Source organism: Pinus tabuliformis, chromosome 9, assembly GCF_031772625.1.
Source record: "Pinus tabuliformis cultivar Carrire ecotype Pingquan chromosome 9, CPIR1, whole genome shotgun sequence".
Classification (NCBI taxonomy): domain Eukaryota; kingdom Viridiplantae; phylum Streptophyta; class Pinopsida; order Pinales; family Pinaceae; genus Pinus; species Pinus tabuliformis.
In genome coordinates, this window is record NC_142307.1 from 1,779,529,111 (window position 1) to 1,779,673,289 (window position 144,179).

Genomic DNA, 144,179 nt, shown 5'->3' on the forward strand with positions numbered 1-144,179 from the left:
TTTCAAGCTTTAAATCATTCTGTAAAGCATGCTTTTCTTTGTATCGGATAAGGACCGAGAAGGCCTATCCTTAGTTATAAATAAAGAGGCAGCGAAGCTCTCAAGGGGGAGAGAAGAGAGGAGTGAGTGCCAAGCATTATTATTGAAACTTTTCTCTCGGCATTCTTAATCCAATGGGTTCTGGTAATATGTATGCATAATTTATCACTTTGTGTATTGACAGTGTGAAATTGTTTTACTGTTTCCGCTTGATACACCTGCTGTGTAAACTGGCATTTGGTCGTTTTCCTTTTCATTTATGTGTCTGCAGGCCCTTAATTACATTTTTCGCAAATATTTCAGTTTACTTTAAAGATTCATACATTAAGCGACACTGTAGCGGACGTCAAAAACTATTTATATTGGTTCATAACCCATCGGGTCCGAACCAAATATCGCGTTGGAAGGGAGAGAGGCCTTAACATTGCAAAAGCTCTGATATCCCGGAGCTGATTTGTTATAGAGTTTGGTTTATAATCTTTTCGGGTCTGAAAGGAACCCTCAGCACAGTTAAGTTGGAGAGCTCCGAAATCCGGAGCCGAAATATAATATATCACAGTTAAATGGTTTCGGCGGGTCCATAAGGTCCATTGTGTTAACAACCGTCGACGGAAATCGCCGAAAAGGCCGGACCCGAAATTCCTATAGAACGGCTCAGAAAGGGGTCGTCGGGTCTGTCAATTCGGAGGTGGAAGGGCTTTCAATTGGGGTGATCGCCGATAACTGGAACCAGCGAAGTTATTAAAGACTGCATATAAAATATCGGGTCCGAAAGCTTTGCTTTAGCGATCGCAATACATATTGGACCCGAATTCAATATAGAGATGGTAGAATAAGGACATCGGGTCCGTGGCATATCGAGCATTGCTCCATATAATCCGCTGATATACCAAAGGGATAGCGAGCACCGATATAAGGAAAAAGGGAAATATAAAAGCGCGACTGTGTGTGTGTTAAAGTAATTCTTTAGAATTACTGCCCGATAGATTATATTGTGTAAGTCCTCCATTTGCAAAGCGATCGCCGATAGTGTTGGGGGTATAAACCTTCTTATAAGACCTTTGATATTGTGTTGGCATAATTCTTTGAGAATTACTGCCGATACAGATAAATCCATTGTTTTGAAAATTTGGAATTGGAGGGACAATGAGACTATCAGTTAATGACTGATACTAAAGAGGGACCACAAAGGGAAGTTGATCAAGACATAGAAGAACTTGCTGGCAGATTAGGGAGATTGTCTCTAACACCTGCAACCCCTCCATCACTAAAGCATGAAGTCAAAAATGATAATGTCGAGTGATACGCTTTACAATGTGATGAGGAGGTTCCAAAGCGAATGGTGACGTGCATCAATTACAGTACATAATATCATGATATTTTGGATTTTTCATGTATTGTTGAGGGAAGGCATACCCATGCTCAGCATATAAACTTTCATTACAAGTACATAGATATTCATCTACAAATATAGACCCATGATGGGATGACCATCAGTGTAAAGCCATCGTACGAATGATTTGGTACTTTCTTGAAATCGCAGCTCCGATGGATGAAACTAGATCCAAGGTCTTCTATCTCGTTCAATCATTTGCTCAAGTACGAGTCTAACCATGTGAATATGTGATCTGAAGTCGAACATGGGAAGACATCGTCTAATTACCAGCCAATGATGTAAGCCATTAATATACGCAAGAGAAATCACCAATAATGATAATGATCCTCAAGGTACTGCAGTACATTTTGCATGGTGTGAATAGATGTTTTGATGTCGAACACCATACAAAGTCTTTTGGTCAAAGGCCAGTGATACCAACATATCGTCGAAAGCGAAACACTTTCCATTGATGTATCCAAGCCTCAAGGTATTGAAAGGGTTTTTCTAAGTCAACTTCTTGGATAATGTGTTGATGTCAAAGCAACTCGTTGCAGGAGGGTCTTGATGTATCCCACATCAACAACATGAAATGAATATAATTACTTTTGGAGATGGAATGTGACTGACGACACAAGGTTTAGGAATGGAGGTCATGAAAATGAAGGTTTATGAGTATTGCAAAGGATGAATTTAACTGAGTGACTTCTCTTGAACATGTCGGCGAAACTGAATGAACTGGTAGCATTGACCCAAAATCAAAGTAATGGATGTTATGATAGACCATTGGTATGATAAACCATTGGTATGATAACCATCAAGTAGATAACCCAATCCAAATAGTCACAGTGATGAAGTGAAAGTGTCATGTTCAAGAGCGACCTGTTGCCATAAAGTGGTCTACCCCTTTTCCCATTTTCCCCATTCATTGCTAACTAGTACCTTTTTATTTCTTATCAAGTTTGAATAGGATAACATATGCTTGTTGAATAATTCCACCCTTCGAGTGAATCCATCGATGTGTGATGTTTTAATGAATCTATCGAAGGTGAAACTCGGTCTTGTCATGATGGACAAGTTTGTCGCTATTCTATGCTTTAACGAGTTTAATGACAATGATAACTCAATCATTTTCATGTTTAGAAAGTTTGAAAAGGGGAAAAAAACTCCACAATTTATTTTTGTAGATTTGTCTCTCAAATCCAAAAAAGCGTAAAATAATATGAGAGAACCTATTGACCATGTTCGATCAAATTATTCCTTTTTCATAAATAATATATCTCAGTCTGGAAAAGGGTTAAACTTATATTAATTAGATGTCGTTTCCAATCCATTTACGAGCTGAAAAGGACAAGCGCTCGACAATCTTTTCATATTTCTCGAGTTTGAAAAGAGCTTAAAGAGGACTCCACTTAGAGAAATGAGTGGTGTCTAGGATAGAAACTGGTTCCGATGATGTTAGAACTTCTCAAAGCATGTTGATTTATGTGCAGAGGTTGGCTAATAATACCACCCATTGCAACTGTTCCTCGAAAAAGGTAAAACAACCAAGTGAAAGCGTATGATCGGCCAAGAAGATAGTAACGATGGAAGGAGAAAAACCAAGGCTCATCTAACGGAAGAGGCTGATAGAATGGAAATCACAAGGGTTAAAATTGATATGGGTTCATTTTTACACAATCTTGAACCATATGGAACTATGCTCAGATTCAGTATCATGTTTACACAAGCTTGAAACGCAAAACTATGCGTGGATTCAGTTTTATTTTTACACAAGCTTGAGATGAAAAGCTATGCTTGGGATTGGTTTACATGCCCCCAACATGATGACTCGATTCTAGGTGCATGTCCCCCAAGCTTCATTGCATTCACCTAAGTATATTACTCGTGGCTATCAAGTGAATGAAATAAAGGTTCATTTCCGAGATCTAATCAAAGACTCGAATTGGAACTTTTCTCGAGGGGACCTATTTCATCTTTTAATGAGGTTGACCCAGTAAAAGAAGTATCCTCATATTTCTTGTTTCATTTTTTAATGATCTTGACACAGGACAAGGAACTATGATCATACCCTTTGTTTCATTTTTTAACGAGGTTGACACAAGACCAAGAACTATCCTCATATTCCTTCTTTCATTTTTTAACAAGGTTGACACAAGATAAGGAAATATCATCATACCCTTTGTTTCATTTTTTAACAAGGTTGACACAAGACCAGGAACTCTCCTCATAGGACTTGTTTCATTTTTTAATGAGGTTGACATAGTAAAAGAACTATCTTCATATTCCTTGTTTCATTTTTTAACAAGGTTGACACAAGACAAGGAATTGTCCTTATATTCCTTGTTCACGACCCATAGGAGGTCATGACTTCCAAGAGGTTCTTGTCAGATGGGAGAAAAATTCTCTGTAAGGAGAGATCTAGTTCCAATGCCCCCGATACATAATGTACAACATCAGGAATTGATCATCCATTTATGTAAGCATGGAACAGGTTTCCACATAATTAACCCGTGGCGGGGAAGATACCATTGGGACAAAAGGACCATTTAGGGAAGATGGTTGACTGGAAGCCATATTTGGACCAGGAAATGAAAGTTGGTCAATGGTGACAATTGTGCCTTCGTGCGGGAAACACATCACTCAGAAGAGTGTTGAAACAATAGATCCCATGTCATAAATATAGTCACACCTAAGAAGTAAATTGTAATCTAAAGGGCCTGGGATAGCCATCATATTGAGATAAACAATTTTTCCTTCCAAAGTAATATGCAACTGAGGAAGGATCTCTAATGATTGACTACTTCCTATGTTAAAAGCCAACAGATTTTGGGTAACAGGCACAAGTGGCGGAAAATCAAGCACTTTCCAAGCAGTGGAGGAAAGGATACTCACTGATGCACCTTCATCTATAATAGTGCTAGTAATAACCATATTACAAACTTGTATTATGATCTAGAAAGGCACATAAGAAGGTAGACGAAATCTTGCCGGTCGATTCCAATCAAAGGAATTGATCCGACTACTTGGAAGGGGTACCGTAAGAATGGGAGAATTACCCCCTTGAGTTACGAGAATAGGAGGATGTTCCTCCTGTCTTGATGGAATAGGAGGGTTGCCTCCAAGCTCATTGGAATCTGAAGAAATGAAAAGAACCTGAGTGGTATCATACTCACTCTCTACGAGAAAGGTATGATTAACCGAAGGTGAAATCGAGTCAGCTGTTACCTCGACTTGTGATTGGTCAGGTATAGACTCATGGGATTCACATTCAGAGAGAGTGGGTTTAACTGGCGGTTGATTTGGGTCATTCACGTCATCAACTAGTGAAGGACTAAGGGAGAGTCTCCTGTAACCAAATGGAAGTCGTTGCAGAGAAGCGGGACGGTTATCCAACACTTTTTTGACTTCATCCAAATAGGGACAAAGGTGAATGGGGTGATTCCCTTCACATAACCTACAGGGAAACTCAACTTTAAACTTATTTCCATGAACTTTCCTACCACTAGTTGATGGTGTGTCACCAACATGATCTCCAGAAGTTGATGAAACAGGATGATGTGAATGAGAATACCATTCTTCTAATATCTGATGGATATCAGAATAATTTCGAAGAAGGTAGTCTCATGTACAAAGTTTTCATGGATATCAAACTTTGTGAGGCTTATCGGACAATTTTTTATCAAAAGTTGCATTCGAAGAAATGGTTGCTTGGTTGCCCCCTACTGAATTTTCTTCTTCTTATTCTTAGCCACTTGGTTACTAGTGTCAATATTTTCACAAGGCGAAGAAGAAGAAGGAGACAAATAAAAAACCGAGGAAGAAGGCAAAGGGTAAACTTTAAGATCAACTGGAGGTTGATTTTGTCCAGTTGGAGGAGTACTCAATTGCGGATAAATCACGACATTTTGAACCAAGGAGGTTGAAAACAACCATACTGGCAAGCCAATGGTAAATCCCGGAAGGGAAAATGTATCCATATAAGGAGCACCAATATTTCTGAAAGGAGGAAAAGGACTAGGATTCCCATCAAAAATAATTCCTTGATTGATGGACTCCGGAGTCCATATGTCTCAACCTAGGATCAACTAAGGAGTGAGCGTGGAAGATGTTATCCACGGTCAATTAATTTTATTTTAATCAAAATAACATAACAAAATAAAATAGGGATAATATAGGCAAAAGGATTACCAAGCAACTATAAACTGCAATATACTGCCTCAGTAAACCAAGAACTTAACATACGTGTAGGAAATCTCCTTGAATGTTGTGTTTGGTGTATCACAATGTACAAGGCGGCTGACTCGGTTACCTATGGATGGATAGCAACCTAATGTATACCTCCCATATATACTCGAAAGTACGTGAAGGCCCAATCCGTGTTAGCGTTGTCTAATGCGAAACCGCACAGTGAGAGCATTCCTTTATCATTTATGTACTGTAAGACCGCCTTATATACCTAAGAGTACGTGGATGATCTACGATATACTTACGTACGTGGAATCAGGTATCACACTCAAAATTTATCACATACAAATTAGCAAAAACTACAATGTTTAACGACACCAGAACACGTCTCTAGCCTAGAACCTCTAAATGTTTTCCGTTAAGTTACAATTCTCCATTAAGCTAATTGAGATAACTTTTAAGTTGATCTTCTTAAGAATTTTCCTTTAAAGTTTCACCAAGTGATGTATGTTTGCAATTCCTAAAATGCAACTAACATGAGAAACATTCTTTCATTCAATTAACAATTAAAACCGTAGCTAGTAAGGGATAGAGAAATCAGATCTTTGACAAAGAGCAAAGAGAACACCTAATGCAATTTCCCTAGCTATTCCTATCAAGAATTCACAAACTACAATGTGCAAAATGCAAGTTTTTCTTTTCAGTCCCTTTAGTGTTTAGATGAACAAAAATGAATTAGATGCACAAACAATTAATCAATACTTTTTATAAGAAACAAATACTTTACAACAGTTTCTTTTTCAAAGAAATGAAGACTTTATGACACTTCCTTTTCAGAAAAGACTAATCAATATAAATTAACTTTGACAATGAATTTATAATGATAAAGAAAACTCTTAAGAAACACTAAACAATTAAGGTCAAAGTAGGGTTAGGAGAAAAGATACAAGCTTATTTCAGAACCATAGCAACATTGATCTTTAAACAAACAACTTCAGAATCAAAATTAGAAAAAACCAAGCCAAATATGGGTTTTTAAGGAGGATCAATGCAGGTCAGAGTGGGAGTAAATACATTGTAGAGCACTGTCTCTAAGCCAAGGGTGCTCTACAAAGCATTGTCCCTTGACCAAGCCTACGCTAGTGCCAGAGAGGTCAATCAAAAGACATCTAACCTCAATTTGTTGACGAAAAACACTTCAAAAAGGTTGAAATAAGATCAATGGAGGCAAGTAACGTCTACTAGAGTGTACTAGGATGAGGATAAACTACCCAGAATGATTGTATTTCCATAGCGGAGTCGCTAATTTGTTATGTGGAATTTTGCATCTATGGATAAATACAATTTCCCTAGGTGGGTAGCTACACCTAGAACAACATATTTAAAGTGTTTATCCTTTTTCATGAAGATAAATAAGACAAGGGACCTACTTGTTATCTTTCTCTTTCCCTTTGTCTCCTTTTAATGGCTCTCGTCACTCCTCGAACTCAATTCGCTGGACAAGTACCTGCAATCATAAAAAAAGGACAAAAACCAATCAAATCAAGAGATCTATCTACTATAAGTAAATGGAATCGAAAGTATTTACACATATAATCATCATACTTAAAAACAAGAATATTGGAAAAGGTGTAAATAGATTATTAAGTAGAGCGAAGAGTTACAACCATGAAGTCTGATCCAATGTCACTCCTCCAGCTTGAGTTCCGTCCAACATCACATCAAAAGCACAACACTCTGGCAGAATAATAATACTTTCTTACAATCTCAAACCTCACACCAACAGTATCTCCTTATAAATTTTCAAATTCCAACCCTTGATCACTTAGATGAGTGCTCAATTTATAGGAAAATGGAGGTGGTTTGGTCATAAATGAGGGTATTGAATGGCCTTCCAAACTTAGAGTTAGTTTCCATAGAGGAAGGGATGAGAGGATAGGAGGTTACTTAACTCATTCCCTATTCAATTTCAAGCTCATAAGAGATGATAAGTGCGGGAATTGTTGGAAATAATACTGAGAGGGGGGGTGAATCAGTATTATCAAATTCTTTTCAATATATATTCCTTATTTATACTTTGAATAATTCTTCAAATATTGATCATTACTTTGTATGTCAGAATCATAAAATAATGAGCAGGAACAAGAAAAGCAAATAGTCACACAAAAGAACACCAGATATAAGGTGGAAACCCAATGTGGGTGAAAACCACCTGCTGCAATATGTCTCTATCTTCTTTTAATAAGAAACTCCTTTTACAATGATTTTGTACCGGTGCAGTCCTTTACCAGTATGCAGGCTACAACCTGCAGAGAGCTACAAATCTCTCTCTCATTTTTCAGTCTGTCCTGGAAGGGAGCTACAACCCCCTACTTCTTTTCTTTCAAGGACCACTTTTCATTAATTTTCAGACTGGATCCAAGAACATCAAAAACCCATCAACTACACTTGCATCATCAATCTCTGATTTCACCAAAGCCAACCTGCATACAGATATGCAAATATTTCCTTATAACTTTGCAATTGTTACATTAGACATACCCAGATCATAACATGTGTAAAATAAAACATGCATCAATAATTCAGACCCAGATTATTAGATTTATAGATCAAGCGTATGCCACATATCACAGATCAAAATCATATAGAGATACCACTATTCCAGCCTTAAGATTTTGACCCATCAATAGAACTTATCCTTCTCCTTACGCTCAGGTTCCTTCTTCATTCAGATCTAGATCTGCACCATAACCCAATCACAATATTCCAGATCTAGCACTTTATCAGATATTCGATAATTCAGAAGATGCTTTGCCAAATGATCTCCTTCCTCTTTTATATCCTTAGTCCTTTCTCAATACCACGGTCCAAAACCATAATAACATAATACCACGGACTTAAAACTTGGGATCAACACTTTTAGATGCAATACCACGTACCAAAACCATAGGATCAAAAACTGTCGGACTAATACCATGAACCAACCATAAAAGTGCGTGAGATCAACACTTTTGACGAGGTACCAGGGTCCAAAACCATAGGTTCAAATACCAAGGACTAACTACCATGGACCAAAGGTAAGTTCTCCAACATATACGCGCTTTTCCTTGCATGAAAGTGCATGAACTTTTTACCATGGTCTAAAACCATAAGTTCAAATACCAAGGACTAACTACCATGGACCAAAGGTAAGTTCTCCAACATATACGTGCTTTTCCTTGCATGAAAGTGCGTTAACGTTTTACCATGGTCCAAAACCATAGGTTCAAATACCAAGGACTAACTACCATGGACCAAAGGTAAGTTCTCCAACATATACGCGCTTTTCCTTGCATGAAAGTGCGTGAACTTTTTCTCTACATGAAATAAACTTTTCTCTGCATAAAAGTGCGTGAACTTTTCTCTACATGAAATAAACTTTTCTCTGCATAAAAATGCGTGAACTTTTCTCTACATGAAATAAAATTTTCTCTGCATAAAAGTGCGTGAACTTTTCTCTACATGAAATAAACTTTTCTCTGCATATAAGTGCGTGAACTTTTCTCTACACTATAATTTATTATCTGAGATGAGTGGGTTGCCATCAAGTACAACATATGTATCATAATGCCAACAATCTCCCCCTTTGGACTTGATGGCAACAACAACCAATCACTCTCCCCCTTTGACATCAAGGGCAAAGGGTTATTCTCCCCCTAAGAACATGCTCCCCCTGACTATAAACCAGATCTGCAAAGAAGAACCATAATCCATGACCATGAAAGAGATAGAGACGTATTGCAGCAATATTCAGACCAGCATCCATGATCTCCTTCTGTACTTCCTCCATAATGCCAAAAATGCATGATATGCTCCCCCTGAACCTGTGCCATTCGATCTTTGACCAATCCGCAACCCAGCACATGTACGCATATACTTCAGATGAACCTTGCGTACAACCTACAACTAGAAGAGATTCAACAACAAGATGATGTATCAACAACCCCCAGCTTTTGCCTGAGGTATTCAAAGGTCTCCCTAGGCAATGGTTTGGTGAGTATATCAGCAACCTGTTCCTTAGAAGGAACATACTCCAACTTGACCTTTTGTTCAAGCACTTGTTCCCGAAGAAAGTGATACTTGATTGGTATGTTCTTGGTTTTTGAATGCATGACTGGGTTCTTTGAAATGTTGATTGCACTTGTATTATCACATAAGATGGAGATGGGTGGTGTACAAGTGATTTGAAAATCCTGCAAGGTCTACATCATCCAAAGGAGTTGAGTGCAGCAAGATGCAGCAGCAACATATTCTGCTTCAGCTGTAGACAAGGCAATCGAACTTTGTTTCTTGCTGAACCAAGATACTAATCTGGAACTCATAAAGAATGCACCACCACTTGTGCTTTTCCTATCATCCACGCTTCCGGCCCAATCTGCATCTGTATAAGCATGAAGTGTGAGATCTGTATCTCTAGGATACCATAAGCCATAGTTTTGAGTCCCTTGAAGATATTTGAAGATTCTCTTCACTGCCTGAAAATGAGTTTCCTTTGGATTTGCCTGAAATCTTCCAACTATTCCCACTGCATGCATGATGTCTGGTCAGGTACCTGTCAAATAAAGTAGACTTCCAATCATAGATCTGTAATTTGGTTGATGCACTGCTGCTGATTCATCATTTGCACTGAGGTTACATCCTGTGACCATGGGTGTACATACTAGTTTTGCTTCTTCCATACCATATTTCTTCAAAATATGCTTGAGGTACTTGGTTTGAGACAAGAAGATCCCTCCTTCATTTTATTGGATTTGCAAACCAAGAAAATATGTCAATTCTCCAAGCAAGGACATTTCAAATTCTTTCTGCATCACCAAGGTAAAGCTTTGACTCATAGATTTTTCATTCCTGCCAAAGATAATGTCATCTACATCTACAACAAGTATTAGCAATTTGTCATTTTCAATTTTTATATAAAGATTGCTATCTGCTGATCCTTTTGAAAAACCTTGTTGATGAAGATATTTGTCCAAACGATAGTACCAAGCCCTTGGAGCTTGTTTAAGACCATAGAGAACCTTTTTCAATCTGCATACAAGATTTGGATCATTTCCAAGAATGAAACCATCTGGCTGCTCAATGTATACTTCTTCTTCTAAGTCTCCATTCAGAAAGGTTGATTTCACGTCCATTTGAAATACTTTGAACTTTTGAAAGCTTGAGAGAGCAAGGAACATTTGGATGGCCTCAAGTCTTGCAACAGGAGCAAAAGTTTCCTCAAAATCTATTCCTTCTTGCTGCGCATACCCTTTATAGACAAGTCTTGCCTTGTTTCTAATTACTTCCCCATTTTCATTCAACTTATTTTTGAAGACCCATTTTGTCCCTATAACATTCTTATCCTTTGGTCTAGGAACCAACTCCCAAGTGTTGTTCTTTTCAATTTGCTCAAGTTCTTCATCCATTTCTTTGACCCAACATTCATCTTTGCATGCCTCTTTTACATTTTGTGGTTCAGTGGAGGAGAGTAATGCCAAATAGCTTGAAGCTTCTGCAATTGTTCTTCTTGTTTGTACACCTGCTTCCTTCTGCCCCAAAATCTGAGATTCTGGATGATTCTTCTGAACGTACCGGGATGGAGTCTTCTCTTCTATTCTTATCTGTTCCTCTGGTGCTCCTTGAGGTTCTTCTTCTTCATCATTCTGTCTTTGAGGGTAGTCTTCATCTTCTTCGATATTTTCATGATTTACTTGCCTAGGAATGTATCCCTTTTCATCAACCACTACATCAATGTTGTCAACAATTCTTCCAAGTCTTTTATTGTAGCACTTATATGCTTTGTTGTGTGGAGAATAACCAAGAAGAATGCCTTCATCTGCTCTAGGTTCAAGTTTGCCAAGTTGCTCATCAATATTCTTAATATAGCATTTGCTCCCAAAGATTTTGAAGTGCTTTACCGAAGGAGTCTCACCATACCAGAGCTCATGAGGAGTTTGAGTGTTGTTCACTCAGACATTTGTTTTGTTGAGAATAACAACTGCAGCATATGCGGCTTCACCCCAGAAAGTTGCGGGAGTTCCAGACTCATCAAGCATAGCACGAGCCATTTGTTGGACTGTTCTATTCATCCTTTCCACCACTCCATTTTGCTGAGGAGTTCTAGCTGTAGAGAATTCTCTTCTTATCCCATGTTCTTCACAGAAATCGAAAAATTCATTTGAGGTAAACTCCCCACCTCTGTCAGACCTGAGGCACTTAATTTTGTAACCTGATTCATTTTCAACCAAGGCTTTGAAGGATTTGAATTTCTTGAATGCTTCGTCTTTGTGCTTCATAAGTCCTAACCAAACAAACCTGGAGAAATCGTCAATGAATAATATCAAGTATTCTTCTCCTCGAGGTGTCCTTTTCCTAAATGGACCACATACATCTGTATGGACTAGCTCAAGAGGCATGCTAGCTGATCCTTCCTTCTCTGGAAAGTCAGTTCTGGTTTTCTTTCCAAACTAACATGATTTGCATATGGTGTTGTCTGGAATTTTGATATCTGGAAGACCACGAACTGCCTGATATTTGCATGCTTTCCTTATTTGTGAAAAGCTTAGATGCCCCAACCTCCGGTGCCATAACCAGTGTTCATCATCCTTGCTCAAATAGCATTGTTTTTGTCCTTCTTCAAATATGTATTGATTATTTGGAGTTCTTCTACCTTTGATCATTGTTTTCCCTGTATCAAGATCATGAACGCTACATCCATTTGATCGAAATATTACCTTGGTTCCTTGATCGCACATCTGACTAACACTCAGAAGGTTATGCTTCAAGCCATCAACATACAAAACATTTCTAGCTTTGACCTTTTCTTTTAACTGAGCTGTGCCTTTTCCTTTTATAGCTGCTGGAGTATCATTTCCAAAAGAAACTTTCTTTCCCTTTTCTAAAGCAGAATATGATTCAAGTTTTTCTTTATCACCTCTCATATGCTTCGAACATCCACTGTCGATGTACCATAGATTTTCCTGTCCCTTTGCATAAAAGGCTATCCCACATCTTTCTATTTGTGGTTCCTTTATTCTCCATGTTCTAGTGCTTGAGGCTTGTTCCTTTGTCTGGTGAAACCTGCTCCTGCATTCAGAATCTTCATGACCAAAGTTATTGCAAATAGAACATTCAACTTCATTTTCAAGAGCCGAAAAGTTGTTATAGGTCCTTTTTGTAATCCTGATCATACTTCTTTATTTTTGAGCTTCTCTAGTCATGATTGTTTTATATGCAACACATTGAGCTGCTTTGTGACCAAAGTTATGGCAAGAGAAACATTGCCCATTGAAGAAACTTCTGCGATTATCAAATCTATCGGCCAAATGATTGTAATTTCTATTGTCATCCATTCTTGAAGCAAATTGAGAAGATTTTACCTGTGGCTGGTTGTAGCTTTTGTTCATCCTTAAGATAGATTGCCCCTGGTTTACCTGATAGTCTTTGTTCATTCTTGATGTAATTCGTCCCTGCTTTACCTGGTGATCTCCATTGTGCTTTTGCTCATTCGTTCTTGCTGCATCAAGATAACTCTTTGAGGTGGATGCTTGAGATGTTTCTCCATTATACCCCAGACCTGTCTTGTTTAGCGGAGAACGCTGTACATTGATGATCTCATCCAGAGTTTCAGATCCTTTGAAAAACTTAAGATTAATAGCCTTTGTTTTCTCAATTTCTTTTCTAAGGCCAACAATTTCACCTTCTAACTTTTCAAGATATTTTTCTTTTTCATCAATTTGAAATTGTAGAGTATCAATGATCATATTCTTTTCTTCTATACATGTCTTAAGTCTAGAAATCTCTTCATAAAAACTATCCACATCTATAGCACCCATGTAGTCATCATCTTCAAATGCCATTAAAAGTTTATAGTCATTACCTCGTTCATCTTCATCACTATTTGATAGACCATCACTGTCTTCATGAGTGTAGTAGCTTTTCTTATTCTGTTTCTTCTTCCATCTAATAGGTTCCTTTCCCTTGTCGATCTTATCCTTATGAGGACATTTGGCAGCATAGTGACCTACTCTTCCACAAGAAAAGCATTTGAAGGGTAACTTACCTCTGAATCGTCTAGCACCCCGTTGAAGATTTCTGACAAAATTTGATTCTTCTTCTTCTTCTGACCCATGTCCTGATTCATAGTACTCTCCTTTACCTGAAGCCTTGAAGGCAGCTTCTTTCCTGTCAGATGGACCTCCTTTTCTCATTTCATAAGCAGTTAGAATTCCATGTAGTTGTGACATTTTAAGATGTTGTAGATTCTCCTTTTCTTCTATAGCAGAAACTTTAGATTCAAACCTAGGTGACAAAGATCTTAGAACTTTTTCAACCACAACAGCCTCTTTTATTTCTTCACCCAAATTTTTCATACAATTAACAATCTCATCCACATGAAGAAAATATTTAGCCACACTTTCATCATTATACATTCTGAGATTCTCATACTAAATCCTGAGGGTTTGAAGTTTCGCACGTTTTACCTGTTCATCTCCTTCGTAGCTCAAAACAATCTTGTCCCATATTTCTTTTGCGGATTTATATTGCATAACCTTCACGAATTCAGATTGACATAGACATCCTAGAAGAGTATTAACCGCCTTTGCATTTGTTTCATATTTCTTCTTCTCAGCTGAATCTGTAGGAGTAGCTGATGGAAAAGTATACCCTGTTTCTATAATGTCCCATACTTTTGTACCCAAAGATTGAAGATAGGCAGTAACTCTTACCTTCCAATATACGAAGTTTGTCCCATCAAAAATCGGTGGCCTGATTGATGCTTCCCTCTCGTAGTTTCTCATGATGTTAGATCTTCCTTCAAGCGATCAAGCTTCTTCAGAAGGACCTGCTCTGATACCAATTGTTGGAAATAATACTGAGAGGAGGGGTGAATCAGTATTATCAAATTATTTTAAATATATCTTCCTTATTTATACTTTGAATAATTCTTCAAATATTGATCATTACTTTGTATGTCAGAATCATAAAATAATGAGCAGGAACAAGAAAAGAAAATAGTCACACAAAAGAACACCAGATATAAGGTGGAAACCCAATGTGGGTGAAAACCACCTCCTGCAATATGTCTCTATCTTTTTTTAATAAGAAACTCCTTTTACAATGATTTTGTATTGGTGCAGTCCTTTACCAGTACACAGACTACAACCTGCAGAGAGCTACAACTCTCTCTCTCATTTTCTAGTCTCTCCTGGAAGGGAGCTACAACCCCCTACTTCTTTTCTTTCAAGGACCACTTTTCATTAATTTTCAGACTGGATCCAAGAACATCAAAAACCCATCAACTACACTTGCATCATCAATCTTTGATTTCACCAAAGCCAACCTGCATACAGATATGCAAATATTTCCTTATAACTTTGCAGTTGTTACATCAGACATACCCAGATCATAACATGTGTAAAATAAAACATGCATCAATAATTCAGACCCAGATTATTAGATTTATAGATCAAGCGTATGCCACATATCACAGATCAAAATCATATAGAGATACCACTATTCCAGCCTTAAGATTTTGACCCATAAATAGAACTTATCCTTCTCCTTACGCTCAGGTTCCTTCTTCATTCAGATCCAGATCTGCACCATAACCCAATCACAATATTCCATATCTAGCACTTTATCAGATTTTCGATAATTTAGAAGATGCTTTGCCAAATGATCTCCTTCCTCTTTTATAGCCTTAGTCCTTTCTCAATACCATGGTCCAAAACCATAATAACACAATACCACGGACTCAATACTTGGGATCAACACTTTTGGATGCAATACCACGGACCAAAACCATAGGATCAAAAACTGTCGGACTAATACCATGAACCAACCATAAAAGTGCGTGAGATCAACACTTTTGACGAGGTACCATGGTCCAAAACCATAGGTTCAAATACCAAGGACTAACTACCATGGACCAAAGGTAAGTTCTCCAACATATATGCGCTTTTCCTTGCATGAAAGTGCGTGAACTTTTTACCATGGTCCAAAACCATAGGTTCAAATACCAAGGACAAACTACCATGGACCAAAGGTAAGTTCTCCAACATATACGCGCTTTTCCTTGCATGAAAGTGCGTGAACTTTTTACCATGGTCCAAAACCATAGGTTCAAATACCAAGGACTAACTACCATGGACCAAAGGTAAGTTCTCCAACATATACGCGCTTTTCCTTGCATGAAAGTGCGTGAACTTTTTCTCTACATGAAATAAAATTTTCTCTGCATAAAAGTGCGTGAACTTTTCTCTACATGAAATAAACTTTTCTCTGCATAAAAGTGCGTGAACTTTTCTCTACATGAAATAAACTTTTCTCTGCATAAAAGTGCGTGAACGTTTCTCTACATGAAATAAACTTTTCTCTGCATATAAGTGCATGAAATTTTCTCTACACTATAATTTATTATCGGAGATGAGTGGGTTACCATCAAGTACAACATATGTATCATAATGCCAACAGGAATCTTCTAGGATGCTCCAAAAGATAAGAATATTACAAAAACCCTATGAGGATTTCACTCAATCTCGCCCAGCACAAGTCAAAGTGGGTCTAGGTGCACTGAAATGCACCCTTACATGGGCCTACCTGCACTGAAGTGCATTTACCCCTGACTAAGGCTGTGTTGGTCCCTCAAGGAGGCATTTCTGGAGGGTTTCAGGACAGGAAACTTTCAAGGAAGGAGGCATTCAAATTGATGACTTGTCTAGGGCATGTAGCAACTGGGTTAGGGTTTGATGGACCCTAATACTACTGATCTGAATGTTGGGAGTGATGTGCCCAAATGGATCTGTAATAAGGTGGAGGAGGACCTGGTAAAGGTCAGGGACATGTTATTTGTTACAATTGTCAAGGACCGGGACATTACGTGTGAGAATGCACAAACCCGACACGTCTATCATGTCGATATTGTACTTAGTTTGACCATATGATAGAGGATTTCCCTATATTATTAACTAAGATATGGGAAAAGGGGGTGTAGCTGCAGCAGCCGACTCAGAACTTGCAGATGATGAGGGTTGAGCCTCGCGAAGAGGATCCTAAGGTAAATATTGTGTTGCGGAGTGGAATGACGACAATCGAAGATAAGGGGAAGTATCCTGAAGAAGTTGAATGGGTCTGCAAAGCGCCAGAAAAGGATATCAGGTTTGATCTAGAGCATGCAAAGGAAATGTTTATGGAAGCTAAGAAAAGCTTCGTTGAGGCCTCTACCTGAGGAAGTCAGGATAAGCCAACTGAAGAGATGGACCCTTCCATGTTTACTACATTCTTGGAGACCTGTATGAAGTTGATGCATGTTAGCATGGCTGTGAAAGAACTACAGGAGCTGATAAATAAGTGCACCAGAAAATAAAATGCTCCTTTCGGACTACATGTAGTCAGGAAGATTGGTAAGCATAAGGCAAGAACGGGCGTGAGATGAGATTCATTACGCAGATAGGAGAATATGAGATGGATCAATTTATTCTAGATCTAGGCTCAGACGCGAATGTTTTGCCTAAACAGACATGGGAAAGGATGGGGAGACTTTCGCTGCAATGGTCTTTGATTCAGTTAAGAATGGAAAATCAGCAGAAAATCATCCCCATGGAATGATTGCAGGGATTTTTTAATCAAAGTTGTCATTGATGTCAATATGGCATTGTGGAAATGGAAAACATTTTTGTGATACATAACCCTAACCTTCATGCAAACCCTAGGAGAAAACCCTAAGCATGATAAAACCCTAAAACCTTAGTTTCATAATTCCCTAGCCTTTGTTCCCTATTTAATGAAGAGGTCATAACCCTAATAAATAAAGAAGGAACCCTATTCTAAATATCCTTCCATACCCTAAATTATGCCTTTGAAGGTAACCTAACCTTAATTCTAATTTAAAAAAAACTAAACCAATCTACCTCACATTATTTATATTATATCCCTAATCATTGATAAACCCTAACAAAAAAAACCTAAATAACATATGAAAAATATATGAAACTGAAACACTAGTCCTAAAACTCTAACCCTCAATCCTAAATCCTGAAAACCTAACCCCGAGTCTAAAACCCTAAAAAGTTATTCATGAAAAATTATTATAAAAAATAAAAAATAAAAAAAAGCCTTAAAACATTTTATAACTCTCCAACCCTTAACATTACGCCATAACAAATTTATTAATTTAAATATATAACCATAAAAGCTATTATTAAAAAAAAAAAAAAAACCTCAAAACATTTTTTATAACTCCATTCCTTACGGTTATACCATAATAATTTTATTAATTTATAATTACGTCAATAAAACTTTTATAGTACTACCTCCACGACATACACACTAAAAAAAATAACGCTATTCTCAGCTCCAAGTTGAATGCATTACAGGGCTCCACCAGCAGAAGTCGGCTCCACATATGTTCATGAAAATAAATATAAATATATGTTAAAGAATGTTCGGTTTAGAGTATGAGATACGCATAAAACAGAAACGAAAGAAGATCCTTTACATTTGGTTAACGCAGATGATCATTTATTGATGAAATAGAAGCACAACATTGAAAAGTGATATACGTTGCAGTGCGAAGGGATTAGAAGAACAAGATACGACCTGAAGCTTCAGAAAAATTCGAATTTGTAGAGAAAATATTTTCCAGATTTGTGGAGTTCAATTTCGGACTTGTGGAAGAAAACACGACTTGAAAAAATTAAAAGTTTGATTCTTCTATAGTCAGTGGAAGCTTATTTGTTTCAAACAATATTTTGCGTTTTGCGCTTTACGCTACACTTGATAACCTGTGGAGTAAACGGTTGCTTCGATTCTTCTCTTTACATTGCACTTAGACCACCTAGAAAAAGAATGCTTACTTGGGCTCATCGCTATACACAGGCTCGGACCATAGTCCTGTAGCTGCTTCTCTCACTTTCGGACCTGTATTACAGTGAGCAGTCACCCGCAAGCTCGGTCTAGCTGCGGAGCTCGTCTATTGGTCCAGAAATCAGATTCTTGTGCTATCTTTGTGGACAAAAGAACAGTCTTGTACCTTGTGAACAATCATATAACTCGGATTACAGTCTTGTGACAAAAATTGCGGAATGTTTTGTGGAGAGTTTGGAGTTGTTGTACGGTGGTGCAACTACAGAAAAAAAAAAAAAAGGCCACGCTGCTACAGCATATTAACACTGTGGATATTGACCTTAGGACTAGAATCCTTGTGGGCTAAGCAGAGAATACAAGGAAGAGATAATGGGTGCCCTTAAAAAGATAAATTGTTGAGTTGGTACGCTGAAGCAGCCTTGGAGCGAACCTAGAATCAATCATTGAGAAAAGTCTTCTTAAGCATTGCTTGGAGAATTTTGGTGAAGCATTTATTGAAGACTTGTTGGAGCCTTCATTGGAGAACAGTTGGAGAACTATTGAAGTATCTTTGAAGCTATTATTAAGACAGCTGTTTGGAAGACTTTGTGCAGAACTTGTGCAATTGATTGAAGACATGCATCGATTGAAGTTTTGGAGACACCCTTGAAGACCGTGATGCATAAACCATCATGAGGTGACTTGGAGAATTTGATTGGGTACCATGAAGAGCAGTGGCAAAACCTTTTGAGAATACTAGGTTGTCATTGATGATGTGACGTGGAGACTAAGTGAAGGCCCTGCTAAAGATTGATAGGGCTTGTTGAAGAAAACATTGGAAGCCGTGAAGTATAACCAAATAGGCCTTGACAAAGTGAAGCTATAGGGTTGGTGCCTCAAAATTGACAAGGTAGGTGCCTTGGAAAGTCCAAGGTGGTGCTTGGAAAATATAGGATTGGTGTCCTTTGAGTTCGTGCTCCTAAACTCAAGGTTGGTGCCTTGGATAAGATAAGGTTAGAGCCTTGGAGGATCGGAGTCCTCAAAAAACTAGGGTGGAGCTTGAAGCAAATATAGGGTTGGAGCCCTTGAGGTTGTGCCTCAAAACTAACAAGGTTGGAGCCTTGGAAGTCCAAGTCGGTGCTTGGAAAATACAGGTTGGAGCCTGGGAGATTGAAGATCGATGTCTTCACCTAAGGTTGGAGCCTTACATATATTGTACTTGATTTATTGAAGAAATTAATAAAAGCATTTATTCTTATTGTTCATTTTGTGTTCTAAATATAAGTGATCTAACTGGTATTATTGAACCAGTAGAAGAGTCTTATTGGGTAAGCCCAATAGTAGTTCAGGAAAAGAAACAAAAGGATAAAATAAGGATATGTGTAGATCTCAGGAAGTTGAATGATACCTGCGTACATGACCCCTTTCCAACTTTGTTCACTGACGAAGTGCTGGATAATGTAGGAGGACAGGAAGCATATTCGTTCACAGGTGAGTTCAGAGGATAGAAGTAATACGACCTTTGCCACGAAGTGGGGGTGCTTCCAATATACCATAATGCCTTTTGGTCTGAAGAACACGCTGACAATCTTTTCACGGATAGTCATCCCAGCATTTAAGGACTTCATTCACAAGTTTCTAGAGGTATACTTTGACGATTGCATGCTATTTGGGCTAGTGAAACGCCATGTAGATAGCCTACGATTGATGCTGGATACACGCTGGAGGTATCAGATCGCACCCAATTTAAAGAAAAGTTTGTTCTGTGTTCCTTTCAGAATCTTGCTGGGCCATGTGATATGTAGACAAGGAGTAATGGTTGACCCAGCTAAGATAGCAGTTATAATTAACTTAGAAGCACCAAGAAGTGTGAAACAGTTGCGCACAACATTGGGGCATACAAGATACTATAGAAAGTTCATTAAGAGTTATGCCCAGATTACTGAGCCGATGGAAAAGTTGCTAATGAATGATGCTACCTTCTGTTGAAATGAAGAATGTCAATAGAGCTTAGATATGTTAAAGTAAAAGATGGTCACTGCACCGATCATAGTCTTCTCGGATTGGAAGAAGGAATTTCATGTGCATGTGGATGCGTCGTGTATTGTGCTCAAGGCAGTACTGACACAAGCCAGTGAGGGAGAGTTGGATCACCCTATAGCTTTTGCGAATAGGAATTTGTCGAAAGCTGAGAATAATTATTCAACAATAAAGCACGAAGGTTTGGCTATGGTGTACGTGCTCTAGAAGTTCAGACACTTTAAGATGTATATAGACCATTCTCCATTGAAGTACTTGGTTAACAAGCCTGTGTTGGGGGGGAAGATATGCAGATGGTTGTTTCTATTTTAGGAATATGATTTCGAAGTTATTGTGAAACCAAGACGATTGAATGCCAAACCGGATCATCTGTCCTGCTTTGAAACAGGAGAGGAGCCTACTAATTTGGAGGAAGGAATACTTGATGTGTGGCTCTTTACAGGGTGTGTCGCGGAAAATCACTTTGCAGATATCATACACTTCCTAAAGACAGGGACAGCTATAGAGGGGTATACTAGTCAACAAAAGAAGGAGTTGGTGTTGCACGTGGCAAACATTTCTATCATTGCAAGGCACTTATATAAAATGTGTCAGATGAAATAGTGTGATGTTATGTGCCTGATTTTGAACAAAGAAGCATCCTCGTTGAAGCTCATGGAGGAGCTACGAGAGAACATTATGTAAGAAAAGAAATAGCGCAGAAGATTTTATGCACTGGGTTATGGTCGTTGACGCTGCATAAGGATTCCAAGGCTTATTGTAAGGCATGTGATGCATGTTAGAGGATGGGTAGGCTATCACGAAGGGATGAGCTACCTATGAATCTGCAGTTGTCATTACAGCCATTTGAGAAGTGGGCGATTGATTTTGTAGGACCAATTCAGCCTCCAGGAAAGAAGACAGGTGCGTGGTACATCATCACCGCAACGAAGTATTTCACTAGATGGGCAGAGGTGCAGCCTGTGAAGGACAGCACAAGGGCAACAACAACAAAGTTCATCTTTGAGTATGTACTCATTAGGTTTGGTTTCCCGAAGATTTTGATGAGCGATTGCAGTACACATTTCCTTAATGAAACAATCAACGCGTTAATGGAGGAATTCCAAGTTTATCACCAAAAGAGTACGATGTATCACCCGCAGGCTAATGGGATGTTGAAGCATTTAATAAGATATTGGAGAACATGCTGATGAAGGTTTTCAATGCACAAAGAAATGATTGGGATGTGCACGTACCCGCGGTGCTATGGGCTTACAGGACGACTTGCGAAAAGTTGACTAAACAAACACCTTTCAGGCTGGTTTATGGCGTAGAAGTTTTGATGTTGATGGAGTACATTGTACCTGGTCTGCACATAGAGGCATTTAAAGGAATGGTAGATCGCGAAGCCCTGGAAGAATGGTTCGTGCAGCTGAAAGAGCTGGAAGATGATAGATTTTTGGCTGGATTCCATCAACAAGTTCAAAAGGAGCACGAAAAGGCATGGCACGATCAACACATCAAACTGTGCACCTTCAACGTAAATGATTTAGTGTTATTATTGTTGGCATTATGATTCGAGTGTTGTCCTTGATGGCAACTTACCCAGATGACAAATCATAGTGCAGCAGGTCAAGAGAAAGGTATACGCAGGTCGACCATGATGAAAGTGCGTATACACGTGGGTTAGCGGAGCAAAAAGTGCGTACACGTACACACGCAGGTTCACAGAAGGAAAGGCGCATACATGTCGGAAACCATGGTTTTGGACCATGGTATTGAGAGAAGCCTGGACCTATATAAGGAGAAGATCATTAGGCCAAGAGAGCAAGTATGCATGTGATGAATATCTGATGAAGTGTGAGATCTAGATGTTGGTTATGGGTTGGTGATGCCTTGCTTGATCTGAACCAAGGAGGCACTCATGTGAAGGATGATGAACAATGGATCGAGATCTTAAGGCTTGGAATGATTATCATTATATGGTTTGATTATGGATAGACTAGATCTATTGACGCATGTTTATTGTATGAATGTTATGATCTGGGTATGACTGATGTTTGGAACAGCTGCAATGTTATGAGTAAATATTTGCAGATCTGTACGCGGGTTGGCTTTGGTAAAAGCGCGTATGTACGCAGGTTTGGTTCATCATAGTAGCGTATACATTATGAGATATGTTCTGGTTATTGTTCAGAGTTCTGTTGTCTATTCTGGTGACTGTGTTGTTGACAGGATTTCAGGGTTTCAGTATTGGGTGATTCAGAGATCGGTGATGCAGGTGTAATTGATGGATGTCTTGCAGTGGTGATTATTTTGTATTTATGGATCCAGTATGAAAATGTATGAAACGTGGTCCCTGGATGATCGTAGGCCAGTGCCTACGTACTGGTAAACATATTGGCTAGTACAAGAGCCAGGGAGTTGTAGATCCCTTCCAGGAACAATTGGAAAATGAGTGAAGGTTGGAGCCTTCAGTAGGCCGGCACCTACGTACTAGTAAATGGATCAGCTAGTACAAGAGCTAAGAGGGTTGTAGCCCTCTGCAGGTTGCAGCCTGCGTACTGGTAAAGGACTGCACCAGTACATTGTAAAAGAAGTTCTTATTAAAGGAAGAAAGAGATGAATTGCAGCGGGTGGTTTTCACCCACATTAGGTTTCCACCTTATATCATGGTGTTCATGTGTGCTTCTTATGTGTGATGATCTGTTCTGTTTACTGTTAATTTGGTTAATAATGCTCTGATGCAATTACTGAAGATAAGCTAATTGAATCATAAGATTATTGTATGTATGCTAGTTGCATTTAACACAGTCGCGTATATACACGGATATACTGAACTGAAGCCGCGTATATAAATCTGAGTATGAAAATGAAAAGTATATGATTTGATAATACTGATTCACCCCCCCCTCAGTATTATTTCCAACAATTGGTATCAGAGCGGGTCCTTCGGTAAAAGCTTGATCGCTTGAAGGAGATCCGTAGAACAATGGGAAAGAAAGCGAGGCAAAAGAAGAAGACAGCTCAAAGGAACAATGACAGCCTGCTGTTGAGTGGAAGCAAGTATTCAGATCCTGAATCACCTCAGATTGAAGATGGACAAGCAAATGAAGTCATAGATCAACAAGATCTACCTAGCAAAATGGAGAGTGCCCTCAAGGAAGAAATTATTAGCTTAAAAGCTCAGCTAGAATGTGCCTTCAAAGTTCGTCAAATGTTGCAGGTGTTGAATGAAGAACAAGAAAATGAGATTCTCAAACTAAGGCAACAAGTGGAAGAAGGAAGAAAGTCTGAAGAAACTTTGAAGAAGCAATGTCTGGAAAAGGAAGAACAACATCAGGTTGAGGTAAATATCTTGAAAGATAAATTAGAAGAAAAAGATAATCTATTACAATTTCAAGATAGTACTAAGATCTTGGATGATATTCTTAGTAGTCAAAGATCTCCTGCTATCAAAACTGGTCTTGGTTTTCATGAATCTATTGGAGGTGAATCTAGTTCACAAAGTAAGACAAGGAACTCTAATGCAAAATCTGAAATTCTCAACAAGGAGATGAGAAGACAAGAAATTCCTCAAAGAAAATCCTTTTCTCCTAATTATGGGAGTGATAGATGATTATTTCCTCCACTGAATAATGTTGAATGTTATGTATGTCATAATCTTGGACATATTGCAGCCATATGTAGAAGTAGAATGGTTCAAGACCATCACACAGAAAGATCTTCACGTTCCAGGTACTTCAAGGGATATTGTTTTTCTTGCAATATGTTTGGTCACAAAGCTGTTGATTGCTATAGAAGAAATAAGAAACATGTAAGATGTTATGCATGTAACAAGCTTGGACACATAGCAAAGGAATGCAGGAGAAGACTTTGGGCACCATACCAAAAGGAGAAAACATCATCACAGTTGAAGATATGGAAGAAAAAGGAAGTACAACCAGAAAGATGTGGCATAGCAGAGTACAGAGACATGATAGACTCGGAGGAAGCTGAAAATGTGGAACCTATGTGTTCTAAATCTCATACCCCTGTTTCATGAAGACAATACGCGTATATACGCGAGTTAGACGCTGCACAGTTGCGTATATGGAGTTATGAAGAAAAGCAGCAGTACAGAAGTCAGATATGGTTTAGTCACTGGTTGATGATGGCATGGAATAGGTTCAGGGGGAGCATATACTTCAAATAATGCATTGTTGGCATGATGGTTAGAAGTCTTTGGTGATGATGCTTATACAGCTAAATGATACATCTTTCTACTTATTGTTGGTCGGTCAAAAGAATGGTATTGCAGGTTCCAGGTCTGAATGCAGATCATACATGGTGTATGATAGTTGTTGGTCTTGATTATTGCTGGTCTTTATTTTGTTACCCCACTATGCATGGGATGGATAATGTAATGGTTCTTGTTGTTGAGTCATGTATAAACAATTGGTATATCCCCACTTGATTGGGTGGATGAGTTTAAATGATGTATCCCCACTTGGTTGGGAGATTGATGTATGTATAGAGTCATGTTATGATTTTGTAGACCTTGCATGTGCTCAGGGGAAGCATGGACGGATTGGTAAATCAAAGGTTTCAACAGGTACTAAGGGGGAGTATGGACAGCAAATGGAGATCAAAGAAGAGAATATCTTGGTCCACACTTTTCCCTTGATGTCAAATGGGGAGAGTGACTTGCTGTGGTTGTTGCCATCAAGTCCAAAGGGGGAGATTGTTGGCATTATGATTCGAGTGTTGTCCTTGATGGCAACTTACTCAGATGACAAATCATAGTGCAGTAGGTCAAGAGAGAGGTATACGCAGGTCGACCGTGATGAAAGTGCGTATACACGTGGGTTAGCAGAGAAAAAAGCGCGTACACGTACACATGCAGGTTCACAGAAGGAAAGGTGAATACATGTCGGAAACCATGGTTTTGGACCATGGTATTGAGAGAAGCCTAAACCTATATAAGGAGAAGATCATTAGGCCAAGAGAGCAAGTATGCATGTGATGAATATCTGATGAAGTGTGAGATCTAGATGCTGGTTATGGGTTGGTGATGCCTTGCTTGATCTGAACCAAGGAGGCACTCATGTGAAGGATGATGAACAATGGATCGGGATATTAAGGCTTGGAATGATCATCATTATATGGTTTGATTATGGATAGACTAGATCTATTGACTCATGTTTATTGTATGAATGTTATGATCTGGGTATGACTGATGTTTGGAACAGCTGCAATGTTATGAGTAAATATTTGCAGATCTGTACGTGGGTTGGCTTTGGTAAAAGCGCGTATGTACGCGGGTTTGGTTCATCATAGTAGCGTATACATTATGAGATATGTTCTGGTTATTGTTCAAATTTCTGTTGTATATTCTAGTGACTGTGTTGTTGACAGGATTTCATGGTTTCAGTATTGGGTAATTTAGAGATCGGTGATGCAGGTGTAATTGATGGATGTCTTGCAGTGGTGATTATTTTGCATTTATGGATCCAGTATGAAAATGTATGAAACGTGGTCCCTGGATGATCATAGGCCGGCACCGACATACTGGTAAACATATTGGCCAGTACAAGAGACAGGGGGTTGTAGCTCCCTTCCAGGAACAACTGGAAAACGAGTGAAGGTTGAAGCCTTTAGTAGGCCGGCACCTACGTACTAGTAAATGGATCGGCTAGTACAAGAGCTAAGAGGGTTGTATCCCTCTGCAGGTTGCAGCCTACGTACTGGTGAAGGACTGCACCAGTACATTGTAAAAGAAGTTCTTATTAAAGGAAGAAAGAGACGAATTGCAGCAGGTGGTTTTCACCCACATTGGGTTTCCACCTTATATCATGGTGTTCATGTGTGCTTCTTATGTGTGATGATCTGTTCTGTTTACTGTTAATATGGTTAATAATGTTCTGATGCAATTACTGAAGATAAGCTAATTGAATTATAAGATTACTGTATGTATGCTAGTTGCATTTAACACAGTTGCGTATATACGCGAATACACTGAACTGAAGCTGCGTATATAAATTTGAGTATGAAAAATGAAAAGTATATGATTTGATAATACTGATTCACCCCCCTCCCTCTCAGTATTATTTCAAACAATTATATGACAACAAGTTTGATAAATTTCCAGGAAAATTTCGGATGCATTGGCTGGGGCCCTATGTCATCAAGGAGATTACTGATGGTGGAGCAATTCAACTGGTGAAGTTGAACGGAGAGCCATTTCCAGGGAAGGTAAATGGTTGTTGATTGAAGCCATACACTGGGGATCCTGCTAGATGACTATATGGTGGAAGCACAGTCTTAGTGTTCCAAGTAGCTGAAAGGAGGCACAAGACTATAAACTAGATTGCCCGGGCTGTAGAGCTACACGACTAGGGGATTGCGCAAAAAGGAGGAACGTCACAATATCAACAGAACCGCAAAGGGACCTACACTATAGGAGGACAGACCATGCAACACAACCAAAAAGTGACTGTTATGGTCACTGTTCATGAGTTGATAGTGAGAAAACAACTAAGTGGAGCGGGGGGTGGCATTTAAGTCAGAATTTAAGAGCGAGATCTTTGAAAATCTGTCGCCAGTCTAGCATTTATGAGCGGATTTTGGGGGGAACGGTCAGATTCAAATTTGAATTTTCCTATAAATTATAGATGGCCGCCCAATGAAAAACACTTTCATTATGAGAACTGAGGTGTTGATCTATCAGGCGCGCATGAAACTTGAGAATTTCGAGGCTTTGGTGGCTAGTTCAATATTTGACAAGTTGCCTAAAGCAACCCAGGAGCTTCTTACTAGCCTCATGTCGGCACCTATGGAAACCGTAAGTGCTGGAGGATCGATGGCCTCTGAGGGACCTACCCTTGAGGTTGCAAGTGTATAGGTTCCCACAAAAGTGCCAAAATCATCGAGGTCACCCAGGTCGAGGCCTACACCAACCAGAGAGGGTCCTAAGACAAAGAAGGACAAGTAGAAAGCGACACATCTGGTGCACGAGTCATCGAGAAAGCACTAGAAGAAAGAGAAGCCTACCGCGCAGAAGAAAGGCAAGGTAGTAGACCTAGAATCTAATGAGGGCATGGAAGACAGTGGTATGGGCAACGAGGATATCGATGTTGAGGGGGTAGACCCTATTTCCAGTTTACCAGAATAAATTCCTCCATGCCAAGGCAAGGTGAAGGTCCCAAAGGACCTAGGTGAGGGAAAATTCTTACTTAACACACCGTTGCTGCCAAAAAAGATCACATTCGAAGGTCCGCGCTTTGCGCGCGTGCCACATCTGAAGCTAGAAGACTGGGATTTGGAGGACACTGAGTGGTTCCCCCACTTGGCGACTAATACATTTATGACCCACGTCTTTTATAAGTATTCTGGTGTGACCACGCTGGAGCCGAGGCAATGGATTAAAGGGGTGGACAAGGTAGGATTATCGAACCTACTATGGGTGCTGCATTACAACCGCACACCCATAAGTTTGATAGTGTTCAAACATCTATTATGTTTGGTGTACGACGAGTGTCGATGGTTAGGAGAACTGATACCAATCACTGATATGCTGATCCATAGGATCACATTGCTACCGCACTCGAGGTTGAATATGGCCAAGGCATTTAGTGAAAAGACGGGAGAACGTGACCTCACCGAGAGAATGAAGGACAATTTTAAGCTTGCCAAGAAGCCCCCCGACTACTCAATTTCTAGCATAACCGACCATGTGGTTAAGGTAGCCACCTAGATCCTGGCTGGGAAAATAATGAGGAAGTGTCGCACAGATGAAGTGTCGGCACCCGTTGTGTCATTAGCGGCCCAGTGCGCTGAGAGCTTACAATTCAATTGGGCGCACTACCTCTGCAGCGAGTTCCTCACGAATTGTAGATAAGAATAAGACGAGAGTAAGACCTTCCATTATGCATGGCTTCTGCTATCAATTGTATTGGTCATGTGGGAATTACCGGAGGAGAGTCAGTTTCCTCTGATCGCATCAGATCTACCAAAAGCCATGAAGTTCGCTTCGCTTTAGGCCACAAAGGACCTCGAAAGGGTCAAGGAAAGTAAGACCTTTTGGGTGCTGATGGAATCAATAATCTTTGCCACGATAAACCGCAAGTCGTGGCTATCACCAACTATCTTTGAGAAGTTGTCAGGATATGCGGACTTCCATTGTGTCTCCATGCAAACATGGAAGGACCCTGAGCAAACGTGGTATGATCTCGTGTACCTTGCGATAGACGATGCAATCGTAGCAGTCCTTGAGCGTTGGCTAGCAGAGTGGCGCACGGCCTCAGATTTGTTAGCTGGGTACAGTAAGTCCAAAGCAAAGCAGAAAAAGGAAGAGGCTCGGTTGAAGATGCAGCAGTTGGCTAACAAGAGGGAAAAGGAAGCTGAGAAAAAGCCAGAGTAGAGCACGCTACTAAGGAGTTGGGAGAAGAGAAGAAAGATGATGAAGAGCACGACTCTGATAGAAGTCAGATGTCTCCTTTGCCACAAACAGAGGAAGAAGAGTAGCAATCAGGACAGGGTGGTGCAGACCTGAAGACTACTCCATTCTAGGTTAAGCGCACTAGGGAGTAGGAAAAAGAAGGGCCGCGAAAGAAGTCCAAGGCTAGTAAATCATCATTCGACCCGATCACTTTCACGGAAGGTGATCTGAATGAAATCGGGAACATAGTAAGAGATGTGACCGCAGAACTGCTATAGCAGTTTGAGTAGTAGCAGAAACAAGCCTTGGTCACCATTCAGATGGGTTTTCCTAAGCTACATATCTAGGCTACTCAACTATAGACAGGTGTAGGGAAAGGCAGTGCAGCGTCGACTAGTTTGGCACTTGGAACCTTTGAAGCAGCAGCAATGGTTCACTCTAGAGATCCCCGGGCCGTCGCGTTGCTGGATAGAGATTTGAATATAGAAGCGGAAGCTGACAGGGCCATCGTCAACACTCTCAAGAAGATTGGGTTAAACTTGGCTGTGCTTCCAAATGAAACCCTCCACACCCTTCAAGACGGTGTGATTGCAAAACTTCAGGCCCGAGAGCCACGCATGCTAAATTTGATCAGTGATTAGTTAACTTTCTTAGAAATTAATCTCTATCCAATTGGTTTGTCGATGATGTGAGAGTGGTTCTACTTGTATTAGATTGTTTTTGGATTTTTGATCCTTAATCTTTATGCTGCAGTTTTTAATTCTCTAAGTGCAAAAAAAAACTTATTCTATCATATATGAAGAAATATTGTTTGAACTCAATTGTTTAGAAGAGAACATCTCATTCTTTTACTTATTCAATCTTCACTCAAACAAAATAACCCAAGCAACATCTATATTATGCATTGAACACACTTTGATTATGCTAGATAATAAGCAAAGGAAAGGAACATTGTGTACCAGGTATAAATAAAATTAAAGTTCTTATGCAAATAACAATTTGTTGGCGAGATCATTATGCTACATTGTCACACAAAACAGAGAAATTGAAGAATTAAAGGAAATAATATTGTAATTGATTAAAACCTGCCACTGTTTGTAGGGGCCCTCCACATAGCAGTTTAGAGCTTCCAATCAACACAACACTTGCACACAAAAACCAATTCTATTCACACGAAATTCACAAACTGTTTACAATTATATCATTCGGCGCGCACCCAAATCGCAGTGCAGTCATAAGTTTTATAGCAAGTCTCTTGGCATAATTGTATGAATAATTCAAGCCTAATATCTCTATCCTATCTAAACTTATATCGCTAAACCGTCGTTTTTCTATTCCGAAAGCAAAATGATAAGGTTTCAATCATTCTTGGGTTCTGTTCTTCGTTAATATGGTGGTTGACTTGGAGTTTGACCATGATCTCCTACACTTCTCTTAGTAAACAGTTTCAAGGGGATATGAAGGTATCCACGAGGGAGACATACTCTATCCATCTGCACCCATCGCTGTTGACTTAGAACTCTGGAAACTTGCGAACAATGGAGACGGCTATAGAAACCTAGATTAGCTGCGGAAATAGAATGATTCAGTAGCCAATTGCAATTTTAACAAAACAATATGGTATAAAGTTAAATATGAACAAGAAGACATATTATTTCATACCTTCATCAAAACCTGGTAGATATGGCTTTATTTAGGTGGTAATCATATAGGAAAAACAGAGGATCATTAGGCAAAAAGGATGTCATGCTAAGAAAATTTTCGGACTCTATAAGAAGAATGAGCACACCACATCCATGGTAGCTAAAGCATGCAGAACCGTTCCAGAGCTGCATATCCCAGAAGATGCATCGGTCAACGCAAGAATTCGAAAGCTTGATGTAGGTGTGTGTGACGCAAAGACAAAGCTAGCTAAGTTTTAGTTTGAGTTGAACCTTAAGATCACAAAGCTTGAGTTGAAGGCCCAGCCTTTGACTCCACCATAGGTCAAAGAGAAGCGCGAGGCTTCTATCAAGGATGTAGTTGCAACAATAGATGTTGCAATGAAGGATTGCACTACACTCTTTGAGCAGTCACTCAAAGTAGTTACCAGTCTGTAGGAAAATCCAAACCTACAGAGATTTGGACCGAGGCAAGGGAATTGTAGTAGAGGTATGACAAGGTCAGAGGGACGGCGTGCACTGTCACCATTACATAGCGGTTGGCAAAGCTACAAGAAGCAAAGGCACTGAAGGAATAGGTGGACGCAGCACAACGCAGGGAGGCAGTACTGAAGGCCAGATTGGGGCCTTGGCTAGATGAAGCCTATGTGCTCACAACCACCATTGAAGGAAATATGGTGAACCTGCAGGAAACACAACAGCAAATCACGCAGATAATGCAGGACCAGCAACGGAGCAGCTGGTGGAACAAGCCAAGTAGGGGGTGATGCAGTGTGCCGCCGAAGTTGCAATGGTACAAGTGGAGTTGGGAGGTATTCGTGACAAGATCTCTGCACCAGAAAAGTGACTCAGAGGTGAGTCACAATATTTGTGTTGGGGGCCTGTTGGGAATAGGTTCTGTAGGGTCAATTTTGGGGTTAAAAGCCCAAGTTTTGTATAAGAAGTGTAAAGTCTCCGCATTTTTTGGCTGCGGAGCGCAAAGATGTAAGAAGTCATCAAAGGATTCTGCCCTTCTTTTGTGTAACTTATGTCAACCTTAATAGATCCACCCATGGTTCACGAACCATGGGATTGTATAAAAAGGAGAGTCATAGAAGAGTCTAAGGCAGTTCATTTTTAGTATGTTTTGATTCATTGATGAATGTAATGGGTCTGTGAGAGCTAAGAGTGAAGAGTCTTAGCATAGGAAAGAGGCTCTGCAGCTGTGTGTGTAGAGGCCTAGGGTAGAAGTCTGTAGCTGAGTGTGCGGACCCCTGCAGCTATGTGCGCAGGGCAGTTAGAGTCTATAAAGAAGATTTGAAGCATAAATAAAGAGAATTATTCTGGAATTATCTGTGTATGATCTGTTTTACTTTTGTTATAAATGTATCTGATTATGTTATGATGAATATTGGGTTTATGTCTTAATGTTGTATTGGTGTGTGAATCCATATGCTTTGCTTTGTTATATGTACGCAAGTAAGAGTATCTGTTCACGCGAAGATCCTCTTAATACATGTTGAATTTATTAGAGACTTAAGCTAATATGGGTAATTACGGAGGTGAGAGTAGTTATTGAAGCGCGTAAGTATCTGATCCGCCTATCTAGGTTACACGAAAGCTAGTTGTAGGCCTTCATGTAGATCTAGAGGATGACTAAGACAATTATAAAAGGCTTATCGACCTGCACAAAGGAAGGTTTAGGGTACTAAACGACATCACTCTGATCTCTGGGTGCAAAAACCTGGTTCCTACATCCCCTCATACTGCTTTGGGTGAGACTTTAGTCCTCGCTCCGCAAATTGATGCTGCAAGGTCCAATAGTGTAGGGATTTTCTTGGCTAATCAACGTTGAACTTGGGTTAGGGCCTATCAAGCCAACATGCAACCAAGAAGGTTGTACAAACTTTGGTCATGCAATGGAAAAAGGAAGCCACAGAGAAGGCTTGGATGGAGAAGGAGCACACTGCTAAGGAGCAGGGTGATCGAGAGCAGCGCAAATCAGAGAGAAGTGGAAAATCCCCTTCACCTGAGACCGGGGAGGAAGAGAAGTTTGAATAGAGCGGCGGAGGAGATGATGGGCAGAGCACCCCGTTTCAAGTAAATAAGTGTGGACAGAAGTAGCGGGAAGGTCCCCACAAGAAGAAAAAAATGGACAAGTCACAGGGTGATCCCATGGTATTGACGGAGGCGATCTCAATGAGATCGGTGACAAAGTCTGGGACACCACAACTGAAGTGCTACAAAATTTCGAGTAGCAGTATATACAGATGTTGGGGATCATCCAGAAGGATCTGCATGAACTGCAAAAGCAGTAAGATGATGTTCGGGTGACAGTGCACTCAATTGCTCCAGTGCAATGTCTCACCAAGTTGCAGGAGGGAAAGTAGCCCAGAAGAAGGAGGCCATACTTAAGGCCAGGTTGGGACCTTAGTTATAATAAGTTTAACAAGTCATAACCAACATTCAAGAGAAGCTGACAGGCTTGCAGAAGACCCAACAAAAGCTGAAGTTGGTCGCGAAAGGACCGACCACTGAGTAGCTAGTGGAAGAAGTCAAGCAGGCATCTACGTAGAGCACTTCTGAGGTTGCAGTAGTACAGGTGGAGCTGGGGAATCTTCATAGCAAAATTGCAATGCTAGCTGAGTGACTCAAGGGCGAGTCACGACTTTTTTGTTAGGGGTCTGTTGGGATGGTGTCCCCTGGGTCATTTTGGGGTTAAAAACCCAAGTTTTGATGCAATTTTTGTAAGTAAATGTAAAGTCTCCATGATTTGTGAATGTGGAGCGCTTAGATGGTTAGGATTCAAAGCGGTTTTATCCACTTGTTTATGTAAGGTTGAGTCGGTTTTGAGATCCACCCATGGTCCGTAGTGTAGGAATTTACAGGGTAAGTTTCTCAAATAGAACACCAAAGGACACCGCTCACAAACAGATCACAGATCAATACACCAGTACTTTTGACGTGGTTAAAACCCTCAAAGAGGGAAACAGTCCACGGCCTGAGCCAACGCGACCACTTCAGGCAATTTATTAATAAAATAATGAAAATTTACATAAGCTTCTCTCATAGATGGGTTAACCTACAAATGACCCTCCCTGCTCTTTAAATAGAGATCATGGACCAATCAAGTGTTAAGCCATGGATAAAGTGTCGGTAATACCGAGGAGAGAATGAACCATCGGATCACTACATATCGTGACTGTCGGATTGTAAGTTACAAAATGTACATAGTAAAGAAACACACTTTACCTAACTCTATACTAGACCAAGTTATACTTAACTATTTCCTATGTGTCGGAATATCCTAACACGTGGACCATGGGATTGTATAAATAGTTGAGTTTTAGAAAGTCTAAGGGATAATCTAATGGTGATGGATGTAATGGGCCGATAGAAGACAGAGCAGAGAACCGAGTCATAGAGGAAGGAAAGGCTATGCAACTGAGTGCATAGAGGCCTAAAGTAGTGTCCGCGGCTGAGTGCACGGACCCTTACAGCTGAGAGCGCAGGGTAGTTTTGACTCTATAATACCATATTGAAGATCAACAAAGAATATTATTGAAGAATCCCAGTGTTTATATGTTTACTTATGTTATTTATGTTTGTGATATATGCTATGATTTAATAACGTCTTTATGAAATATTGATCTATTGATGCGCAACTATGGGATACATCTTGATAACTGTACGCAATGGCATACTTGGATCCATGTATGCACCCAGGTTCGCATGGCATACTTGCGTATAAAATGGTCTTATACACGACTGTGTATATAGTGAACCCACGTGTGCTCAGTTTGAAAATTTAAAGCACGATTTCTAATGATCCAAAAACATTTTTTTTGCAGGATGTCTATCACATGGAGAGAAAGGGAACATGGTGCAATTGAAAATGAAGTGATGGATGATAAAATGGTGTTATATGCCTTAAAAGGATGTGGTTTATTAAAAAAATTCAAGATGCCAAACATGAAGGCAAACACCATATTACTAGAGATGTTGATCCATTATTGGGATCTGGAAGAATATGCCTTCATCATTGACCAAATGCCTCTAAGAATATAAATAGAGGATGTCTATTTTATCACTGGTCTTTCCTAAAGAGGAGAGAAGGTCAATTCGACGAGAAGAACTAGAGGGAGCCTTAGCGTAGAGGACTATGTACATATGTACTACAGAGGGAACACAGAGAAGATTGGAACTCAAATTACAATTAAACATGTATAGAGTTTAACCTTGAGAATCATTCTCTTTACCATTACTAGAGTGAATGGGTCAGCCTCTCCGCAATAGGCTTCTCGAGTTTCGATGAGTCTAGCAATAGAGTTTCTTAGAACAGTTTTTGATTGGTGTACACCTGTCTTGACTAACATGAAAAATCAAATTACATCAATTAGAAAAGGTCAAACAAATAACTTCGAATATGGAACCATTTTGTGCTCCTTTTTCTTCGAGAGAGTACCAGGGCTTCGACCCAAGGTATTTTCCACCATTAGCAGCCCAAGGGATCCTTGAATGGGCAGATGGGCTAATCTGATGGGGCAGTGAGGTCCCTAGAAGCACTTTCAATGATGAGTTCTTCTCCTGGTGGGAACAACAAGTCATAGATGTTGAGGACTACCGCTATGCTAGCATGGATTTCAGAGGACACCAAGATCTGGTGTTGCCATAGGATGTAGCATGGGGATCCATAGATAAAAATGTTTTTAATTTTTGAAATGTTTTTAAAAAAATAGATTTTAAGTATAAATAAACTAAAAATCGTTTTGATGAGACAATATTTACAAAATTATTTTGATCATGACACAGATATTGGATCAGTAAGACCTACGGGTCAACCTAGGCACAGGTGACACGGAAGAGATGCAGAGGGGGCCCCAGCTGAGACCGAAAGGACCCTTCATGTTGTACAGAGAAACTTGGTGAGACTGACTCACCAGGTACCTATGGCAGCCATAGAAGACCTTCTGGAAGAGATGCAGAGGTGCGTGGTAGGAGTGCCATGTGATTGGGTGTGATTGTTCCAACGAGTGAAAATTCCATCGTCTTCTTCCGTGATGCTCACCCTGAGCAGGACCCATAGATATAAACTTATGGATGATTAGATCTTTTGATTAGACATGATTATGGGCATAAGCCCTAATTTTGTAGGATGATTTTGTCCCAATTTTGTATATTATTTTGAACATAAAACTTCTATCTATGTACCGACGGTTTCATTGTGATGATCATATATATACAAATGACTCTTCGATTATTTTTTATTTTTAATGTGATGAATGATTTATGTGTCAATATAATACTTGATTAGCGATAGCATCTGCAAATGAATTTTCTAGTCGTGGAACATGAATAAATGTGATATAAATAAATGATCTCTGTAATAAATGCACTCTCGAAAATTGGCAATATAAATAAGGATCTCTCACACGATATATGTTGTTTAATTGAGATACCACCAGTTGCAAATCCAAGTATACTACTAATGAATCAATACCAAGAGATATTGCCTCAGATAGTAAATTAATGACAGCAGTATATTTGGAAACATTGTTTGAAGCAGGACTGATACATACCCCTCTTGAAACCAACAACTAGACGGATGGATAATAAATCACACAAGCTATGGAAGAAAAGTTCTGGGTGTGTCTACTAGCACCATCAACAAACCCTAGATATATCAAATCGTCCATCTATACCTGCCAAAGAAGATCAACAATATCGACATCACTAGGAAACTGATAGATAGATATGCACAAATATACAATATTTACAACCAAGAAAATTCTAGGCCGAAGCCTAAGCAAATTCATTTTTAAGATAGAACCCATTTTGGGCTCTTCCAATTCATTTCCCTCAAAATCAACCAGCTCATAAGCTCCCTTTTGCAAGACCTTTCTAAAAATGAAGGGACCATACCACATAGATTTGAACTTGCCTACCCCCAAGGCATCTTTCTCTTGGTCATATACCAAGACAAGTTCGCCTTCAGAGAAAACCCTAGGACAGATAGCCTTATCATATTGATATTTTACTCTATTTTTATGAGCTTGATTGATTATAGCTACATCTCGATGTTGCTCATCAAGATGTTCCAAATGAATGAGTCATTCTTCAATACTAGAAGTATCAAAAAGAAGTTAAACGACTAATTTAAGGGAAGGAATTTCACATTCCATAGGAAAAATTGATTCCAACCCATAAACTAGTTGAAAAGGAGTAAAACCTTAAGCAGTCTTAACTGACATTTGGTATGCCCAAAGCACTGGATATAACATAATGTGCCAATTAGATCGATATTTGTTAATCGTCCTTTGCAGGATGATATATATGGATTTATTCACAACTTCAACTTTCCCATTGGCCTGAGGATAATAAGGAGATGAATGCTCCTGCCAGAAACCCAACTTAAGAGCCAATTCAGACATCATCTTGTTCTAGAAATGACTACCATGGTCAGTGACAATCTCTTTGGGAATACCAAACCGGGAAATGACTTGGTTGAAGAGAAACAGGGATGTTGTTTCACCATCATTCTTGAAAGTGGGCATAGTCTCAGGCCACTTAGTAAAGTAGTCAATGGATATGATGATATACTTATGATTTCCCACCAAAGGTGGATTGCAAGTAGTAAAATCAATACCCCACTTTGTGAATGGACTGACAGTTGTGGTGAAGTAAAATTATAAGTTCGGACATGAATGAACTCCTCTAGCCCAATAATGGGTCTAGCCACAACAAATACATTTTACAGAAGATTTCCTTAGGTTAGAATCAATTAAGAGGGCCTACCTCTTGGTCGCTTATCCTGCTTGGTGATGTCCTTGCTTGCTCGCTCCAGCAATCTCTCTCTTCCTTCTTCAAGCTCCTGAAACAAGTAAACAACAACAGCACACAAACATAATAATAGAAAATTTTCAATTCAACCTACTGAATGAGTCAAGAAGCATTAAAACAAAAATATGTAATATTACAAATCATGTAGGAAATCAATCGATAGTTGCATATATTAATATCAAAGAGAGATTACAACCATTCATCTTGACATCGCAGTCTTCCTCTAACAAGACCGGGTTCCCACACACTTCTGCTAGCACTCCATGATGGCTTCAAACAAAAATAGTTTAAAGGATATTCCCTTTAGGCTTCACTCCAAACCAAACACACTTCTCCCTCACACAACTAGATGGCTACAACTAGTAATAGCTTGCTTGTTTAATCAAAATAGTATACTCACACTCAACCAACACTCTAACTAGCTTGTGCTTGGGAAGAAGGGAGTTTTATATAGGAAATATGGATGGGAGATGGATCATCTTCTTATGGGAGAAGGACTTATCCCCTAAGGTAGTTCCATCATTATAGGGGAAAGGAGCCCAAACTGTCATCCTCAACCCCATCCGGCCAAACCATTTACCAGACTTCCGTTATGGAGCTTCTAGAGTTGGAAGCTTCAGCTCTAATTTAAAAAACTTTCCATAATAGGACCTGTCGCATCAGTCAGTGCGGGGAATAGTGCTAATCTCTGCACATCGGCACAGGGGAGACAAAGGTCATTAGCTCCGGCCTTGTAAACTGGGAAAAATAGAAGTTCCAGGAGAAATGGTATAAAATGGAAATGATCTGCTCATGAAGAGGGACATAATGGGAGTTTATCCATGAAGGCAAAGCATGTGGGGTTCACTGTAGAGGTCCTCCATGATCAAGGAATGGGGAGTACAAGGACAATGACAAAATGTTGTGTAACAGATGCCCCCTAAAGTGTGAAGGAAGAGCCGGAGTGAGGGATGAAATGCTTTATAAATCAGTGTGGGGAACTGGTCTACCGTTGGAAAACCTCCAAGAAAGTACAAATACATATACATAAACTAAGATCTCTGTCAAATGATACATGAATTGTGGCATGGATGTAGCCATCCAGAGAATGATCATGTAAATAGATCCAGATATGGGTGCAACGATCCATTAAAGAGGATCATAATGAAACCAAGGTATGGTCGCAACCATCCAATAATGAGAAGGATCACATATGATAACTCTTGGTATGGTCGCAACTAGCAATTTGAAAGAGACATGCATATCATCATAATCATGTCACACTACTTCACAACCTAGACTTTTGTGATCTGAGTCCAAGGTCTTGCGCTCCAACACGATTTGACCAAAGTACAGATTCTAACATGTGAATAGATGTGTTGACGTCGAACATGCTAGAAAGTATGAGTCAATGATGTAAACTGTTAACAAGCATGAGAGAAACCACCAATAATGAAAATGGTCCTCAAGGTACTATTATCACAATTCACAAAATGTGAATACAGGAACTAAAATCAAACACCCTGAAATCACTTGATCGAAAGCCAATGATGTGAACTTCTCGTCAAGTGTGAAGAACTTTCCATTAGGGCATGCAAGCCCTAAGGTACTGGAGGGAGTCTCTTGGTCAACTTCCCAGATAATGTGTTGAATTTGATGGAAAGCGACCATGTCGAAGGAGGGACATAATGAATCCCACATAATCGACGCGAGATGAGAGGATCCAAAATGATTTTGGATGATATAGAGAATTAGAGGTAAGTGTAACTACAGAAGGACAACTCTTGAACATATCAACGACACAACTAGAAGTTTGGTAGCTTTTGGATCCATGGGATTGGTGGTCATAATGACGTGGTAGAGATCAAATGGAAGGAAAAAGTGAACAACCCAAACCTAGGAAGGTCAATGATACAAAGGAGGATGTCCCAACCCGACACAAAGCAAAGAGTGTCATGTTCAAGAGTAAGTTTCCGACACAACTCGATAGATTTCCAAATTTTCCCCCACCATTTTTGGCAAGTACCCCAATTATTTTTTAATCACAATCTTGAAGGGGATAGCATATTCTTGCAATGTAAGTTCATCCTTCAGATGAATCCAACCTAGTAAGTTTAACGAGCCCTAGGAAGGAGAAGCTCATGTCCGTCATGATGATGAATCCGATGTCGTTTAATAGTTTAACGAGTTCGACAAAGGTGTAACTCGATACCTTTTTCATGTTTAGAGAGTTTGAAAAAGACATGTAAAGGGAAACTCCACATGGTCCCTTTTCATACATTTGTGTCTCAAACCTGAAAAGGTAAGAAACAATACTTGAGAGAACTACTTGACCATTTCATTCAAGGAGTACCTTTTTCGTAAATAGTGCCTCCCAACCTGAAAAAGGGGTAAACTTATACTGGGCGAACGATGGTTTGCATCCATAAACAAGTTCAAAATGACAAGGGCTCGGTAATCCTTTTTCTTTTAAAGGGTCAGAAAAGAGCTTGAAAGTGGACCCCCAATTTTTACTTTCTTTTACGAGTCAAAAGGGAAAAACACTCAGCAATCTTTTCATATGATTTTAACGAGTCGAGAAACAAGCTAAACAGTGACTCGTTCTAGAGGAATGAGTGGTATGAATGGTAGCAACTGGTTCCGACAATGGTGGAACTGCTAAAAACATGTAATGGTCAAGAGGCTAGCTAGCAAAACCACTCATCGTTGCGGTTCCTCAGGAAAGGAAAAACAAACAAGTGAAATCATATGATCAGCCAAAGAGATGGTGGCAATGGAACGAAACAACCAAGGCTCATCTAGCATAAATTAGTTGATAAAAATGACAATCACGAGATGTAAAATGGGCGTGGGTTCATTTTCACACAAGCTTGAACCATGGAGAAATCTACTTGGATTCAGTTTCATGTTTACAGAAGCTTGCAACGAAAAACTATGCTTGCTATAAGTTTTTGTGCCCTCGACGTAATGACGCAATCGAGGTACATGCCCCCCAAGCTTAATTTCAGTCAACTAGGTAGATGGAATCAAGGTTCATTTTCAAAATCTTGGAAAGACTCGACTGGGATTTTATGAGATCTTAAGCAAAGACTCGATTTGGAAATGGGAGGTGTTTCATTCTTTAACGAGGTTGACATAGTAAAAGAACTATCCTCAATCCCTTGTTTCATTTTTTAACAAGCTTGACACAAGACAAAGAACTATGCTCACCCCTTGTTTCATTTTTTAATGAGGTTGACACAAGACTAGGAACTATCCTCATGATGTCTGTTCATGATCCATAAGAGAACATGGCTCCCAAGAGGTCTTCACAAGATGGAAGAACCACACTCTGGGAGGAATACATGTCATTTGGTACTAAGGACAGATCAGGTTCCAATGCCACCAGTACATAATGTACAATACCATTTGTGTGATCATCAGCATATGTAGAGATGGAATGGGTAGCCACATAATTTACCTGTGGCGGGGAAGGCACTGCTTGCAAACAAGAGCTGAAGGGGATGATGGTTGCAAAGGAGGCACCTGGTGACCAATGAATGATAGTTGATCAATAGTCACAATTCTCTCTTCGTGCGGAAAACAAACCACATGAAAAAGTGAAGAAACAAGAGCTCCCGTGACATAAACATAGTCACATCCAAGGAGAAGATTTAAATCTAAGGGACCTTCGACTATGATCACATCTATATAGATGGTCTTTCCTCCCAAAGTAATAGGGAATTTTGGAAGGATCCCTAAGGGCTGACTGGTTCCTCTGTTGAAAGAAAACAGATTCTGAGTGACAGGCACAAGCTGTGGGGAACCCAAAGCTTGCGAAGTAGTGGAAGGCATGATGTTAACAGACGCACCTTCATCTAAGATAGTGTCAGGTACTACCATATTATAGGCTTGTACTGTGACTTGGAAAGGCACATAAGATGGAAGGCAGAAAGTGGTCAATGGACCCCAATCGAAAGAGACGACAAAACTACTTGGTGGGGGTATCATACAATTTCCCCCATGTTGTATAGGAATAGGAGAAGGACTCTCTTGAACAACTGGGACGGGAGGGTCACCCTTTGATTCATGAGAATCTTAGTAGATGAGAAGAACATGAGCAATATGATCACCACCCTCTTCTAGAACAGAGTGAGCGACTAGTGGCGGAACCAAGTTGACACACTTTTCGACCAATGGTTGGTCGGGAACAGACACAAGAGAGTCTCACTCTGGAAGAGCGGGATGGGCAAGAGATGAATCCAAGTCAATCTCTTTACCAACTAAGAGAGGGTTAGAGAAAGCCTTTGATAACCAATAGGAAGTTGGGGTTGAGGAGCTGCAAGATTTTCCAAGAGCTTAGAATCTTTATCCATAAGAGGACAAAGGTGAAGAAGATGCTCTCCTACACATAACCTACAGAGGAATCTAATCTTCTCTTTCTTCTTACCATCATTAACTGAAGGCGTAGCATCGACATGATCTCCAGAGGTCAACGGGGATGGTTGATTCAGGTCTTGAGACCATACCTCTAAGACTCTGGGAACACCAGGACAGTCTCGAAGGAGATGGTCACCCTTACATAGCTTGAAAGGGAATTTTACCTTCCATGGAGGATCAAAAGGCTTGTCTACAGGAGGTGCATTTGGAGTAACAGCTGCACAGTTTTCCTCTAACTTATCTGACTTCTTCTTTGTCTTCTTCTTCTTCTTCTTAGCTTCCTGGTTACTAGACTTGAAACTTTCACCAGGCAAGGTAGAAGAGGAGGGTGAAGAAATAGGGGAAGAAGGCGAGGGGTCAACCTTAGAATCATCATGACGTGATTCAAATGAAGGAGATGGCAGGGCAGGAGTTGCGACACTCGGGATCACCGAGGTTGAAAATAACCAGACGGGTAAACCAATGGTTAACCCAGTGAGGGACAACGTTGCCATATAAGGAGCACCAACATTTCTAAAAGAAGAAAAAGGACCAAGATTCCCATACGAGGGGAATCTTTGACTGGTGGACTCTTGAAATGTTGCCATTGGAATATACCCTAAATAATTACTAAGGAAGATAAGTTTTACCAGGAATATTTTATGGGTAGTTAATTTTAAGACACTGAAACAAAACTTTGCCTTTTCATATTTTAAGAGTCAAGAAAAGAACGAAAGGTGACTCTATCACTTTTGATTTGAAACGAGCTCAAAAGGACAAGTGCTCAGATGATATTTTAAGTTTAAAGAGTCAAAAATATCAAATGACTACTCAAGATGATCTAGGTAAAAGGATTACCAGGCAACCGTGAACTACAGAATATCTCCCGGCGAACCAAGAAGTACGAGCAAGCAATCTCCCCGAATGTTGTGTTCAGTGTATCACATTTTCAAGGTGGCCAAATCAACTTCCTATGGATAAAGGATTGTAGCCTAGAGGGATCTCCTGTTATATACTCAACGGTATGGGGAGCACAAGTCCATACTAGCATTGTCTAGTGCCAAAGCGAACAACAGCTACTAGGTTTAAAGACGCCGAAACATGTCTCTATCCTAGACCACTAAATGTGAGTGTTAAGTTTCAATGCTACCTTAGGTTAATTCAATAAACAAGCATCAATCAAATCTAAAGCATGATAAGTGAAACTGAAAGTAACTTCTTACCTGAATCGAAAAAAACCAAACATATAAATGCTTCAATCGACAAACCAAGCAATGTAATCTATGCTTGGAAAGAGAAAAAAGACACTCTAAATAAGAGAACAACGAGACTCTTTCACTCATTCAATTGAAAACAAAGTGTCCTAGTCACTTCTTGGAGGGAGAAGAGAGTCTGAGGGTCAAGGCACACTGGCACTGGAATGGGAGAAATTCTGATTTTTTCTTACCCCTAGGACCGGAGTGACTTTTGGGCCAAAATTAGCATCGATCAGCACCACTGACCAGTACTACAACTAGCATCAATGGCTGATTAGAGCAACTTTTTGGCCAAAAATAGCACCAATCGAGGGATTCAAAGAAAAAATAAAAAATAACTTCACAAAATGCCAGACTTAAAACATCATAGGGTGGGCTAAACCAAGCAAGCTAAATGAAGCTCTCTAGTCAAGGAGGAGACAGTCTAAAAGGCTTATGGGATGAAAATCACAAGAGCAGAACACACTAGTCAAGATTAGGGTCAAGCCCTAATCTTCACATACAAGCATCAGTGCAACTGCCTAACTGACAACCAGTGCCAGAGGTTGGTCGACGCGACTGTCAGCAGATTAAGTGCGCTGATCGAGGGAGCTAAGGAAGAAATAAAAGAAAATTGAAACAAGGACCAGATCTGCTACTATGAATTTTAGACTTAGGCCAGTAACCAGGAAAAAAGAAACAGAACCAAAGGGAAGACGTGAAACTAGAAAAGTTCTCGCGAAATCATGAAATCCAAGACAAACAAAAGGATTGGGATCCCCAACAGAGTCGCCAATTTGTGGTGAAGTAAAATTATAATTGCGGACACGAATGAATTCCTCTAGCCCAATAATGGGTCTAACCACAACAAATACATTTTACGGAAGATTTCATTAGGTTATAATCAATCAAGAGGGCCTACCTCTTGGTTGCTTATCTTTCTTGGTGATGTCCTCCCTTGCTCGCTCCAGCAATCTCTCGCTTCGTTCTTCAAGCTCCTGAAACAAGTAAACAACAACATCACACAAACATAATAACAGACAAATTGCAATTCAACCTATTTAATGAGTCAAGAAGCATTAAGACAAGAATATGTAGTATTAAAAAACATGTAGGAAATCAATCAATTGTTGCATATATTAATATCAAAGAGAGATTACAACCATTCATCTTGACATCACAGTCTCCCTCTTACAAGACCAGATTCCCACACACTTCTGCTAGCACTCCATGATGGCTTCAAACAACAATAGTTTAAATTCTCTTCCCTTTAGGCTTCACTCTAAACCAAACACACTTCTCCCTCACACAACTAGGTGGCTACAACTAGTAATAGCTTGCTTTTCTAATCAAAATAGTATACTCACACTCAGCCAACACTCTCACTAGCTTGTGCTTGGGAAGAAGGGAGGTTTATATAAGAAATATGGATGGGAGATGGATCCTCTTCTCATGGGAGAAGGACTTATCCCTTGAGGTAGTTCCATCATTATAGAGGAAAGGAGGGCAAACTGTCATCCTCAATCCCATCCGGCCAAACCATTTACCAGACTTCCATTACGGAGCTTCTAAAGCTGGAAGCTTCGGCTCTAATTTAAAAAACTTTCAATAACGATACTAGTGCGACTGGAACACATCTCAGTTGCACTGGTCGATGCAGGGAATAGTGTTAATATCTGCACATCGACGTGGGCGAGACAAAGGTCATTAGCATTAGCCTTGTAAACTAGGCAAAACAGAAGTTTCAGGAGAAATGGTGTAAAAGGGAAATGATCTGCTCATGAAGAGGGACATAATGGGAGTTTCTCCATGAAGGCAAAGCATGCAGGGTTCACTGTAGAGGTCCACCAGCATTGAGGAACGGGTATTACAAGGACAATGACAAAATTTTGTGTAACAAATGCCCCCTAAAGCGTGAAGGTTGAGTCGGAGTGAGGGAAGAAATGCTTTATAAATCAATGCGGGGAACTGGTCTGCCGTCGGAAAACATGCAAGCAAGTACAAATACATATATGTAAACTGATATCTCTGTCAAATGATACATGAATCATGGCATGGACGCAACCATCCAGAGAATAATCATGTAAATGGATCCAAGTATGGGTGCAACCATCCGTCAAAGAGGATCATACTAAAACCAAGGTATGGTCACAGCGATCCAATAATGAGAAGGATCACATATGATAACTCTTGGTCTAGTTGCAGCTAGCCGTCTGAAAGAGACATGCATATCATCATAATCATGTCACACCATTTCACAACCTGGACTTTTGTGATCTGAGTCCAGGGTCTTGCGCTCCAACACAATCTGACCAAAGTACATATTCTAACATGTGAATAGATGTGTTGATGTTGAACATGCTAGAAAGTCGCTCGATTAGCAATCAATGATGTAAACTCTTAACAAGCACGAGCGAAACAACTAATAATGACAATGGTCCTCAAGGTAATATCAGCACAATTCACGGAATGTGAATAAAGGAACTCAATTCAAACACCCGTTAAATTACTCAATCGAAAGCTAATGATGTGAACTTGTCGTCTATTGTGAAGAACTTTCCATTAGGGCATGCAAGCTCTATGGTGCCAGAGGGAGTCTCTCGGTCAACTTCCCAAATAATGAGTTGAAGTCGACGAAAAGCGACCATGTTGAAGAAGGGCCATAATGAATCCCACATCATCAACGCGAGACGAGAGGATGCAAAATTATTTTGGATGATACAGAGAATCATAGGTAAGTGTAACTACAGAAGGACAACTCTTGAACATATCAACAACACAACTGGAGGTTTGGCAGCTTTTGGATCCATGGGATCGGTGGTCATAATGAAATGGAAGAGATCAAATGGAAGGCAAAAATGAACGGCCCAAACCCAGGAAGGTCAGTGATACCAAGGAGGATTTCCCAACTCGACACAAAGAAAATAGTGTCATGTTCAAGAGCAAGCTATCGACACGACTCGATAGATTTATAAATTTTCCCCCACCATTTCTTGCAAGTACCCCAATTATTTTTTAATCACAAGCTTGAAGGGGATAGCATATGCTTACACTGTAAGTTCATCCTTCGAACGAATCTGACCTAGTAAGTTTTACAAGACCTAGGAAGTAGAAGCTCATGTCCATCATGATGATGAATCTGATGTCGTTTAATAGTTTAACGAGTCCAACAAAGGTGTAACTCAGTACCTTTTTCATGTTTAGAGAGTTTGAAAAAGACACATAAAAGAAAACTATACATGGTCCCTTTTCATACATTTGTGTCTCTCGAGCCCGAAAAGGTAGAAAACAATTCTTGAAAGAACCGCTTGACCATTTCAGTCAAGGAGTACCTTTTTCGTAAATAGTGCCTCCCAGCCCGTAAAAAGGGTAAACTTATCCTGGGCACACGATGTTTTGCATCTATTAACGAGTTCAAAATGACAAGGGCTTGGCCATCTTTTCACTTTTAAAGGGTCGGAAAAGAGCTTGAAAGCGAACCCCCCGTTTTTATTTTGTTTTACAAGTCAAAAGGGAAAAACACTTGGTAATATTTTCATATAAGTTTAACGAGTCGAGAAAAGAGCTGAAATGTGACTCATCCTAGAGAAACGAGTGGTATAAAGGGTAGCAACTAGTTCCGGTAATGGTGGAACTGCTCAAAACATGTAATGTTCAATAGGTTGGCTAACAAAACCACTCATTGTTGTGGTTCCTCAGGAAAGGAAAAACAACCAAGTGAAATCATATGATTGGCCAAAAAGATGGTGGTGATGGAATGAAGCAACCAAGGCTCATCTAGAAGAAATTAGATGATAAAAATGACAATCACGAGATATAAATTGGGCGTGGGTTCATTTTTACACAAGTTTGAACCATGGAGAACTCTACTTGGATTCAGTTTCATGTTTACACAAGTTTGAAACAAAAAACTATGCTTGCTATAAGTTTTCATACCCCCAACATAATGACGCAATCGAGGTACATGCCCCCCAAGCTTCATTTTAGTCAACTAGGTAGATGGAATGAAGGTTCACTTTCGAAATCTTGGAAACACTCGACTAGGACTTTACGAGATCTTAAGAAAAGAATCAATTTGGAAATGGGATGTGTTTCATTTTTTAACGAGGTTGACATGGTCAAAGAACTATCCTCAAACCCTTGTTTCATTTTTTAACGATCTTGACACAAGATGAAGAACTATGCTCACCCCTTGTTTCATTTTTAACGAGGTTGACACAAGACTAGGAACTATCCTCATGACGTCTTTTCATGACCCATAAGAGAACATGGCTCCCAAGATGTCTTCCCTAGATGGAAGAACCACGCTCTAGGAGGAATACATGTCATTTGGTACCAAGGACAAATCAGGTTCTAATGCCCCCAATACGTAATGTACAATACCATCTGTGTGATCATCAGCAGATGTTCAGACAGAACAGGTAGCCACATAACTGACCTGTGGCTGGGAAGGTACTTCTTGCAAACAAGAGCTAATAGGGGATGATGGTTGCAAAGGAGGCACCTGGTGACCAATGAACGATAGCTGATCAACAGTCACAATTCTCCCTTCATGCGGAAAACAAACCACACGGAAAAGTGAAGAAATAAGAGCTACCATGACATAAACATAGTCGCGTCCAAGGAGAAGATTGAAATCTAAGGGACCTTGGACAACCATCACGTCTATATAGACGGTCTTTCCTCCCAAAGTAATAGGGAATTTTGGAAGGATCCCTAAGGGCTAACTGGTTCCTCCATTGAAAGCCAACAGATTATGGGTAACAGGCACAAGCTGTGGGGAAACCAAATATTTCCATGTAGTGGAAGACATGATGCTAACAGACGCACCTTCATCTAAGATAGTTCTAAAAACTACCATATTATAGGCTTGTATTATGATCTGGAATGGCACATAAGATGGGAGGTGGAAAGCGGTCAATGGACCCCAATCGAAAGAGACGATAGAACTACTTGGTGGGGGTATCATCTGATTTCCCCCATGCTGTACAGGAATAGGAGAAGGACTGCCCTGGACAACTGGGTCGAGAGGGTCACTCTTCGATTCATGAGAATATGAGTAGACGAGAACAACATGAGCAGTATGATCACTACTCTCTTCCGAAACAAAGTGAGCGACTGGTGGCAGAACCAAGTCGACACTCTTTTCGACCAATGGTTGGTCAAGAACAGACACAAGAGAGTCTTGCTCAGGAAGAGCAGGATGGGCAAGAGATGAATCCAAGTCAATCTTTTTACCAACTGGGAGAGGGTTAGAAGAAAGCCTCTGATAACCAGCAGGAAGTTGGGGTTGAGGAGCTGCAAGATTTTCCAAGAGCTTGGAAGCTTTATCCATAAGAGGATAAAGGTGAAGAGGATGCTCTCATTTACATAACCTACAGGGGAACCTAATCTTCTCTTTCTTCTTACCATCGTGAACTGAAGGTGTAGCATCGACATGATCTCCAAAGGTCGATGGAGATGGTCGATTCAGGTCTTGAGACCATACCTCTAAGACTATGTGAATGCTAGGATAGTCTCGAAGGATATGGTCACCCTTACATAGCTTGCAAGGTAATTTGACCTTCCATGGAGGATCAGAAGGTTTGTCTACAGGAGGTGCATTTTGAGTAACAGCCACACAACTGTCCTCTTTCTTATCTGACTTCTTCTTCGTCTTCGTCTTCTTATTCTTAGTTTCCTGGTTACTTGACTTGAAACTTTCACCAGGGAAAGTAGAAGAGGAGAGTGAACAAATACGGGAAGAAGGTGAGGGGTCAACCTTAGAATCATCGTGACATGATTCGAATGAAGAAGATGGTGGGGTAGGAGTTACGACACTCAAGATCACCAAGGTTGAAAATAACCAGACAGGGAAACCAATGGTTAACCCAGGGAGGGACAACGTTGCCATATAAGGAGCACCAACATTTCCAAAAGAAGAAAAAGGACCAGGATTCCCATGCAAGGGAAATCCTTGACTGGTGGACTCTCGAAATGTTTCCATTGGAATCGACCCTAAATAATTACTAAGGAAGATAACTTTTACCAAGAATATTTCGTCGGCAGTTAACTTTAAGACACTGAAACAAAACTTTTCCTTTTAATATTTTAAGAGTCAAGAAAATGATGAAAGGTGACTCTATCACTTTTGATTTGAAACAAGCTTGAAAGGACAAGTGCTCAGATGATATTTTAAGTTTAAAGTCTAAAAAAGATCAAAATTTGACTACTTGGGATGATTTAGGTAAAAGGATTACCAAGCAACTGTGAACTACAGAATAACTCCTGGCTAACCAAGAAGTATGAGCAAGCAATCTCCCCAAATGTTGTGTTTGGTGTATCATGTTTGCAAGGCGACCAACTTGGCTTCCTATGGATAAAATATTGTAGCCTAAAGGGGTCTCCCATTATATACTCAACGGTATGGGGAGCACAAGTCCGTACTATCATTGTATAGTGCCAAAGCAAATGACAACTTCTAGGTTTAAATATGCCGGAACACGTCTCTAGCCTAGACCATTAAATGTGAGCATTAAGTTTCAATGCTTCCTTAGGTTAATTCAATAAATTTTAATGGTTGATCTTGAAGTAGGTTTCAATTACAAGGCCCTACCGCTGTCATCTGACAAAAGCTACTACATGTAGATATATGAGAAAAGAGATCTTGGTCTTCGATGAAAGTTATCACTAATTGATAGATAGAGAGCACACAATCAATGCAACAATCAAAGACTGAAATATTTCACTAAGATATGTCCTAAATGCACTTAATATTCCCTTAACAACAAAATAAGTTTCATTTCATTTCTTATGCTTATGATGATGCAATTCTAGCTTCTCAATGATGCTACTAATACAATATTTTCACTTAAGTAAACTAGAATGATGTTCTTCTTTTCATAAAATGAAAAATGAATCTTTCACATAAAGCACTCTAATGAAGATTTTCACAATTTCAAACAAACAAGCATCAATCAAATCCAAATCATGATAAGTGAAACTAAAAGGAACTTCTTCCCTGAATCGAAAAAACCAAACACATATATGCCTCAATCGACAAACCAAGCAATGTAATCTATGCTTGGAAAGAGAAAAAAGAAACTCGAAGTAAGAGAAAAAACGAGACTCTTTCACTCATTCAATTAAAAACAAAGTATCCTAGTCACTTTTGGGAGGAAGAAGAGAGTCTGTGAGTCAAGACACATTGGCACCGGAATGGGAGAAATTATGATTTTTTCTTACCCCTGAGAGCGGAGCGACTTTTGGGCCAAAAGTAGCGCCGATCGGCATGAGTGACCAATACTACAACTAGTGTGGATAGCTTATTGGCATGACTTTTTAGCAAAAAATAGCGCCGATCAAGGGATTCAGAGGAAAAATGAAAAATAATTTCACATAAGGCTAGACTTAACATATCAGAGGATGGGCTAAACCAAGCAAGCTAAATGAAGTTGTCTAGTCAGGGAGGAGACAGTCCAAAAGGCTTATGAGTTCAAAATTGCAAGAGCAGAACACACTGGTCAAGATTGGGGTCAAGCCCTAATCTTCACTTACAGGCATTGGCGCGACTACCTAACTGAAAACAAACGCTAGAGGCTAGTCGGTGCGACTATCAGCGAATTAAGCGCGCTAATCGAGGGAGCTAAGGAAAAAAAAATTGAAACAAGGACCAAATCAGCTACTATGAATTTTAGACTTAGGCCAGTAAGCAGGAAAAAAGAAACAGAACCAAAGGGAAAACGTAAACTAGAAAATTTCTCACAAAATCATGAAATCCAAGACAAACAAAAGGATTGGGATCCTCAGCGGAGTCACCAATTTGTGGTGAAGTAAAATTATAAGTGCGGACAAGAATGAATTCCTCTAGCTCAATAATGGGTCTAGCCACAACAGATACATTCTATGGAAGATTTCCGTAGGTTAGAATCAATCAAGAGGGCCTACCTCTTGGTCACTTATCATGTTTGGTGATGTCCTTGCTTGCTTGCTCCAGCAATCTCTCGCTTCCTTCTTCAAGCTCCTAAAACAAGTAAACAAAAACAAAAATCAAACATAATAATAGACAAATTGCAATTCAACCTGCTTAATGAGTCAAGTTTAAGACACAAGTATGTAATATTACAAAACATGTAGGAAATCAATTGATAGTTTCATATATTAATATCAAAGAGAGATTACAACCATTCGTCTTGACGTCACAGTCTTCCTCTCACAAGACTCGATTCCCAAAGACTTCTACTATCACTCCATGATGGCTTCAAACAAAAATAGTTTAAAGGCTCTTCCCTTTAGGCTTCACTCCAAACCAAACACACTTCTCCCTCACACAACTAGATGGCTACAACTAGTAATAGCTTGCTTGTCTAATCAAAATAGTATACTCACACTCAGCCAACACTCTCACTAGCTTGTGCTTGGGAAGAAGGGAGGTTTATATAGGAAATATGGATGGGAGATGGATCCTCTTCTCATGGGAGAAGGACTTATCCCTTGAGGTAGTTCCATCATTATAGGGGAAAGGAGCCCAAACTGTCATCCTCGACCCCATCCGGCCAAACCATTTACCAGACTTCCATTACGGAGCTTCTAGAGCTGGAAGCTTCGACTCTAATTTAAAAAGCTTTCCATAATAGGACTGGTGCAACTAGAACACAGCTTAGTCGCACCGGTTGGTGCAGGGAATAGTGCTAATATCTACACATCAGCGTGGGGGAGACAAAGGTCATTAGCGCTGACCTTGTAAACTGGGAAAAAAAGAATTTTTAGGAGAAATGGTGCAGAAGGGAAATGATCTACTCATGAAGAGGGACATAATGGGAGTTTCTCCATTAATTCAAAGCATGTATGGTTCACTATAGAGGTCCTCCAAGATCAAGGAACGGGGAGTACAAGGACAGTGACAAAATTCTATGTAACAGATGCCCCTAAAGCATGAAGGCCGAGCTGGAGTGAGGGAAGAAATGCTTTATAAATCAGTGCGAGGAACTGGTCTTCCATCGGAAAACATGCAAGAAAGTACATATACATATACATAAACTGATATCTCTGTCAAATGATACATGAATTATGGCATGGACGCAGCCATCTAGAGAATGATCATGTAAATGGATCCAGGTATGGGCGCAGCCATCCGTCAAAGAGGATCATAATGAAACCAAGATATGGTTACAGCCATCCAATAATGAGAAGGATCACATATGATAACTCTTGGTATGGTCGCAGCCAGCCATCTCAAAGAGAAATGCATATCATAATAATCATGTCACACCACTTCACAACCTGGAATTTTGTGATCTAAGTCCAGGGTCTTGTGTTCCAACACGATTCGACCAAAGTACATATTCTAACATGAATAGATGTGTTGAAGTCGAACATGCTAGAAAGTCACTTTATTACCATTCCATGATGTAAACTATTAACAAGTGCGAGAGAAACCACCAATATTGACAATGGTCCTCAAGGTACTATTAGCATAATTCATGAAATGTGAATACAGGCGCTGAAATTGAACACCCGTGAAATCACTCGATCGAAAGACAATGGTGCGAATTTGTCGTCGAGTGCAAAGAACTTTCCATTACGGCATGCAAGCTCTAAGGTAAAGGAGGGTCTCTCGGTCAACTTCCTGGATAATGAGTTGAAGTCGATGGAAAGCGACCATGCCGAAGGAGGGCCATAATGAATCCCACATCATCAACATGAGATGAGAGGATGCAAAATGATTTTGGATGATACAGAGAATCAGAGATAAGTGTAACTATAGAAGGACAACTCTTGAACATATCAACAACACAACTGGAATCTTGGCAGCTTTTGGATCGATGGGAACAGTGGTCATAATGACGTGGCAGAGATCATATGGAAGGAAAAAATGAATGGCGCAAACCTAGGAAGGTCAATGATACAAATGAGGATGTCCCAACTCGACATGAAGAAAAGAGTTTCATGTTCAAGAGTAAGTGTCGACACAACTCGATATATTTCCAAATTTTCCCCCATGTTGGGGGGAAAAGTATCTAATGCAGAATGCCTCTATCCCTACTCTGAAGGTGATAGTACTCCAGCAACAACAGAATGCAAAGCTATTCAAAGTTTCTTCTTTATGATATGAGAGAGGGAAGAAAAGGACGATCTACTAACCATTATCTTGCGCTAATAGTCGATCCAGTATTCACTCCTTGCCGCTTGCTCCTAGCTCCTTATCCTTTCACCGGCCCAGCTACACACAGATCCTGTAAAAGCACAAGGAAAGGAAACTACAAGAAGCATACATCCATAATCGATTATAGGATTAGCATAAATCAAATATACAAGCATCTATTCATCATAAAGACACATGCATATAGAAGAACTTCAAATACTTTATTGATAATAGAAGTAAAGTTATGAGAGAGTTACAACCACAATGGGCCCAATCCAGCAACACCTCCCAGCTGAAAGAAATCTCCTCTTCACCTCCTTTAAGAAAACACCCAATAGCTCTAATCACAAACCAACAGCACTTCCTTACTTGCACAAAATTCCAGCCTCCTTAGACCTCATGAGAGAGCTCTATATATAGGTTTTTGGAGAAAGGATGAGTCATCTTGAGACTGGCCTGAAGCTGACTTGTGTCCTCTCCCACTTTAGTTAATCTTCAGTTCTTGAGTCCACTTGGAGAATCTTGCTTCCACTTGGAGATCAAGACCCTCTTACTCATCACTAGGCGAATTCCTTGACCCAAGTGTCAGTTTGGAAGCTTCCTGGGCAGTTGACACCTTGCAGAATGACTGTGCCACTTGGCCAATCTCGCCCAGCGCAGGTAGCCTTCATTGGTTTTGACCTTCAGCGCAGGTACAAGGAGGAGCAGTTGACATTCAGCGCAGATGCTCAGTGGAGCAGTTGACATGATCCAGAAATAGCCTGTTTTTGAGTGTTTTCAGGTGGAGAACTGATTTTCAGTGCTGTGGTTTGCAGACCTTGTTCCTCTAAGGGTAAGAACAACATGTTTAGGGACTTTGGATCCCTCATATTATTGACATTTCATGCTCCATGCTGTTAGGCACAAAAATGTCTATAACAGTTGCCCCCTAAAGTATGAGGTCGTTTATCGGGTGAAATGATTTATTAGGAGGATCCGAAGTTCATTCAATCGGCTGAGAGGTGCCCTGCAATAAAATACAATACAATACATTATTTTTCATTCTGCTTTCATGATATAGCTGAGGCAAGCATTCCCATGCTTAGCTTTATAAATTCATTTTAGTACATATAACAGACGACCGTCTGATGATAGACTGATAATTCTCTGCTGAAATTATCATCCTTTGAGGAGGATGATCATCTGCTGCAATGATGTACATATCAAATGTCTTTATATCCTGAATATATATCGCAGCCCGGATGGATGAAACTAGATCTGGGGTTTTCAAAACTCGTTCGATCTTCACTCTAAGTACAAGTCGATCCATGTGAGAATTGCGTTGAAGTCAAACATGGAAAGACATCGCTTGATTAATATAAACCGTTAACAAGTGCGAGAGGAATCACCAATAGTGACAATGACCCTCAAGGTACTGCAATACAATTCACGTGGTGTGAATAAAGGACTTGGCGTCGAACACCATGCAAAATCTTCTGGTCGAAGGTCATTGATGTATACCTGTCGCCGGAAGTGAGAAACTTGCCATTGAGGCATGCAAGCTTCAAAGTACTAGGGGGGGCGTTCCTAGATCAACTTCTTGGATAATGAGCTGAAGTCGACAAGAAGTGATCTGTCAAAGGAGGGCCTTAATGAATCCCACATCAGTGACACGGAACAGAGCTAATGACTTTAGTGGAGGTGAAAAGAAACTGTGAGATATGATTCAGGGTGGCGATCATGGGTGGATGAAGGATAATGTATGGCAGTGGATGGGACACGGTTGACTCTTTCTGAACACATCTCTTGAACATATAACGACACTAATGTGATGGATCGGTAGCATTACCCCAAATACGGATGGTTTGGCGAGGACCATGGTGATGAGACCGGTGAATGAAACAACCCAACCCGATGTGGTACGGAGGACAAAGTGTCATGTTCAAGAGCGACTTGCTATCATCAAAGCTTCGAGGTTCTCCCAATTTTTCCCCAATCATTTCTGACCAGTACCTCTTTATTTTTGTCAAGCTTGAGGAGGATAACATATGCTTGTTCTATAACCTGCCCTTTGGGCAAGCCCATCGCTATATTTTAACGAGCCTAGCGATAGGGAAACTCGTTCTCGTCTAAAGACAAGTTTGTCGCTATTTAATCATTTTAACGAGTCTAGCGACAAAGACAACTCGGTCATTTTCATTTTTAGAGAGTCTGAAAAGGTACAGAAAGTTAACTCCAAAATTCCTTTTTCGTCATCTAATCCCTTAAGTCCGAAAAAGTATAAAACAATGCAAAAGGGATGAATTTTCGATAACTTTAATGAGCCGAACAAAACAAGCGCTCGACCTTTTTGTGTAATAATCCCTCAGGTCCAAAAAGATTAAAATCTAGAGGAGGGATAGCTCTTCCGGTCCTTTTAACGAGCTGGAAGGCCAAAACTCGGCAATCTTTTCATATTTTACGAGTCAGTTGAAAAGATCTTAAAGAAGACTCGTCTTTTGAGGAACGAGTGATAAACAGGGATAGCAGCAGATTCCAGGTACAGGTTGGAATTTTCCAATCACGGCAGTGTCACAAGGATGGCTAAGTGAAATCACTCTTTGCAGCTGTTCCTCAAAATGGGTAAACAATCATATGGGGGTGAATGATCGGCCAAATGGAATGGAGGTGGCTGGTGTAAACACGACCAAGGCTTTTATGGCTAATTTACGATCACAATGGTTATTTACCGGGATAGGTTCATTTTTTAACGAGCTTGAACTTTGGTGGAACCCTTGCTAACGCTTTTCTATTTTTTAACGAGCATAAATTCCGCGGTAAAACTGCTTGAACTGTGGTCAAATTTTTGATTTTTTACCATTACTAGCTTTTCTCTTTTCAAATATAGTATTGTATTTTCAATTGCTGCAACAAACTATGTTAGAAATGGATAATATTTGCATGAAAATGAGAATATAACCCTAATATTTTACTTTGTACTATGTAAAAAGCCATAAAAAGGTGTTTTTACCTCTCATTTACCATTTCATTTGCATTTGGTTTGTTGGAGCTCTGGAGGTGCCTCTTCCCCCTTGATTTTCACCAGCTGATTCTGGGAGATTCTGCGGACGATTTTCGGCGCCGTCTGGACCAGGTAGGAGCTAAACCTTAGCTCTTTCTTTTCATGGTTTCCTTTTTCCTGTTTTTTGCCCTTTTTCCGGTCTTTCTGAGCCCCTGGGGTTTTGCCAGGGCGCCCTAGGATCAGCGCAGGTTTCCCTTTCGAAACCTGCACTGAAGGTCAAGCTGCCTTAAGGCAGCCTGACCCTCAGCGCAAGTGGGAGACTTCCTGCCTGCGCTGGGCTCAAAAGGACTGAGTTTTAAGGGTATTTTTGATGATTTTTCGCCAGTTTTTCACCAAAACAGGAACTCATTCTCTCTCTCTTGTTTGTTTTGCAGGGTGACTTGAGCAAAATGTCCCTTACATGGCGAGAATGAGAACATGAGGAGGAGGACATGATTGCCCTCCATGACCCAGTTACAGTGAATGCGCTGCGGAACTGTGGCTTGCTGAAGTTTTTCCGGATCTCTAATATGAGAGCACAGATTTCTTTACTGCAGTATATGCTTGATGCTTGGGATCCTGTTAACCAAGTATTCCAGATTAGGGGGAAGACTATCCCCTTGACCATAGAGGACATGTACTTCTTGACTGGGTTGTCAAGACGTGGTGCCTTCGTTTCCTTATCAGGTACGGCCCGAGGGACTGATTCCACCAGAGATTATGTCTGCCAGTATTGCAGTGAAGGTTCTCAGCCGAGCAGAGACTGCAAGATTGTTATCCGTGAGATTACTAATCGGGCTCTCAGGTCCATTCTGTTCACTATTGGTAGGATGGCCGGTAGCGCAGCTTTACATGTTGCCAACAGGCCTTATATGCAGCACGCCCTGGAGTGTCTCCAACCGAAAGTATTCAACTGGTGTGATGCAGTACTTGTTCAGATGAAAATTCAATTGACCAAGATAAAGGACGGGAAGCTAAAGAACTTTGGATTTGGTTCTATTCTGACTGCCTTTGCCTTGGAGAAAATCCCACTGATGCCGCCTCAGTACACCATACTTGACTTGCCTTCTCTGACCGAGCCACGCATGCAGAGGTGGGTTGACCACATGTCTAGGCATGCAGGTCAACCTCAGATCACTTTCACTGAGGTCTTCTTTAGGTGGTTCGAGCGACAGGAGATGGCGTTTTCTGAGTATCCATATGTGGGTATGGATTTCCGAGGTGATCCGGATTTGGCTCTACCGGATGGCGATCAGTGGGGTGCCATTGTTAAATTCTTTGACCATATTACTGTTTATTGTTCTTATTCACAATGTTGTTGTGCTTTATTCTATCAAGACTTTTAATTGTATTCTTGGGTGCATGCAGATATTGGTCCTGTTCGTCCAGTAGTTCGTCCGAGATCGCCAGCTGCTGCCCCAGCAGGGGAGCCTGCTAGGAGAGTTGTTATCCGCGATCTTGACGACACTGAGACCCTTACAGCTGTGCAGGAGCAGGTTGAGAGCCTTACTCGTGGCCTTCCGGATGTACAGATCGACGAGTTACCTTTATAGATGCAGCATCATACCATTGGCGTACCTAGACGATGGACTCATCTCTTGCGCATGATTTCACAGGCCGTGACGTACTATCATGAGCACCACTAGGCTAGGGTGCCCCCTAGCATCTTTTTGAGTTTTTAGGTCATATGACCAATTTTGTCTTGGTTACAGAACATTATGTATGAACTTATATAAACAGCTTATATATTTTTATTTTTCGGATTTTATTCTGGTTGATTCACGTGATCCGTATGTACAATCTTTGATGATGTGTCCTTTTCATAAATGTTGCAAATGTCGATCTAACACATAGTTTGCTAATGAGTCGGTTAATGTGTTTAAATTTCTTGAAATATGTTGATATTGAATTGAATCAAATCGTCTTTCCAAGATCTTAACTCTTAGGAACATGCGGTAAATAGCTGGATTGCGAACAGAATATATACCGTTGAGTTGTAGTATGATGAGCTATGAGTCTAGCCTGACAAGTAGTCGGCGTATGCCACGTGCGATGGCATCAGAGAGTAGTTCTATCAATGCGCTATACTCAGCGATGTTATTCGTTGATTGCCCAATACATACACCTCTGAAACTCACTAACTCGCCGCTTGGATCAAAAATGGCCCAGGCTGCGGAGGACAGGTTCCGTGAACTACGACTCGCTCCGTCGGCATATCCAACACATGTCTCCATAAGGTTCGACATCTGCCATCAATGAAAAAGGTGGATCACTCGACCAGAACAAATACTTTAGCGAAAACAAAATACAACAAAAGCATACAGGTTACTATTTAAGCATAGTAACGCTTGAGATACAACCCGTTGCGGGGCTGCGCCAGTGGAATTCCATCGTAATCCATTAACTCGTAGGCTCCTTTTGCTAACACCCTTTTAACAATATAGGGGCCCATCCATAAGGACTTGAATTTACCTGCTCCCAATTTATCGGATTCTTGATCATAAATCAAGACCAAATCACCTTCTGAGAAGACACAGGGTTTGACATTTTTGTCGAACTGAGCCTTGACTCATTTCTTATGGGCCTCATTAGCCAAAGCAGCATCACGACGGGTTTCATCCAACTGGATTAATTCCAAGAAACGAGCCTCTTCCTCTGAAGTTCCGGGGAGGAGGTCGATCGCGAGTTTAAGCGACGAAATTTCGCACTGGATTGGCAAGACTGCTTCCAGGCCATACACCAATTGAAAAGGTGTGAACCCGGTTGCGCTCTTTACCGAGGTCTGGTAAGCCCACAAAGCTGAGTACAGGATTAGGTGCCATCTTCTTTTATGAACCCCGATCATCCTTTGCAACATACGCTTCAGGACCTTGTTGATTGCCTCAACTTGTTCGTTGGCTTGTGGATAATATGGGGTAGAGCTGTCGTGAGATAGCCCTAGCTTGGCAGCTTGTGGTATGCCTAACCTGGCGACTACATGATTGAAAAAGAAAAGGGCAGTTGTTTCACCAGTGTTATCTAATGTAGGCATCGCCTCAGCCCATTTGGTAAAATAGTCAACAACGACTATTATATACCCATGCCCCCTGGTCGAGGTGGGGTTACATTGCATGAAATCAATTCCCCACTTGGCGAATGGCCCAATAGAAACTATAGGCTGTAAGGGTGTGGGTGGTCGTCTGGTTTTGCTATCAAAGATTTGACAAGCATGGCAACTTCTGACTGCTATTATGCAATCTTTGAACATGGTTGACCAGAAGTATCTTGCTCGTAAGATTCTTTGTGTTGTTGCATATCCAGACTGATGCCCCCCACACGCGCCTGAATGACAATCATTCAGGGCTTTTTCGGCCTCCTCATGGGTAAGGCACCTCCTCAGAACTGTATTGACACCACGACGGTAAAGTGTATCACCAACGATCATGTAGTCTTTTGCTTGGTATCGTATACGTTTTTGTTCTGAGTGAGAGGTATTAGACCTGAATTTTTGGGTTTGGAGATAAACTATGATATCTACATACCATTCATCACTTACAGATATCAAAAACAAACTTTCGTCCACGATTGACTCTTCTGATGTTTCATCATTGGACGATGACGGGAGATCGCATAATAATTCTGCGAAAACTAGAGCTTTCTTTGATTTGGATTTTACAAATTCCAGATCAAACTCTTGAAGGATCGCTATCCATTTTGAATACTTGCCCCCAAGCAACTGTCGCGACAGTATATAAGTCATGGGGTTGCAATCTGACAAGACAGTAGTTTTCCGAAAGAGGAAATAATGTCGAAACCTTTGAATCGCTTGAACAGATGCAAGCGCTAGTTTTTCCACATAAGAATATTTACTTTCTGTATCGTTTAAGTTTTTACTTAAATAATAGATAGGATGTTCAATTCCATCGAATTCTTGAACTAAAACCATCGCAATGGTTGTATCCGCTACAGCCAGATACAGGTTAAAATCTCTTTGATAGTTTGGGGCGTACATTAATGATGCTTTTACTAGACATTCTTTCAGAGCATCAAAGGAATCTTGCGCCACTTGGTCCCAGACAAAAGGTACATCCTTTTTCAAAAGATGAGTATAACCTTTAGCAAGTTCTGTGTAATTTGGAATGAACCTCCTCAGAAAGTTTGCTTTCCCTTGGAGTTTCTGAATCTGAAGCAAATTTGAAGGTGGAGGCAAATTAATGATTGCCTGAACCTTACAGGGGTCAAGACGAATCCCATCTTTAGAGACTACAAAGCCAAGCAAACGACCAGAACTGACGCAAAACACACATTTGTGCGGATTGAGTCTTATCTTGTAGTGTCGACAACGTAGAAATATCGCTCTTAAATGCTGCGGATGATCAGTCCGCTTTCGCGAGTGAGCCGGAAGATCGTCGAGATAAGGTTGAACAATGTTCTTGATGTCATGGAAGGCATAATTCATCGCCCTCTGAAACGTCGCCCCTGCGTTCTTTAAAACAAAGGGTAATTTTCGATAAGCGAATGTGCCCCACGGACAAATAAATGCAGTCTTTGACTGGTCCTGTGGGCGGATATTTATTTGATTATACTCGGAGAATCCATCCATAAATGAAAAGATTTCACATCCGGCGCATTCATCAATTATCTGGTCGATGAAGGGTGTAGGGTAGTTGTCCTTTGGACAAGCATGGTTTACATCCATATAATCGACGCACACTCTAATCGTCCCTTGTTTTTTCATAACAGGGACAATATTCGATACCCAATCGGTTAGAGGAACCGGGTAGATGAATCCAGCATGGAGGAGTTTTTCAACTTCCGCCTAAATGGCAGCGGCTTTCTTTGGGTGCACCTGCCGAAGCCGTTGTCTTACTGGTTTGACATCAGGATACATTTTAATTTCATGTTCAACTATACTCGAGTCGATGCCTGGCATTTCATCATATGACCAAGCAAAGACATCTCTAAATTCGCGAAAAAGAGCGTTATATATTTCCAGTTCTGAAGGGGAACAACCTTTGCCGACATAAATATTCTCTACAATATCTGCTTTGGTCGAGATATTTATGGCTATAGTCTCTTCAATATTGGATAGGTTTCGCTCGGAATCCACCGTATTTACAGTATTTTTTAGGAATTCAAATACTGAAGGGTGATAAAGGTCACTTTGAGTATCTTCTTCATATTCCGGAAGAAGGGAATGATGGTGGTGATCATTCCATGGTGCCCCCTCAATCATCATTGATTGTAAGATTCCTTCGTCAGTCCCATGTACTTTTGACCAAGGATCTAGTGGGGTTCCATACTCTCTAGACCTATCTACCCAAACGCTTGACGAGCGTTGATTTGGGCTTGCCTCCCATGCCTGAAAATTTGATTGCTACAATATTTCCAAAGGGCTTGGGGACAAAACCATTGAATGATCCATTTTGACCTTTGTGGAAGATATCATATTGCAGTTTGCTACAAACAGTGCATTTCCTGAATAAACAGGAGGTGGTAGCGTGAAAGTTCCCATCAATATGGGGTCTTTCAATAATCCTACTCCGATATCTTGAATCGAATGGTTACTTTCATGGATCATGGGAATGCTTCATGTAACTTGTGAACCATTTGGGAGGAAATTCTGTTGGTCGACGATCATAATCCCTCCTTCAAATGGGAATGCGATCTTCCTAAAATAAGTCGACACGACAGCTGCCATGGCATTAATCCACGGTCTACCTAGTAGGATGTTATAGTCAAGATTTCCATCAATGACCTCAACATCAATTTCTACTGTTTTTCCTCCAAGTTCAACTTTCAAGTTATTAAGGATACCGTAAGGGGTATAAGTCCTTCCGTCGAAAGCTTTTAATGTCGTCGATGATCGAGACAAGGTTGGAGATCCTAAAGTTTTCCAGCAGCTCATCGACATAATACATGTCGATTCCCCCTCATCAATTATCGTTCTGTGAACAGTTTTGTTGAGGGCTTTCACTTGAATAAGGAAAGCTAATTGAGCCGGTAACCGAGGATCATATCCCTTGCGATCAAAGGATACCAGATTTGAATCCTTAGGATCAACCCCACCAATTGCCAATAACAATGCCTGCCTTTGAGTTGGACAATTTTGTAGCACTTCAAGAGTCGACATAGCAGATGGCGATTGCGCCAAATCTTCCACTATATTATAATGTTGCGCCGCTCTGGCGTGAGGATTAAATGTCGATTTATGTACTACACCCTTTGGCGGTTTTATTGTTAACTCAGGGATGGTGGGTGGAACTTCTATCGAAGTTGTTGTCGAACTACTCGGTTGATCTTTACCCTTTTCGTTCGACACCTGAGGATTTCCATAATCTTTGTTCCTTGTCGAAATCAAAGCATCATTCTGCTGTTTCGAAACCGACAACATAAGTACTTGCGACGGGGAAGCATTTCCACTATCAACCAGATTTTGACCTGGGTTGGGAAATGGATCAGTTAACACAGCTGATGTTTGGGAACTTTTAAAGAACCTTTTTAACTCAGCTTTGAATGGGCAATTCTTTGTGTAATGATCCTCATCATCACATATCAAACATGGATAATTTGGTTTCCCTTTGCCAGGAGGGTTTGAAGAATTTTTTCCAGGGGATGACTCCCCCTGTTTCTTCTTCTTCCCTTTGTTTTGCTTTTTCTTCTTGCTTCCTGGTTGATTGGTTTCTTTGCCCTTATCTTCCGATACGGCATTTACTTCCGAAGCAAGAATTTCTGCTTTTGCATTTTGATCCGAATTCTTACGGGCTTTCTTTGCGGAAGCCTTTATCGATTTCGTGTTTGCGGTGCCAATCACGCCATCACCGGCATGAGAGTCACTATTTGATTTAGGAGGGGGAGGAATTGAAAATTCTGGTCTAGGGGCGTCAGGTATTTTGTCATAGAGAGTGCCGGACTGGGTATACACCAAGTCCAAATACTGTGCATGAGCAATAACTTGCTCCTAGGTTAAGACTCCTCCCTTGGCCACATCTTCCGTAATAGCCGGAAGTAACGACTTTATAAACCATTCAGCTAATAGCTGATCGGGAACATACGTTTTCACCATCCTACGACGACGACGCCACTCATGTATATGATCAGATATATGGGTAGCAGTTTTCTGTTTGAAGTTGGTTAATATTTATGTTCCCGTTTCATACCTTATTGGTAATTGAAAGTGGGTTAAGAAAGTCGTGGCTAGGGAACTAAAGTTGTCGAAAGAGGCTCTTGGCAATTCAATATACCATTTAGCCGCTGGACCTGTCAATGTCCTCTGAAAAAGGCGAAGTCTTATCGAATCATCGTTAAGGGTGTTCGACGAACACCACAGATGAAAGGTCATCACGTGATTCGATGGGTCTTCACCTGGATTTCCATTGAATTTAGGAATGTCAGATGGAAGTTTATGAGGAATCGCTGGCCACCAAGGGGCATAAGCAATCGGATCGTTCGTTAACCGATGTAAATCAGGTAACTCTAAAGTTGCCACGAATGGTAACTGTTGATTCAGGTTAGGTGAAGCGTAACCAGGGTACGATGGAATCGCTTGAGCAGTGGGTCTTTGCATACCAGCATAATGTACTTGATGTTGGTATGACTGATACGGTTGGTGGACTTGACCACTGTAAAGTGGTTGGTTTTGACCATTTTGGATGTGCGGTTGTCCACTATTCGCAAAGATCTGCTGCTCAGAACCTTGGTATATTTGCTGGAACTGCGGTTGGTGGTATTGTACAAGCCATGGTTGTGACACCATGTTTTGTTGCGCCATGCTAACCATTGGACCAAGGTGTGGGGTAATTGTACCCGTTTGTATTTGTGTCGACCCACCAGTTGGTGATTGTGGTTGTGACCCATGGTCAAGTGACTGTTGCATTACAACCTGAGAAATCTGAGGTTGACATGTAACAGGTATCGCTTGAACTTGAGACACAGTTACAATAGCCGGTGTGGTTGGGATATTCGTCACAGGTACACACTGTTGCATAGAATATACAATCCTTGGTTGTTGAGGTAGCATGGGTACCCAACTACTTGATGCAATTCCAGTATAACCTGAACATTGTTGTGAACTCACGTATGGATATCCTCCCGGAGGGGGTAGTGAAAGGGCATATTGCCCCCCATACGGTAGCAATCCGGAATTAAAAGGGATTGATGGCCCAGATTGTCCTCCATGAGGATCAATCTGTTGAGTCTCAACATAAGAGTTTCCGGGTATTACTCCGGATGAACAAACTCGAACAGACCATACTGTCGACATAGTCCCTTGGTGGACTCCTTCTCGCCGTTGAGAGCTAGTTGGGACAATTGGTATGCCGGCAAACATTGTTGGAGTGACGGCAGGAGCTTCTGCTGTCGCTGTGTCATTTGACATAGTCCTAGATGATGACGGTTGTTCAGACATTTTAAGTCTATCCAATAGATTGCCTAGCGATTCTACAGGAACTTCCACTTGTGGTGGATTAACTTCTGATGAAGGAAATAGAGTGACCCCGACTCCAAAATGAGTTGGAGTACTTGCTTGCGGATCCTCTGCAATTTCCTCTATCGCAATCAAACCTGGTGGAAGAGGAAGACCGTCAGGTCCGTAAAATATTTCTGGTGCCAAAGAAGTGGTTTCTTCGACAGCGACAGTTGTTTGAGGAGCAAAACTCTCTGGACCGGTTGTAGATGGAACTGGTTCAGTTACACAAGTATTTGCCCCCAGACCAGGATCAGTATTACTGTCCTTCTGTGGCTGTTGAACTTCTTCTATAGAGGCAGGGTTTCCAGAAATGTTAGGAGTAACCGGAACCTCGGATGAAGTAGGAACACTTGTTCTAACTTTCAAAGGATATTTTGACCCGGTTAAACGAGTTTGCTTTGCCCGTACTATTTTCGATTCCGGGGACAAAGACGGTTGACTCGCAAGCCTCCGCGAACGACGAATTTTCAATTGACTTTCTTCCACGATTGCGGATTACTCGATCAACCAAAATATTAAAAGGGGAAATTTGTGTTTCCGAATTGAATGAATTTTATTAGACGCTTTTTAGACACAACTTGCTTTTTCACTTTTTAAGAGTCGAGAAAAAGCTAAAGATGACTCTAGTCTCCTTTGATGTATTAACGAGCCCGAAGTGACAAATGCTCGGTTGGACTTTTTCAGTTATAGAGTTTGAAAAAGGCCAAAAGAAACTGCTCTGAAGATCTAGGCAGAGGGTGTGCCAAACCTTTCGCAAAACCACAGGATACGTTTTACGGTACGAGTGGTCGATCTTCGTGAATGCTGTGTTCACTGCATTGCGATCAGTAGGGCGGTCGACACGGTTTCCTATGGATAAAGGCTTTGATCCTATAGGGGTCTCCTAATATATACGCGACGGTACGTGGGAGCACAAGTCCGTATTAGTGCCACCGACTCTCAGGAGGAATCACCCACCTTCGTCGAGATCGACAGTCACTATGTTTAACGACGCCGGAACACGTCTCTAGCTTAGACCTCTAGATGTTTGCGTTATGTTTCAAAGCGTTGTTAGGTTCATTCAATATATTTTAAGTTGATCTTTTTAAAGTTTGCCTTTCAAGGTTCACCACGAGATGTATTGATACAAATTCCTGATGCAGTCTAAGATGAGAAGCAAGCTTTTCCAATCTTTTTGACTTATGAAAATCTTAACTACTGAGGGAAAAGAGAGATAAAATCCTTTTCACACAGATCAAAGAGCACTCGCTAATGCACTTTTTCCTAAATCAACATACAAACTTAATGCAAAATTCAAAAATGCAAGTATTTCTTTTCTCTTCCTTAATGTTTGATGAAATACAAAAAGAAAGCTGTTGTACAACGTTGAATTCAATTTCAAGCGAAAGCAAACAAGTTTGTCCAAAAATCGAAAGACACCTTACGATCTACTTGTTTCGACACTAGAAATATATAAATTCAAACCATATAACGAAAGCGACAAACTCAATCAGCTATGAACAGCAAATAAACTAACTCTTGAGATCAGAACGACACTTAATCACAGGTCTAGATCTAATAGGTCAATGCATGACTGGTTCACTTTTGTTATGGGAAACTGTAAATGACACAAGAAATACAAAAGAACAAATACAATTTCTTTATACAATTGAGGCGGAATAATGACAAAGGAAGATGGCTTCAGATAGGCCTACTGACTGGCAGCAAACAGCAAAAACAACAGTGAAAACAAATCAAGACACAACAGGAAACCACAGTAACTCAAGCCAAGACTGGTCCAGTGCAGGTGTAACACTGCCTGTTTGACCTTCAGCGCAGGTAGCCCCTTCGGGAACTGCACTGAAATGTAGACTGCTAGTGTACAGCCTGCAATGAAGAACGAGACTTTCGTCCGTCTTGGTTTCCGGGTCACAGATTGCTCAAAAATTCACAGTTTTTGCTCAAATCAGAAGCTATCAGTCAAGGACACACTAAGGGATGCAAAGGAGGATGAAAAGCTATCACTAAGAGCTTATTAGAGTCTTTGTGGATCAGCTCTTCAAATCATAAACTCGCTCAGAAACTGAGCCAGAGTAGCTGCCCTCTACTATGTGTTTGATGGATTCAAACACAGTTCGATTCGGTACTCTCCTTGTTTATGCAATGAATAGCAAGAAACACAACAAACTAACAAGATATGCTCCCCAGCGGAGTCGCCATTTTGTTGGGGGGAAAAGTATCTAATGCAGAATGCCTCTATCCCTACTCTCAAGGTGATAGTACTCCAGCAACAACAAAAGCTATTCAAAGTTTCTTCTTTATGATATGAGAGAGGGAAGAAAAGGACGATCTACTAACTATTATCTTGCGCTAATAGTCGATCTAGTCTTCACTCCTTGCCGCTTGCTCCTAGCTCCTTATCCTTTCACCGGCCCAGCTACACACAGATCCTGTAAAAGCACAAGGAAAGGAAACTACAAGAAGCATACATCCATAATCGATTATAGGATTAGCATAAATCAAATATACAAGCATCTATTCATCATAAAGACACATGCATATAGAAGAACTTCAAATACTTTATTGATAATAGAAGTAAAGTTCTGAGAGAGTTACAACCACAATGGGCCCAATCTAGCAACACCTCCCAGCTGAAAGAAATCTCCTCTTCACCTCCTTTAAGCAAACACCCAATAGCTCTAATCACAAACCAACAGCACTTCCTTACTTGCACAAAATTCCAGCCTCCTTAGACCTCATGAGAGAGCTCTATATATAGGTTTTTGGAGAAAGGATGAGTCATCTTGAGACTGGCCTGAAGCTGACTTGTGTCCTCTCCCACTTTAGTTAATCTTCAGTTCTTGAGTCCACTTCGAGAATCTTGCTTCCACTTGGAGATCAAGACCCTCTTACTCATCACTAGGCGAATTCCTTGACCCAAGTGTCAGTTTGGAAGCTTCCTGGGCAGTTGACACCTTACAGAATGACTGTGCCACTTGGCCAATCTCGCCCAGCGCAGGTAGCCTTCATTGGTTTTGACCTTCAGCGCAGGTACAAGGAGGAGCAGTTGACATTCAGCGCAGATGCTCAGTGGAGCAGCTGACATGATCCAGAAATAGCCTGTTTTTGAGTGTTTTCAGGTGGAGAACTGATTTTCAGTGCTGTGGTTTGCAGACCTCATTCCTCTAAGGGTAAGAACAACATGTTTAGGGACTTTGGATCCCTCAGATTATTGACATTTCATGCTCCATGCTGTTAGGCACAAAAATGTCTATAACACCCCATCATTTCTTGAAAGTACCCCAATTATTTTTCAATCACAAGCTTGAAGGGGATAGCATATGCTTGCACTGTAAGTTCATCCTTCGAACGAATCCGACCTAGTAAGTTTAACGAGCCCTAGGAAGGAGAAGTTGATGTCCATCATGATGACAAATCCGATGTCGTTTGATAGTTTAACAAGTCTGACAAAGGTGTAACTTGGTACCTTTTTCATGTTTAGAGAGTTTGAAAAAGACACATAAAAGAAAACTCCACATCGTCCCTTTTTGTACATTTGTGTCTCTCAAGCCCGAAAAGGTAGAAAACAATACTTGAGAGAACCGCTTGACCATTTCAGTCAAGGAGTACCTTTTTCATAAATAGTGCCTCCCAACCCGAAAAAGGGGTAAACTTATACTGGGCGTGCGACATTTTGCATCCATTAACGAGTTCAAAACGGCAAGGGCTCGGCCATCTTTTCGCTTTTAAAGGGTCGGAAAAGATCTTGAAAGTGGACCCCCCATTTTTATTTTCTTTTACGAGTCAAAAGGGAAAAACACTCGGCAATCTTTTCATATGAGTTTAACGAGTCGAGAAAAGATTTGAAACGTGACTCATCGTGGAGGAACGAGCGGTATAAAAAGTAGCAATTGGTTCTGGCAATGGTGGAACTGCTCAAAACATGTAATGGTCAAGAGGTTGGCTAACAAAACCACTCATCATTGCGGTTCCTTAGGAAAGGAAAAACAATCAAGTGAAAGCATATGATCGGCCAAAGAGATGGTGATGATGGAATGAAACAACCAAGGTTGATCTATCAGAAATTAGCTGATACAAATGACAATCACGAGATGTAAATTGGGCATGGGTTCTGTTATCCCTTAAGAAACCAATTTCTTGGTTGTGTAGAAATTTGTGCTTAAGACATTAATGTTTATTGTTTATGTCACTTAATTGTATGTTGTAATTTCAAATGAAGGACCTGAAAGACCTAGTTTTTAACCCTCAATACCTAGGTGGCATGAAAGTCTCTGAATGCCATTTGATTGTTGAATATGAATGTTGAATGAAGAATGCTAAGAGAATTCAGAGACAATATGTTGTTTTACACAAATTCTACTATCTGTGACACTTAGAGAAGTTAAAGACATGATGTTGTTGTAACACAGAAACTACTCTTTGTAACTTAGAAGAACTACAAAGGTATAGGTTTTAAGTATAGGAGCGCTCTTTCAAGGGATTTTAATTTCATTTACATAAGCAAATAAATACCTGCTGCTTCATTACCATACTCAAAATAAGAAGACATATGATGACACATAACAAATAAGTCACAAAATCATACGCAACAATGTGTGGAAAACTTCTGATTCTTTCATTAATCAACAGTTTTATCAAGAATATAGTGGCCTAGTCTCTAGGTTCACCAAAGTTTGAACCCTTTCTCTGTAAATTTTCCTCTTTTTATACACTATGAGACAGTTGGTAATCACCAAAATTGTCAAACTGCTTAACTATCTACTAACTTTATAAAGTCAAAATCACTACAAAATATTACATTAGAGCGTAAAAGACACCTCATTCTCAAGAAAATAAAATAACAAGAAGTAACAGAATTTAGAAAACTAATGATGGTTGTTCGTTGTTCAGATTTGTGGTTTAGCTACTAATGAAGTTTCTCTGTAGATGCTTTGATAATGGTTAAATTGCTTTAACACAACAAACTGCATTTTGACAAAATTTCGTGTGTGGACTTGGGCCCATGTATGTATCGGGAGTGTTCTGATTGGCGGAAACACAAAGAAACCCAACTAGTCACCGTTGCCCTTGGAATTTTAGTTGTTCATCTCTAACTTTGGTTATTTTGCTAAAACAGTGAAATTGGTTGATTTACATGAAATATGGCAAACCTTTGATTACCACAGAACTCAAAAAGAATTAAAACTCTGGTTCATAAACCTATCGCGTCCGCCTAAGCCATTAACCCACGCGCACATTTGAGCGCAATCATCATCCAATCACCCATTCAATGCACGGTCTAATCCTTCAAAACTCAACAAAACTTTAAACATGTTGAACTAAACCTTATCACATCCATTTTTTCAACGAGCCTTTGACCTCCCCATGGACTCAATAAGAAATAAAACTGCTAGTTAAAGATTTCTCGGGTCCGATTTTAAAAATAAAACTTGATTACTTTTCGACACGATATCCATCGGATCCCGTCCCTTTCGATGAACAGCTGTGATTGATCCAAACTTCAACGGATTAAACTACATTTCATACACCATCGCATCTGGTTTCTGAAATAAACCTCATTCTAGTTAACCACACGATTGTTGTCGAATCTGTTGCCTTCAAGCGAACGGCTCAGATCGTTTTCCAAGTTTCTCACATTCAAAAGCCATCAATAAAATAAAATAAGTTATTTCTTTCACATTTCTACTTTTCTTCTTATTTCTGCTATAGCATAATATTTGATTTTTTCCATTTTTGTAATAAACTTGAAAATAAAATTAAAAGGACAATGGATGCTACAACATCTGGCTCCACCTGGGGATAGTGATTTTTCCACAAAAGCACTAAGAACTATAGATTAGTTCCTTCACCTTAGGCATGGAGTCACATATTGATTAGCCAATTAAAATTCTTTGGAATTTATACAATGAATTCACTCTGGTACCTACAACGACAAGATGTTTGTGCTTCAGAACTAGAAGTAATGTTTGAGGTACTGCCCATTGATAGGCAGTTGTAAAGATTCACCATCAAGATTATCCAGGAAGAATGTATTATTTGTTCTTACTTCTATAATTCTGAATGGGCCATACCAAAGAGGATCAAACTTTCCATGATTACCCTTATCTTCTCTTCTAGTATCCCACCTTAATACCAAGTCTCTAACTTTAAAATCAACCTCTCTAGATTTTCTATCAAAAATTCTCTTCATCTTTGATTGATACATAATCAAGTTGTCTCTTACCTTATCCCTATTTTCACTCAACTCCACTACCTTATTCATTCTTCTTATCAGATCATTGGGCTCTTCTTTTGCCTCTTGAATCATTGCAATCACAGGCTTCACAAGCTTACTTGGGAACAGAGCGTGAGTTCCATACACTAACCCAAAAGGTGATTTTTCTCTGCAATAGTTTTCTTAAAGGATCTTCATCAATGTTTTGTTAGTGGATTCAACCAATCCATTTCCTTGTGGATGATAAGCTGTTGAATGGGATAAAATAACATTATACTTTTGACAAAAAGCAATAAACATACTTGAATTGAAGACTTGAGCATTATCTATTATGATTTTGACAGGGCATCCAAATCTGCTGAAAATATTTTCCTCTAAGAACTTCATCACCACCTGGTCATTCGCCCTTTTAGTAGGTATAGCTTCTACCCACTTGGTGAAATAATCAGTAGCTATAAGTACCCACTTGTGTTTTCCACTTGAAGGTGGGTTAATCTCTCCAACAAATTCCAATCCCCATTGTCTAAATGGTTCTTCTATGAAGACTAGGATCAAAGGCAAGGGAGCTAGCCTCCTCTTCTCAGCAAAAAGCTAACACTTATTACAGCTTCTGACAAACTTATATGTATCACCAAATAAACTAGGCCAATAAAACCCTGCCTGAAGGATTTTATATGCAGTTGCCTTCCAACTATAATGTCCTCCACATAATTATCGTGATAATATTTAATGGTCTCCATAAATTCATCCTCTGTTAAACATAACAACAAAATTCCTACAGGATCCTTCCAATACAATCTACCCTCAACAACCACATATGGTTGTGCTTTGATCTTTAATGCTCTATACTTTGTTCTATCCAAATATTGAGGACAAGAGAGAAAACACAAATAATGGACTATGTGCTTGTACCATTTTGAACATAAGAACTTATACCTGATCTTCATACCTAGGTCTGGTTTTTCCTCTCCTTCTTTAATTATTTCTTCATTCACTGGTGTCAGCAAGTTGATTCCCAATGCCTAAAATTTTGACTCTGTCAACATCTTTGCCAATCCTTTCCCTTTCACCAGCTTTGTGGGCTTCATGTCCAAGTCATACTCTTGGATCTTGGCTATCCACTTTCCTCTTTTTCCTTCCACATCACTCTGGACTAAGACATCCTTTACTGCAGCATTTGGCACATAAGCAATGATATGTGACTGCAGCACATAATTCCTGAAGACCTTTAAGGCTTTTACCAAAGCATATATCTATTTTTCAAGAATATTATACTGTAGTTCAACATCTCTGTGAATCTTGCTAAAGAAATAAATTGGCTGCTCCTTTTATTCATTATTTTTCTGCAACAAGACAACTATTGAATTAGGTGATTCAAATGAAAAAACTTGAAAATGCTTTTGATAATTAGGGTTAATTAAAACTGGAGTTGCTTGTAATGCTTCTTTAATCCTTGAGAATGACCCTCTAGCTCCCTTGGTCCAATGCACTTCATTCTCTTTCTTCAACATATTGGTAATTTCTTTCACAATCTCAACGTAATTGGACACAAACCTCCTTAAAAAGTTTATCTTTCCTAGAAATTTCTGAATATCCTTCTTACTCCTTAGCAGGGTTATTTTCTGCACATATTTCACCCTTGTTGGATCTATCTTCACTCCATCTCTAGAAACAATGTGCCCCAACAGTTTTCCCTCCTCCAGAAAAAAAATGGACTTAGGATTCAAGGAAAGCCCAAATATTCTACATTTCTCAAAAGTATTTTTGATATGGTCCAGATGCTTCTCATCAGACTTAGAGAAAACAGTGATTTCATCCAAGTATATCACTACAAACTTATCTCCCACAAAACAAATGTCCATAGCCCTCTCAAATGTTCATCAAACTTAGAGAAAAGCAATGTCGATAGCCCTCTCAAATGTATCACTTGCATTCATCAACCCAAAAGGCATTCTAGCATACATAAAGGTTCCCCAAGGAGTTTTGAATGGTCTTCTTCTAATCTTCTTTATCCACAGCCACTTCGTTATACCCATAAAACCCATCTAGCTTTGAAATCCTGAATGATCCTGTTACCTTCTACGGCACATGATCCATTTTGGGTAACAGATAGTTATCTTTCAAGGAAGCCCTATTGAGATTTCTAAAGTCCACACATAGCCTTATCTCTCCATTCTTCTTCCTTACAGGCACTAAATTGGCCACCCAATCAGAGTACCTGAGTGGAACTATAATCTTGGCATCAAGCAACTTTTTGACTTCTTTCTCGATCAATGGTAAAAACAGAGGGTTTATCTGCCTGAGCTTCTACTTAAATGGTTTAATCCCCTCTTTCAAGGGAATCTTGTGTTGAATAATACTTACATCATTAGTTTTAAGATCCTCATCAGACCAAGCAAAAACATCAACATAGTCCTTGAAAAGTTTAATATAATAATTTGACTAACCTGGGCTCCTCCTGGGTTCCAATATTGTGATCTTGAATCTGCTCATCCTGTGGAATTTTCTGTGAACTAACAGCTACATCATTGGAGTTAAAAAGTCTTTCAAGAGGGACAAGTCCCCTTGGCAGAGTATTATCTTTTAATTGAATAATTTTTTGATTAACTATAGAATTTTTCAAACCACTTACTTTTGCACCTTTTGTTGCTTCATCTTCATCCTGATCAATCTCTGTGCCCTGAAAATCTTCAATCATAGTCAAAAATTCTTTAATATATTGATCATCTTCAAAAATCTTCCAGTGTTTAATATTATCAAGAACAAAAGGCCTATGCCTCATTTCAACCTCATATCTCAGCTTTGGATTAATAGGAGGCCTAAAAGTACTAGCAGCCATAGCCAAAGAGTCTGCCAATCTATTTCCATCTCTTGGAATGAATTGAATATTGAAAGCTTCAAAGAAGTTCTCAACCAAATCCCACACTTCATTTTTGTATGCCCTAAGCTTAGGGTGTTTTGTCTGAGTGGTTCTTTATTTTCTTTATAATTAGATCTGAATCTCTAAAGACAGAAATTAACTGGACTCCCATTTGTTTTGTTGTTTGCAAAACAATGATCAAGGACTCATATTCTGCCACATTTTTTTTTGCTTCGAACTCCAATTTAAAAGAAAAAGGGAACATATTACCTCCAGGTGCAATTAGAAGGAAACCAGCACCTATTCCTTCCTTAGAATAGGCTCCATCAAAGAAGCACTTCCACACTCCTTTTCTTTGTAGCTCCGTATTTACACTGGCTGAGGTAAGCTACCTTTGATTATCTTCAACCAGCTCTGCATATTATGCAGCATGAAGCAAGCAAATTCATCTTTCTCCTGGCTATATACAGGTGAATTACTTGCTCTATTTTTTGTAATTGTTTTTACAAATCTAGTTTCTCTATACAACCTCCTTTCTTCTCCACCAAAAATTGGTATAACAGCATATGTAAAATCTAGCTTCAAAACACCACCCAATTTGGCTCCCCATGACCTAGATAGCAACATTCCAAACCTAGCAGGGATATCTGCTACCACTACATCCATTACCAAGCTTCTAGCTGGGATCTGGGCTAGTGACACCACCATATCTTTAATGACCCCTAGACACTTGACTTTATTTGAATCAAAAGAATACAAGTCTTTGTAAGGTTTAGTAACTTGTAGGTTTAGTTGTTTCATCACTAATAATGGCATAAGGTTATGTGAAGCTCTTGAATCAAACATGCAATTGTGCAAGAGGATATCATGAATCAATAAAGAAATGTAAAAAGGAGGGGTTGAAGAATCTACCTCCTCCACATGTGGACCAAAAACCACCACTAGTTTATCTTCCTGCAGGTTCACAGTGTCATTTATATTCATATTCTGAGATAGATTAATAAACTCAGCAATATCCCTTTGATAAACTGGTGTTTTGACCCAATCTGTGAGGGGCACTTGAATTTTGATTTTCTCTAATTCCTTAGTGAGACTAAACACATGAACTTGTTTAGTATTTCTTTCATTTTCTTCTTCACTTCTCTTCATTACTGAAACCTCTTGTGGAATGGAAACAAGTTTTTCTAAAGGAATTTTATCACTTTTGTCTTGAGAAGACTCACCTTGAAGCATTTGAGTCTTTCTATTTGTATTCTGTTGTTGCTTCCATTTATTCAATTGCTTTGCAGGTTGTGGTTCTTGTGGAGTCACCTTCTGTAAGGGAGTTTGAACTTGATGCTCGTCTTCATCTTCTTGACTTCTAGATCTTTTCCTTGACCTCAAGTTATATTTCTTATGTAATTATGCCTACATAAAATCAGAAAATTGTTTCCAATACTCAACAATTTCATTCTCATCATAGATGGCATATGTTTCAGCATATTCATATTCTTCTCCCTCAACACCTAGTTCATCTTCATCTACTGCATACAATGTGGAAATGTGATCATCATGGTCCCTGGAATGCTCTAGTACTTCATCAGGATCTGCCTCTAAATACAGTGGTGCTTGAATCTGATCTTGATCTTTTCTCTCCTTCTACAAGATTTACAGAGGTTGTCTTCTATATTGAGGATTAAATTTTTTGTTTTGTTGTGCTTGCCTCTAAGAATTCTTACTCTCCAACTCTAATTTAATCAATTTGTTTGACAAATTTTTAATTACATTACTCATATCCTCTAATGTTTGACTTTGAGTGGATTCCACTTTAGCCTTCCCTTATATTGGATACATTGTGTCTCTGGTGCTTTACCTTCAGCCACCAGATTTTCTTCTATCTCTAAGGAATCAATTTGGATCTGATCAAGGGTTGCATATCTTCTCTCCCTCAATGTGAATCCAAAATTTGACTCAAAATCCCCTGCAAAAGTTATTTTTTCACTAGCAGGAGGGGGCTTAATCTCCATTGGAAGACTATTGTACAATTTATTAAACCTTCTGATGAATTCAACAAGACTTTCATCAAATTTCTTCTTAATCGCATTAAACTCTAAGAGTGAATACCCATGGTCTCTTTTTTCTCCCCATCTCTAGGTGAACAAGTGCTCCATCTCTTCCCATGTAGGAATAGAGTTATTAGGAAGCCCTTTAAACCATTTTCTTACTTATTCATCCAAGGATTGGACAAAAAGTCTTAGAACAACATCTAGGTGTTCAACATTTAGATTGTCTGAAAAATTACAAAATATTTCTATATGATTCTCTATTGTTTGTTCATCCTCCCCTATGAATCGAGGAAGAATCTTCAATTAATTTGAGGCATTTGATTCAATTGTTGTGGCAATTGAATAGTTACATACCTATTCATCAAGAAAGCAGGTGCTGCCATGTTTTCTCTTGAACTTACTGAACCTTGATTACCAGCAGATGTGAAACCTGACTGAGGGGTAAATGGAGTATGAGAAGGTGGAAATGTAGTTATAGGTTCAAGCTAAATGACTATAACAGATACTGGAAAAGAAACAGGCTTTAGAGACTGTTCTTGATCGTTGGGTTCTTGAAATGAATTGGATGTAAAAGGTGACTCTTGGTCAATAAATGATGAATGTTTGGACGAAAAATGAGTTGAACTGCTACCAGGTGCAGACAATGTAGGACTTGGCGTAAGTGGAGTTTTTAGCCTTCCAACCCTCTTGGAAACTAGCCTCTCAGGGTCTAAAAGGGCTTGAACTTTCTGCTATGAGGTATCTAACCTTGTGTTATCACAAAACCCATTCTAGGGACTGCAACCAAGCCAGATTTCATGTAACTGTTTCAGACCATACTTTAGACTAGGAATTAGCCTTCCTAATCAGAGAGGGCTCTCTCACAGGCTTTTGATAGAGAATTAATCACAACAACAGAGGGCTAACTCTTTACACACTTATGAAAATAAAGCTGGTTGGACACACATCAAATTGGTCTTCATTGGGCTATGGAGTCTCTCACATTTAATAAACAAAATCACAGTCATCTCATGGAATTCAAGGCTCTTTGCATCAGATGTTCAAACCTATTTTACCTAAACCAAAGCCTGCTAAACATACAGGAAGTCAGAGCATTAAAAATGAATTCTGAGTGATGTTCAAACAGGCTTCACCAAAACCCACAGCTAGTCAAGCACACAGGAAGTCAGAGCATACAATATGAATTCTGAGTGATTGTGCTATAACAAGGCTGCAAAAAAGAACATTAAGAAACTAAAACACTATTACACTTGAACAACATAATCCATTGAGAATCTTGAGAAGAAACGACCTGTTTTATCATTACTGTAACAGTCTTTACATAGGCCCAAAAAACTCTGTTTTTGTATATAGTATCCAACCCTTTTTACATCCTATATTGATCCATATATAGGCAAGCAGACTCCATCCCCTCGAGCTTCCTCCTCTAGCATGAGGGGAGCCTCGAAGGTGGCTATTAACTATTCCTACATGCTATTTAATTAATGCATTTATTACAAAGTGCTGAAATGTAATTGCACACAATCCTAATCAAACTAAAACATTAATTCCTTTCTCCTCGTATGCTTGATACTTTTCTTGAATGCTACCACGTGTCCCCTTTCTGTTAGGTTGAGATGGCTGAGCTTACAGATGCGATGAATGCTGACTTGGGATGCTTGAAAGCGCTGATGACTCATTTAATGACCAGAAGGTGTGCTCCTATTTATCGGTTTCTGTCTCCCAACATTCTCCTAAAATATAGCAGCCTGCTCCCAAATCTTTTAATAACCCCAAGTATGGAATGATGCCAGGTTTCTGATGTGTTGTAGGTGGTATTTGATAGACAGTTGTTCCTCTTCCTCAACTCCCGCTCACCGTGTCAAACTAGCTGCTCACAGTATCACACTTGCTGCCCTGCGCTTTAAATCATCACCTACAGCAGTTTCGTAGCGCGCTACGAAACTGCTGTGTGATTTAAAAAACACAGTCCTCCTTTAAACTTCTCACAAAATTGAATAGCTGATGTTGCTTATCTTCAGTTTCACCTTTGCTATGCTGATATTCAGAATCACATTCCCTGTAACATGAACCTTCATCAGATGAACCAACTGCAATTGATGAGACCACCATGATTTTACCATCTCACTGACTCAACACAGTCCATCAAGCAAAGGATGTAGTCCATTGTTTTCAGCCCGGGCTATTTGGATGGGTACAAGACAAATAAGTTGACAGATCCAGTTTCCGGAAACATCAATGTTAAACAGATGGTACAAACCATGGTTGCCATGATGAGCAATGGCATTATCTTTCCCAAATTGCATGGTATCAAAATGTGGTTTATATATATTTGCATCATTGAATCGAACCTGAATGGCTGCATTGGTTGATGATGCAATTGCTAATCGAAGCTTATAAAAACTGTTTTGTTCCACACCTCTTAGCTGGAATTTTATTTGCCTGAACATCCTCAACAGCATATTTATCATGTACTAACAGTTGTCCAGTAATATATCCTCGTTCTGGTTTCTTTCTAAATAATGGAGATTCAGGCCACCCATAAGGCCAACTTTGTACCTCCTTTATCATCTGTAACTTTGCATCTTGCCACAAGGAGAATGGGTGAGCCTCTCTTGATGAAGAATTAAGATAAACGAAGACTGGGCCAAAAACCTTTTGCCACACTTCTCCAGAACGAAACTTAGGACATAGCTCTTCACCCGCATAATGAGCACTATGAAACATTGCAAGCGATGTTGGCCCAACATGGGATGTCAAGTTTTGTTTTATTGGACCTCCATTACGAAATTCATCGCTAGGAGTGATGACCCAGAACCCAACCATGGGATCAAAGCTGATCTATCCATGGACTCTGTTCCCCCTATTGTCACATGAGTACTGGTACTTATCATCTACCTCACCTTGAAGGCTAGGGTTCCCAGGATTTGAGAGAAAAACTGCTTCAGGATATGTAAGTATGTTGCATCTGTTTGGCATCCGATCATCCGGGGATGGCATCAATCTTTGTTTGTTATCAGCAATTGCCATGTAGTGAAATCTGTCTTTCCTCAATTTGAATGTAACACGAGTTTGATTGAGATTGAAATCTGGCCACCCCGTTGGACGCTCATATATCGCATAGGTGTAAAACCCACTGCTCCCTCGAAGCAAAACAAACCTTTTGTCTATATTTAATGGCACCATCTTCCAACTGCTGGAAGGATTGTATGGCCTGAGGAAAGAGACTTCAACCTTATCCTTGTTAGCCTTGACCACTTTAAAAAATATCGCACTTGGCACATCAAACGTATCCTTCCCTCCTGGTTCGTTCCAATTGAGATCCCAGTATCCTCTGTTCGTTTCTTTGTTGAGAATTTCGAGCAAATTGTCAAGCCCTCCATAACGTATGCCTGTAATTATCCCCGCTGGTTTTGATATGGTGACTCGCACAATTCCATTATCTAATGCAATGTGAGCACCCTGATCCACAAAATACACATCGCCCCCCTAACACTTCCGCTACAGAGTGCAGAACTAATAGCATACTTATCAAAAGTGTGATAACTGTAATCTAATGTAGCGCAAGTCTTCTGAGAGCCATGGTTCTTGGAATATTTACAATCTCCCTCTGAATTTAACTTCTGCTTTGGTAATTCTTTAAACTCCAAAACTTCTGTGGAGCTTGAGAAGTTTCTTGGTCGCCAGCTGGAGCATGTAACCGGCACGCTACCACGTTTGTAGAAGACAATATCTAAATAATACCATCCACCTTGACAAAGGAAATTCTTCTATTTCGAGCTCTGCCATGTGCTTCCTTGTCTTTACGACAACGATTTCTCCTCTCTTTCTAGGAATGGCATCATCCTTCTTTTGTTTTTGTTTAATGCGCACTTATCTTTTAACGGCACCAGTTAATCTAATACCAGCTCTTGTGCCACTAATAATGGCGGTCTTGTAGCAATCAAACTATTATAAAACTACTTGACACCTGGCATTGATCACCGCGTTTCAAAAGAGCACTTTCATGTCTTCAATATGTGCATTAATAATGAACCAACGTGCATTAAGGAGGTGCTGTGTATCTCAGTTTAAAAAAAACGTGATCCCCTGCAAAAATAAACACAACGCTGCCTATTTGTAACACTGGCTATAATTTCGTATATTCTGCAAGCAGCATAGAATCTACAGGAGCAGAACGACCGATATGAAGAAGAACCCTTAATACAGCATTGGATGCGTTGGGTTTGTCATGCCTCAGCTTCCATAATAGCTTCGGAAACAAATTGACCATTTCTCTTAGAAACACTAGAAGAAGACTTATCTCGTACATCATGAAAAAACATGTTTTCAATTGACGAGAGGTATAAGAGCTTCATTGTCGAACTTGAGTTACACTCTGCAAATGCTCGTGTAAAAGCCTTCAATAGCCTTTCTTTCCAGTCTACGAATACATTCAGTATGAGATTTGGAATGAAAGGAACTAAAGAAACAACATGCTTTTCAAACAACCGCTTTGAGTCTGCTGGCAGCATCTGGCCCTCTAATGAATTCTCCATGAATTAAAGAACTCTTTCATTAGGAAGACAATTTAATGACAACCCAATTTGTAATCTCCAAAGCGATCTCACAAATACCAGTATTTAAGGTGACAAATCATTCTTCAACCATTATGTGAACATTGAAATGATAGACTAGGAGGAAAAAGAATAAGCAACCGGTGTATTAGAAAAGGCAGCAAAGCCTTGAGCCACTTCTCCATTACCACCTTGATTTATATTGCTGATGTAGTTCCAGTTAATAATTCACTTTAATCATTCGCTTCCATCCTTCTCATGCATTTGAATACAAGGTTTAACCCCTGAAGTCTGGGCCTTCAATGAAAACTCGAACAAATCCCCAGTTTCGTAGCACGCTACGAAACCACTCAAACAGGTAGCGCTGCGAAAACACCCACTCTTTAAGCCAGGCTAAAAATTTTTAACTACAGCATTTTCAGTGATAACAGTGGCTCCACTTGGGATAGTGTGCCCTTGTGGTGCGCTAAGAACATGCAGCTCCAGTGCCTCATCCATTTGTGACAGACAGAAATTTGCTTGACCAGCATGACTGTAGGAGAAAGAAAGCTACATCTACTGAAAAAATAAATGCTCAGTCAACCTTGAGCTTATTTGCAATTTACCTACCTACCTACCCTAACCATTTCAACTTCTTCAGCTCAATCAATATGAAACTTCCAATGCAGCCAATCATTAGCCTCATCTGATATTTGATTTCTTTGACTGTCCTGGAGTTCAGGGTCAATGTGATAGTGTGATGACCGCTGCCACTGAAATCTTATCTGACTGTATCGGATTTCAGATCCATTGTGATAGTGTAAAGACCATTGCCACTGAAATAGTCTCTGATCTTCATATGAAAACTGAAACACTGGAGAGTAAAACTCTTCCATGTAATCAGCTATAGGGTCCTAAAACACATGATCAGCTTGTCCTTCCTTGAAACTTTCCAGCTGTGCAAACTGATCTTCAACCACAGTATTCAGTTCCTCAATCGTGAAAGAGAGAGGAACCAGCATAGTCTCCATGCGTTCAGCCATAAAAAATTTCTGAGAATAATAATCATGATCAGGAAAACTGTATGCCTGAATTTTTCCTTCTAAACCTTCAATTTATTTCTCAATATCTTTGGCAATTTCATCAAAAAATTTCATCTTATCCTCTGACTTACAGTCAAAGGATTTCAGGTATGAAGATAAGGACAAAGAAAAAGATTCATTTGTTTCTTCTGTACTATGATCACTATTCCATTGTTTAAAACCTTCAACTGAGGGAGATTCTGCCACCACCTCTGTCCTATCTGTCCATTCCTCCAAAAGCATGAGCCAAAGGTCTTGAAATGACTTAATGGATTCCGCAGGCAAGCATTCAACCCACTGTTTGCATTTCCCTTGAAGTGAATCATAGAATAACATAATGCAAACATCCTCATGTTTAACTCTAAGAAGCTGTGTAAATTCACAAAAATCTGATATATGATTCAAGGTTAAACTTAAATCTTCACCGTTGAATTTTGGACCATTCCTTAGAAAGTATGCATCCTTGGGAAAATGATTTGGGAAACCATGAATTCCTGAGAAATCTATGCATGCATACCTTGAACAAAGAAGAGCAGCTTCTGGGTCTTTCATAACTCCAGTGGAATCACCATGAATATATAAACCTTGAATTCTTCAACAATGGAGTCGCCAAGGTAGTTTTGCAGCCTTGAAAATCATTTGAACTCCTGCTACCTTCAGAAATTCAATCTTAAGCTCCCGGCAGACGCACCAAAATGTTATCACAAAACCCGTTCTAGGGACTGCAACCAAGCCAGATTTCATGTAACTGTTTCAGACCATACTTTAGACTAGGAATTAGCCTTCCTAATCAGAGAGGGCTCTCTCATAGGCTTTTGATAGAGAATTAATCACAACAACAGAGGGCTAACTCTTTACACACTTATGAAAATAAAGCTGGTTGGACACACATCAAATTGGTCTTCATTGGGCTATGGAGTCTCTCACATTTAATAAACAAAATCACAGTCATCTCATGGAAGTCAAGGCTCTTTGCATCAGATGTTCAAACCTATTTTACCTAAACCAAAGCTTGCTAAACATACAGGAAGTCAGAGCATTAAAAATGAATTCTGAGTGATGTTCAAACAGGCTTCACCAAAACCCACAGCTAGTCAAACACACAGGAAGTCAGAGCATACAATATGAATTCTGAGTGATTGTGCTATAACAAGGCTGCAAAAAAGAACATTAAGAAACTAAAACACTATTACACTTGAACAACATAATCCATTGAGAATCTTGAGAAGAAACGACCTGTTTTATCATTACTGTAACAGTCTTTACATAGGCCCAAAACAACTCTATTTTTGTATATAGTATCCAACCCTTTTTACATCCTATATTGATCCATATATAGGCAAGCAGACTCCATCCCCTCGAGCTTCCTCCTCTAGCATGAGGGGAGCCTCGAAGGTGGCTATTAACTATTCCTACATGCTATTTAATTAATGCATTTATTACAAAGTGCTGAAATGTAATTGCACACAATCCTAATCAAACTAAAACATTAATTCCTTTCTCCTCGTATGCTTGATACTTTTCTTGAATGCTACCACGTGTCCCCTTTCTGTTAGGCTGAGATGGCTGAGCTTACAGATGCGATGAATGCTGACTTGGGATGCTTGAAAGCGCTGATGACTCATTTAATGACCAAAAGGTGTGCTCCTATTTATCGGTTTCTGTCTCCCAACATTCTCCTAAAATATAGCAGCCTGCTCCCAAATCTTTTAATAACCCCAAGTATGGAATGATGCCAGGTTTCTGATGTGTTGTAGGTGGTATTTGATAGACAGCTGTTCCTCTTCCTCAACTCCCGCTCACCGTGTCAAACTAGTTGCTTACAGTATCACACTTGCTGCCCTGCGCTTTAAATCATCACCTACAGCAGTTTCGTAGCGCGCTACGAAACTGCTGTGTGATTTAAAAAACACAGTCCTCCTTTAAACTTCTCACAAAATTGAATAGCTGATGTTGCTTATCTTCGGTTTCACCTTTGCTATGCTGATATTCAGAATCACATTCCCTGTAACATGAACCTTCATCAGATGAACCAACTGCAATTGATGAGACCACCATGATTTTACCATCTCACTGACTCAACACAGTCCATCAAGCAAAGGATGTAGTCCATTGTTTTCAGCCCGGGCTATTTGGATGGGTACAAGACAAATAAGTTGACAGATCCAGTTTCCGGAAACATCAATGTTAAACAGATGGTACAAACCATGGTTGCCATGATGAGCAATGGCATTATCTTTCCCAAATTGCATGGTATCAAAATGTGGTTTATATATATTTGCATCATTGAATCGAACCTGAATGGCTGCATTGGTTGATGATGCAATTGCTAATCGAAGCTTATAAAGACTATTTTGTTCCACACCTCTTAGCTGGAATTTTATTTGCCTGAACATCCTCAACAGCATATTTATCATGTACTAACAGTTGTCCAGTAATATATCCTCGTTCTGGTTTCTTTCTAAATAATGGAGATTCAGGCCACCCATAAGGCCAACTTTGTACCTCCTTTATCATCTGTAACTTTGCATCTTGCCACAAGGAGAATGGGTGAGCCTCTCTTGATGAAGAATTAAGATAAATGAAGACTGGGCCAAAAACCTTTTGCCACGCTTCTCCAGAACGAAACTTAGGACATAGCTCTTCACCCGCATAATGAGCACTATGAAACATTGCAAGCGATGTTGGCCCAACATGGGATGTCAAGTTTTGTTTTATTGGACCTCCATTACGAAATTCATCGCTAGGAGTGATGACCCAGAACCCAACCATGGGATCAAAGCTGATCTATCCATGGACTCTGTTCCCCCTATTGTCACATGAGTACTGGTACTTATCATCTACCTCGCCTTGAAGGCTAGGGTTCCCAGGATTTGAGAGAAAAACTGCTTCAGGATATGTAAGTATGTTGCATCTGTTTGGCATCCGATCATTCGGGGATGGCATCAATCTTTGTTTGTTATCAGCAATTGCCATGTAGTGAAATCTGTCTTTCCTCAATTTGAATGTAACACGAGTTTGATTGAGATTGAAATCTGGCCACCCCGTTGGACGCTCATATATCGCATAGGTGTAAAACCCACTGCTCCCTCGAAGCAAAACAAACCTTTTGTCTATATTTAATGGCACCATCTTCCAACTGCTGGAAGGATTGTATGGCCTGAGGAAAGAGACTTCAACCTTATCCTTGTTAGCCTTGACCACTTTAAAAAATATCGCACTTGGCACATCAAACGTATCCTTCCCTCCTGGTTCGTTCCAATTGAGATCCCAGCATCCTCTGTTCGTTTCTTTGTTGAGAATTTCGAGCAAATTGTCAAGCCCTCCATAACGTATGCCTGTAATTATCCTCGCTGGTTTTGATATGGTGACTCGCACAATTCCATTATCTAATGCAATGTGAGCACCCTGATCCACAAAATACACATCGCCCCCCTAACACTTCCGCTACAGAGTGCAGAACTAATAGCATACTTATCAAAAGTGTGATAACTGTAATCTAATGTAGCGCAAGTCTTCTGAGAGCCATGGTTCTTGGAATATTTACAATCTCCCTCTGAATTTAACTTCTGCTTTGGTAATTCTTTAAACTCCAAAACTTCTATGGAGCTTGAGAAGTTTCTTGGTCGCCAGCTGGAGCATGTAACCGGCACGCTACCACGTTTGTAGAAGACAATATCTAAATAATACCATCCACCTTGACAAAGGAAATTCTTCTATTTCGAGCTCTGCCATGTGCTTCCTTGTCTTTACGACAACGATTTCTCCTCTCTTTCTAGGAATGGCATCATCCTTCTTTTGTTTTTGTTTAATGCGCACTTATCTTTTAACGGCACCAGTTAATCTAATACCAGCTCTTGTGCCACTAATAATGGTGGTCTTGTAGCAATCAAACTATTATAAAACTACTTGACACCTGGCATTGATCACCGCATTTCAAAAGAGCACTTTCATGTCTTCAATATGTGCATTAATAATGAACCAACGTGCATTAAGGAGGTGCTGTGTATCTCAGTTTAAAAAAAACGTGATCCCCTGCAAAAATAAACACAACGCTGCCTATTTGTAACACTGGCTGTAATTTCGTATATTCTGCAAGTAGCATAGAATCTACAGGAGCAGAACGACCGATATGAAGAAGAACCCTTAATACAGCATTGGATGCGTTGGGTTTGTCATGCCTCAGCTTCCATAATAGCTTCGGAAACAAATTGACCATTTCTCTTAGAAACACTAGAAGAAGACTTATCTCGTACATCATGAAAAAACATGTTTTCAATTGACGAGAGGTATAAGAGCTTCATTGTCGAACTTGAGTTACACTCTGCAAATGCTCGTGTAAAAGCCTTCAATAGCCTTTCTTTCCAGTCTACGAATACATTCAGTATGAGATTTGGAATGAAAGGAACTAAAGAAACAACATGCTTTTCAAACAACCGCTTTGAGTCTGTTGGCAGCATCTGGCCCTCTAATGAATTCTCCATGAATTAAAGAACTCTTTCATTAGGAAGACAATTTAATGACAACCCAATTTGTAATCTCCAAAGCGATCTCACAAATACCAGTATTTAAGGTGACAAATCATTCTTCAACCATTATGTGAACATTGAAATGATAGACTAGGAGGAAAAAGAATAAGCAACCGGTGTATTAGAAAAGGCAGCAAAGCCTTGAGCCACTTCTCCATTACCACCTTGATTTATATTGCTGATGTAGTTCCAGTTAATAATTCACTTTAATCATTCGCTTCCATCCTTCTCATGCATTTGAATACAAGGTTTAACCCCTGAAGTCTGGGCCTTCAATGAAAACTCGAACAAATCCCCAGTTTCGTAGCACGCTACGAAACCACTCAAACAGGTAGCGCTGCGAAAACACCCACTCTTTAAGCCAGGCTAAAAATTTTTAACTACAACATTTTCAGTGATAACACCTTGTATGGGGCCTCTTTGGAGCTAGAGTTATTATTTTCATTCAATACAGCCAAATATTGCCTCCTCATTGAACAACTAGAGGAAAATATTAAAAACCCAAGGAAAAGTGTTCTTGTCTTCTCTCCCTGGCAACGACACCAATTAATGTTGTCCCTTAAGAAACCAATTTCTTGGTTGTGTATAAATTGTGCTTATGACATTAATGTTTATTGTTTATGTCACTTACTTGTCACTTAATTGTATGTTGTATTCTCAAATGAAGGACCTAAAAGACCTATTTTTTAACCCTCAATACTTAGGTGACATGAAAGTCTCATAATGCCATTTGATTGCGGAATATGAATGTTGAATGAAGAATGCTAAGAGAAGTCAGAGACAATATGTTGTTTTACACAGAATCTACTATCTATGACACTTAGAGAAGTTAAAGACAATATGTTGTTTTAACACAGAAACTACTATCTGTAACTTAGAAGAATTGCAGAGGTAGAGGTTTTAAGTATAGGAGCACTCTTTTAAGGAATTTTAACTTCATTTACATAAGCAAATAAAGACCTGTTGCTTCATTACCATACTTAAAAGAAGAAGACATATGATGACACATAACAAAGAAGTCACAAAATCATACGCAACAATGTGTGGAAAACTTCTGATTCTTTCATTAATCAACAATTTTATCAATAATACAGTGGCCTAGTCTCCAGGTTCTCCAAAGTTCAAACCCTTTCCCTATACATTTTCCTCTTTTTATACATTATGAGACAGTTGGTAATCACCAAAACTGTCAAACTTCTTAACTATCTACTAACTGTCTAAAGTAAAAATCACTACAAAATATTACATTAGAGGGTAAAAGACGCCTCATTCTCAAGAAAATAAAATAACAAGAAGTAACAGAATTTAGAAAATTGATGATGGTTGTTTGCTGTTTATATCTGTGGCTTGGCTGTTGATGAAGTTTCTCCGTAGATGCTTTGATAATGGTTAAACTATTTTAACACAACAAACTGCATTTTGAGAAAACTTTGTGCGTGTAATTGGGCCCACGTATGTATTGGGAGTGTTCCAATTGGCGGAAACACAAAGAAACCTGACAAATCACCATTTCCTTTGGAATTTTAGTCATTCATCTCTAACTTTGGTTATTTTTCTAAAACAGTGAAATTGGTTGATTTACGCAAAATATGCAAACCTTCGATTACCATGGAACTCAAAAACAATTAAAAACTCTGGTTCATCAATCTATCGCGTCCTCCTGAACCATTAACCCACGCGCACATTTGAGTGCGATCACCCATTCAATGCATGGTCCAACCCTTCGGAACTCAATGAAACTTTAAACCTGTTGAAATAAACCTTATTGTGTCTGTTTTTTCAACAAACCTTTGACTTTAGATATCATTTTTGGGATTCAACTGCGTTAAGTAAGTCATTCAAAGTATGACCATTTCCATGAGAGGTAGTCGTAAAGTGACTAATTTCTCATGATTTTGGAATAGTTCACTTAGCACTCATTGCATCGGGTGATGCTCACAGGGGTGAATTCCTGGTTACTGGGTGCAAGCCCCGAAAGTGATGATTGATGCTATGTGATTCGTTCTCCACATTTCACTAGTTTCAATCCCACTTCTTCACCCCTGTGAGCATCACCCGATGCAATGAGTGCTAAGTGAACTATTCAAAAATCATGAGAAATTAGTCACTTTACGACTACCTCTCATGGAAATGGTCATACTTTGAATGACTTACTTAACACAGTTGAATCCCAAAAATGATATCTAATATAATGCACTGCGTAAATCCCCCACACTTAAAAACCTTTGACTTCCCACAGACCCGATAAGAAATAAAACTGCCAGTTAAAGATTTCTCGGGTGTGATTTTAAAAATAAAACCTGATTACTTTTCAACATGATATCTGTCAGATATTGTCCCTTTCGACGAACAGTTGCGATTGATCCGAACTTCAACGGATTAAACTGCATTTCATACACCATTGCATCTAATTTCCAAAATAAACTTCATTATAGTTAATCACACAATTGTCGTCGGATCTGTTGCCTTCAAGTGAATGGCTCAGATAGTTTTCCAAGTTTCTCACATTCAAAATCTGTCAATAAAATAAAATAATTTCTTTCTTCCACAATTCCACTTTTCTTCTTATTTCTGCTATAGCATAATATTTGATTTTTTCCATTTTTGTAATAAACCTGAAAATAAAATTAAAAGGACAATGGATGCTACAACAGGTTCATTTTTACACAAGCTTGAACCATGGAGAACTCTCCTTGGATTTAGTTTCATGTTTACACAATCTTGAAATGAAAAATTATGCTTGTTATAAGTTTTCATGCCCCCGACATAGTGATGCAATTGAGGTACATGCCCCCCAAGCTTCATTTTAGTCAACTAGGTAGATGGAATGAAAGTTCACTTTCGAAATCTTGGAAAGACTCGATTGGGATTTTACGAGATCGTAATCAAAGACTCGATTTCGAAATGGGAGCTGTTTCATTTTTTAACGAGGTTGACATAGTAAAATAACTATCCTCGATCCCTTGTTTCATTTTTTAACGAGCTTGACACAAGACAAAGAACTATGCTCATCCCTTGTTTCATTTTTTAACGAGGTTGACACAAGACTAGGAACTATCCTCATGACATTTGTTCATGACCCATAAGAGAACATGGCTCCCAAGAGGTCTTCACTAGATGGAAGAACCACACTCTGGGAGGAATACATGTCATTTGGTACTAAGGACAGATCAGGATACAATGCCCCCAGTACATAATTTACAATACCATCTATGTGATCATCAGCAAATGTGGAGACGAAATGGGTAGCCACATAATTAACCTATGGTGAGGAAGGTACAACTTGAAAACAAGATCTGATAGGGGATGATGGTTACAAAGGAGGCGCCTGGTGACCAATGAATGACAGTTGATCAATAGTCACAATTCTTCCTTCGAGTAGAAAAAAACCACACGGAAAAGTGAAGAAACAAGAGCTCCTATGACATAAACATAGTCGCGTCCAAGGAGAAGATTGAAATATAAGGGACCTTGGACTACCATCACATCTATATAGATGGTCTTTCCTCCCAAAGTAATAAGTAATTTTGGAAGGATCCCTAAGGGCTGACTGTTTCCTCCGTTGAAAGCCATCCGATTTTGGGTGACAGGCACAAGCTGTGGGGAACCCAAAGCTTGCTAAGTAGTGGAAAACATGATGCTAATAGACACACCATCATCTAAGATAGTGCTAGGTACTACCATATTATAGGCTTGTATTGTGATATGGAAAGGCACATAATATGGGAGGCGGAAAGCAGTCAATGGACCCCAATCGAAAGAGACAACAAAACTACTTGGTGGGGGTATTATACGATTGCCCCCACACTGTACAGGAATAGGAGGACTCTCTTAAACAACTGAGATGGGAGGGTCACTCTTTGATTCATGAGAATCTGAGTAGATGAGAAGAACATGAGCAGTATGATCACTACTCTCTTCCAGGATAGAGTGAGCAACTGGTGGTGGAACCAAGTCGACACTCCTTTCGACCGATGGTTGGTCAGGAATAGACACAAGAGAGTCTCACTCAGGAAGAGCAAGATGGGCAAGAGATGAATCCAAGTCAATCTCTTTACCTACTGGGAGAGGGTTAGAAGAAAGCCTCTGATAACCAGCAGGAAGTTGGAGTTGAGGAGCTGCAAGATTTTCCAAGAGCTTGGAAGTTTTATCCATAAGAGGACAAAGGTGAAGAGGATGCTCTCCTTCACATAACCTACCGAAGAATCTAATATTCTCTTTATTCTTACCATCATTAACTGAAGGAGTAGCATCGACATGATCTCCAGAGGTTGACGGGGATGGTCGATTCAGGTCTTGAGACCATACCTCTAAGACTATGGGAATGCTAGGATAGTCTCGAAGGAGATGGTCACCCTTACACAGCTTGTAAGGTAATTTGACCTTTTATGGAGGATCATAAGGTTTGTCTACAAGAGGTTCATTTAGATTAATAGCCACATGGTTATCCTCTTTCTTATCTGACTTCTTCTTCTTCATCTTCTTCTTCTTTTTCTTAGCTTCCTGGTTACTGGACTTGAAACTTTCACCAGGCGAAGTAGAAGAGAAGGGTGAAGAAATAGGGGAAGAAGGCGAGGGATCAACCTTAGAATCATCATGATGTGATTTTAATGAAGGAGATGGTGGGGCAGGAGTTGCGACACTCGGGATCACCGAGGTTGAAAATAACCAGATAGGGAAACCAATGGTTAACCCAGGGAGGGACAACGTTGCCATATAAGGAGCACCAATATTTCCAAAAGAAGAAAAAGGACCAGGAATCCCATGCTAGGGGAATCCTTCACTGGTGGACTCTTGAAATGTTGCCATTGGAATCGACCCTAAATAATTACTAAGGAAGATAACTTTTACTAGGAATATTTTTTGGGCAGTTAATTTTAAGACATTGAAACAAAACTTTGCCTTTTCATATTTTAAGAGTCAAGAAAAGGACGAAAGGTGACTCTATCACTTTCAATTTGAAACAAGCTCGAAAGGACAAGTTCTCAGATGATATTTTAATTTTAATGAGTAAAAAACATCAAAATTAACGACTACTTAGGATGATCTAGTTAAAAGGATTACGAGGCAACCTTGAACTGCAGAATACCTCCTGGGAAACCAAGAAGTACGAATAGGCAATCTCCCCAAATGTTGTGTTCAGTGTATAACGTTTGCAAGGCGGCCGACTCGGCTTCCTATGGATAAATAATTTTAGCCTAGAGGGTTCTCCCATTATATACTTGACGGTATGGGGAGCACAAGTCCGTACTAGCGTTGTCTAGTGCCAAAGTGAATGACAACTACTAGGTTTAAAGACGTCGAAACACATCTCTAGCTTAGACCACTAAATGTGAGTGTTACATTTCAATGCTTCCTTAGGTTAATTCAATAAATTTTAACGGTTGATCTTGAATTAGGTTTCAGTTACAAGGCCCTACCGCTGTCATCTGACAAAAGCCCCTATATGCAACTATATGAGAAAAGAGATCTTGGTCTTCAGTGAAAGTTATCACTAATTCAGAGATTGAGAGCACACAATGAATGCAACAATCAAAGAATGAAATATTTCACTAAGATATGTCTTAAATGCACTTAATATTCCCTTAACAACAAAAGAAGTTTCATTTCATTTCTTATGCTTATGATGATGCAATTCTATCTTCTCAATGATGCTACTAATACAATATTTTTGCTTAAGTAAACTAGAATGATGTTCTTCTTTTCATAAAATGAAAAACGAATCTTTCACATAAAGAACTCTAATGAAGATTTTCACAATTTCAAACTGACACGCATCAATCAAATTCAAAGCATGATAAGTGAAACTAAAAGGAACTTCTTCCCTGAATCAAAGAAGCCAAACACATAAATGCTTCATTCGACAAACCAAGCAATGTAATCTATGCTTGGAAAGAGGAAAAAGACACTTGAAATAAGAGAACAAACGAGACTCTTTCACTCATTCAATTGAAAACAAAGTATCCTAATCACTTCTAGTAGGAAGAAGAAAGTCTAAGGGTCAAGACACATTGGCATTGGAATGGGAAAAATTATGATTTTTTGTTACCCCTGAGACCGGAGCAACTTTTGGGCCAAAAGTAGCATTGATCAACACGACTAATCAGTACTACAAGTAGCGCCGATGGCTGATCGACGTGAATTTTTGGCCAAAAATAGTGTCGATCAAGGGATTCAAAGAAAAAATAAAAAAGATCTTCACACATGGCTAGACTTAACACATCAGAGGGTGGGCTAAACCAAGAAAGCACACAAAGCAAGCTAAATGAAGCTCTTTAGTCAGGGAGGAGATGGGTTAAAAGGCTTACGGGGTCAAAATTACAAGAGCAGAACACACTGGTCAAGATTAGGATCAAGCCCTAATCTTCACTTACAGGCATCGACGTGACTACCTAACTGACAACAAGTGCTAGAGGCTGGTCGACGCGACTATTTCTCAGCAACTCGTGCTAGTTGATGTGACTATCAGCGGGTTAAGCACGCTGATCGAGGGAGCTAAGGAAAAAATAAAAATTGAAATAGGGACCAGATCTGCTACTATGAATTTTAGACTTGGGCCAGTAAGCAGGAAAAAAGAAACAAAACCAAAGGGAAAATGTGAAACTAGAAAATTTCTCACGAAATCATGAAATCCAAGACAAACAAAAAGATTGGGATCTCCATTGGAGTCGCCAAGTTGTGGTGAAGTAAAATTATAAGTGTAGACACGAATGAATTCTTCTAGCCCAATAATGGGTATTACCACAACAGATACATTCTAAGGAAGATTTCCTTAGGTTAGAATCAATCAAGAGGGCCTACCTCTTGGTCGCTTATCCTACTTGGTGATGTCTTCACTTGCTCACTCCAACGATCTCTCGCTTCCTTCTTCAAGCTCCTGAAACAAGTAAAAAACAACAACACACAAACATAATAATAGACAAATTTCAATTCAACCTACTTAATGAGTCAAGAAGCATTAAGACACGAATATGTAATATTACAAAACATGTAGGAAATCAATTGATAGTTGCATATATTAATATCAAAGAGAGATTACAACCATTCATCTTGACATCGCAGTCTTCCTCTGACAGGACCGGGTTCCCACACACTTCTGCTAGCAGTTCATGATGGCTTCAAACAATAATAGTTTCAAGGATCTTCCCTTTAGGCTTCACTCCAAAACAAACACACTTATCCCTCACACAACTAGATGGTTACAACTAGTAATAGCTTGCCTATTTAATCAAAATAGTATACTCACACTCAGCCAACACTCTCACTAGCTTGTGCTTGGGAAGAAGGGAGGTTTATATAGGAAATATGGATGGGAGATGGATCCTCTTCTCATGGGAGACGGACTTATCCCTTGAGGTAGTTCCATCATTATAGGGGAAAGGAGCCCAAACTGTAATCCTCGACCCCATCTGGCCAAACCATTTACCAGACTTCCGTTATAGAGCTTCTAGAGCTGGAAGCTTCGGCTCTAATTTAAAAAAATTCCAATAATAGGACTATCGTGACTGGAACACAGCTCAGTTTCACCTGTTGGCACAGTGAATATTGTTAATATCTACACATCGGCGCGGGGGATACAAAGGTCATTAGCGTCGGCCTTGTAAACTGGGCAAAACAGAAGTTTCGGGAGAAATGGTGCAAAAGGGAAATGATATGCTCATGAAGAGGGACATAATGGGAGTTTCTCCATAAAGGCAAAGCATGTCGGGTTCACTGTAGAGGTCCTCCAAGATTCAGGAAGAGGGAGTACAAGGACAGTGACAAAATTTTGTGTAACAACGATAATCATAGGAAAGAGTGGAGCTAGATGCACATGAATTTTTCGAGTATAAACTTGATAAGGGTGGCATCTCTTGATCACTTCAACGCAATCCTTGAAGATTGAGGGCCAAAATTAGCCTGCACTCAAAAGAATTTGGGTTTCTGCAAGCCCAGATAGATGACCACCACAAGCTCCACTATGGAAATCATTTAGCACATACTCAGCTTCTTCTAAGGTTAAACAACGTCTAAGTATTGAATCAACCCCACGATGATATAAAGTGTCACCTATAATAATATAGCTTTTAGCCAAGTGACGTAACTTTCTACGTTCATCCTTCGAAAAAGTGAGAGGAAACTTCGAAGTCTGGAGATATATAATGATATCTCCATACCAAGGATCTTATGAGGAAATAAGGAAAAGATGTTCATCAGGAAAAGATTCCTCATAAAATATTTCTTCCTCACAAGGAAACTCTGAGATCAATTCTACAAATACTAATGATTTCTTAGACTTGGCTGACATGAATTTGAGATCAAACTCTTGTAAAATGACAATCCATCTATTGTATTTTCCCCCAATCACTCACCTACTGAGAACAAATTGAAATGGATTGACAACTGCTAAGACAAAAGTTTTTCTAAGCATAATATAATGTCTAAGTCACTAGACAGCATGGATAGCTACCAAAGCTAGTTTCTCAATGGGAGAATATCATAGTTCAGGGCCCACTAAGCGTCGGCTTGGAAAATACATTACATTCTTAGTGAAAGCATCATCTTCCTGAACTAGAACCATACCAATAGTTGATTCTGCTACAGCGAGATATAAAAGGAAGTCTCTATTATAATCAGGTGGACTAAATAAAGGAGCAGAGGTTAATGCTTTTTTCAAAGCATCAAATGAGTGTTGTGTAAAATTGTCCCATGGAAAGGGGACCCCTTTCTTGAGAAATCTCATAAATCCTTTAGTAATCTCGACATAATTAGCGATAAACCTCCTTAATAAATTGGCTTTTCCTTGAAGGCTCTAAAGTTGATGAATAGTGGATGGGGGAGGCAACTGAAGTATTTCCTCAACCTTGAAGGGATCTACATGAATCCCTTTAGTAGAAATGATGAATCCCAACAACCGACCAGAAGTGAAAGTGAAAACACACTTATTTGAATTCAACCAAATTTCTTAGAAATGACATTGTTCAAAAATTAATCGAAGATGCTTGGGGTGATCAATTCTCTTTCGAGAACAAGTAGCTAAATCATCCAAGTATGTTTTGATAATATGTTTGATATCATGGAAATCATATGACATGGCCCACTGAAAGGTAGCTCCAGCATTCTTAATGCCAAAAGGTATATTCTTATATGAAAATGTACCCTAGGGGAAAATAAAAGTTCTCTTATGTTGATCTTTTGTGCAAATATTGATTTGATTATGACCGGAAAATTAGTCCATAAAAGAGAAAATCTTAATACCCGCACACTCATCGATAATATGATCAATAAATAGTGTGGGGTAATTATCTTTAGGAAAAGCCTTATTCAAGTCCCTAAAGTCAATGCACACACGGATCGTTCATTGCTTCTTGTCAACTGGGACTGGATTTGAGACCCATTTAGTTAAAAAAAACAGGGTATATGAAACCCGTGTTATGTAACTTTTCAACCTCATATTTGATAGCTGCTTCTTTCCTAGGGTTTCTCGGTCGAAGCTTCTGGAAAATAGGTTTTGAATTTTCATATGTCTTGATCTCATGTTGGACTATAAATGGATCTATCCCAGGCATTTACTCATAATACCAAGCAAACACGTCTCGAAACTCTTTAAAGAGATCAATATAAATTCAAATTTCTTCAAGGGAACAATCAGCTCCAATGAAGACATTCTTGGTAACATTGGGATTCGTAGAGAAGTTCACTGGAACATTTTTTGAAATGATAGACATGTTGCCTTTGGACGAAAACTGCGCTGGAGCCAAAGGATTTAAAACTGCGTGAACATCACCAGTAGATGAAGGACTGGGCAAGCTTGATTCTACTTTTCACAAATCAGGGAGGAAATATGACCGATGATGAAAATCATCCCATGGCCTCTCAATAGTGAATCTAGAGTCCAGGCCGTAGCCACATCCCCATCCAAATCCTTCAGTGAAAGAGGAGTAGGATCGAAGTCGGCAGTGTTAACTATAGATTAATAAGCAATTTCAACTAAATACATAGGAAATTCCATTCCACCCACTTTCCCCTCATCTAATGTGTTGTTAGCAGAGGGTAAGGGCCAAGGATCCGAAAAATAATGAGTTCTAAAGAACTCTCTTCGAGAAGGTGCCTTGGAAGATGAAATAGCAATAATTCAAGCAATAGGAGAAGGAAAATCAAAGGTAGCCATTAAGGAAGAATACATCCCAATTCCTATATTCTCAATAGGTTGCTTAGGATTGTTCACTAAGGTAATAGTAGATTGAGAAGATGCATTGGATTCACTCGGAGAATAATCCATCTGATTAACCATTACAATTATCCCTTCATGAGGAAAATAGAGGATGCAGAATAACGATGATACAATAGAATCCATCTCATAAATCCATTTTATTCCCAAAAGGAGATTATAATCCAAATTTTCATCAACTATTTCTACTTCGATATTTACAACCTTTCCCCCAACAGAGATAGGAAAGGTTGGAATAATCCCATGTGCCTTATGAGAATGACCATCAAATGTTGTTAAGAGAGTAGGTGACAAAACAACCTGAGGTGATCCAATAGCCTTCCAACATGATATAGACATTACACATGTGGAGGCTCCCTCATTAACAACAATTCGAAAGATATTGGTCTTTCGGTATGTAGACTTGATTTAAAAATCCATATGATGTGGGAGTCTCTTCTTGATATTCAACATGTTGAATGTAAGGATAAGAGAGTTCTTTGGATCTACTACTCCGATCACAATGAGAAATGCACTCCTTTGTGCTAGGCACGACAGGAGTACCTCTAACACTAACATGGCACAAGGACTTTGAGCTAGATCTTCTACAATGGAGTAGTTCTGAGATGCCTTGGCATTGGGGTTGATTGTCGAATGCTTTGCGAAGCCTTTCAGCATCTAAGGTATAGGCTCAACTACGGGCCTCTCGATATGGAGTGGCTCTGAAACATCAGGAGTACTCTTGGCCTTAGATGATTTTGGTTCACCATAATCACGTGACCGTGTAGAAACATCAACATGTGAACTCATCATATAAACATTTGATGGATTTTCCCCTTCCTGGTTGCCCCTAGTGGGGGTACTAGTACTAGCATTTGCACCAGCTAACAACTGTTGCCCTTGGGGAAAAGGGTTAGTTAGCATAACCTGGGAGCTAGAAGACCCTTGCTGAACCAATAAGCACTGAGCATCCTGAATCTTTTGGCAAAGATGAGTCAAATGGTCACCATTGCATAACTTGCATGGAAACTTCACTTTCTTCTTGGACTCTTTTTTACCCTCCCCAGCATCACTACCAGGATTATTTGCATTACCCTTCCCATCCTGATTCTTCTTCTTACCACATCCTTTCTTCTTCCCATCAAATTTTTTATTTCCTTTGGAGTTAGAAGTTTTAACATCATTAATAAATGAAGTTTGAGAATACATGGGCACTAATGTCGATGCATGAATAGAAGAAGTGGTTTGCAAAGACAATTGTTGCAATTGGTTTAGCAGGTTAGCTGTGCTATTGATCTGACTAGATTGTTGGCATGGGGACCCCACTTTGGCTTGGAAAGATAAACCTTAGATCTAGGAGCATCAGGAAAAAAATTCTCAAGAATCCCATATTGAGAATATATGAGTCCTAATTATTGGGCTCTAAAAATAGCTTGTTCTTCTGTGAATACACTAGAGAGAGATACATCCTTAGAAATTTCAGGCTGCAAAGATTTGAGAAACCATTCAAGAAGGAATTCTTAGGGAATATTAGCTTTAATGATCTTGTTCCTTCTCATCCATTCCTGGATGTGATCAAAAATGTGGGTTTCTTGGTCTTGGTAGAAATTAGCTAAGAGCTTAGTTTCAGCATCACAACGCACGAGCAAGTGAAAATGGTTTAAAAATATGGTGGACAAGTCACCAAACAAAATGAAGGTGCCCCCTAGAAGCTCAATATACCATTTAGTTGTATTCCCAATTAGGGTGTGTTGAAATAGTCTCAACCTGATTGAATCATCAATCAGGGAGTTCGACGCACACCATAAATGGAATGTGGTTATATGGTCGCCCAGATCTTCACCATTCTTCCCTTCGTATTTGGGTATGTCCGATGGAAGTTTGGTTGGAACCAAAGGCCAAACCAGGTTGTATTAGATAGGATCGTTAGTCAACTTTGATAGATCTTTGAAAGTTTAAAGTTTCCAGGAAACGTAAACGTGAAGGACCTTGAGGATTCCACCCACTCTGGGAAAAATTCCCAATGTTCTAAAAAGAATATCCTAGATTTGTGAAGGCACTAGTTTGCCTAAGGTGATTCGTAGAAATGCTTGAACCACAAGGAAAACCTTCTGGCCTAGAAAAATTTGGAGTTTGTTCAACTCATGCTGAAACATTGCCATATCAAGTGAAATTTCCCCCTAGTGAGGTATTAAATGGAGCAGAGAGCCCTTGGTAAGGGTTCCATGCACTAGTAAAGGGAGAAAAACTCTTAAATGAACTCACGGAGAAGTACAAAATGTTCCCCCGTTGGCCCAAGGAGAACGGATTCCCAACTCCCATGCTACTAACAGCTAGATTAGTCCATCCTTAGAAAGGATTATAACCTTGGCCTTTGGAGGGAAAAGGTATTGATCCTAGAGATGGGTTAGAATGTGGTATATGACCACCCCCAAAAGGGAAACCCTGAAAATAAGCTAACCGACTCACCATGGAAGTCATAGATGTGGAAGTAACGGATGGAAAAGTTAAGGGAATCGAAGGAATTGTGTTGGAAAGCATTCCAAAAGGGAATGAACCAGTGTTGGAGAAAAAATCTTGGGTGAACCCACTCAAATATGGAATGGAGGTAGATCCAAAGATTTCAATGCTAGGAGTGATTAAAGGTATGGAAATTGTACCTCCTCCTTGTACTAAGAAAGGATTATGTACACTAGTAGCACTCATAGTCGAAACTATGCTCCCAAAAGTGGCCATCAAAGGAAAAAACTGATATAGACTAGGGCTCGAAGGCCGTTGGGTCTGCGTCCCGACGTATAATAGAACGTCTGGATAATCAGGAGGGAGAGGAGAAGAAGGACTCACATGAGACTCGGGGAGTTCATCAACCTCTATAATGTCTTCCGATTGGAAGAGGACTCTAGAAAGGACTGGAGTGTTCCTCTCCAAATCTCGACTTACACTAGGTCGATTCTATGAAAAAATAGCTTGAACTGGAGGATCAATCTCTGTTACATCCGCTACTACTGATTGAAAATCACCAGCATAATTTCTCCTATGCCTTGTGGAAGAAGCCTCTACACTCGTAGGTGAAAGCCCACGAAGCCTCCTAGACCGACGAACTAGCCGATCAACCACTTTTAATTATTTAAGAGAATTAATTAAAGACTCAAAAAATTTATAAAGTTATGGACAACTAGGATCAAAAAGCACTTTGTAAAAAAGTCCCTACAAGATACAGTCAATCAAGAAACTTCCATGTATTTTCATTATGGGTGATGAGGACCAAACACCAAAATACAAGAAAGTGAAATCAAGGACCTTCTAAAGATAGTTTGGGATAATGACAGCCCAAGCCTACCAATTAAGGTGAGTAAAATAGTTGCATTGACCCCCCAAACAAAAGCCTTTTCCAGTGCAAGTACCCAAGCTTCACAAGGGTACCCTCCAGAAGTACTAATGATCGTGATGCAATGTTTGCCTCAGGTGTCACGGGATTCCCCTCCGCAGTGACCTATGTGGTCCCTAGGAATAGAAAATATGGACACCAATTCATTTCAAAATCTGGGCAAAACAGACTCGGGGCAAGATCCAACATGTAGGAGAGGGGGTATCTCTCTTCCCTTGTCTTCACTCTCCCTCATGCTTGACTCCCAGTGGAAAGGAGATTTCTAGGTCTTTCTAACGACACTCAATTTCACTCATTATTTAACATCTGTGTTTAATAGTTTAAGTGGCCTTGGAGATTTAACTCTTCACTCACCTATTCCAATGCCCTAAAGAGCTAGACTTGTTGATGTAATTAATGACAAATCAAAACATGTTCTAGTTCTTTTTAATTAAGCACTTGATTTTAAAAGGTTGTTCTTTCACGGGTAAAATGAGAGTGCTAGTTGTGCCCAAGGGAATGCCAATTTGAACTAAAGAAACAATAAAAAAAAACTATAATTGATAACAAGAACGTCTGGCATAAGGTTCCCCGCACGATCTGCTCTGCTCTGAGCTTGCGTCGATGGTCTCGGCCTCTGGGCGCCTCGGAGGGCTCTGTCGCCCTCTCTCTGTTGTCTGCTCTTCGCTCTGGTGAGCTGCGCGGAGCTTTGTTTTTCGTTTTGGGGCGGCGCGACACGCAAAGTCGGCCCCCTCTGCTGAGCGCAACGCTTTGAAGAGCCCTAGTCTTCTGTGCATTGTTTTGGACATCTGTTTTTTAGATTTGCAGGGGTGCCATCTTGTGGGGTATGGGTTGAGTTCTGTTGCGACTCAGCTGCCGCCATGGGTGATCCCGGGGGTGAGGAGCCCTCTTCCACTCCTCCGCTCTCGGCTGAAGAATCTTTTCGTCGCCTGTTATCACAGAAAGGGAAGACGCGACCGGCCCCTGAGGTCCCAAAGTTCATTAAAAAACTTGAGGAAATCCCTGAGATCGCTCTGCAAGAAGATCAACCGATTAAAATAGCCCTTGCCCTTGCTGACAAAGGACTGGTTGGGTAATTTATGGGTCGATGGCCTTCTACCAAAACCACTCATGATTGGATTCAACACAACTGGAGACCACAACTGAAAGATAATGTGATCTGCTATGCAGTTGGTAGAGGCTTTTTCATTTTCAAATTCACCTCCAAAGAAGACCGAGATCTGGTATTCAGAAATGGTCTATATTTCATGGGAAATTAGGGTCTGTATCTCAATAAATGGACCCCTGAATTTGATCCTTCAGTTGATGTCCCGAAGGAGGTCCCAATCTGGGTTCGTCTCCCCAATCTCCCGATCCACTGCTGGAGCTTTCAATCTTTGCAAATGATTGGGAATGGTCTGGACAGATTCATCGACAAAGCAGATAATAAGGGCCAATACACCTATGCTAGAATCTGTGTGGAATTCGACTTAGAAGCTAGGTTACCTGAGGCGGTTAAACTTACAGTGGGAGAATGGCAACACTATCAAAAATTGGACTACGAGCAACTACCTTTCAAATGCAGAACCTGTCATGAACACGGACACTTCCAACGGAACTGTCCTAAAGCCCCAGCTGGGACTAAGGAGGACGAAGAAGGGTGGAAAGAAGTCAAAAGAGGAAAGGCTAACCCAAGGTCGACTGAGAAGAAAAATGCTGGGCCAGTGGGGAAACCTCAGACCAAGCCAAAGGCCAATGAAGCTCCAAAGGTTGGTTCCTCCTCAGGTGGGAACGCAGAAACCATCAGGGTTCAAGAAGAAACGGAAGACTTGTCGAAGAATGCAATAGAAAATGATACTGAAACAAACACCCTCCCAGCAGATAGAGGCAATGAAAGAACTGCAGATAAAGAAGAGCATATCAGACTGGCCTCCGAAACTGATGAAGAATCAGAAGAAAGAGTCTATGAATCAGATAGCTCGCAAGTTACCCCTACCAAAACGACCAGGGGTTGAAAAGCCAAGAAGAAACAGAGAGAGGAGAAAACTTATCTGGATGTTCTCCAAGGCTCCCAGAAAACACTCAAGGGAATGATGAATACAAGATCCGAGCGCAAGCATGGCACGGCTCCAAAAGGAGCCACTTCCCAATCCAATAAATAATGAAATACGTCTCCTGGAATTGCAGAGGATTAGGCAGCAGACTGAAAGAAGATGCCCTGAAAGATATAGTGAGAACGTATTCGCCTGAAATCCTACTCATCCAGGAGATAAAGTTGGAGGAACTTCTTCTCCTCCATGCTAGCAAATCCTTCTAGCGTAAAGGACATGGGAGTGATGTCAGTGCAAGAGGCGCCTCCGGAGGAATCGGTTCCTTCTGGGATTGCTCTCTCTATGGCCTAATTCAAAAAGATTGCTCTCCTCACTGGCTTTTCACGAAGCTCATCCATAAAGACTCTGGCCAACAAGTAAGTATATTCAATATATATGCTCCAGTCCTTCCATTTGAGAAAAAATCATGTTGGGATTCAATTTTGTCCTATGTTTCGTTGCACAATCCAGAAAACATTATTATTGCAGGAGATTTGGATGTCACTCTAGCTGTAAATGAGAAAAAGGGTGGCCCCCCAGTCAGGGATCCAGCTAGAGAGTGGGTTGAAGACCTTATGTTGGGTTGGGAGCTGGAGGATATCAAGCCCACATCTGGGAAGTTCACCTGGTCCAACAAAACGGTTGGCCCCATCTATATTGCTGCTCGATTGGATAGATTTCTCATCCAATCCTATTTTATGACCAGCAATCTAATGGCCTCTTCCAAAATTCTACCAAACAGTACCTCTAATCACAAGCCCATTCTCCTTGATCTTTCCATGGATGTAAACCTTGGCCCTATTCCCTTTAGATTCAGCCCATTGTGGCTTCAGCTTGATGGCTTCCAAGAGGTGGTTTCAGAGTCCTGGAACAGGCATGTTCATGGTTCCCCTTTCTATGTGTGGGAAGAAAAAATGAGGGGACTAAAAAGAAGGCTCAAGGAGTGGGCTAGAAAGTTGAAATCTCCCTCCTCCAAGAGAAAGGAGGCTTTGGACAGTCTTGCTTCCCACCAATTATCTTTGGAAAATATTGTTGTCTCCCACGACCTCCTTTAAAAAAAAGTTGATCTGCAAAAAGAACTCCACAAAGCAAGTAGGGAAGAAGAAGAGTACTGGAGACAGAAATCCAGAACTCTTTGGTTACAAGCTGGGGACAAAAATTCTAGCTTCTTCCCCAAGCAAGCTGAAGCACACAAGCACTTCAAAACTGTAAAAGAAATTCACCATCAAAACGCAGTGATCAAGGATTTTGAAGGCATAAAGAGGGCTGCCCACTCTTTCTTCAAAGATCTCTACTTTGCCCCCGATGATCCTCCCATTGATCCTTAGGCCTATCCGATGGACTTAATTCGCCAATGTATCCAAGATTCTGACAACTCTATGTTGACTGCTCCAATCAGCATGAATGAACTTAAATTTTCCCTGGATAGTATGGAACCTGATAAATCTCCTGGCCCGGATGGGTTCCCTGTCAGATTCTATCTATCCTGTTGGGCCACAATAAAAAATGACTTGTTGAGAATGGTCAGGAAATCTCAATCTTGTGCCAAGATCGGAGGCGGCATCAATTCAACATTTCTTGCCTTGATCCCAAAAGAGAAAGGTGCATCTGATTTCAGCAGATTCAGGCCAATCTCCTTGTGTAACTCTAGTTACAAGTTGATCACCAAAATTATAGCCAATTGCCTTAAGAAGATTCTGCTGTCCATTATCCCTGAAAACCAAGGAGGATTCATCAAAGGGAGAAAAATACTGGATAATATTGTGCTGGTGCAAGAAGCAGTCCATTCAAGCTATCACCAAAAGGAGAAAGGTATGGTGATTAAACTGGATCTGGCTAATGCCTTTGATAGGGTGAGACATGATTTCCTGTTTATTGTGATGACGAAAATGGGCTTCTCTTTAGCCATCATTAATTGGGTTAAAGCCTGCATTGCCTCTCCTTGGATAGCGCCATTGGTCAATGGTCGACCTTCAGAATTTTTCCAAGCCTCTAGGGGCCTTAGACAAGGTTGCCCCTTGTCCCCGCTTCTTTATGCTATTCAAGCCACAGTGCTTAGTTTCCAGCTCGAATATGGTCAACAGACTCAAACCCTCCCTGGCCTTCGTATGGCTAGCAATGTCAAAGACATAAACCATGCTCAATTTGTTGATGACACTTTATTGCTTGGTGGGGAAAGCATTCACTCTGCAAGATACTTCAAGAAGGAGCTGGATATTTAAAGAGAGGTCTCGGGCAGCAAGATCAACTACCTAAAAAGCACAATCTATGGCTAGAACTGCTCGGTCAAGGAATTATCCGAAATTGCAAGGTTTCTTGATATGGAAGGATCCTAGGCTTGGGACTCTTTTAAATATCTGGGGATCCCAATCTTCAAGGCCATCCCTAAAGGAGCCCATTGGATGCCCCTGCTGGACAAGATTAAACTTAGAATCCAAGCCTGGGGAACCTCTTGGCTGAACAACGTTGGAAAGGTCATTCTGATGAAAGTTGTCCTGTCAAGTATGCCATTATATCAACATTCCATCCTCCTTGCCCCTAAAACCTTCATAAGCAAAATGGAAGCACTTCTGAGGCGTTTTCTATGGGAAGGGTGGAAACATAATGAAAGAAGGCTTCACCTAGTTAAATGGTATACTATTAAAAAGCCATTTATGGAAGGAGGTCTCCAAATGCGCGATCTAGCTACCCAGAATCTGGCCTTGGGAGCTAAGCTGCTCTGGAACATTGTCTCTGGAAATTTAAGTTGGAGCAAGAAGGTGTTGTGGAAAAAATATTTTCATGGGCAGCGCCTTAGATGCTTGGACCAGCCACCTAGAACTTCCAAAGGTTCACCTGTTTTTAAACTCTGTCTCAAAGCCTTGGAGCACTTCAGCCATAATCTGTACTGGATCCCAGGTAATGGGCAAAAAATTAGAATCTGGGATGATCCAATTCTTGGTGATTATCCTTTGAATCAGATGGAAGATCTCGCCAATATCAAAGCCTGGCTATAGGCCCGCAATTTAAATACCCTCTGGGACATCTCCACTTGGTCAGAGGATGCTACCTGTCTATGGAACAGCTGGTACCTGGGGGAGATTCCTCAGTGGCTGGAAGGTGAAGCCTTGATTTTGTTGGATAGGTTCCAAGGGAAATCCCCTTTAAGAGCTTCTGCTAAGGACAAATGAGGGTGGGGATCGCGCTCTGGTGCATATTCAACTTCTGAACGTTACAATAGTTTGAAGGCCTTTCCGAATGTTCCTCCGGATCCTGCTCAATGGAAATTTATTTGGGCATTCCCCTCTCTCCCCAAAGTTGATTTCTTCTACTGGATTTTAGCACACAACAGCATCCTCACTAGAGATAATCTCCGCAGGTGTGGTATGGAAGGTCCTTCCATGTGCACCCTTTGTATGTCGGATGATGAAACTGCTGATCATATGTTCTTAAATTTCCCCTTTGCTCTAGAAGTCTGGAAGGGTGTCCTGCTGCTAGATTCTGACAAAATAGATCTCCCAGGGAACATCCCAAATCTTATTCAAAACTAGGTCACTCTATCCCCGTTTGATCTCTCCAAAAAAAACCTTCTCAAAACTTGTTGGATGTGGATTCCCAAATTTGTTTGTTGGAAGCTGTGGCTGGAAAGGAACAACAGAACATTCAGGAATGAAAACGGCAATCCAACAAGAGTCATCAATAAAGTCAAAGCTTTTTTGGGGGAATCTCTAGCAGCCAATACTATCATAAAGAATGGAAAAGAGCTGGACAGAGAGGAGGATCTCTGGTTGAATGGGCTATTCCCAAATCATAAGGATCGTTCCCCTACTCCTGCTATTGCCAACTCCAACTGGGAAATTCGGTTGGGAGAACAGGAGTTCATTAAGTGGAGGTCGGCTCTAAATGAACATTGTCTATTTTTCGACGGGGCCTCTAAAGGCAACCTTGGTATCGCTGGAGGCGGAGGGTTTCTCCTAGGTCCTGATGGTTCCACTGTGATTCGTTTTGCCTGGGGTCTGGGCAGGGAAACTAATAACAGAGCGAAGGCTCTAGCTCTGTGGCAAGGTCTGAATCAAACGATTAAAGGTAACTTCCTCTCCATCTCTGTATTCGGGGACTCCAGGCTCATTATCCAGGCATTGAATACTCATAAGAATCCTGCTAAGCTTCAATTATCCACCATCCTCAGGGAAATCAGGTTAATATTGCCATAATTTCTCAAAATCTCTTTCTTTCATATCCCCAGGAAGTTAAATTCCCAGGCAGACAAGGAAGCCAATCTTGGCTCTCTTCGAAGTAAAAGATCTCTTACTGTTAACCATGCTAAATCAATCCGCAATATCCCTTAAGCCTTGTGACTTTTGGGCCTCTCCACCCTCTGGGTTCCACTCTGTTTCCAAGCCTCGCCCTTTTTCTCCCTGATCTGATTCAGTTTCTTTTGATCGCTAATGTTCTTGGTTCCTTCTGTAACGATGCAGCCTGACCTATCCCCATTTCTCCGTGTTGTGACCTCTCTCAACTTTAATATAAGGGTTCTTCTCACCAAGGTTGAAAAAGCAGCGCAATGTGCCATTTGTTTAAAAAACTTCCAGCTTCTATGTGATGAATATGGGATCACGACCTCTTTCTATGGATTTACTGAATAACTTCACAGGCCAGTGACTTCGACCGAATAACTGTGGGTTTTTTACATGACTTCACATCATAAAATCCAGCATGCTCCTTCCCCTATTTTCCATGTTGTTTCCTCTGCTTTCCATTGAAAGGGAATCGGGCAATCATCTTCAGCGCCAGTGGTAGAAGCATTCATTCAGTTTCCGATTGGATATACAGGCTTCCAAAGGGGGGATCTCCTCTCGGCCCCTGATCTGCTAAACTTCGGGCGATCAATCGTGACTTTCCTGTCACTCTCAAGGTGTATCAGTACATGTTGCAAGTTTTCCTTTCGCTATAGAAAATTATTTCTCCGTGCTATTAGCCAGAGTAGGAATGTAACAGCTCTCGGCTGCTATTTTAGCGTTGATTAATAAAATCTATCCGTTTCTGTCTAAAAAAAAAAAAATGAGAGTGCAACTTGTGGTGTTTTGACGCAAAAGAAATCAATAGAAACTTAACTATATGAAAATGCAACTATTTTTCTTCAATGAAAAGATATTTCTATAAGGTTCTACGAATAAACTTGTAAAAAAAAAAACTTTTTAAGAAAACACACTCAAAATCTAACAAAATGACTAAAATGCATGCACTGCAAACTAACTTAATGCAAACTATAAAGATGGTGCAATATTCTATGGATGCTCACACAATAAGAAAATGTGTTCCTTCACAAAATCAGTAGGCCAACTTGACAACAAGGAGGGCACAAACCCAATGACAAACTTCCCTCAAAACCGAGAAAAACCAATCGAAAGAAGTTCACAATTGCTCAAAAATAATGAAGAAACCAAAGACAAAAAACTGAAAAGAAAAAGAAAGGCAAGAAATATGTTTTTGTATTTTTCTTTTTAAAGAACTCAAAGAATTTTTTGAGAACACAAAGACTACTAAAATTCGAAGATCAAAAACAAGCATAAACAGTTCCAAAATTCGCAAGTTATACAGATCATTAATATAATAAAACTTGAAATGACAAAGGACTACAGACTTTCATATATTGATCTGAACAGCAGTATAAAGGACTTCAGCAAACCAAAAGAAATTCAAGAAATACTATCAAGATCACAAATAGGCACTCAAAAACCATGAAAAATAAAATAGGTCAACCAAAAAATGAAAGCAATGCAAAGAAATCTGAAAGTTAGGTTATAAACAAAACTGCAACCAATTTCTTGTTCTACAAAGTTAGAACAAACAAGAACTTCTACAATAATCCTTGAACCCAAAGCCCAAACTGAAACTTTACTCAAAAAGAAAACCGTAGGTTGACTAGGTTTTTCCACAAGAAGAATATTAAAAACTGAAAACTTGCATGAAAGCAGAGCTTTACTGACAGTGAATGACCAAAAAACAGCAAAAAACACCAGACAACAATCTTAACTGGGTCCCATATTTTGAAAAATTTATTCAAAATAAGGTATACGCGACTGTGAAAAGACAAAGAAGTGTGTATACACGATTGAAACAAAGGAAACTCGTGTATACACTAGTTTCTTTGAAAAAACTAGCATGTATACGCTATTGTATCCTCTGAAAAACACGTATATAAATCTCAATAAAGAAAAACAAAAAATCCATGCCTAATGAAAAACATCAGACTTGATGCCCAAGAAGCAAACAGGGCATAGACACTGTAAAGCCAAGAAATAAATCAAGTAGGCCCTGATCAAGAAGAAACAACCCAATCTAGGAAAAACAAGAATGCTTTCCCCAATGGAGTCACCAATTCTGTTTCGGGTAGAATCACCCTAGGGTCTTGGGTTGGGAACCCCAACAGAGAGGAGGGCATACAGCATAAATAGACACACAAACAAGCAGTCCTAATACTTAAACAGTTAAACTTGGTACAGAAGGTCTATCCCGTAGCTCCTATGTTTGAGGTTTTTCCCTTAGGATTCAAACCCTCTGCTTCTTCCTTGTGCTTTAAGACCTGCAATTTATTCAAAGAAAAGTATATACACCAAAAATAACTGAAAGCATGTTCATGATATCAATTTTATATCATATAAGCATGTAAGAAAATAATAATTAACATGATATTTTATAAGCAAATCATGACATAAATTAATGCATAACGACCATAATCATCAAGAACAAGATAGTGCCTCTTTATTAATGTAAGCTAAAGAAAATACGGAAGAACTACAACCTGAGTTGTCTGTCAGCTCCAAGCGAAACCATTCTCCGGATCCGTCTTGCCCAGGCTATTATAGACAATTTTGTGCCTTACAGCATCAACCATGAATTGTCAATAATCCAAGGGATCCAAAGTCCCTAAACATGATGTTCCTACCCCTAGAGGAACAAGATCAGCAAACCAACAGCTCTCAGATCAGTTCTCCACCTGAAAACACTCAAAAACAAGCAATCCTGAAATCAAAGCAGGTGCTCCACTAGGCTTCTGCGCTGAAACTCAACTCCTCCATGGTGTACCTGCGTTGCAAAGCAGGTAGAACAAAGACCACCTGCGCTGAGCGAGATGGGACAAGTGGCACACTGAGTCATTGCTCTGGAATCTTCCAAAAATGACACTTGGATCAGGGATTTCGCCTTGTGATGAGTCAGAGGCTCTGTTTCTCCAAGTGGAAGCAAGGTTCTCCAAGTGGACTCAAGAACTGAAGATCAACTGAAGAGAGAGAGGACACAAGGCAGCTACACATCAGTTGCAAGCTGACTCATCCTTTCTCAATTCATCTATATATTGAGCTCTCTCCTATGAGCTCAGGAGGCTAGAATTTTGTGCAAAGTAATGATATGATGTTGGTTTCACTATAGAGCTATTGGGTGATTGCTTGAAGGAGGTGAAGAGGAGAAATTCTTTCTGCTGGGAGGTGTTGCTGGATTGGGGCCTTCAATGGTTGTAACTCTCTCAGAACTTTACTTCTTCATTAATAAAAGCTATTGAGGTTCTTCTATATGCACTTGTTTCAATGATGTGTTGTGATAATTGTATATTTGATTTATGCTAATCCTTGAATCAGTTATGATTGCATGCTTCTTGTAGTTTCCTTCTTTGTTATTTTGCAGGATCTCATTGTAGCTGGGCCAGCAAAAGAGAAAGGAGCTGGGAGCAAGCAGATAAGAGAAGAGTTTGGATTCGACATTAAGCGCAAGGCAACGGTTAGTGCCTTTCTTCATTCTCTCTTGCTTTCATAAAGAAGTAAACCTTAAGTAGTTTTCTTTACAGTTGTTGCTGAGGTACTATCACCCTTAGAGTGGGATAGGGTCATCCGAGTCGGATACTTTTCCCTACAACAAACTGGCGACTCCGCTGGCACGCTCTACGACAAAATACCTGATGCCCCTAGACCGGAATTCTCTATTCCTCCTCCTCCTAAATCAAACAATGACACTCGCGCCGGTAATGGCGTGATTGGAAAGCACAAAATTTCTAGTCAAAATGAAAATGAAGAACTTCTTGCCTCGGAAGTAAATTCCATGTCGACCGACAAGGGAAAAAAACTAAAGCAACCAAGGGGCAAGAAGAAAAAGACAGGGAGAAAAAGGAAACCCCCGGCAGGGTGTCATATATGCGATGAGGATCATTGGACGAAATATTGTCCACATATAGCTGAAGTTAAGAAACTCTTCAAGAGTTCAGAAACCCCAGCAGTATTGACTGATCCGTTTCCTAATCCAAGTCAAAATCTGGTTGCTAATCAAAATGCTTCCGGATCCCAAGTGCTTATGTTGTCTACCTCAAAGCAACAGAATAATGCTTTGACAAGGAGTAAAGATTACGGGAATCCAAAGCTGTCGAACAACAAGGTTAATGAACGACCTAGTAGTTCAACAACAACTTTGATCGAAGTTGTGCCACCCATCGTTCCTGAGCCAATGATAAAGTCGCCAAAGGGAGTAGTACACAAATCGACATTTAATCCTCGTGCCAAAGGAGCACAGAATTATAATATAGTAAAGGACCTGGCCCAATCGCCGTCCACTATGTCGACACTTGAGGTACCACAAAATTGCCCCTCCCAAGAGCAAGCTTTATCATCAACAATAGGTGGGATTGGCCCAATGGATTCCAATCTTGTGGCCTTTGATCATAAAGGATATGACCCTCAGTTACCAGCTCAACTAGCTTTCCTTATTCAAGTGAAAGCCCTCAACAAAACTGTTCATCGAACAATTATTGATGAGGGGGCATCTACATGTCTTATGTCGATGAGTTTCTGGAAAGATTTAGGCTCACCACCCTTGTCGAAATCATCAACGACGTTAAAAGCATTTGATGGACGATCATATACTCCATACGGGATTTTAAGTAACTTGCAAGTTGAACTGGGGGGAAAAACAGTAGGAATTAATGTTGAAGTAATTGATGGAAACCTCGATTACAACATCCTACTTGGAAGACCATGGATCTATGCCATGGCTGCAGTTGTGTCGACCTACTTCAGGAAGATTGCATTTCCCTTCCAAGGAGGAATTACAATCGTCGACCAACAAACTTTTCTCCCTGGCAGTCCACAAGTTACGGGAAGCATTCCAATGATCCATGGAAGGAATCATTCGCTCCAAAATATCGGAGTAGGCCTCCTAAAAGACCCTGCCTTAATGGGTACTTTCGCCCTACCGCCTCCAAATAATATGGCGAGAGTGGCCACGGTGGAAACCTACAAAATGAAATCTAATCCAATCTTCTGGTTGGATTCGGAAGATTCCTAAATATTTTGTCGGTATGGATCATCGCCCTAATAGAAATACTGTAAATACAGTGGGCTCTGAGGACGGTTCTTATCTTGTGTCAACCTCGTTAAAAAATGAAACAAGGAGTCGAGGATAGTTCCTATCTTGTATCAAACTCATTAAAAAATGAAACAAATCCCCGAGGTAAACCTTCATTCCAACCACCAAGTTGGATGCAATGAAGCTTGGGGGGCATGCACCTCGATTTGCATTATTATACTGGGGGCATGCAAACTTATCTCCGAGCAGTTTTAGCACATAGTTCATGCTCGTTAAAAAATAAACATAAGTTGTGAGCAATCTTCCCCTAGAGTTCAAGCTCACCCAGAAAAAATGAACCGGTAAATAACCTTGGTAAATGTAACCTTTGACAGCCATATTAAAGCCCTTGGTCATGTTCTTGCAGTCTCACCTCCATCCGTTCATTTGGCCAATCGTTCATCTCCATATGTTTGTTTACCCATTTTGAGGAACAGCTGCGAAGAGTGATTTCACTTAGCCATCCTTGTGACACTGCCGTGATTGGAAAATTCCAACCTGTACCTGGAATCTACTGTTATCCCTGTTTATCACTCGTTCCTCAAAAGACGAGTCTTCTTTGAGCTCTTTTCTCCTGACTCGTAAAATATGAAAAGTTTGCCGAGTTTTGGCCTTCCAGCTCATTAAACGACCAGAAGAGCTATCCCTCCTCTAGATTTTAATCTTTTTGGACCTGAGGGATTATTGCACAAAAAGATCGAGCGCTTGTTTTGTTCGACTCGTTAAAAAAATCGAAAATTCATCCCTTCTGTATTGTTTTATACTTTTTCGGACTTAAGGGATTAGATGACGAAAAAGGAATTCTAGAGTTGACTTTATGTACCTTTTCAGACTCTCTAAAAATGAAAAGGACCGAGTTATCCTTGTCATTAGACTCGTTAAATTCATTAAATAGCGACAAACTTGTCTTTAGACGAGAACGAGTTTCTCTATCGCTAGGCTCGTTAAAACATAGCGATGGGCTTGCCCGAAGGGCAGGTTATAGAACAAGCATATGTTATCCTCCTCAAGCTTGATAAAAATAAAGAGGTACTGGTCAGCAATGACTGGGGAAAAAATGGGAGAACCTCACAGCTTTAATGGTAGCAAGTCGCTCTTGAACATGACACTTTGTCCTCCGTATCACCTCGGGTTGGGTTGTTTCATTCACCGGTCTCATCACCATGGTCCTCGCCACACCATCCACATTTGGGGTAATGCTACCAATCCATCACATCAGTGTCGTTATATGTTCAAGAGATGTTGTTCTGCAAAGAGTCGACCGTGTCCCATCCACTGCCATACATTGTCCTTCATCCATTTCGTGACCGCCACCCTGAATCATACATCACAGTTTGTTTTCACCTCATCACAATCACTAGCTCCGTTCCATGTCACTGATGTGGGATTCATTAAGGCCCTCCTTTGACGGATCGCTCCTTGTCGACATCAGCTCATTATCCAAGGAGTTGATCTAGGAACAACCCCTTCAGTACTTTGAAGCTTGCACGCCTCAATGGCAAGTTTCTCACTTCCGGCGACAGGTATACATCAATGACCTTCGACCAGAAGATTTTGCATGGTGGTCGACGCCAAGTCCTTTATTCCCACCATGTGAATTGTACTGCCGTACCTTGAGGGTCATCATCCTTATCGGTGATTCCTCTCGCGCTTGTTAACGGTTTACATCATTGACCGGTAATCAAGCGATGTCTTTCCATGTTCAACTTCAAGAAATTCTCACATGGATCGACTTGTACATCGAGTGAAGATCGGAAGAGATTGAAGACCCCGGATCTAGTTTCATCCGTCCGGGCTGCGATATATATTCAGGATATAAAGACATTTGATATGTACATCATTGCAGTAGATGATCATCCTTCTCAAAGGATGATAATTTCAGCAGAGAATTATCAGTCTATCATCAGACGATCGTCTGTGCTATGTACCAAAATGAATTTATAAAGCTGAGCATGGGAATGCCCGCCTCAGCTAGATCATGAAAAAGTATGAAAAATAATGTATTGTATTGTATCTTATTACAGGACACTTCTCAGCAGATTGAATGAACTTCGGATCCTCCTAATAAAGCATTTCACCCGATAAACGACCTCATACTTTAGGGGGCATCTGTTATAGACAATTTTGTGCCTTGCAGCATCAGGCATGAATTGTCAATAATCCAAGGGATCCAAAGTCCCTAAACATGATGTTCCTACCCCTAGAGGAACAAGATCAGCAAACCAACAGCTCTAAGATCAGTTCTCCACCTGAAAACACTCAAAAACAAGCAATCCTGAAATCAAAGCAGGTGCTCCACTAGGCTTCTGCACTGAAACTCAACTCCTCCATGGTGTACCTGCGTTGCAAAGCAGGTAGAACAAAGACCACCTGCGCTGAGCGAGATGGGACAAGTGGCACACTGAGTCATTGCTCTGGAATCTTCCAAAAATGACACTTGGATCAGGGATTTCGCCTTGTGATGAGTCAGAGGCTCTGTTTCTCCAAGTGGAAGCAAGGTTCTCCAAGTGGACTCAAGAACTGAAGATCAACTGAAGAGAGAGAGGACACAAGGCAGATACACATCAGTTGCAAGCTGACTCATCCTTTCTCAATTCATCTATATATTGAGCTCTCTCCTATGAGCTCAGGAGGCTGGAATTTTGTGCAAAGTAATGATATTCTATTGGTTTCACTATAGAGCTATTGGGTGATTGCTTGAAGGAGGTGAAGAGGAGAAATTCTTTCTGCTGGGAGGTGTTGCTGGATTGGGGCCTTCAATGGTTGTAACTCTCTCAGAACTTTACTTCTTCATTAATAAAAGCTATTGAGGTTCTTCTATATGCACTTGTTTCAATGATGTGTTGTGATAATTGTATATTTGATTTATGCTAATCCTTGAATCAGTTATGATTGCATGCTTCTTGTAGTTTCCTTCTTTGTTATTTTGCAGGATCTCATTGTAGCTGGGCCAGCAAAAGAGCAAGGAGCTGGGAGCAAGCAGATAAGAGAAGAGTTTGGATTCGACATTAAGCGCAAGGCAACGGTTAGTGCCTTTCTTCATTCTCTCTTGCTTTCATAAAGAAGTAAACCTTAAGTAGTTTTCTTTACAGATGTTGATGAGGTACTATCACCCTTAGAGTGGGATAGGGTCATCCGAGTCGAATACTTTTCCCTACAACACAGGCCTCAACAATCCTCCTCCATAAGTATACACAAGGGTGTCATGAAGGGATGATGAACGTCTCAAGAAGGAAACAGGGGTTTCCTATGGTTGGGAGTGCAAAAGGCACAAGGATATCTTCAGACTTGATCAGGGATGTACTCAACTATAATATCAATATCTAATCCTTTCTCCCCCCTTAGGCCTTCCCATGGAGATGTATTTATACTTCTCCAAATTATTTTTTTCATTTGGGAAACAGTTGGGCCATGGGCTATAGTAGGTGGGTATCCTGTCAAACCCGTAAACCCCGACCGAATTAAGGGATATTATATATTTTTTAATGTTTTAACACATATACGCAGGTTGGGTATAGGGTAATCCATGTGTACACACACTTTAGATAGGGCATAATCACATATGGGATTTAAAACTATTAGGATATTCCGACACATAGGAAATAGTGAAGTACAACTTGGTCTAGTGTGGAGTTAGGTAAAGTGTGTTTCTTTACTATGTACCTTTGTAACTTACAATCTGACGGTCATGATATGTTCTAGACATGAGGTGATCTGATGGTTCATTCTCTCCTCGATATTACTGACACTTGATCCATGGCTTAACACCCGATTGGTCCATGGTCTCTATTTAAATAGCATGGAGGGTCATTTGTAGGGGGACCATTAATGTGAGAAGCTTATGTAAATTTTCATTCTTTTATATAAATTTCCTGAACTTGCCGCGTTGGCTCAGGCCGTGGACTGTTTTCCTCTTTGAGGGTTTTAACCACATCAAGAATACTAGTGTATTGATCTATGATATGTCTATGAGCAGTGTCCTTTGGTGTTCTATCTGAGGAACTTACCATGTAAATTCCTACATGGTATTAGAGAGAAGTTGAGGTCCGCATCTGTTGGTGATCCAAATGAAGCCGGGACAACTGCATCCGACTATCGTTTCCTAGATATACTATTTCTTACTACTTTCAGGCTTAGATAATTGCTCTATTGTGTTAGGAGCATCTTTTCCAATGAGGAACACCTTTCATTTCACGCAATAAAGTTTTTGGAAGCCCTAGCTACGTCATTTTTAAGATCTGGAGATATACAGTGTTTATTTGAGTTTTAGTTATTCATATCTCTCTTTATTTCGGTTTATTTAGCTCTCTTTTTTTTATTACCAGATCTATACCTTTCATTTCTATGTATGCTCTTTGTCCCGCGACTTTGTGCGATCTAGGCAAATCAGGAACAGAAAGGAAGGATTTTTCTCATGCATATGTTCTTTTCAATTGCATCTTAGTGTGATCTCGGAAAATCATAAACAGTGAGGAAAATATCTAGTTTCCAATGAAAGCTAACTTCAAACCATAAAGGTTTGGTTTTTTTTGCATGTCCATGTTGCGTTGTGTGGTTTTTGTTTTGTAGGAAAAAATATATTTTTCAAGTAAGCACGCACCCCAAAGCTTCAGTGACTAAATAAAAAACAAAAACAAAACCCCTTCCTATTTTCCAAAAATTACTAATCTTTTAAACTAGCTCACTTGGTCAAAAGTTACTTTATGAGAATAGAGGTCTTGGATTCAAGTCTTTCCTTTTGTTGAGTTGCTTTTTCAAAAAGCATATGTAACTTATGTTTTAAAGTTACTTTATGTAAAAAATTTCTCACCCATTATAAAAAGTGAGTCACTTATAATTCTAAAGTCTCTTTATCTTTTATTTAAGTTACAATTTAGTGAGTAGCTCATAAAGTACCATTGTAAAAGTGACTTTCACTTATTTATAAAAGTGGGTCACATAAATCTTTTTCTAAGTGAGCTAATTACATTAAGTTTGGAAAGGGGTTTTTTTTTTTTAAATATAACACTATCATTCATTTCCACACATTTATGCACTTCTTCGGCATCTTCAACAACTTTTCTTCAAAAATCTATAACTTCTTCATCCAGAAGCCGTTTTCAGAGCCGTTTTTTTTAATTAACCTAATTGTTCGAGATCTTTCCATTGGAACACTTATTTTCAGCATCTACAGCTTCAGTTTCTATTGAAATGGAAATTTTGTGCCAAGTTATTCTTAACAGCACCAACTACTTCTAATGGTGGTCCTACATTGTGGATTTACTTAGAAGTAAAGGTCTTTACAGAATAGCCTCGGTAAAAGAAACTAATCCTAAAGATGAAGATAAGGTAGCCAAATGGGAAAATAGGCAAGATCAAGCATGTGGGTTGATAGGGATGTCTATTTCTCCAGACCTTAGATTTCATATCGCAAAACTTGATACCCCTAATGAAACAATGACAAATCTCACTAAAGGTTTTGGAATTAAAAATGAAATTAGAGCCCATCAACTCGAAAATGAGTTACTTATGTTGGACCCCAATAATTTTTCTTCCATTGAATATTTTTTGTCCAATTTCAAGACCCTTAGACTTCTCTTGGAAAGTGTCAAGGTTAATAAAGAAGATGGTAGCCTTATGTATTCCATTCTTACTAAGTTGGGACCAGCCTACTCTGTGTTTGTTTCCACCTTCCATTCTACTAGAGAAGCCTTTATTTCTCAAGGACAAGACTACAAGTCCTCCTATTTTGATGCATTTTGTGATTCCTTAATAAGAGAACAAGAAAAACTCTTACACCTTGGTCTTCTTAATCTTAGAAACTCTTCTAAGAAAGCCTTAGCCACCCAACAACAACCAAATTCAAAGAATCCTAAGAAGCAGTATCCTAAAAACAATGGTCCTAAACCAAACAAGGGTCCTAAGAAATTTCGTTCTCAAAATGAAAAATCAATTCAACAAAATGATAAGGAAAATAAAAACAAAGGGAAGAAGACTGATAGACATTACAACTTTTGTAATCGAGATGGACACTTAGAATCTAAATGCTTTAAGAAGTTGGAAGCCTTGGAAGCAGCAATGAAGAAGCATAACACACATTTGGAGCACTCTTCAACTTCAACTTCATCTTTAGGAATAGCACTTTTTACATGTGGTTGTCAAGCATCTTGGTCTAGTTATGCACTAAATTTATGTTCTTCCTCTCATTCTCATGAGTGGCTCATTGATTCTAGAGCTTCTTATCACATGGCCAAAAACAAATCCAAGTTTTCTTCTTTAAATGATTGTAACACCAAAAATATATATGTTGGTGATGATATATCTCATATTGTTGTAGGGACTAGAACTGTTCATCTATACAATGGTCAATTTAATGATGTATTATGTCTTCCACCCTTATCATGCAACCTTCTATGTGTATATCAGATAACTCATTCAGGTGAAGGTAAAACCATTGAATTTTCACCTCACAATGTTGTAATTAAGGACCTAAGAGATCCTAAACATATTTTAGCTACTGGCATTGCTAATGATTCTACAAGGTTGTATAAGTTTAAAAAATTTGGGTCATCAACTCTTCCCTCGGTATTTGTTGCTCATAATGATGAAGTGAGCACACTCTGGAATGAGCAATTTGGACACTTAAACTATCGCTCCCTTCAAAATCCATGTAAAGAAAATATGATGGCAGGCCTTCCTATGGTATACTCCAGAGATGGTTTTTGTTCCGGATGTGTACTCGAAAAACATCATTGAGATACTTTTGAAAAACATGCCTCTTGGCATGCCTCATCCCCTTTACAACTTGTGCATAGTGATTTATGTGGTCCACTTCCAGTTGTTTCATTCTCTGGCTACAATTATTTCTTAACTTTCATTGATGATTTCTCCATACGCACTTGGGTATATTTTTTAAAACTCAAGAGTGAAGTATTTATCATGTTCTTTGCCTTTAAGGCCTTTGTTGAGAAACAATTTGGACATCAAATTCTTAATCTAAGATCTGATAATAGTGGAGAATATGTTAACAACAAATTCATCAACTTTTGCACTGAGCATGGAATTTAAATGCAACATAATATTCCATATACTCCACAACAAAATGGTGTAGCTGAAAGGAAGACTCACACCTTAAAGGAAATGGCTAATTGTATGCTTCAATCTAAAGGACTTAGTCTTAATTTTTGGGCAGAAGCAATTAACTGTGCAAATTACATAGTAAATCGCACTCCTACTAAGTTTTTGAAGAATGCCACTCCAAAAGAAGCATGGAGCTCAATTAAACTAGATGTAAGTCACTTTCGTGTTTTTGGAAGTGAAGCATGGACCCATATTCCAGATGAGAAACATAAAGCTTTAGAACCTAAGAGTGAAAAATGCATTTTTGTTGGATATTCTAAGGATGTCAAAGGATATAGACTTATTCCAGTCCAAAAATGTTATCATTAGAAGAGATGTAAAGTTTGCTGAAAATATATCGGCCTACGAGCCTAGTTCGGTGGATGTGCCACCTTTCTCTATCCCTTCTACTTCTAAAAATATTTCTTCTTCAAATGATGACAGCAAGGATGACAATCCTTCCCCAACTTCTCAAGGTCCTCCTTCAGCTCCTCAGCTTCCAAAATGGGTCTGTTCTACTCGGGAAGCAGCAGGTGCTCTTGCAGGTGATCCTACAGATCAGCGACGTACATGTTCTTAGTTCGATAGAGCCTCTTCTTCACTGGCTCAAGCTTCAACGAATTATGATCCTAACACCTTTGCAGAAGCTTCAGGACATCCAAATTGGGATGCAGCTATGAATAAAGAATATCGTTCATTATTGGAAAATGATACATGGGATCTTGTTCCTCTTCCAAAGGGATGAAAACTTTTTAGATGCAAATGGGTTTATAGAACCAAGTTTGGACTAGATGGAAAGGTTGATAAACATAAATCTCGTCTTTTTGCTAAGGGTTTTTCACAAGTTGAAGGCATTCACTATACTAAAACCTTCTCCCCTGTTTCCAAAATGAACTCTATCCACCTTTTCCCTTGCTGCCTCTTTCAAATGGGAAGTCCATCAGATGGATGTTAAATCTGCCTTCTTGCATGGGTACTTGCATGAAGAAATATATATGGAACAACCTACTAGCTATATAAAAATAGACTCCAGCCTTGTATTTTGGCTTAAGAAATCCCTTTATGGTCTCAAGCAAGCCCCTCGAGCTTGTTATGCCAAAATGGATAGCTTTCTTTTAGATACTGTCTTTTGTAGGTGTCATTCTGACAATACTGTCTACACCAAGAAAGTGGGTAAGTCTCTTATCATTCTTGTTCTTTATGTTTATTATCTTATCCTTATTGGTAGTGATCCCAACCCTATAAACCATGTGAAGTCCATCCTTCAAAATAATTTTGAAATGACAGACTTAGGACATTTGCATTATTTTTTTAGTCTTCAAGAATTGCAACTCAAGGAAGGTATTTCCCTTTCCCAGTCCAAGTATTCCTATGATCTTCTACACCACTTTCACATGGAAGACTGTAAGCCATCCCCTTATCCCTTTCAGTCTGGAACCAAACTTTCAGTCTTGTACTTCCCTTGAAGTTGATGCTACCTTATACCATCATCTTGTAGGAAAACGTTTGTATCTGACCCATACTCGTCCTGACCTTTCCTTTTTTGTTGGCCTTATTGATCGGTTTATGCAAAACCCACATGAAAGTCATTAGAAAGTAGCTAAAATAATACTTCATTATGTTCGAGGTATAATTCAGTTTGGGATTCATTACAGTGCAGAAGCATCTCCTCTATTGGTTGGTTTCACTGATTCCGATTGGGCTGGTGACCCTGATGATCGGAAGTCTACTGCAGGTTATGTGTTCACTCTTGGTTCTGGACCTATTACATGGGCTTACAATAAACAAAGTGCCATTTTTCTTTCTTCAGTAGAAGCAGAGTATCGTGGTGCCATAGAAGCTAGTAAGGAAGCCCTGTGGCTTTGTCAGATCCTATCAAAGTTTGGATTTCAGCAACAGCATTCGACTACTCTTTGGTGTGATAATCAAAGTGCCATTAAACTATGCAAAGATCCAGTCCAACATCAGCACAGAAAACACATGCACTTCATCATAAAGCTCATTCATGACCATATTCTTGAAGTGCAATATTTTTCAATAGATGATCAAGTTGCAAACATATTTACAAAGGCTCTCACAGAGGAAAAGTTTACTAAACTTCAATTTATGGTTGGAGTTCAGGAAGTTGTCACTGATGGGGGATAGGCTCTAATGCCTCCTTCCTTCTCCTATTGTGTCATATTTGTACATCCTTCAATCCTATCCCAAGTTTTTCTTAAGGGGGGATGATAGGATATTCTGACACATAGGAAATAGTTAAGTATAACTTGGTCTAGTGTAGAGTTAGGTAAAGTGTGTTTCTTTACTATGTACTTTCGTAACTTACAATCTGATGGTCACAATATGTTCTAGACATGAAGTGATCCGACAGTTCATTCTTTTCTCGATATTACTGTGACTTGATTCGTGGCTTAACACCCAATTGGTCCATGATCTCTATTTAAAGAGCATGGAGGGTCATTTGTAGGGGGGCCGTTAATGTGAGAAGCTTATGTAAATTTTCATTCTTTTATTAATAAATTGCCTGAAGTGGTCACGTTGGCTTAGGCTGTGGATTGTTTCCCTCTTTGAGGGTTTTAACCATGTCAAGAATACTATTGTATTGATCTATAATATTTCTATGAGCGGTGTCCTTTGGTGTTTTCTTTGAGGAACTTACCCCGCAAATTCCTACAAAACATTGTTTTTTAGAAAATGGACAAAGTCTAGTAGGGAAGGGTTTCCCTAGGCCATATCATCGAGAATAAAATATACCAAGGGTGGTAAATGGTCTTATAACAAGGGCTTATATTCCCAATTGATGAATCAGAGTGGGTAAGTCTGATCGTTATACAAAAATAAGGGTTTGTGTGGACTACTGCAGTTTAAACAATGCCTATGTTCATGATCCTTTTCCCACTCCATTCAATGATGAAGTTTTAGACAATGTGGCAGGGAATGAAGCCTATTATTTTACAGATGTATTCTTCGATTATCATCAAGTCAATATAGCAGAGCAGGATAAGAAGAAAACCACTTTTACTATGGAATGGGGGTCTCATGCATACCATGTTATGCCATTCAGACTCAAGAATGCACCCATGGTGTTCTTGAGGATTATGATTGTTTCTTTTAGAGATTATATCCCTAGGTTCTTAGAAGTTTATATGAATGATTGGATAGTTTATATTTTGATGAATAAACACACCAATTTTCTTAGAATCATGTTTGATCGATGTAGACAGCTGTAGATCTCATTAAAATTGAATAAGTGCATATTTACAGTCCCCTTTGGGATGCTCTTGGGCCATATAGTATTCAAGGAAGGAGTGTGTGTAGATATTTCTAAGGTTGTGGTGATCGTGAACATGGATGCACCCACAAGTGTTAAATAACTCAAGTCCACCTTGGGCCACACAGGGTACTACAAGAGGTTCATCTGCAATTATGCCTCGATTATTTTACCAATGGAGAAGTTGTTAAAGAAGTTTGAATGGTTAATGTGATTAGAATAATGTGATGTTTCACTTAATATATTGAAAGAGAAGTTAGAAAGTGCACCAATCCTAGTTTATCCAAACTAGAGCAAACAATTTCATGTTCACATTGACACCACAAGTATTGCATTAGGAGCCATCATGGCTTAGCCAAGGGAGTGAAACCTTGATCACCCCATTTACTTCGCTAGTAGAAAGTTATCTACAGTAGAAAAAAACTATAACACAACTGAGCACGAGGCGCTCGCGATGGTGTATTCACTTCAAAATTTTTGACATTACCAGCTGGAAGGTTCGTTCAAGTTTTTCACTGATCATTTTGTTTTGAAGTATTTAATGAACAGACTTGTTCTTGAGGGTAGGATTTGAAAATGGATTATTTTATTCCAAGAATTCATATTTGAAGTAATTGTTAAGCCAGACCGACTGAATATGGGGCTCGATCACCTCTCACGGCTAGAGTCGGGTGAAAGTGGAGGATATTTTTTATGATCATCTGTCGAATGCCAATATATTTCGAATTGAAACGGTACCTAACTACTTGGAAAATAAAGCAGCATTTCTATCTACATGTAGATGCTTGAAGGAATACACAACAACACAATAGAGGAATATGATTGTTCTAGCTGAAAATTATCAATTGATTGCACGAAAGCTGTACAAATTGCACATTGATCAAGTTTTTCAAAGATGTGTCCTCAACCATGAGAGACAGGATGTATTGTGGGAGTGTCGTTCAGGGGATGTGGGAGGCCATGTTGGGGGAAAGGCCACCGCAATAAAAGTATTACAGGCATGGGTCTGGTGGCCCATGGTTTTCAAGGATGCGAAGGAATATGCCAGATGGTGTGATGCTTGGCAAAGGGTTGGGAAACCATCACACCAAGATGAACTACCCTTGCAACCAGTACGAGCACTACAGATCTTTGAGAAGTCGGCAATCAACATTATAGGACCTATAAATTTTCCGGCATGCCACTCTCATGTCAGATACATCATCACCCCCATAGAGTACCTTACCAAATAAGTGAAGGCTACACCAATTAGGGATTGTACTGCAAATATCACTGCTAGGTTTATTTTTTAGAACATCATCACCGGATTTGGGTGCCCCAGAGCCTTTCAAGTGATCAAGGGACCTGTTGTCACTCGCTGTAAAAAGGGTTTTCAAGCTACCCAAATTGAAAAAGAGCAAAAAATTTTGCAGTCATCTTCCAATCCGTAGAATCACCTAAAGCTAAATTGGCCCCTCTCCATTGCATAGTTCTCGAAACAAGATTTCCAACAATATATGGAAGTCTAAAAATGGACTTCTAGGTCAGAATATATGGCCTGTTGAAGTTTGTGGGTTTTGTTTCCTTTGAAATGAAGGAGAAGAGCATATCAGAGGTCAGGAGCACATTGCAAATAGCAATCGGAGCTTTCCCTTTTTGCAATATTAAGTTGCCCATTGTTGTGTGTTGGCCACCAAAACCATACTTTTCTCTCTGAGATTGGCCCAATTTACCCCTTGAGCAATAGGACCCTTGCATTGGCTTCTGTTTACATTAATGAATGAAAATTGAACCAAGCCCCCCTTTATCCACTTTTTCCAACTATGTGACAATTGGAGTGCAATCAAAAACCCCCATTGATAATCTCAAATGCACTCCTCTATCTAAGATGTCCTACGCACTGTTCTACAATCAACCTAGAGGTTGTCTCTAGAAAGCTTTCTATATCTCCTGAAGCAACTATGCCACGGGTGCTATTAAAAGAGATGATGGGACCCATTTCATAAATGAAACAATTACCTCATTACTTTAGAACTTCATGATACAACACCATAGGAACAACCTATATCACCCTCAAGAAAATGATATGGTGGAGGATTTCAATAAGATCTTGGAAAGGAGCCTAACCAATATATGCCCAGCCAACAAGGATGATTGGGATGAGCGGGTTCCAGAAACTCTATGGGCCTATCGCACAATTGCTAAATTCGCACAAGCATACACATTTCCAGCTAGTATATGGACGAGAGGCTCTGGTACCCATCAAATTCACTATTCCCAGCCTTTTCATTGCATAGGCCACTCATATGATGAAGAAAGAGTAAATTTTGAAGAGGTTTGAGGAACTTTCCGAACTAGATGAGGCTAGGTTCATGGTAGATTTCCATCAAACAATTGAAAAGTAGAGGCAAAAGGCACAACGTGATAAACATATTAAGCACAAATCATTTACAGTAGGAGGACATGTTCTTCTATATGATAGAAAATTCTTGAATTTTAAAGGGAAGATACATATGCATTGGTTAGGACCTTTTATTGTTGCGGAAGTGAAGGAATCAGATGTTTTCAAGCTTGCGCAACTAGATGGTGTTCTACTTTCAGGATGAGTGAATGGTGCATGCTTGAAACCTTTCCAGGGATCAAATAATTCCACTTGAAATTGATACATCTCTTAAAGGAGATCATAAGTAGGATTCGGTAGTGTTATTTAGTTCTTTTTCATGTATTATTTGTGTCTATTAAATTCGTTGGTCAGTTATTTCATTTAAGGCTATTATAGAATAAATCTCACACCGGGTCTCTTCCAGTTGCAGAGCTAATTTCACCCCACCGCAACTACTTGTGGTCGAGGGAGGGCCACATGCATTAGGTGTCATATTTGTAATAATTAGGCAATAATTTCTAGTGTCAACTCTAATTTTTGTTAAATATTTCCCATAGCACCCATAATAAATTCCTAAGCACCTCCCATCACAATGCCATAATTACCTATCAACTCCACCTTTCCTTTTTTAGTTTTGTGTCATCTGAGTCAGATCCAGCTCATTCATTGGCAGTGTTAACATGATTGAGAATGCATAGGGAAATTTGTCATATTAATTAGTTAGGAGGTCTAGTCAGAAACTTCGTGTTGAGATTTTCTACTTAATCTTCATGGCGATGATAAGTTTCTCAGAGTCTGGAGATGAGGTGGTAGAGTTTCCAAGTTTAGAGTTTGTTCTAATTCCCCTTGTGTCAGGAACAAGTTAAATCCACTTGGGATTTGTGTATATCATTTTTGTTATAGCACAATGATAAAGGGCATGATTTTTTTCCTAGAGGTTCAATTTTATTAAATAATCATGAAGCTAGAACCTCTATAAGGTAAATATGATAAGGTAGTGCTCATCGACAATGACCTCCCAAAATCCTTCTAGTTTCCAGCGCTGAAGTAAGAGGTCTACACTGAACCAGTGATCAAGGCTTATGGAACTCAATCCATCAAGGTAGCAGATTATTTTAGGGGGATTTAACGGTCAATGTTGTTGAACCTGAGGAGTCTTCCTATGTTTGGGACAACAATAGCAACCATGCACTGTACAAAGCTTCTTATCAATTGAATGCATAGAGGATCATTGTGGCTCGACAAGGAGTATGCAATACATGCGGTGGACCTTGAAAGGCTCACAAGCCTATCTACTATTGGGTTTGTTGTATCGATGGCATTTCAAACATCTTCCAAGCAAGCAAAGAAGACAGGGGATGAGAGTTACTACAACAAGTACAATATCTAGAGAGGGGACAAGGGCGTAATGATAGAATCAATCAACACACAAAATGTTAAATTCACTTGTTACATTATTGCAGAGAATCTCATGCGGAATTTCTCATAGAATGAATGTACATTAGATACCATTTCAATGTTGGAGAACTGTATATAGCGTGCACAACTGAACTGGTGTAATTTTCTACTTCACGAGTTGTTTGAAGCTCGCGAGGATGTATACAAAAGAGCCACCCACTTCATCTATGGATATCTTGTTGTTACGTTAGTGATGTGGAAATGGTGCCCACCCAAGGGGCGAGAATTGGCTCTAATCACAGAATATCAGCCAATGGCTCTTAGGTATACACATTAGTACACCTCGAGGGACCCAAGCAACAAATAAATTAATGAGGCCTCCTTTATTGGATGGTACCACAAGGTTCTGGAAATTGACAAGGTCATGGAAAGATTCTCAAAGTTGTTACTTGATGATTAACCAGTGAACATATGGTTCAGTATCATCCATGGCCATGTTTAGATACCACTGAAATGTTTCCATCTGGACATGTTTCAAATGAGGGCTCAAAATTCCATGCTGACTGGAGAATATTTCCACATGGAGGTTAATTCCTAGCCAGGGATCATTGGAGAAATACGAGAGGGGAAGCAATATATTTTTTTGGAGGGATGGTTCCAGTACCACTATTGGGGGAGATATCTACAACATCAAGGAAGAGTATGGCCAAGGAACAACTCAAACCAGTCATAAAGAAGCTCGAAACTCAAATGCATTCCATTCAGGAAATCGTGGTCAACATTGGAGTGTCGGTAAGTGCCTTCCCCACTTTCTCTGAATTTCAAAGCTCAAGACTGTATGAGTTTGTGGCTGGTGCGCCCCTCGTCTCTTTTCTCCCTTTAGTAGGTTCCCATTCCCAGACAGAATCGGTGATCCAAAAGCCCAATAATTTGAAAGCTACAAAACCTCTATCCCAGTCAAAGAAAAAGAGCACAACCACCTCCACACAGATTTTCAATCTCACAGATGAAGAAACTCCATCATATACCGCATCACCCATTGTCGAAGAACATCCACCCTTCACTTATGGCACATCACCCCGATCATAGACACCTTACCCCTCAGGACACTACTAGGAACATAGATGGAAATTGAGGTAGAATTCGTTGTCCAATCTATCACGACAGTTACCAACAAGGAAGTCACACCACAGTCCATGTTATATTTATTGCTTGAGTTGGGTTCACTCACATTCATAGAACATGTCATTAACCCTCCCACTACCATTGCACTCCATAAAAAATAATTTCCCTTTCATCTTCCTCTGTTAGTACCATCTCATTCATCTCCCACCCATATAAATCGCTTGACAAATGAAACCTCGCAACAACCCATCTCACCACAGGATCATTCTAAAAAGTCTGTTGCCAGTGGATAGTTGCTGCAGGCTCGGTTTCCTGATCCATTGACAATGGGCCATGATGATATCCAAGGTTGGTTTTCAGCCCAACTATTTAATTTTATTCAATAATCTGCACGTTGGGTAGAGGTGTTGCACATCGTCCTAGCCACCAAGCATGCACAAAAACAACATCAAATTCTTACTCTCACAATAGAATGTGATCACTTGATCCAAGAGAAGCAACATATCCAAAGTCAGGTTGATCAAATCACTGAAAATTTTCAAGTATTATGGCCTTTAGTCTCAAAAGTGGTGTCTAATGCCCCAGATCATTTTTCTATGTGCACTCTCGTCGAATGTTGTGATCAGGACATTCAAGCAGCACGTGTTGATATGATATCAACAAATCATGATCTCAAACTTAATCTTGTTGACACCCATAGGGCCCTTCCCAACCCAACCACCTAGTACACAATTGAGATGAATAAAAAAATTTGCAGATGCAGTTGACCTAAAAGAGTCACTCATGAAGGCTGCAGAAGAAGCTCACACCCTTCTACAACAAGTGCGTGATTGGTTTGGTTGTTTGGAAAAGAAGAAACAACATGTTTATCCTCTGCGGAGCTGTGTCAGTAACTTTCTTAATGAAGCTCGTGGTACCAAGTACAAGAATCAATAGAAAAAGATCTTAGCACAAGCTAATGAGCTTGAGAACCAGATACAGTGAATAGAAGATGAATTTGAAAATACCAACCAGATACTCCAGGACCTCCAACCACCTGCACAGAATCATTTGGAGACACTACAGTAGCTCAACAAAGAAACATATTTGTAGTGCAAATATCTACTGGAGAAACACCTAACCCAGCCCATGGGCGACATTACAACTGAGTTCCTCACCCAAACTACTACTCTCGCAAGAACATGGAAAAAATCCCTCAACAAATACACCCAATTCAGACAGGTGGCCATCGATTCAGTCCCTGAGTTGGGTCCTTCGTTTGAAGGGACCAACCAAGGGGAAGCAATGCATGAAGCAGCACCAGAGGCATTAGCGGCACCAAAAGAATCATCGGAGATATGGGCATCAACATCATCAAAAGAGCCAGTAAAATATTGACTCAGGGATGAGTCAATGAACTATGGTCGGGGCCTATTGGGTCCTTCATTTTGAGGAGATAAATAATGTCGATTACAGGTTATAAGGTTGATGATATTTTGTGGAGATAGTTGTTGGGAAGTTGTAAGAGAGACATTCGACAAGAAGGAAGGAACTCATGGAGAACTATTAGTTGCAGAAGAGTGGCGGAGGAAGGCAGCCACGGTGAGCGGAGAAGAATAATGGCAGTGGAGCAATAGAAGCATCTGAGCGAGGAAGAAGGTGAAATCTCCAAGAAAGAACTTGTAATCCAAGCGGGGGCGGAAATATAAGGAAGGGTGTGGGGAAAAGAGAACAAAGTGAGAGAAAGTATCGAATTGTTGTTGCAAAGCTATTTGAGCTAAATTGTCTATTGATATGGTTATGCATTGATCTCTTTTGATATCTTTGTAATGTTGATATGAATCTCTTTGTTAGGTCCCTATAATACTAGTGATTACCCCATTACTGTTGTATTTGTATCCCTTATTAATATTTTTGCATCCGTATTGTCCGCATATTTTTATTACTGTGCCCCACAGAATCCCTCTATTGTTATTTTTGTGGCTTTATATTATTATTGTTAGGTCGGCTGGGTTATATTGTGACTCCTTAGATTCCTATATATAGAAAGGAGGTTTTGTCATCTGTATCATCCAAGAATTGTTCAATTGTGTAATGTAAAGGAGGTTTCCCCCTCGAAGAGCTGAATTCTAAGGCATTCAACTATCTTTTCTATCTTTTTGTGAGCTGGTTTCATAACATTTGGTATCAAAGCTTTGGATTCGAGGGTTTCGCTGCTCCAAATAGGTCATCGTGGAATTTTCGGTATAACTTTTTTTCTACGACATTTTATAAATGAAAAAAAAAACCCAAGTTAGAAGAAATCGCACTGAACCTCGGGTCCGAATTGCAAAGCTTTTCGCACTATATTTGCTGAGATATGATCTAAGGAAGTTGGTCTTTTTGCAAACTCTTGAAAAACATTCCAAATAGGTGACCCAGGGAAAATCGTCATAACTTTCTCTCTGAGCATCGGATTGAAGTTTTGTAAGAAGCTACAGAAAGAGGACAGACTGTAGTTTCTTATATATATTTTTCAGAACCAAAGGTCGAAACAGGGACACGTGGCATGTCGTACAATTTCACTCTACTGAAGTAGTCTATAATCAGGTCACTGTGGGAGATTTGGCATAACTCTTCCTTGGAGAATCCAATTTGGATTAGATTGGTGGCATTGGAAAGAGGACACAGAGGGCTACTACAGGTCACAATTTCAGAACTAGATGATCCGAAATTACAGAGATACATCAGAGGCAATATCAAGCTCCTTCAAAGTGAAAAAAGGTGTGTAGATTTTTTTAAATTTTTTCTTAAGCTTGGTTTGAAAAATTATTTTGAAGAATTCAAAAGGCATAGTAGAGCGTTATTATCGGTAATTGATGCCCCAAGGAAAGAAAATGCAAACACCTAGTAAGCAACCTGAAAGCACTAGCATGACTCATGAAGAAGAGGAAGAAATGCTACATGATATATCAAAATTACAAGACCAAGTGCAACAAATGTCACTCTCACAAAAGCTAACAGAAGCTAAGATAAATGGCGTGGAATATAAGATAAAGGGCGTGGAAGCTAAGATGAATGGCATGGAAGCTAAGATGGATGATTTGAAGACAGATTTGAAGACATACATGGAAGAATTGAAGATAAATATGAATAAGTTGCTACAAGAAATGGTCACTAATAGTGAAAGGGTAGTAAAGGAAACCCATGATGAGAACAAAAGAAATGTTAATCATGATCCATAGACTCTAATGTTGTATCGAACACCCACCATATTCCAAAAATCAATATGAGGAAGTTTGATGGCAAGGACCCCACAACATGGATATTACAGATGGAGCAATTTTTCGATCTCACTAATGTGCAAAACACACAAAAGGTACGTGTTGCAACTTTATATTTGGAACCAAATCAGTTTGTATGGTATCAATGGCTTTGCTCTCGTAAACAAATTATCACTTGGGCAATTTTTATGGAAGAATTGACAGCACATTATGAGGACACAAAAAGCAACACTTTTTCTAGCCAATTGATAAGTCTCAAACAAAAGGGTTCAATAATGGAGCACATTGAGGAGTTTCAAAAATTGAACATAAGCATAAAAAATATTCCAAAGGAGCATAGGATTGATGTGTTCATAGGGACTTTAAAGGATAATATCCAACATGATGTTCACCTTTGGGAACCTGATTCATTAGAGAAGGCATTTAGGTTATCCGCTGAAGATTCCACATGGGAGGATGAGAATTTTATACAGAAGCATCCAGAACTACTCAAGTGTTGAGGACAACACTTTTTTGAAGGAGAGGGGAATGTTAGGTCCTTATAATACTAGTGATTACCCCATTACTGTTGTAGTTGTATCTCTTATTAATATTGTCGCGCTCCTATTGTCCCCATATTTTCATTATTGTTCCCCATAGAATCCCTTTATTGTTATTTTTGTGGCTTTATATTATTATTGTTAGGTCGGCTGGGTTATATTGTGACTCCTTAGACTCCTATATATAGAAAGGAGGTTTTTTCATTTGAATCATCCAAGAATTGTTCATTTGTGTAATGTAAAGGAGGTTGCCCCCTCGAAGAGGCTGAATTCTAAGGCGTTCAACTATCTTTTCTATCTTTTTGTGAGCTGGTTTCACAACACTCTTGAGTTTGTTGGGATACCTGTGTAGTTCATGAAAGGTAATATGACTTCTTAAGAAATTTAATAGAATCATATTTGTGTCCTATTTCTCATCTACATGTTCATGATCTATTGTGACCAAGTTTTCTGATTGATATAGTTCGGCTCCTTGACCTCTATGTTCCTCCTATGACTTCTCCTCGGTACTAGACTTCCAACCCCTTCTAACTAAGTTCATGGCATGCTTCAGGTTAGACTCCTTATCCTTTTTGGGTAAGGTGAAAATGTTGGCATTGTGTTAGACTCTAGCAGAAATTTATTGGCCCCTACACCCAAACCCAAGGTCTCAAACCTGCTGATATTTTTATGCCAACGAGACTTGATCTTTCAAAAGGAAGAACCTCTCCCTCGATTTCATGAAAACATCAATCATCAATTATATAATGGAAATATTTCATACCATCATGAATCAACCATTCCTTATAATAATCATTATACATAACATTGAGCACAAGGTAGAGGACATTAGGGTCAGCCTGAGTATCATTGGTGATAAGGGAATCACAACATGGAGAAGAAATTTGATCACCCTCAAATATAAAAGCGACTAAGTCATGAGAAACAAAATGGTACTCATGGAGGATGTTGGGATGGGGATCATCATTTGGTACATATTCTTGATCACAAATGAAATAAGAATCATAATCAGGTTTCGAAAGAAAGGTTTTATTTGAGAACTCAAGTAGTGACTAGCAAGAGAATCTATCCTCATGGCACCACATTCGATCCTATAAGTCCTTAAAGGTAATCATTAAGGAACAAGGAGGATGTGTGTCATCAAGATTGGGAGAGGGATCCTCTTCATCAGAAGCGCATAAAAAATATTGATGATGAAAAACAATAAGGGTATCCTCATCATCAAGATTCAACACCTTTTGATCGATCTTATTACAAACATCATCATTTTTAAGACAAATAAGTTCAATATTGGATTGAGGTTTAGACTTGTAAATTTATACATGACATTTGAGATTTTCTTGGAAGAAAGAGTCATCAAATGGAAATATATATATCATGGATATGTTGATTCAACCAGGAAGGATCAGAAGAAGCATCTTCGTAAACAATAGGAGATGTGGATTCAAGATATGTGTACTAGAACCCATAGGAGAATCTTTTGGAATCTACATATTGGAATCCATAAGAAAATGGGGCTTTGGAATTTGCATGTTGGAACCCATACGAAGTGACAGGATTGTCTCTTTCTAATTTGTATTGCCTCCTAGCTTCGATCAGAATTTAGCAAGTTGAAGGATAATGCGCACTCTCGCAGAAATTACACCAAATCTAAGGTTGGGAAGGCTCATGTGAAGGGGGGAAATAACATATAATTCTACTAAAGTGGGATGGCCCAAAAACATCAAGGTGCCAGTCTTTTACCTCTCTTAAAAGAGTGAGAGTAAACAGGCAGGAAGAAATATGAAGGTCATGAACCCCTACATAACAACAAAAAATTAAGAAATTAACAACATGATCATGAGAGGATTCATTAGGAGAACCAGCGAAAGTTGGACAAAGAAGCCAATGCAAACTCTTAACCAGAATTTGAAAGGAAATGTTCATGCTTAATAAAGTAACAAACTGAGGAGAAAAAGTAATCTCACCCCCCGGTATGGTCACCAAAAGATGTTGATAGTTTGGTTTAAGTCAGACAAACTAAACTAGTCAACCCCTCCAATCTTGTTATCACAACAAGATAATGAGACAGCTTGTTCGGAATGTATAGTGTAAAATTGAAACATTTTGGTATTTTATTTTATTTTTTATATATTTACATTATATAAATACTAAACAAAAAGAAAGAGAAAATTGATATATACATCTAAAATGTGATATTCACAATGAGATAAATGATCAACAAGTACTAAAAAGAGAGAAAAGAACAGACTTGAATTAACAATGAGCTAGTTAGTATTTTAGGTCAAAAACTTGAAATCTTGTAGAGTATAAGTTCTTAAAATAGTGAATAATCATGTAACAAAATACAAGAGCCATGTAAAGATAAATATTGTAAAGAAAATAGTCTGCTTTTATTATAATAATAGTCAAAATATTAACAACAGGTCTCTGCGAATACCATTGACCAATTCTAAAACTCGAACTACTACAATGTACAAGCTCATATACAACAATCAAGGAAATCCAATTAGAAAGGCAACATATGATTCTTCAAGCAAATTGTGTAATTGGACAGCTTGCTTTCTGCATAAAGGTCATTTTTAGCACTGATAATTAAAAATCAAACCTTCTAAACAACAAGTAAATGATCAGAAAGAACACAAGATACCTTCACAAATCCTTGAATAATTGAGGGAAGTCACCCTAATTGGTCTCTCCTTTAGAGATACAATTGTTGTCACCATTAATATCAACTCTCTAATTTATAGAAAATAAAATCAGAGGAATGAAAGAACAACCTAATATTGTTGTATCATACCTCTCTTCACAAATTTATCTCCTCTTCCTTCATATATCTCTCTTCTTTTTAAAGAGGCTTGAAGTGGTTTTGGTAGTTTTCAATCTCGAAAGATCAGATTAATTGTATCTCTAATAAACGTGATTAGAGTCAAAGAGGGGAGACTTCTAAAGGTTGTTTAAATATTTTTAAATTAAAAGTTAGACACTAAGAAGTGGGACCCTTTTTCCCATCTGATTAGGCCTCTTTTTCAATGCATGAATTAATTATCAATGTGTATGATTTGTTTTATTAATCTCCTAAATGCTCCAATTAAATTGAAAACCACAACACATAAGCAGTCTAATGCATAATTGTGAAAATTAAAACATAGCCAACATATATAATGCATGTGCCCATTTTCATTACAAAATAGAAGTCTCAAAAATCTTGTGCCTCCCATATACCCTTGCTTCTCCACAAATTATGATTCTCATCCATTCCTCTCCTTCATCTTCCCTTGTTTCGATTAAATAAACTCATTTTACAAATTTATTCATTATATTACTTATTACACATCGGTAGTAAATGATATGGCATCATTTATTGACTTATGAATAAAACTATGAGTTTAAAACCAAAGGTAACAGTGATTAAAACATGAAAACAGGTCAACGATTATATACATATAATCAATGTCAATGGAAGATACAAATGGACTCAAATCGTGTTGATATCATAATTCGAAACAGAGAGACTTCATAAGGAATAAACATATTAAAACGAATGGCTACAGTCCAATAACATATGACGACAAATAACATAAGTGACCAGGAGATGTAGGCTCGTGAAGACAACTACTTATTTACCTACAAGTTCCTAAATCAAATCCAAGACAAATAATGATTAAAACCGATATAACTTGAGCAACCTATGTATGTGTGATCCCTTTTGCAGGTAGATCGAACAAAACCCGTGCTATATAAAATGATACATTGAAGTGTCACTATAAAAATATAGCTGTGAATATAAGTTTGATGATTTAGTTGAACACAAATTGAGTAGAATCCTTTATGCATGGCCTTCGCATGGGTTTTTTTCTCAAATCCTAAATGCCTTACGAGATCCCTCATGCAGCTTGCTGGTTGGGTTTTGGTTAAAAGGCAACAACAATAGGGTTACTCTAACTGAAGGTGTAAACAATAATTAAGTATTGAAGCAAGGTAAATAATCCCAAAAACCATTAGTATGTAAATTGACTTCGATGGATGAACTATCTCAGACAAGCCACTTAATGACCAAAAAAAATAATTAAATTTTCTATTAAGTTAACTAACCAAAAGATGGCTAAAACAATGGTCATGATAATCGCAACTGGATCTTTTAATTACACACTAGACAGGGTAAGCCTAAGGCTCTGGAGCCTCAAGGGATTTATGTCATAATGCACAGGGAAAATATGATTAAGAATAAGGTAAAGGTTAATGACTAAAATCACACTTAATAAAATGTCTTCAAAATTTTATTGAAATGAATCCCATTTCCAACCAATACTAACTATACGCATACATTACATGCAAACACCAAAGGGAGTAGGATGAAAACGGGAAAACATGCAGAGCAGTCAACAAATAAAATAAGTGACAATTGTTATGTACATACATGGTGATCAAAGGAGCTACAGTGAGAGATTGAATATGCAAGGATAACCTCCAAACCACGTTACAAAAGTCCAAACATAGAAGACCCTTACTAACCACTAGAATTCATTTGCAGATAAATATAAATTGTAAACTATTGGCTTGTTGGGGCCTAACCCATGTTCGGAAGAGTTATTAGCCAAATAAATCCCGCACTATCAGCCCTTTCGGAAACAGCCCATTGAGTGCGGACTGAAGTCTCACCCGAGGTAGTAGGGGAGGGTGTTGGAACCAAGTTTCCACACCCTTGGGATGTCTTGATGCGTTCTAGAGGGGTCACAAACCGTTCTGCGGCCTTGCGCTACTCTGCACTGCTGTCGGGCTTCCACGTAGATCCTCACAGATGCACTTTCTTATTGATGACTTTATTATAGATCTGATCTACTTCTTAAGGTCTTTAAGCAAACATTTAACAGTAACCACTAGTAAGCGCAATCATAAATATGCATAAATTCATAACATAAGCAACAGATAGATTCGCGATAAAACACACAATGATTCAGAAATTCTTATCTTTATTGATCCCCTTTTCAGTACAACCAAATCCACCCTATGCACTCCGCTGCAGGGGTCCGCGCACACAGCTATGGACTCTACCAGGCCTCTACACGTACAGCTGCAAAGCCTCTATCTATCTAACAACACCCTTGACTCGGACTTACAGACGCAGAGAGAATATTACCTTCATAAACCCATCACATTAAGATCCAAAACAAAACCTAACTTCTAACCATAGAGCCTTGCTCTATTTATACATTCCCATGGTCCGCGGACCATGGGCAGGCCGACTCACTTTCTATTTTCTTCCATTATTTTCGAGAAAACAACCATTTGACTTGACTCATTATAATTCACACTCTGCGCACCTCGTTGAACCTTTACCATACTTTTACTCAAAATTGTGGTCTTTGAGCCCCAAAGCCATTATGTGGGGCTTCCACTACGAACAGCCCCCCAACACAATCATCGTGACTCGTCTCGAGTCACTCTGCTGGTGCAACAATCTTCGCACGGAGGTCATTCAGCAACTTCTGCATTGCGCTTACCCTCGCAACAAAATCTTCCACCATCTGCTTTACCCGTTCTATGCGAGCCACCGATGCATCAGTATCAGATTCATTTGCTTACCAGGGTTCAGATGTTGCCTACATGTGTGCTAACTTTCCCTTGATGTTGGTGGAGACCGCGAATGCCTCATCAAGCCAAGGTTGGATGCGTTCTTTAAGCATTGCTTCCTTCTGTCGAGCGTCATCAACTTGTGCCTTGAGAACCTGGGCCTCCCTCATTTTAGCTAATCGTTGTGTGATGGCAACCATTTGCACAATCCCCCGAACTTTGTCATAAGCCTGTTGTAACTCCCATGCTTTTGTTTCTTCCAGCTGTAGCATTGGGTCGTCCTGTAGGGATGTGAGCGTAAGGAGGGACTGATCCAAAAATCCCGAGCAATCTTGGACAATGCACTTTATTACTTCCAATCCTGCTTGAATTTCGCCGTGGTGCTACTCTCGAACATCCGAGGGTGTGGGTGGTTGTGCCTTCAGTCTTAGCTCTACAATTTGAAAATTTAATTTCCACTTAGCTTCATGGCCTCCTCTTGGGTCGTACGGAATCCAGCGGCCATGTGATGAATCTTGTTAGTTATTGGAAGTTCCATTGGGACGACCAACTCTGGTACCTTGCTACAAATCTCTGCCAAGGCCTATTCCACTTCCTGGTTGTGTGCGACCAAGTCATCACATTGTAGACTGACCTGCTCCAGATTTGCCTTATGCTCCATTAAGATTTGGAGGGCGCGGCCTTCCCCAATATGCAGCTCAGTGGTTACCCCATCCTGCAGTTGGTAGAGGGTTTCCCTAGGCAAGGTGGCCAAATTCAACCCCCAACTTTTCATGTCACCCTCGGCTTCAGCTAGGACAGCGCCTGCTGGCAACACTAAAGTGTTCATTGTGTGAGTACACACCATCTGCTCAGCTGCGGCTGTGTCATCTGCTAGGTTTAGTATCATCCCTCCCGAGGGTCGCACCTGTACTTCCTGTAGCTGCGCTCTGATCTCCCCCAACACAATTGTCTGCTCTGTCATTAGCTCCTCCAATACAACTATAGTGACATTGCACGCCAGTTCGTTGTTGTCAAGAAATTCTTTCTCCAATGTCTTTGCTTTTTTTACTTTCTGCGTGTATGTGGCGATTCCTTGTTGCGCGGCCTCTTGCCTTGGGTCAATTTTGTGGTAAAGTCTGTGTGTTCCTATGTCTCTGACTCCCTTTACATGTCCTGTTCTAAGGACATTTCCTGATCTTCCATGATCTCCTCGACAATTACTTCCTGGGTCCTGGGTCGCCACCTACTGCTAAGCGGCCTTTTGTCCCTTACGTGTGAGTCGTAGTTCGATTTCCTTCTTTAGCTGATGTGCTTCCATCCTTTCTAATGCAGCCATGTCCGGGGTGTATCACCCTAGAGGCCATGCTGCCAATACCTCGTAAATTGCATCATTCGTTGCAACGAATGGAAGCTTGACCCATGTTTGTTTTGGATCCTTCCACGCCCGGATATATAGGTTGTGCATGTCCGCTTTGAACTCGGTCGTGCTTTGCAAATTGTTGTATATTGTTGGGGACATCCACGGTCTGCGACCGATCCATGTCTGGATACTCGCCTCCATGAATATCCAAAATACCTTTATCTCCCGAACCCTTGTAGCGTCCTTTGTAGCCTAGAGCGAGGTATGTCGCACTGATTCAAGTATGTTGTGCTCAATGCTGGGAAACTGGCTACCCTGTGGTAGTTCTCCTACAACCAGAAGGGTTGATAGTAGCAAACATGAATAATGGAAAGTCTTAACTTTTTCCTGTGCTTCCTTACAATTTGTCAAAAATTCGTCGCATAAGAACTGCGCCCAGTTGAATTTAACCCCTTCTGCACACTGCTCCGCAAGCGCAATGATAGGGGTTGGCACCTCATCTGTGGGGAATTTCCTCATTTGTTTATTGGCTAGTAGCTAGGTGGCGACTCACACCCCTCGGTCTTTGATGCTTGCTATTACATACCCACGCTTTCGTTTTTCCAGCTTATATTTAGCCTTCATTGCTTCTGCGAGACCCACATCACTACTTGTGTTGGCTATGTCTGTGGGGTCGTTCCCTTTAATAGGCAGGTGAGTAATTCAGGGTAGTGAAAGTATTTCAAAAGAATCCTCTTCTTCCTCATCCTGTGCTTCAATCTGAGCGATCAGGGCTTGCAAATCTTCTTCGTCCTCCTTGAGTTCGGTGGTGATTGCTTTGCCCTTTTCGGCTACTGATAATTTACTAAATCTTGATGATACCCGGACTAGCTGCATCGTCTGCTTGCCTTTCCAGGGCTGCGGTGTGCGTGGGGACTTTGGAACCTTAGGGACCGCAGCCGCTTCATTGGGCTCCTCCTGGTTTAGATACAACTCTTCCGCGAACCGTGCTCGAGTTCTCAACATGGTACTCATGGGGTGCCTGGTAACTAGGTGTTTGCTGGTCTTTACTGGTTCAAATCTCAAATATCCCAGTGTTGTCCATAGGTTCGTGAATTTGAATGTATCCCTTCCCTCTACTTCCAGTTCATTAATATCGTCTAAGCGGTAGATCTTTGCATATCTGATTCGGAACTCCTGTCTTAATGACCCGCCGCCTACTCCTTTCTACCGTAACTTGAACTTCTTGTCAGGAATAGTAGCGTTAACGGTCACCTCCCAACCTCCCCACGCGACAACGCAGCCTCTTCAGTGCAACCACGATCTTGCTGACCGAATGGCCCTGCATGGAACCTTCTTTCCGTGCCGGCCTCCCGTGGCCTTTTTTATAGTCTCGTTCCCTCTTCCAACTGCTCGGGACACTAAGACTGTGCTTTCCACAACTAGTCAGGTGGTCACGCCCCAGGTGCGAGGTCTCAGCATTCTTGCTAGCCCGAGCTGCGGGCACCTTTCGAGTGCCTTTGTATCCGTTATCTCCTTAGGTGTCGTTGTATGGGGTACACTCCTCCATTGGTGCAGTCATAGCCATGATAGTAGTGTCGCGGCTTGCTCTATTACCAAGGTAGACCTAGCTAAACCTAGTTCCCTTATGTGCAGATTCGCGTGGTCCACTGGTGTGACGCCACTCTTCATTTTGTTGATTCCTTCCCTTAACATCACGCTTTTCCTTCTCAATTGTGCCCATTCTTCATTGATTGCATGAATCCAGTTGCTACCGCGCCCCTTTTGGGTTCCCTCTTGTCTCACCATTGATAAGATCACCTTCGCCCCCTCCCTGTTATAGGCCCATCGAGCCCCTGGTTTCCACAGATTCCCAACGGGTTGTCTTATCAGGCAAACTCTATTCGTGCTCCCCCCTGTTTTCCTGCTAACTTTGTTGCAGAGAGCTGGCGAACTGCATCACCATGGTGAATTTGGATTTTTGATTTTTATTTGGTTAGGTGTTTGCACAACATACACCTACACCCTATGCCGCCGATGGATGCTCACCCCGTTTTGTCCTCCAAACCGTACGCGTGCTGGCCTTCTACATTCGCACCACTTTCCCCTAGTCTTTTGGCATGTAATCCACCCTTGTGCAGTTGTTGCGCATGGCACCCCCGTTTGCGCACCCTACTACTTTTGTTCCAGACTTTCCATTTCACAGTAGTCTACTAGTTCCTCTGCTTTCGTTGCACCTTCATTGGTTGGCCGCTCCCTTGCTTCTATCGTTACACAGCGTAGTGATCTAATCTTCATATTACAATTTAGCTTTGTTACCTCATGCAATCAATTTTTCCATCATTTGATCTCCTCATCCGAATCCGATGTGCAGGAACTATCACACTCCCATGAGATTCTCCTGTCCGCTATCAGATTCACCCGATCATGATCTTGTGCTGAGATCTGGTAGATACAGTCCTGTTCATCGTCACTATCCTCAAAGCACACATGCTCAGTGTAGCGCACCCCTTCGGCTGGGTCCAGCGGAACCACTACGTGGAGAGACTTTTTCTCGAATATCATTTTTCGTTTCTTTAGGTTGATGACTCCATTCATATCCGTGGCCCAGTCTATCCCTAACAATGCAGGATACGGGTTACTGTCATCCACAATTTCTATTACCTCAAAATCGGTTTGTGTGCTTGCACCTTCGATGTCTACTGTAACTCCTTGCAATCTCCCCATAGGCAAGATCTTTTGTTGGTTCACCATCCGTAATTGGATAGGAGACCATTGTAGTGCGAGCCTACCCATGCACTCCCAGGTCTATTTAGGTAGGACATTCGCATCTGACCCCAAGTCTAGAACGACCTGATCCATCTCATAGTCACCAATCTGGGCAGTCAACTGCATTTCCCGACCAATGCGCAAAGCATGCTTGCCTAGTTTTCGGACCATGCGCGGTTCATCCGACCCTGCGCACCTAGTTATCAACTCTTGCAATCCCTTCACCGCTTTAGTGTCCCGTAGTAGCTTCATGCATGTCTCTAAAAAGGTAGTTAGCATAGAAGTATCCATCTCTGGCTTAGTTTGATCCTTGCTACCCGAAGTAGAAGCCTCTATGAAGCTCTTCTTAGCTTCCATAAATGTTTCCTTCACACATTCCAAATCAAATTCAGGTTGCTTTGTAGGGGCCTTACGAACCCATGCATCCTCCTCAAGTTTCTTCCCCTTATCTTCTCCTATATTTGCACCACTTCTGACCATCATGTTCATGTTAGGATCCTCCTCACGCGGTTCCGCCTTCAACATTTGGACACTCTGAGTGGGAGTAGCTTGAAGCACCCCTTTTTCCCGCATCTGTGCAATTAATGTGGGGCAATCTACTGCTTCATGATCAAATTGGTAACAGTACGGGCAACATGTTCTGGTAGGGTTCATGTAATCACGCGCGTAGTGCCCAGGTCCTCCACAATTGTAGCAGATTAATTGTCCCCACGCTCGTCCGGGTCCCATTCCTCCTCATTCTTGTTCGCGTCCCTGGAATCGACCCCGCATTATTGTTGCAGCGGGATCCTAACCTCGCACCTCAGTCTGCATACTATAATTAGGTGTCTGATCCATCAGCAACTCATAACTTCAACAATTTTGTTCGTCATGGCCCATCGATCTATAAAAAATGCAAAATAGTTGTTGAGGGAGTTGTATAAGTTTCTACAATAGATGACAGTTGTCCGTGGTGTGCTTTCCTCCCACCTGGCAGATCGCGCACCAGAGTGTGGGAACCATGCTTGGCCCTACTTGTGCCTCTGGTCACAATGGCATTTGTCCCCCTCTTGCCAGATAGTTCATGAATATCGGACAATGATCCTTATCATGGCCCTAGCCTTTACATTTTATGCACCACACCTCTGCGTGCATCTGACCGGGGCGCCTTATCTTTTTTTAGAATTTGCATCTCTAAGCATAGGTTTTGTAGTTGCGTGTGGATTTGCTAAACTCCCAACCCCAGATCTTATATTGGAGTTTCGTGCAACCTCATTGCTGTCTCTAATGCTTCAGCTTGGGCTGAGATCTTTTGTTGTGAAAGCATCGTCCTCAGATGTGGTGTCAAAGACACCACAAACCACGCGCAGTGCTGCGCATCCGTCAGCGTCATGTTAGCCTCACGGATTGTACTCTTCAAACTCTAATCCAGATCCCATGGGGTTTCACCTGGTAGCATCGCGATCTCCTTGAACTTGATGATCGACTACGTTTCTGATTTTGGCCAGCTAAATTCTTTGTTCAATGCATCTTGGATCGCCATTATTCCCACATTCAGGTGATCACTAGAGTACTTTATATACCATGTTAGCACGCAATCCTGCAACGTGCTTACCAGAGTAGCCTTTTTTATATTATCATCCATTACGCCTTGGACTTCCCATATATCCTTTACCACAAACCAGGACTGATTTGGTTCCTCATTTCCTATGCCTCTAAATACTGGCAACTTGATCACACTTGCCATTCCAACCCTCGGTGGTGGCAGAGGTGGGGTAGGTGAAGTGGGGGATGGCATGGATGGTAGTGGTACCAGTGGAATGCGTTTTTTTATCAATCGGACTACGCTTCTCAGAGAGAACCTTGCGAGCTCCTCCTCACTTTCTTGCGAAATTGAAATCAAAGGACTGTTTTCTAAACCTTCGGTCCCTCGGTAGCCTCTTCTTCTCTGTGTTACCCCAGACATTAATGAATGTGCATAACTCATTTCTCACATAACAGCATTTTAATCCAAGTATTCAAAAATTTGATGTACTTACCCCGCGGTCCTTGGAGAAAGCGCCTTTTTGCTTCCCTGTAACTCACAGTTGTGTCTATCGCGAACTCGGTGATAAACCCTCCTATTATTCGATCCAACCAGTGATCTACTGTCTGTGCAATTTTATCTTCAGATGCCTCTAGCCTGCACACCAACTCTGGAGTCCACACGATGGGTTGATCCAGTCTGCACCTTCCCTGACTGTCAGCTAGCCTCGCGATCCACTCATACAGCTCTGTCGAGAATGACGTGAAGAAGATCTCGTGGATTTCTATGTATATGTAGCAATCTAGCCACCTCTCCTCAGATATCCACAGATTTCTATTTTCCTACACCACAAACTCGTGAAGCTTCTGATCCAACCAACTTTCAAGTTCTTTCTTCGTAGGGTTCCAGTGTTCCAACATCAGAGATCCCTTAGGCAAATCCCAGTCCTGGAAATGGAACCATTTGTTGGCTTGTTGGAGCCTAATCTAGGTTTAGAAGAGTTATTAGCCAAACAAATCCCGCACTACCGGCCCTTTCGACAACAACCTACTAGAGAACGGACTGAAGTCTCACCCGAGGTAGTAGGGGAGGGTGCTAGAACCAGGTTTTTGCACCCTTGGGATGTCTTGATGTGGTCTGGAGGGGTCACGAACCATTCTACGGCCTTGCACCACTCTGCATTGTTGTCTGGATTCCGCGTAGATCCGTACAGATGTGCTTTCTTATTGATGAATTTATTATAGATCTGATCTACTTCTTAAGGTCTTTAAGCAAACATTTAACAGTAACCACTAGTGCACGCAATCATAAATATGCATAAATTCAGAACATAAGCAACAGATAGATTTGCGATAAAACACACAATGATTCAGAAACTCTTAGATTTATTGATCCCCTTTTCAGTACAACCAGATCCACCCTGCGCACTCAGCTACAGGGGTTCGCACACACAGTTGTGGACTCTACCGGGCCTATGCGCACATAGTTGCAGAGCCTCTATCTATCTAACAACATCCTTGACTCGGACTTACATATGCAGAGAAAATATTGCCTTCATAAACCCATCACATTAAGATCCAAAACAAAACCTGACTTCTAACCATAGAGCCTTGCTCTATTTATACATTCTGATGGTCCGCAGATCATGGGTAGGCTAACTTACTTTCTATTTTCTTACATTATTTTCTGGAAGACAACCCTTTGACTTGACTCATTATAATTCGTGCTCCGCGCACCTCGCGGAGCCTTTACCATACTTTTACCCAAAATTGTGGTCTTTGAGCCCCAAAACTATTATGTGGGGCTTCCGCTACCCAACATAAACTGATGATAATGGAAACATTGGATGGTTTTACAAATTAGCAAGAATTGGAGTGCACAATTTGAGGTGGTGGGAGTACATGCAGGAGTGAAAAGAAAGTAGGCTCATTAACTGAGTCATATTTCCAATTTCTCATTAATATGTGTCGGCTATGTGTTTTTAGTGGAGAAATGTTGACAAGGATAGACACCAAGAAAAAATTTTACAATAGAAAGGATTTAGATCAAACCAAAACAATGAACCAACCAATCAAAACATGTGGAGGATGCCAAATACACAACTAATGCATTGTATGATCATATCAACTTAAGTCATAACAGTTGTGATAAATGCATTCATAAAATTAAAAATCATGCTAAACCACGTGGATATCACACAATATTAAATGTTGTTTCCACAGTCACATCAAACGAGACAATATCAACTTTCCGACAAGAAAAATACAACCAATAATCTCAGCGATACATTTATGGATGTGAGGTTATATCAAGAATGCTTCATTAGTTTATATCTTATAATCGAAATAATAATTGCAATGGTGAGGGGGCCATAAAAATGTCATATAATGTGCAATGCTAATGAAAACAAATACCTAATACCCTTGTCACAATTACATACACATATCTAGTCACGGCAATGCCCAAACGACCATATATAATGAGTGAAGAACCGTTGATATTGGTCATGAAGTCTTTGATGTAGAATTAAAACTTATATCTTTAGTCGTTCTCATCATCACATAATGATATATAACAAGCATATGAATATGAAAAAAAAATCTTGACACCTTTTTGTCGACATTTCATAATTAGCACATTCACCTTAAAGGTCATGCAATTTTTGTTCTTATAACATGTAATATGTGTAGTAGAGATCAATTTAACCTTATAGCATTCTGATAGCTCATGGACAAGAATTATTTCTTAAAAGGGGTCCCACCTATTAGGCCTTTTATTCATAATTGGATATAACAAATGGTATTTGTTATAGGAGATTTTGGTTTCAAACATTCCCAATGGCTTGCGAGTTTGATTAGTGTTGATCATCGTCAACAACAGCTTCAATTTCATCTACTCTAATTTGGGTAAGACTCCCCAACCTTTCCCTGCATTTTTGGAACCTTAACTCCTTGACAACAATTGGAGATGCCTTAGGAAAATTATATTGTCGCTATGAGGACAAAAGACTCTATTTGAAGCCCACATATTCTCGCATATGTGTGGATATGGATTTTAGTAATGGATTTCCTACATAAATAAATTCAACAGGTACCGGATTCTCATGGTTGCA